Source organism: Stegostoma tigrinum, chromosome 29 (assembly GCF_030684315.1).
Source record: "Stegostoma tigrinum isolate sSteTig4 chromosome 29, sSteTig4.hap1, whole genome shotgun sequence".
NCBI classification, from domain to species: Eukaryota; Metazoa; Chordata; class Chondrichthyes; order Orectolobiformes; family Stegostomatidae; genus Stegostoma; species Stegostoma tigrinum.
This window is the reverse complement of record NC_081382.1, coordinates 4528294-4672472: the sequence shown is the minus strand read 5'-3', so window position 1 is coordinate 4672472 and position 144179 is coordinate 4528294. Positions and strand designations below refer to the sequence as shown.

Below are 144179 nucleotides of genomic sequence, written 5' to 3'. Positions count from 1 at the left end.
CAATCACAATAATCTCCAAAGTCCAAGACCTAGGTCTCTGCTCCACTCTGTGCAACTGGATCCTCAGCTTCCTGATTCTCAGTAAGAATAATGATAATCCACATCACCAGTACCCCGCAAGGCTGCGTTATCAGCCCCTTACGATACTGTCTGTATACTCATGACTGTGTGGCTAAATTCCGTCCTAACTCCATCCACAAGTTCGCTGACAACTCTGCCATTGTAGGATTAATCTCAGACGATAACAAGACAGAATACAGGAAATAGGTAGAGAGCTCAGTGGCATGGTGTACAGGCAACAATTTCTCCCTCAACATCAGCAAAAAAAAAGAGCTGGCCATTGACTTCAGGAAGCCAAGTAGAGGGCACGCCCCTGCCTGTAGCAATGGAACTGAGGTGGAAATGGTCGAAATCAAATTCTTATCAGTGATGATCTGTCCTGGGCCACCCATGTTGATATGATGGTCAAGAAAGCACAACAACGCCTCTACTTCCTCAGGAGGCTAAGGAAATTCAGCACGTCTGTAAAGACTCCGAACAATTTTTATAGATACACCATAGAAAGCATCCTGTCCAGATGCACCATGGTTTGGTATGACAACTGCTCTGCCTAGGTATGTGAGAAACTACAGAGAGTTGTGAACACAGCTCAGACCATCACATAAACCAACCTTCCATCCATTGACTCCATCCACACTTTCGCTGCCTCGGGAAGGCAGCCAACATCATCAAAGACCCCTCCCACCCAGGTTATACTCTCATCCAACCTCTTCCTTTGGGCAGAAGATACAAAGTTTAAACACACGTACCAACAGATTCAAGAACAACTATTATTAGACTTCTGAATGGGCCTCTCAAATTTTAAATTTAATGTTGATTTTGCTCTTTGAGCACCTTCTTTGTAGTCGTAATATTGTGCTCCTCGCTCTGTCCTATTACCCTTATGCATTTTGTATGATATGATCTGACCGTACTGCACGCAAAACAAAACTTTTCACTGTACCGCAGTCATGTGTAATAATAAATCATATCAAATCAAATCAACCAAAGTGATGGGCTACGGCCTGGTCCGAGTCAGAGCCAGAGGAGCTGAACCTGTGGCAAATACATTCCACAAGGAGCTACAAGAGAAAGAATAGGCCTACACCCTCAGACATTGGTGGGGAAGGATGTAGTGATTGGAATGAAGGCCAAGTGAATCTCATTGAGTGTGAGATCCTGGATTGGGGCTGTTAACCCAGGCCCATCAAGGAGCCTTGGCTGACAGATATAAACAGGGGTATCAGAGAATCTCTTCACTCTAGGGAATGGCCCTTAGCTAGCTGATCAGACTCCAAACATGTGTAAATAAAGGATGACTTGGTGTTGGCAACGCAGCCTCTGTGCGGTTATTTCAGTTTCCTAGCCTCTACTTTTAATTCAAATTTCAATTCTAATGGCCCAGCATTTTTTTTGCAAATTTATCAAATCTTCCATTTCTAGAAAGGTCATAGCAGCTGCCAAATTTGCTTTAATAATGCACAAGAAACATTGTATCTTTCCTTTTCTTGTGTTCCAATTATTATTATTATTAGTATTATTATTATTATTATTATTATTATCTTACTTCTACTTATATAAGGTGTCCTGCTGTGAATACCCACAGTTTTATTTAATGATCGAGATGGGTGGAATACACTACCTTATAAAGGTCACAAATTAAATTTAATTTTCCCAGGGTAGGGGAGTCCAAAACTGGAGGGCAGAGGTTTAGGGTGAGACAGGAAAGATGTAGAAGGGACCTAAGGCTTATAGAGGGTGGTCCGCATATGGAATGAACTGCCAAAGGAAGTGATGAAGTCTGGTACAGTTACAGCATATAAAAGGCATCTGGAAGGGTTCATTTAGCATGGCCGATGCATGGCATGGTCTAGAGGGATATAGGCCAAATGCTGGCAAGTGGGACTAGATTAATTTAGGATATGTGGCCAGCATAGACAACCCCTAATGAAATGAAATGAAATGAAAAGGGTGACACGGTAGTTCAGTGGTTAGCACTGCAGTCTCACAGCGCCAGGGAACTGGGTTCGATTCCAGCCTCGGGTGACTGTCTGTGCAGAGTTCGCACATTCTCCCCGTGTCTGCGTGGGTTTCCTCCAGGTGCTCCGGTTTCGTCCCACAGTCCAAAGATGTGCAGACTGGGTGGATTGACCATGCTAAATTGCCCGTAGTGTTCAGGGAGGTGTGGGTTATAGGGGGGTGGGTCTGGGTGGGATGCTCCAAGAAGCGGTGTGGACTTGTTGGGCCGAAGGTCCTGTTTCCACACTGTAGGGAATCTAATCTACACTCTTCCCAGTCATCAACTCAGTCATGTATGTTCCCAGATGTGTATCAGAGCAATTCAACAAAAGCATGTGACTTCCATGAAATACCTTGTTAAGAAAAGGCACCTCAAAAGAACTTGAAATTTTTTTTCATAATCACTTTGAACATGTTAAATCTTCAAAACATATTAAATAGGAATACTTTAAACCAATTAGCATACACCTCTCACATATTCCACTTATGTGATGATGGAGAGACTCCGGAATATATTGAGCACTTGACAGTAGCTTCGCTGCTACGTCCCACAGTGGTCAGCATTGAGGAAGAGATTGAATATCAGATCAGCTATCTCTGCCTTCTATAAATTACAACCGTATTTGACAGCAAAGACCACCACGAGCTACAGAAGTCCTTCAGCAAATAGTGATTGTTGGCACCACGCTCTCCAGCTGCACTGAGACCTTGTAGCCGCTGTATTTCAGCGATGTTTGCTGATGATTTTACAGCATTCAATGCCATTCATGACTCCACAGATATCGAAGCCACAAATTTCAAGCTTGGGCTGAAAAGTGACAAGTGGCATGAGTGCCTCACCAGTGCCAGGCAATGACCATCTCCAACAAGAACAACAATCCCACCCAACTTTGCATTCAATAACACTGCCAGCAATGAATGCTGCTCCAGTTCAAAAATGGCACGTTTTCTTTTATTCTTTTTCCAATCATTATTATCCCATTTCCAATGATGCATTGTCACTGTCTCCTCAATAGTAGAGGTTATCAATGATCAGAAATTCAAATAGACTATGATGGCTCCTCACTGAGCAATTCAGTTAGTCCCATATCCCACTCAATCCCTGGCACTGTACAACCAATTTCGTTTTGAAAGTTTTGATCATTTCCACTTCCACCATGCTATTAGGTATCAAATTTCTAGTCTTTATCACTCACTGCACTTAAAAATAGCATGTTTTCTCACCTTCGCCTACATTTTCTGTTAAATCCATGTCTCCTGGTCCTCATACCAAGCCAATGGGAATAGTCTCTCCATGCATACCTTATTTCAACCAGTCATTATATCCTCTCAATCTTCTCTGATCTGAGGAGAACAACCCTAACCTCTTCAAATTAACCTTGCAACTACATTTCCTCCACTCCCGAAGATAACCGGATATGTTTGTCAGAGAAGGAGACTAACGGAGGTTCACCAATCTGACTCTAGGGGTTGTGGGGCTCTCATTTGAGGAGAGATTGAGGAAACTGGGTCATTATTATCATGAGTTTAAAGAATGGGAGATAATCTAATTGAAACTTGCAAAATTCTGAGCGCACTTGACAGGATAAAGGCAGAAAGGCTGTTTCCTGAGATAATGGGAACTGCAGATGCTGGAGAATCCGAGATAACAAAGTGTGGAGCTGGATGAACACAGCAGGCCAAGCAGCATCTTAGGAGCACAAAGGCTGACGTTCCGGGCCTGTTTGGGGGAACGGATTAGCACTTTGGAACTGGTGGACACACTCTCAGAATCACATACAGGCCCATTAGACTGAAATATGGAGGAGCATCTTCATGCAGAGGGTAGTGAATTTTTGGAATTCTCTCCCACAGCTGGCTGTAGAGGCTCAATGCTTGGCGCATGTTCACTGTCGAGGTTTCTAGTTATTAACAAATTACCAGGATGGCATGGGAGTAAGGAATTAAGATAGATACCTAGCTATAATGTGATTGAATGTACAGGACATTGGCTCGACCAATTCTGGAATACTCCATTCAGTTGTGGTCTCCCTGCCATAGGAAAGTTAAACTTGAAAGGGTGCAGAAAGATTTTGCAAGGATGTTGCCAGAGTTGGAGGGTTTGAGCAACAGTGAGGAGCTGAACAGGCCGGGGCTGTTCTCCCTTGAGCTTTGGAGGCTGAGGGGTGACCTGATGGAGGTTTATAAAATCATGAGGGGCATGGATAGGATGAATAGCGAAGCTCTTTTTCTCAGTGTATGGGAATCCAAAACAAGAGGGTATAGATTTAAGGTGAGGGGAGAAAGATTTAAAGGGGACATAAGAAGCATTCTTTTTCACACAGAGGGTTGTGCGTGTGTGTAATGAGCTGTCGGAGGAAGTGGTGGAGGCTGGTACAATTACAACATTTAAAAGACATCTGGATGGGTGTATGAATAGGAAGGGTTTACAGGGACACGGCTAATTACTGGCATATGGGACCAGATAATCATAGGATACCTGGTCCAGAAGGATGAGTTGGATCAAACGGTTCATTTCTGTGCTGTACTTCTTAATGATTGTGTGAATGATGGAGTAGGATTGAGGGGCTCATTGGCTTAGTTCTGCTCCTCTGCTCAAATACTGTAGAAAACCTCAGAAGGTGACCAATCAGCCGATTGAGTTTGTGACGGCCCTCTAATGGACCAATTCACCTTGTGTCACTCCTCAGCCTTTAAACCATAGCCCTGTACTATTTACTTTTCAGACAGTGATCAGATCCCCATTAGACAGCCTCATGTGAGCATACCTCCTCCTGACTGTCAGTCAGCACTTTCCCTGTCCTAACCACTCGCTGTGTGGAAGGTATCTCCTTGAATCTCTTGTTGCTTCTGTGATCAATTACCTCAATCACCACTTCAGGATCCCTGAAGTCAGCAGAACACATCAATAGGATAATTAAGAGGGTAAATGGGACCCTTACTTTCAGCAGTCATGGCTTAAAGTAGGAGAGCAAGGAGGTGATGTTAAGGTTATACAGGCTGTTGGTCAGACCCCAGCTGGAGTACTGTGTGCAGTCCTGGCCACACCATGGTTGGAAGGATGTGATAACAGTAGAGGGGGTACACAGGAGGTTCACCAGGATGTTACCTGGGGTGGAGACATTGAGCTATAAGTAGAGATTAAAGCGGCTTGGATTGTTTTCTTTAGAGCAGGGAAGACTGAGAGACGACATGATTGGGGGTTATAAAATTATGAGGGGTATGGACTGGGTGAATAGAGAGCAGCTGTTGTCCTTGGTTCAGGGGTCAATCACGAGAGGGCATAGTTTAGGGTAGTTTAGGAGATTCAGGAAAAAAAATCACACAGCAGGTGAGCACTTTGCATAATTTAGCATGGCTGTTCCACCTAACCTGCACATCTTTGGGCTGTGGGAGGAAACTGGAGCACCCGGAGGAAACCCATGCAGACGCGGGGATAATGTGCCAACTTCACACAGACAGTCGCCCGAGGCTAGAATCAAACCCGGGTCCCTGAAGCTGTGAGGTAGCAGCACTAACCACTCATGCCTGGAACCATTCTCACAAATCTTTACTGCATCCTCCCCAATACTGTCATGTCCTTCCTAAAATGTGGTGCTCAGAACTGGACCCAACTGGACCCCGTTGAGACAGAAATAGTGTTTTAGACACTGTGATACTCTCCTTGCTGTTATACTTTCTGCCCCCATCTAAAAAGCTCAGGATTATGTACGGCTCATGAATCACTCTCTGGTCTGTGCACCCAAACACCCAGATCCGCTGTTCCTTCACACCCTCTGGGATTAATTGTGCTCTTTATTTTGCATTGCCTGTCTATGTTCTTCCTCCCAAAATGAATCACTTCACACTTCTCTGAATTAAATTCCATCTACCGCCTGTCCACCCATTCCAAAAAACTGGCGCCATCCTTCCTGAAGTTTGACATCGTCCTCCTCACAATTCACAGTCCTCCCAGTTTTGTACCATCTGAACATGTTGACATCCAGTCCTGTACACTGAGGTCTCCTCGCAGTATACACGACACATTCAGTGAATGACACAGAGAATGCACATGAACAGGCCTAGCTGCCCTCTGACCTCCATATGTCAATGGTCAGCAGGATTTCACTTGGTTTCTTTGCATCATTATTCCTCTGGTCCAAAAGGGCACCCTCCCTTATTTTCATTGGTACTTTGGAATGGAAATATGGCCACTTATCGACTGGGCCAAGCAACGTTGTGTTTTCTTCCTGCTTTTGTGGGCTGTGTGTGCCACTGGATATTTATTGTCCAGCTCTAAGTGCCTCTGAACCCAGTGGCTTGCTAGAGCCATTTCAGGTAAGGATGAACTCCACATTGTTGCGGGTCTGGAGTCACATGTAGGCCAGGCCAGGTAATGACAGCAGATTTCCATCCCAAAAAAGGCATCAGTGAACCAGATGGGGTTTTAGTCAGGCTGGTGTGTGCTTTAGTATGTGAAGTAACCCTTTAATAATGAGTTTCCTTTTAAAAGCCTTTTATTTTCTCCTCGAGTTTAGGGACAAGTATCTTCAACTTTTTATTCATTGTACGCCGATTTCTTCACCCTGTCTGGGGCTCGCTCTCTCACTATCTTCCCAAATGCTGTTGATTTTTACCCCAGTTCCTGTTACACTCATTCACAGTTTGGAAAAATCGCAGGGAAGTCTGTCTCTCTCTCGGATAATGGAAAACCGCTTACGGATTTCAACTCAGTGCATTTCGCAGACGCGCTGCATTTAGGGGTTTATATTCCAGATACAGCAGGGCAGTTAGGAATCACAATGAGGAATTATAATCCTCGCCCCTCTCATATTCACTTCTTCTCCCAGTTATGTATTTCATAGACTGGGATGAATAAACCGGACCCTATTCTCTGTTTTGTTTCTAACACTGGAACCCAGTTTTCCGGGATAATGATCCTTCCCACTTTAATCCAGCCTGGGGATTTGTAATTCCCCGGCGTGTGCACCACTTACCTCGATAGTGTCGGTCACTTCTCTTCCCAAGGTTTCCTGTATTCAGAGACCTGATGTCCGACCTCTGGGAGGGTGTCTACGCTCTCCGTCCTGAACTCATGGTCATCTGGGTCGTCACTATCGCTGACCCGTCGTCACTATCAGCCTGGCTCATCATCATTCTCACCAGATCCGCGTTCACACCACAACCAGAGGCACCAGGCAGGATGCATCACACACTGTGCAGATCTCTCAATCAGTACACCCCCCCCCCCCCCCACCCTCCCTCTCACCCAGAACAGGAGGCGGTGCTGTATGTATTCTTGTCAAACTGTGTGAGAAATCCCCAACACCCACTTCATTCAGGTAAGTCAGACCTGCAGCGTGACCTGGCTAAACTGCCACAGTTGAAGAACAGACCACTTTCCAAACGTTTGGTTCCCATTTCCGTTGTCTCCTGAGATGTGGGCATCCCAGGCATTTATTGGCCCTCCCTGAGTGGCTTCCCTGGCCATTTCAAAAGGGCAGATCAAAGTCAACCCCATTGCCATGGGTCCGGAGTCACACACACACACACACAGGCCATGCTGGGGAACCAGGGTCACTTTGTCTCCCCGAACTGAATCACACGGGGTTTGACGACAAAGAGTGATGGGTTCTCATGGTCACCATCCCAGACACTAGCAGTGTATCCACCATTACAGAGATTACTGTATATTCCCACTTTCAGAGACTACTGTACGTTCCTCATTACATAGACTTTCTGTATATTCGCCATTACAGGGACTAGCTGTATATTCCCAGTTACAGAGATTACGGCATGTTCCCCACTACACAGACTTTCTGTATATTCCCAATTACAGAGATTACGGCATGTTCCCCATTACACAGACTTTCTGTATATTCCCAGTCACAGAGATTACCGCATGTTCCCCATTACACAGACTTTCTGTATATTCCCAGTCACAGGGATTACCGCATGTTCCCCATTACACAGACTTTCTGTATATTTCCAATTACAGAGATTACCGCGTGTTCCCCATTACACAGACTTTCTGATTATTACCAGTTACAGAGATTACGGCATGTTCCCCATTACACAGACTTTCTGTATATTCCCAATTACAGAGATTACGGCATGTTCCCCATTACACAGACTTTCTGTATATTCGCCATTACAGGGACTAGCTGTATAACCCCCATGACAGAGACTTTCTGTACATTCCCAATTGCGCAGGCATTCCCTATTATTCCCCATGACAGAAACTTTTCATATATACCCAATTACAAAAACCTCCACGTATTCCCATGACAGAGACTTTCTGTACATTCCCAATTGCGCAGGCATTCCCTATTATTCCCCATGACAGAAACTTTTCATATATACCCAATTACAAAAACCTCCACATACTCCCATGACAGAGACTTTCTGTAACTTCCCCATAGTACAGACTACATATAATTTCTGATTACAGTGACCGTGTGTATATTCCGCATTACAGAGACGAGCTGTATATGTGGCTTTCTGTATATGTCCCATTGTAGAGACTACAGATATATTCAACATTACAGAGATGGTTTGCTTATTCCCATTGTAAACTCTAGCTGCAAATTCCCTATCAAAGCAACTTTGGATATATTTTCCATTACAGACTACTGTATATTAACAACAGAGACTTTCCTCATTTTCCACATTGTAGAGGCTAGCTACATATTCTCCATTACAGAGAATGTCTGCATATCCCTCATCGCAGAGATTATTGTATGTTTTCCATTATAGAGATTAGCTATAATTCCCCTTTGTAGACACTAGCTATATATTCTCAGTTGCAGAGACTAATGTTATTCCCTATTTTAGCATATTTCCCACTAGAAATTATTGATGTTCCCCTGACAAAGACTTTCTGTATATTCCCCAATACAGCGATTGCTATATATTCCCAATTACAGAGACTAGCTGTTTATTCCCCATTGCAGAGAATACTGTACATTACCCATACAGGGACTTCCTGTACACAGTTCATTGTAGAGACTACCTGTGTATTCCCCATTAGAGGGACTAGCTGTAGTGTCCCCATTAGAGTGATTATTGTATATTCCCAATTACAGAGACTAGCTGTATATAACCCATTGCAAAGACACTGTGAATATACCCCCTGTGGAGGCTATTAGTATATTCCCCAGTACAGAGTTGATGTATATTCTCCATTACAGAGACTATTGTGTTTTCCTTATTACAGAGTCTAGCTGTATATTCCCCATTGCAGAGTCTTTCTGTCTATTCCCCACAACAGAAACTAACTGTATATTCCCACTTACAGAGACTTTTATTCTCCAATAAAGAGACTTTCTGTACATTTTCTGACACGAAGATTGCTGTGTGTCACAGAGTGTTGTGTATATTACCCATGAAAGAGATTTTCTGTATTCCACATTGTAGTGACTAGAACCAGATTCTCCAATTGAGACTGCTATATATTACTCATCTACAGAGACTTTCTGTATTTTTCCCATGTCAGAGACGTTCTGTACACTTCCATTGTAGAGGCTAGCTGTATATACAATGAGGAGACATTTCTTTAGCCAGAGAGTGGTGGGCCTGTGGAATTCATTGCCACGGAGTGGGGTGGAGGCCGGGATGTTAAATGTCTTCAAGGCAGAGATCGATAAATTCTGGATCTCACAAGGAATCAAGGGCTATGAGAAGAGTGCAGGGAAGTGGAGTTGAAATGCCCATCAGCCATATTAAATGGCGGAGTGGGCTCGATGGGCCGAATGGCCTTACTTCCTCTCTTATGTCTTATGGTCTTATACCCCATTGCAGAGACAACTGTTAATAACTGTTACAGATACTTTCTATATATTCGCCATTACAGACATTAGCTGTACATTCCTAATTACAAACACTACTGTATATTTCCCATTACACAGGCTAGCTGTATATTACCCATTACAGAGACTTTTTGTATATTCCCTATTCCGGAAACTTTCTGTGTATTCCCCATTACAGAGATTACCATACCTTTCCCATTGTAGAGACTAGCTATATGTTCCCATTAAAGCGACTTTCTGCATATTCCCCATTACAGAGACTAACTGTACATTCCCCATGCAGAGACTACTGTATATTCCCTAAACCTGAGACTACTGTATATTCACCAGTACAGAAACTACAGTAAATTCCCCATTACAGACATTGCTTGTATATTCTCCATTACAGATATTTCAGTATATTCCCAAATGCAGAGACTAGGTGAACTTTTCCCATTACAGAGATTACTGTATATTCCCTATTGCAGAGATTACCTGTATATTCTGATAACAGAAGCTAGCCACATATTCCCCATTCCAGAGGTATATTCCCAATTACTGAGCGTAGCTGTACATTCCCCAGTGTAGAGACAAGCTGTATACTCCCCACAGCAGAGACTACTGTATCTTCCCCATTACAGAGACTTTCTGTACATTCCCCATTGTAGAGACTAACTGTATATTCCCAGTTACAGAGATCGCTTTATATTTCCAATTATAGAGACTAGTTGTATACTCCCAATTGCAGTGATTCCTCTCTGGTCCCAACTACAGAGATTCCTGTATATTCCCAATTACAGAGGCTAATTTTATATTCCCCATTACAGAGACTAGCATATTTGCTATTACATAGACTACGTTATATCCTCTATAGGGCACTATTCTATATTCTCTGTTCCAGAGACTTTCTGTATATTCGCCATTGTAGAGACTAGCTGTATATTCTGATAATAGAAACTATTAAAATAATAGAAACTAGCTGCATTTTCCCCACCGCAGAGACTGGCTGCTTTTCCCAATTGCAGAGAAGAGCTGTATATTTCCCATTAGAAATTACTGTATATTCCCTGTTGCACAGATTGGCTGTATATTCCCTATCACAGAGATAACTGGATATTCCCCATTGCAGAAAGTTTCTCTATGTTCCCCATTGCAGAGACTGTCTGTATAATTTCCATTGCAGACTTCTATTGCTTCCCCATTACTATTTCAAAGAGTTTCCATATATTCCCCATTATGCAGACAAGCTGTATATTCTCCATTGTGGAGACTATGGTATTTTCCCCACTACTGTGTATTCCTTATTACAGAGACTGGCTATATATCTCCCATTACAGACACTAGCTGTATATTCCCATATACAAAGGTTCCTGTATATTTCCATTTTTAGAACCTAGGTTTATATTCCCCATTCCAGTATGTATGTATATTTCCCTTAACCATCCGCATTACAAAGACTGGCTGGATATTTGCTCTTACATTTTTTTTTATTCATTTGTGGGATGTGGGCATCACTGGCTGGCCAGCTTTTCTTGCCTATGTTGCCCTAGCTGTCCTTGAGAAGGTGATGGTGAGCTGCCTCCTTGGACTGCTGCATTCCTCCTGCTGTGGGTTGACCCGTAATGCTATTAGGGAGGGAATTCCAGGATTTTGTCCCAGTGACAGTGAAGGAACGGCAATATATTTCGAAGTCAGGATGGGAGTGACTTAGTGGGGAACTTGGAGGCGTTCCCATATGTCTGCTGTCCTGGTCCTTCTAGATGGAAGTGGTCCTGGGTTCTAAAGCTGCTGTCTGAGGATTTTTTGTGAATTTCTGCAGTGCATCTTGTAGATAGTACACACTGCTGCTACTGAGCAGTGGTGGAGGGAATGGGATGTTTGTGGATGTGGTGCCAGTCAAGTGGACTGCTTTGTCCTGGATGGTGTCAGACTTCTTGAGTGTTGTTGGACCTGCATCCATCCAAGGGAGTACAGACAACTCTATATTCCCTATTACAAACTACTATATATTCTGCATTTCAGAGATTTTTGGTGTATTCCCCATTTTGGAGTTTAGCTGTATGTTCCCCATTGTAGAGTCTAGCAGTGTATTCCCCATCAGAAAGACTGTCTATTTCCCATCTCAGGCTACTGTATATTCCCCATTACAGAGACTAGCTGTATATTCTCCATTGTAGAGAGTTTCCGTTTCTTCCCATTACAGACTAGCTGTATATACCTCATTGGTGTTTGCACATGTAGCTTTCCAGGAAAGTCGCCATTTTACTGTTGTTCTTTTTAAACAAGAACTGTTTCACCACAATGCTGCAGGTGGCCCGGTGGCTCAGTGGTTAGCACTGCTGCCTCACAGCGCCAGGGGCCTGGGTTTGATCCCTCCTAAAGCGACTGTCTGTGTGCAGTTTGCACATTCTCTCTGTGTCTGCATGGGTTTCCTTCGGGTGCTCCAGTTTCCTCCCACAGTCCAAAGATGTGAAGGTTAGGTGGATAGGCCAAGCTAAACTGCCCCCATAGTGTTCAGGGATGTGTAGATTAGGTGAGTTATAGGGGGATTGGTCTGGGTGGGATGCTCAGAGGGTCAGTGTGGACTCGTTGGGCCGATGGGCCTGTTTCCACACTGTGGGATTCTATGATCTATTCAAGAGACTTTCTGTATATTTCCCTTTGTAGAGACTAGCTGTTTGTGTCCCACTGTAGAGACTAGATGTACATTCCCTACTGAACAGTCTAGCTGGATGTTCTGATAACAGAAACTAGCTGCATATTCCACATTACAGAGGCTAGCTGAATAGTTCCCATTGCAGAAACTAGCTATATATTCCCCATCACAGAGACTGCCTATTTCCCATTACAGACTACCGAACCTTCCCCATTACAGAACTCAGCTGTATATTCCCCATTCTGGAGACAACTGTATTTTCCACTCTACAAAGACTAGATGCATATTCCCCATTACAGAGACTTTTTGTATATTATGAATTCCAGAGAGTAGCTGTATATTCCCTATTAAAGAGACTATCTATATATTCCCCATTGCAAAGACTAGCTATATATTCCCTGTTACAGAGACTATTGCACATTTGCTACGACAGAGACCAGCTGTATATTCCAAACTGCAGAGACCACTACATATTCCCCATGACAGAGACAGGCTCCTATTACAAACACTTTCTGTGTATTCCCCATTTCAGCGACTTTCACTGTATTCCCCATTACACAGACTGCTGTGAATTCTCTATTACAGAGACTAGCTGTATATTCTGCATTGCAGAGACTTTCTATATATTCACCAATACAAAGTTAATCCCTTTGTTCTCACTAGCTGTGTATTCCCCATGACTGAGGTTTTCTGTAGAATCCGCATTGTAGGCATTAACTGTATATTTCCCATTACTGTGGCTTTCTGTACATCTCCCATTGTAGAGATTAGGTGTATATCCCCCATTATAGATACTGCCTGTATATTCTCCATGACTGAGGTTAGTGCAACTTTCCCATTACAAGGACTGACTGCATATTCCCCATTGCAGAGACTTTCTGCATGTACTCCATTACAGACTAGTGTATATTCCCTATTGCATAGACAATTGCATGTTCCTCGGGAGAGATTTTCTGTATATTCCCCCATTACAGAGATTACTGTAAGTTCACAATTTGAGAGATTGCTGTATATTCTCCATCACAGGCACTACTGCTTATTCCCCATCACAGAGATTAGCTGTAAATTTCCTGTTACAGACACTATTCTATATTTCATATGACAGAGCCTTTCTCTACATTCCCCATTAGTGAGATTTCTGTGTATTCCCCATTACAGAGTATTGTACTTTCCCCATGAAAGAGACTTTCTGTATATTCCCAATACAGAGACTGGCTGCAAATTCCCCAGTACAGGCTGCTATATATTGCTCATGACAGAGGCTTTCTGTATTTTCTCCATGTGAGAGATTTTCTGTATATTCCACATTGTCGAGACTCGCAGTATATACCCCACTACAGACTTTCTGTACATTCTCCATGTTGGAGGAACTAACTGATTACAGAGACTAACTTTATATTCCCCACTACAGAAACTGTATATTTCCCACTACAGATTAATGTACCTTCCATATTATAGATACTGGCTGTATGTTCCCCATTACAGAGACTTGATGTATACTTCCCATTGAAGAGACTAGCTTTATATTTCCCCCTGTGGAGATTAGCTGTAAATTGCCCACTGCAGAGACCAGCTGCATATTCCCACTTACAGACACCAGCATTATATTTCCCATTACACTGATTAAAGTATATTTCCGTGATGTGGAGTTGCCAGAGTTGGACTGGGGTGGACAAGGTCAGAACCCACACGACACCAGGTTATAGTCCAACAGATTTATTTGAAATCACAAGCTTTTAGAGTCTCTCTCCTCCTTTAGGTGTCAATGAGAAAGGTGACATTGACACAGAATTTATAAGCAAAAGATCAAACGGTAATGGAACTGATGTGGTGTTGAACAAACCTAAGATGCTGTTAAATCTTTAATCAGTTGGAAAGAAGATGCAGGTTTCAACATGCAAATTTTCAAATTTCTGCCCAGAGCTAAGTAAAGGTTTTAAGAAAGAAGTGGTGGCAGGTCAGACAATGCATGTTAGGTGTGAGGCTCTGTTTAGAATCTGTTTGTGTTTTGACTTGGAGTCAGGCTTTTAAAGTAGGAAATAATAAAACACCACATTGACTGCCTATCTACAAATTGTGTGCTTTTTGAATGGAATGGAATGTGTTCACCCCATGTGTGTGTGTGTGTGTGTGTGTGTGTATGTGTGTGTGTATATGTGAGAGACAGTATATAGTATGGTGGGATCACCTGTAGTGCGACATGAACCCAAGATCCCGGTTGAGGCTATCCCCAGTTAAAGAGCCCAGCTGTACATTCCCCACTGCAGAGTGCAGCTGCATATTCCCCATTGCAAAGACAATTGTATATTCGCCAATGTGGAGCCTAGCTATATATTCCCTATGGTAGTGGCAGGCTGTATATTCCCAATTACAGAGACTACTGAATATCCCCAATTACAGAAAGTAGCTGTAAATTCCCCATTACAAAGACTTTCTGTATATTCCCCACTATGTAGGCTTCTTGGACAGTTCTCATTGTAGAGACTAGGTATATATTCCCCTTTACAAAGACCGCCTGCATTTTCTTCAATACAGAGATACCTGTTTTGTCCCAAATATAGACACTAGGTGTATTTTTTCCCATTACAGAGACAGTCTGAATATTCCCCGCTACAGAGATTAGTGTACCCTGCTCATTACAGTGGCTGTATATTCCCCATTACAGAGAATGTCTGTAGTCCCCACTGTGGAGACTTTCTTGGTAGACACTGACTTGATAGAGGTGTACAAAATGATCAGAGGTGTACAAAATGATCAGAGGTATAGATAGAGTGGATAGCCAGCGACTTTATCCCAGAGTGGAGGTGACTACTATGAAAGGGCATAGATTTAAAGTGACTGGAGGTAGATATAGGGGAAACGTAATGGTGAGGGTCATTACTCAGAGAGTAGTACAGGCATGGAATGCATTGCCGGGGAGGGTAGTGGAGTCGGCCTCATTGGGAGCATTTAAGCAGCTATAAGATTGGCATATGGATGATAGTATAAGGTTAGGGGTGGAGGTTAGATAGACCTTAGGTTTAGGGTAAAAGTTTAGCACAACATCGTGGGCCGAAAGGCCTGTACTGTGCTGTACAGTTCTATGTTTTCTGTACATTCCCTATTAAAGACAACTGTATATTCCCAATTACAGTGACTGTCTGTATATTCCCCATTGAGGAGACTTTCTGTCTGTTCCTCATTGCAGAAATCATTGTACATTCTCCCTTACAGAGATTAGTGTTACCTTCCCTGGGTAGTGTAGAGGCCGGCTGTATCTTCCCCATTTTAGACACTACCCGCAGAGGTAGTTAAAAATCTACTGGACTTTCCTGCTTACAGAATTTTTCTGTACATTCTCCATTGTAGTGACTAGCTGCATATTCCTTATCAGAAGAATTAGCTGTATATTCCCCATTACAGAGATTACTGTATATTCCTGATGATGTGGAGATGCAGGTGTTGGACTGGGGTGGACAAGGATAAAAATCACAGGTCACTGGGCTATAGTCCAACAGGTTTATTTGAAAACACAAGCTTTCTGAGTCTCGGTCCTTCTTCAGGTGTCAGTGAGAGAGGTGGTATCAGACGCAGAATTTATAAGCTGGAGATCAAAGGGTCATAGAACTGTTGAGTGTTGAACAAACCTAAGATGGCTGTTAAATCTTTAAACAGTTAGAAAGGATTAATACGCAAAGTCCAAAATGTGTTTCAAGTCGCTGCCCTGAGATAACTGAATGTTTTATCAATTCCCTCAGTATACCAGATGTGACATCCCAGGTCAGACAATGCATTTTAGGTGTGAGATCTTGTTTAGGATCTGGCTGAGAATCAATTTGGAGTCAGATTGCTTTTGTTTCCAAAGTAGGAATTTATAAAATGCCACATTGGCTGTCTGCAAATTGTGTGCATTTTGAACAAAATACAATGTATCTGCAATTGCAAATTCACCCCATAGATTTATATGTGTGCGTGCGTATGTACGTTTGTGTGAGGGAGAGAGAGAGAGAAGCGAGTGTGTGTGTGCGTGTGTGTGCAAGTGTGAGGGATTGTGTCTGTGTGCATGTGCTTTAGAGAGGGAGTGTGAGTATGTTTGAGTGTGTGTGTGTGTGTGTGTGTACAAGTGTGAGGGAGTGTGCGTGTGTTCCTGTGTACGTGCTTTAGAGAGGGAGTGAGAGTATGTTTGTGTGTGTGTGTGTGTGTGTGCGTGCACGCAAGTGTGAGGGAGTGTGTGTGTGTGTGTGTGTGTGTATGTATGTGTGTGTGAGAGAGAGAGAGAGAGAGAGAGAGAGAGAGAGTCACAATGTGGTAGCATCACCTGTGGTGTGACATGAACCCAGGATCCCGGTTGAGGCCATCCTCACGGCTACCGAACTTGGCTATCAGCCTCCGCCCTGCGTTGTTTTGTATCCTGAAGCACTTTGGAGGATGTTTACCCGAAAATCTGAAGCCAAATGTCCTTCACCGCTGAAGTGTTCCCCCACTGGGAGGGAACTGGCTACTTTACCTTCCCCATTACAGAGACTAACTGTACATTCCCCATGCAGAAATTACTTCATATTCCCTACTACAGGCTTGCTGCATATTTCCCATTACAGAGATTGCTGCATATTCCCCATTGCACAGACTTCGGCATGCTCGCCATTACAGAAATTAATGCATATTCACCATTGCAGAGACTTGCTGTGTGTTCCCCACTGTAGACGTTAGCTGTATATTTCCCATTACATTGACTGTCTATATATTTCCCATTACATAGCCGAGCTCTATATTCCCCATTGCAGAGACTGGCAGCATATTCCCATTATAGCGACTTTCTGTATATTCCCCCTTATGGAGACTAGCTGTACATTCCCCATGCAGAGACTACTGTATATTCCCTATACAGAGCCAACAGCATATTCCCCATTACCAACTGTCCACATATTCCCCATTTGCAGAGACTTTCTGTATATTCCCTATCACAGAGACTCGCTGTATATTTCCCATTACAGAGGGTAGCTCTATATCCCTCATTGTAGACACTAGCTGCATATTCCCCATTACTGAGACTTTCGGTACATTACCCATTGAAGAGAATAGTTGTATATTCCCCATTACAGAGACTGCTTGTATATTTTCCCTTAGACATAGTGTATCATCCCCAGGTAGTGAAGAGGACAGTTGTATATTCCCCACTGTACACAATACCTGTATATTCCCCATTACAAAACTACTGTACATTCTACTTAGAGACTTTCTGTACATTCTCCATTGTACAGGCTACTATATATTCCCTTTAAGAGGGATTAGTTGTATATTCCCCATTACTGAGACTAGCTTTATGTTCCCCATTACAGAGACTGTATGTTTCACATTACAGACTACTGTATCTTCCACATTACAGAGGGTGGCTGTAATTCCCCATGCAGAGATTACTGTATGTTCCCTATTATAGAGATGACTGTATATTCACCGTTATGGAGATTGTGTATATTTCCCATTACAGACTAGTGTACCTTCTGCATTCCAGTGACCAGCTGTAGTTTCCCCAACGCAGTGACCAGCTGTAGTTTCCCCATCGCAGTGACCAGCTGTAGGTTCCCCATCGCAGTGACCGGCTGTGGTTTCCCCATCGCAGTGACCAGCTGTAGTTTCCCCATCACAGTGACCGGCTGTAGTTTCCCCATCGCAGTGACCGGCTGTAGTTTCCCCATCGCAGTGACCGGCTGTAGTTTCCCCATCACAGTGACCGGCTGTAGGTTCCCCATCGCAGTGACCAGCTGTAGTTTCCCCATCGCAGTGACCGGCTGTAGTTTCCCCATGGCAGTGACCAGCTGTAGGTTCCCCATCACAGTGACCAGCTGCAGGTTCCCCATCGCAGTGACCAGCTGCAGGTTCCCCGTCGCAGTGACCAGCTGTAGGTTCCCCGTCGCAGTGACCAGCTGCAGGTTCCCCATCGCAGTGACCAGCTGTATGTTCTCCATTACAGCAATTACTGTACATTCCCAATTACAGAGACTAGCTTTATATTCATCATCACAGAAACTGCCTGTATATTTCCCACTACAGACTAGTGTACATTCTGCATCACAGAGACTAGCTATATATTCCCCATTACAGAGATTAGCTGTATATTTGCTATTACATAGAGTACTCTATATTCCTTATTACAGACTACTGTACACTCCCCATTACAGAGACTAGCTGCATATTCCCCATTATAGAGAGAAGATGTATATTTGCTATTACAGATTCTAGCTGGATATAACCCATTCTACATACTTTCCTCTGTATTCCCAAATTGCAGAGACTAGCTGTGAATTCTGCATTGCAGAGACTAGTTGTAAATTCTGCATTGCAGAGACTAGCTGTATATTCCACATTGCAGAAACTTAGCTATACATTTCCCATTCCAGAGACCATCTGTATATTGCCCATTTCAGGGAGTTTGTGTGTACTCCCCATTGCAGATACCACTGTATTTTTCCCACGACAGAGACTAGATATATATTCCCTTTACAGAAAATGGCTGTATATTCCGCATTACAGAGATGATTGTATATTCCCTATTACAGAGACTTTCCATATATTCCATGTTACCCTGACTAGCTGTGTGTTCCCCATTATAGAGATTATTATATTTCTGTATATTACACTTTCAAGAGAGTAGATCTATGCTCCCCATTTCAGTGACAACTGTACATTTTCAATGATCGTGACAGGCTATATATTTGCAATTGCAGACTAGTGAATATTCACTATAACAGAGTAGTTTTTTATTACCCATTAGAGTAATTAGCTATACATTCTCCATTACAGAGACTAACTGTACATTCCACATGCAGAGAGTACTGTATATTCCATATTACAGGGACGACTCCCCATTACGGAGACTATCTAGTTGTATATCCCCAATTGCAGAGAGTTTCCATTTCTCTCCTGCTGCAGAGACTTTCTGAATATTCCCAGTTACAGAGACTAGCTGTATTTTTCCCATTGCAGTGATAGGTTGTACATTCTGATAACAGAGACCTGCGTATATTCCCTATCACAGAGAATTCTGAGTATTCGCTAATACAGAAAGTAGCTATATCTTATCTATGACAGAAATGAGCTGTAAATTCTCATTAAAGATTGTTTCAAAATATTCCTCATTAGAGACGAGCTGTATATTCTCCATTACAGAGACGAGCTGTGTATTCCCCAGTACAGACACTAGCTGTGTATTCCCCATTACAGATGCTAGCTGCGTATTCCCCATTACAGACACTAGCTGTGTGTTCCCCATTACAGACACTAGTTGTGTGTTCCACATTACAGAGGCGAGCTGTGTGTTCCCCATTACAGACACTAGCTGTGTATACCCCATTACAGACGCTAGTTGTGTATTCCCCATTACAGAACCTAGCTGCGTGTTCCCCATTACAGACACTAGCTGTATATTTGGCATTAGGGGCACCAACTGTGTGTTTCCCATTGTAGAGATTACTGTATTTTCTTCTTTACAGAGACAAGTTGTGTGTTCCCCGTTACAGAGACAGGCTGTTTTCCTTATTCCAGAGATAGCTGTATATTCCCCATCACAGAGCCTTCTGTATAATCCCCTTTGCAGACACTAGCTGTATATTCCTCATTGTAGACAATAGGTGTGTATTCCCCATTGCTGAGGCTGCTGTACATTCCCCATTACAGAGACTGTCTATACATTCCATTTTACAGAGACCAGCTGTGTATTCCTCAATACAGACAATAGCTGTATATTCCCCATTGTAGAGACTAGCTGTATATTCTGATAACAGAATCTAGCTGTATATTCCATATTACAGATGACTGAATATTCATCATTATAGAGAGTAGCTATATATTACTCATCACAGGGAATCTCTGCATATTCCCCATTGCACAGTCTAGCTGTATATTACCCATTCCAGAGACTGTCTGTATAATCCCAATTACAGAGATTACTGGACTGTCCCCTTATCAGAGACTAATGGCATAAAACCCATTTCACAGACTGCTTGTATATTACCCATTAGAAATTATGCACCTTTCCCATTCCAGAGATGAGCTATACATTGCCAATTGTACAGACACCTTGTATTTTCCCAATTATGGAGACTTTCTGGATATTCTCCATTGCAGAGATTATTGAATACTCCCCATTACAGAGACAATCTGTATATTCCCCAATATAGAGGCTGTCTGTTTATTCCCCATTACAGAGACTAGATGTGTGTTTACAGAGATTGTTGTATATTCCCTATTACAGAGACCGCCTGTACATTGCAGAGGGTAGCTGTACCTTCCCCATTACAGAAATTTCAGTATATTCCCAAATACAGACACTAGGTGTATCTTCCCCATTATACAGTTTGTCTGTATATTCCACATTGCTTGTATATTCCCCATTACAGAGACTTTCTGCATATTCCCCATTGTAGAGACTAACTACATAATCCCCATCATAGAGACGATGTATAATCCTCAGAGATTATTGTGTATTCTCCACTGTAGAATCTAGCTGTATAGTCCCTATTAAAGCGAGTAGCTGTAAATTTGCTGAGATTATTGTATATTACTAATTGCAGAAGCTAGCTGTATATTCCCCATTACAGAGACTGCCTGCATATTCTCCATTACAGAGACTGCCTGCGTATTCCCCATTACAGACATTGCTTGTATATTCCCCATTACAGAGACTTCCTGCATATTCCCCATTACAGACATTGCTTGTATATTCCCCATTACAGAGACTGCCTGCGTATTCCCCATTATAGAGACTGCCTGCATATTCTCCATTACAGACTGCCCGCATATTCCCCATTACAGAGACTGCCTGCATATTCCTCATAACAGACATTGCTTGTATATTCCCCATTACAAAGACCGCCTGTATATTCCCCAATACAGAGGCCGCCTGTACGTTCTCCATTTCAGAGACTGTCTGTACATTCTCTATGGTAGAGAATGTCTGTATATAGCCCTTTACAGAGACCAGCTATATATTCCCCAATATAGACAATAGCTGCATATTCCCCATTCGAGACTAGATGTGTATTCCCCATTACAGAGACTGGTTGTATATTCCCCACTCCAGAGAATAGCTGTATAATCCCCATTGTAGAGACTAGATGTATATTCCTCATGGTAGTCACAAGATGTATAGTCTGATAACAGACTAGCTGTATGGTCCCTATTACAAAGAGTACTGAATATTCGCTACTATAGAGAGTAGCTATATATTACTAATTACATAGACTTTCTGTATATTCCCCATTTCAGTGACTGTACAGTCCCAATTACAGAGATTAGTGTATCATCCCCTTACCAGAGGCAAGTGGAATATTACTCATTTCAGAGACTGTTTCTAAATTCCCCAGCGAGTACTGTACCTTCCTCATTCCTGTGTATTCCCTGTTCTACAGACATGCTATATATTCCTTACTACAGAGGATATTCCCCATTACAGAGACAAATGTATATTCCCCATTGCAAAGACAGTTGCATATTCTCCATTGTAGAGAGTGTCTGCTTATTCCCCAATAGTTTCTCTATACATCTCCTTGCATAGTCCCTAATACAAAGAGTACTGAATATTTGCTATTATAGAGAGTAGCTATATATTACTCATTACATAGGCTTTCTGTATATTCCACATTAGATGGACCAGTTGTGTATTCCCCATTTCAGAGCCTGTCTGTACATACCCCATTAGATATTACTGTATCTCCACTATTACGGAGATTTTCCTTGATATTCCCCATGCAGAAATTACTGAATACTCCCCATTACAGAGATGATGATATATTCCCCATTACAGAGGCAATTGTATATTCCTCATTGCAAAGACAATTGTATATTCTCTATTATTGAGACTTTCTGTTTATTCCCCATTGCGGAGAGTTTCCCAAAATACCCCATTGCAGAGACAATCTCTACATTCCCCATTACAGAGACTAGATGTGCGTTCCCTTTTACAGAGATTGTTGCATCTTCCCTATTACAGAGACTTCCTGTACATTGCAGAGACTTTCTGCATAATCCCCATCACAGAGACTAGCTGTATATTCCCCATTGTAGATGCAATGGGGCCAGTGGGGAATGTACAGCTGGTTTCTACAGTAATAATCTACCTATTACAAAGACTAGCTGTATATTCCCCATTACAGAGACATGATATACATTTGAGGGAGGTGATGGCCTCGTGGTATTATCGCTGGACTCTTGATCTAGAGACCCAGATAATGTTCTGGGGAGCCGGATTAGAATCCCGTTATAGCCGATGGTGGAATTTGAGTTCAATAAATATCTGGAATTAAGAATCTAATGATGACTGTGAATCCATTGTCGAATGTCAGGAAAAAAAACCCATCTGGTTATTGATGTCCTTTTGGGAAGAAATCTGGCATCCTTACGTCGTCTGGCCTACATGTGACAGCAGTGTGGTTGACTTTTAACTGCCTTCTGATCAATAAATGGTGCCTAGCCAGTGATGCCTTCAGCTTGTGAATGAATGAAAAAGAAATTCTCCATTGTAGAGGCTGGCTGTTTATTCCCCATTACAGACTACTGTGCCTTCTGCATTACAGAGGCTTTGGTGTATATTCCCCAATTCAGAGACTGTCTATATATTCCCCATTACGGAGACTAGCTGTGTATTCCCCAATGTGGAGACTACTGTATTTTCCCATTTACAGAGACTAGATGTACATTCCCCAGAGCCTTTCTGCATATTCCCTATTAGAGAGACTGGCTATATATTCCCCACTACAGAGACTTTATGTATAATGCACATGTCAGAGGTTACTGTATATTCCCCATTTCAAAGACTATTGTATATTCCTTATTATAGATACTTTCTGCATATTCCCCATTACAGAGGTTACTGTATATTCTCCATTATAGAAACTAGCTGTCTAATACCTATTAAAGAGACTAGCTATTTATTTGCCATTGCAGAGATTACTGCATATGCCCAATTTCGGAGGCTAGCTGTGTATTCCCCATTAGAGAGATTGCCTGTACGTTCCCCATTACAGGGACTGTTGGTATAGTACCCTCTACAGACTACTGCACCTTTCCTATTACAGAGACAAGTTGCATATTCCCTACTACAGAAACTAGCTGAACATTCCTCATTCAGAGATCACTGTATACCCTCCATTACAGAGACAGTCTGCATGTATCCCATTGCAGAGAGTTTCTGTATATACCCCAAAACAGAGACCAGAGGTATATTCACCATCGCAGAGACTAACTGCAGATTCCCTATTACAGAGATGGGCTGTATATTCCCCCTTAGAGATTAGCTGTATATTCTCCATCGCAGAGACTATTGTATGTTCCTCATTACAGAGACTTTCAGTGTATTCCCATTCCAGAGTCTAGCTGTATCCTCTCCATTACAGATACTAGCTGTATATTCCCCATTACAAACACTCACTGTATATTCCTCATTGCACAGACTAGATGTATTTTCATTTTCGAGAGACTGTGTGTACATTCCACTTTACAGAGACCAGCTGTGTAGTCCCCAGTACCGACAATAGCTGTATATTCCCCATTACAGACAATAGCTATATATTCCCCATGACGGAGTCTTTCTGTATATTTCCCATTCTAGAGAATAGCTGTATATTCTCCATGGTAGTGACAAGCTGTATATTCTGACAACAAAGACCAGCTGTATATTCCCTATTACAGAGATTACTAAATATTTGCTACTATAGAAAGGAGCTGTATATTCCCCATTACAGAGACTGCCTCTGTACGCTCCATTACAGATATTTCCATATATTCCCAAATACAGAGACTAGTTCTATTTTCCCCATTACAAAGGCTGCCTGTATATTCACCATTCCAGATATTAGAGTACCTCTTACAGAGTCTAGCTGTACCTTCCCCATGCAGAAACTACTGTATATTGCCTATTATAAAAACTGTTTGTATATTCCGCTTGACACTTTCTGTATATTCACCATTGCAGACAGTAGCTGTCCATTACACATTACAGAGACTGTCTGCATATTCATCGTTGTAGAGACTTGCTGTATGTTCACTATTACAAAGAATTTCTGCACGTTCCCCATTATAAGTGGGGTGGGGGGAAGAAAATGTTGCAACTTGCCCCAGTGGGAAGCAAAGCAGCAGATTAACATCTGTAGTGGTCGATACAACGAAGTGGAACAATATGAAAGAAATGACAGGGAAGGAGAATTCAGGAGAGGTTATTAACGTCTCCAGAACTGACACAAATAGGACAGAGTGTTTGGAAAAGGCTAGTAATCAAACACTGGAAAAACAAATGACAATGAGAAGAGGGAGCGTTAATACAGGACTGAAGGTGTTATATCTGAATGCATGCAGTATAAGGAATAAGGTAAATGAGCTTGTGGCGCAGATCGAAACTGGCAGGTATGACATGGCAGCATCACAGAGACCTGGCTGCAAGGGGCTCAGGATTGGGAACTAAATATCCAAGGAGAAATATCCTATTGAAAAGATGGGCAGGTGGGCTGAGAGGGTGGGGTTGCCCTATTAGTGAGACATGAAGTTAAATCAATAGGAAGAAATGAAGTAAGGTCCAATGGTGTAGAATCTGTGTGGGTAGAATTGAGGAACTGCAAAGGTAAAAAAAAACCATAGTTGGGGTTGTGTACAGGCCAAACAGTAGTCAGGAGCTGGGGTGCAAGATACACCAGGAGATAGAAAAGGTGTGTAAGAAAGGCAAAGTCCCAGTGATCATGCGGGATTTCAATATGCAGGGGGACTGGGAAAATCAGCTTGGTAGTGGATTACAAGAAAAGGAGTTTGTGAAATGTCTACGAGATGGCTTTTTGGAGCAGCTCGTCGTGGAGCCCACTAGGGAACAGGCAATATGGATTTCGTGTTGTGCAACGAGGCAGACTTGATACAGGCGCTTAAGGTAAAGGAACCCCTAGGAGGCAGTTATCATAAGATGATAGAATTTACTCTAATTTAGAGGGAGAAGTTAAAATCAGAGGTAACGATTACAGCTGAATAAAGGTGACTACAGAGGTATGAGGGAGGAGCAGGGCAGAATTAACTGGAAGTGGAGCCCAGCAGAAAGGACGGCGGAATTGCAATGGCAGGAGTTTCTGGGAGTAATTTAGGAGATACCGCAAAAATTCATCCCTAGGATAAAGCAGCATGGTTCAGGGAGAATGAGGCAACCATGGCTGATGAGAGAAGTCAGAGATAGCATAAAAGCATAGAGAAAGCATATAATGTGGCGAAGGGCAGTGGGAAACTAGAGGACTGTGAAACCAGAGGACTGGGAAGTTTACAAAGACCAACAGAGGGCAACAAAAAAGGAAATAAGGAGGGAGAAGATTAAATATGGGGGTAAGCTAGCCAGTAATATAAATTAAGACTATAAGAGTTTTTTTTAGGTATATAAAAGGCAAAAGAGAAGCAAAAATGGACATTGGACCAATGAAAACTGACGGTGGAGAGATGGCAGTGGGGAACAAGGAAATGGCTGAGGAACTTTGCGTCAGTCTTCATGGTGGAAGATACGAGTAATATCCCAAAACTTCAAGAGAGTCAGGGTCCAGAGCTGAGTATGATGGACATCACCAAGGAGAAGGTGCTAGTAAAACTGATTGGCCTGAAGACGGATGAATCACCTGGACCAAATGGATTACACCCCAGAGTTCTAAAGGAGATAGCTGAAGAGATAGTGAAAGCATTAATGATGATCTTTCAGGTATCGCTGGAGTCAGGGAGGGTCCCAGAGGGCTGGAAAATCACTCATGTGACACCCCCATTTCAAAAGGGAATAAGGAAAAAGACGAAAATTACAGGCCGATTAGCCTAATCTCGGTCGTGGGTAAGATTTTGGAGTCCATCGTAAAGGACGAGATTTCTGAATACGTGGAAGTGTATGGTAAAATAGGGCAATGTCAGCACGGTTTCATCAAGGGGAGGCCATGCCTGACAAATCTGCTAGAATTCTTTGAGGAAGTAATGGGGTTAATCAGCAGGGTCGACCAAAGAGAGCCAACAGATGTTATCTCCTGGACTTCAAGAGGCCTTTGACAAGGTGCTGTAGAGGAGGCTGCTGAGTAAGATAAGGGCCCATGGTGTTAGAGGCAAGGTGCTAGCATGGATAGAAGATTGGCTGTCTAGCAGAAAGAGTGGGGATGAATGGGTCTTTCTCAGGCTAGCAGCCAGGGACAAGTGATGTTCTGCAAGGGTGAGTGCTGGGACCACAACTTTTCACTTTGTACATTAATGATCTGGATGAAGGATCTGTGGGCATTCTGGCTAAGTTTGCAGACAGCACAAAGATAGGTGGAGGGACAGCGAGAATTGAGGTGGTGTGGAGGCTGCAGAAGGATTTGGACAGGTTGGGAGAGTGGGCAAAGAAGTGGCAGATGGAGTATAACATGGGAAAGTGTGAGGTCATGCACTTTGCTAAGAAGAATAAAAGTATGGATTATTTTCTAAATGGGGAGAAAATTCAGAAATCTTAAGTGCAAAGAGAATTGGGAGTTTTCGTCCAGGATTCTCTTAAGATAAACTTACAGGTTGAGTCAGTCGTCAATCTGTTCGACAATAACCTGGTGTTGTGTGATTTCTGACTGTGTCCATGCCAGTCCAACACTGGCACTTTCACATCTCAATAAGTTTTTAACAGTTTTGGACTGCTTGTTTAGACCCTTGTCATCTGACTCTGATACCTATTCATATTATTCCAGCCATTTGGTTTGTCTCTAGCACCATTTTATTTATGAATTTTTTGTAATTATTTCTCTGCCTTAATTAATTGGTTTGTAGGTCATCCCTTCACTTGTTATTCAGCCTGTTGACACTTCACTCACACTATTTGTACTCGTCAGTTGACAGGCTTAATTACCTGGAATTACCATGTCATTCTCTCTTCACCTGTAAATTTTGTGATGAAGAAACAGTGCTATGAAAGCTTGTGATTTTAAATGAACCTGTTGGACCGTAACCAGGTGTTGTGTGAATCTGACTTTGTCCACCCCAGTCCTACACGGGCATCGGCACCTCTTGGGGATGTTGGCAGCCCCTTCCTGGAGATGGATTTTTAATTTTTAGTGAATCTGGAGAGTTTGCAAGCATAGATTTCAGATAACCGCAGCACGTCTTCCTGAAAGAGAAACAAGGTCACCACTGCCATTAATGTGTTGAAAATTAGTTTTTATTTGATTCGCTTCAGAGATCAGAGGCAGCGAGAATTCTGTAGGAACTGTCCCAACAATGTTGATATATTACTGTACAAATTTGCAATTCACAGTTCAAACTCCATGGTTTGAGCCAAGAGCAACTAGCTCCTTCAAAGAGACACGATGGGATCATATTCACACAGTGTTTTACTGAGGACTGGGAGGGATAAAATCATCTCCACACTCAGTCTGGCAGATGAGTTAACACAGCCCCAACTCTGAGTGAAATTCAAAGATGGTTAAAACTCAAAAAGGATTAAAATTAATGAAAAAGTGAATTTACTTCTCACTGACATTAAACATTTCATTCTAGTCCCTTCTCTTAGACCTCACCCTCATGGATTACTATCATGTTATCACTGCCCAGGAACTCCCCTGTCCCCCCCACACGATCAGCTGCGTATGGAAGCCAAATACCAACCAGCTCCCCTGCCCCACCCCCAAAAGGATCATATAAAACCTGGAACTCCACACTCCGATGAATCCCAATGCACTAAACATCACTCTCCAATGATCCCTTCCACACTGACACCCTAGCCCCAACCCCTTCAGCACTGACACCTGACCCCCAAGCCTAAACCCCTCCACACCAAGTCACACCCGCATCGATCCCACCCGCACCGACCCCCCACCTCCAACCCTCTGTGCTGAGCCCCATTCTTCCCCCAGTACCTCACTTTCTATCTGCCCCTTCTCCCCACTCCATATTGCCTCACACCCATGGCGGCGGTGGCAGGGGGGGGGGGGGGGGGGGGGGAGAAGGGTGATTGTGGGGATGGTGGGGAAGGAACAGATATGAAGGTACAGATGTTCAGTAATTCCCCACATGAACCAGGCCTGCACACTGCACCATCTCCTCAGATCAGGTACCCAGCCTTGATTCAAACCTGCTTTGCTCCATGCCCCGGATCATACCTCCCATCCACCCCCCACATCCTTGAATGTTCCCACCTGACCTACATTCTGGGCATTTGCTCTATCTCCCCCCAAAGTCCATGACTCCTGGAAATTTTTCTGGGGCACAAGCCAATGAAATGATAAGCATGCGGTCACCCTCAGCCCCCCCATGCAGCTCCAAGCTGGAGAAGAGATGGCAGCATGATGGAGCCAGGGATAATCACCGAGCACTGAGACCAAATAACCTGCATTCAAAGCCTGCGGAGATGTTGGCCAGCTAGGGGGTTACAGCACCCAGCTCTGGATGGGGATGGGACGGAAAGGTGCAGATACAGCACTCAGCTCCATGTTGGGGGACAGGGCACAGAAAGCACCCAGCTCTGGTGGGGAGAGGGGATATAGTGCACACTACAACCAAGCATACAGCACTTTTTCTGTGGTGGGAGTGGGTGGATACGGTGTGCAATCCAGGGGTAATTGGATTGTAGAAGGCCCCCGATCCTGGGGAATATATTGCCTACTCTGATGTAAGTGGGTCGATACAGCTTGCCTGCTGCAAGTGGGTTGGGGAAGGTGTTTATATCTTCATCTCTCAGTCCGGCGGGGAGGGCGGGGGGGGAGGAGAACAGGGAAAATGCAGCATTCCATCCGGTCCAAATGGGGGTCACTGTACGGCGCTCCATCACATTTAATCTACAAGCCATCGTAACCTTAAAACATAGTTACCACAGTACATTGTTGCTGTCATTTTTTGCTGGTTGTAATCTCCTCAGAGTTCATAGGGTGGTGCCTACATTCTGACGTACAGCAAAGTCACCTCCCTCCCCTCTGCCTGGGCTTCTCTGCCCAGTTGTTAGCGTTGCTTTACGTACCATAACTCCAGTCTGCGAAAGCAATGACTGAACAAAGAAAGCTGTGCTCGTAAACGCCACAGGGAATGATAGAGAAGAGTCATCTCGTGTATTCAAGCTTTGGCCTTGTGCACATCTCTGGGAATTCAAGTGTCAGGCCTTGCAGGCTCTCCCAACCTTGGCCTCTCCTGCTTTCTCAGAGCCTTGGAAGCCACCTCATTGTGTAGTTGCTTGCAGCCCCTGGCACCGGTTCCCCACACAAAGGGTCAGCGTTATCACAGGTCAGCGGACAACTTGATGGCCTGGAAATGCTGGACAGTTGAGAGGCGTGAGACGGGAAAAAACGCGCTCATCACATGAGCAGTCACCATGAGCCAATTCTACTGCAGAAATGGCAGGAAGGCCAAGAGGCTGAGTCGTTCACTGGCATACAGAAGCATGGCACGACGGCAGCAACCATCACATCAGCAAGAAGACACAAGTCTGTCCCAGTCTGTAACCACTAGGCCGCGTTGACAAACTGCTGCTGCAGGAAATGGTGGATCTGCTGAAAGCTGGGCCTGTCCTTGATGTCTCTACTCCAGCAGAGAAGCATTAAATCAAAGATCTGTTTCGGACACACAGTTGGCTGTGACAGATAGATCTGTGGGGAAAGAGACAGAGAGAGAGACAGACAGTCACAGAGAGAGAGAGGAAAAGGCAACAGAATTGTAAGAAATGCTTGGCGGCTCAAGAATTACAGCCCCACAATACCTGACGCAGAGACCACACGCCCTGAATTAGTATCAGCTTGTGGGTATAACTGACAGGGGGATCATGGTGACCAGTGCAGTACTGGGGGAGTGTTGCACTGTCAGCAGTGCCATTTACCAGTTAAGATGTTACACTGTGCTAATGAGACATAGTCGATCCCATGGCTAATATTCATCCAAGTCAACACCAAAATCAAATGATCTGACTGCTGTTTGTGGGCTCGTGCTTTGTGCAAATATGCTGCTGCATTTCCTGCATTACATTATTGATTACATTTCAAAACTACTTCATTGGTGGTGACATCTCAAGAATTTGGAAATGCTCAAACAAAATCTATTTCTTTTGCACCTTTTTTTTCTGGGGAGAAACAGATTCAAGCAGGGCCTGTAGGTGAGACTGCTCTGAGCTGTCCTTACCTGTCGCCCCTGATTTCGGAAGAATTCGCCTGTATTCTCAATGATCTGCTCGTCAGACTGCTGAGAGTATGGTTGCTCCTTACAGAAGGTGAACATCTCCCACATTGTAACTCCAAAAGCCCAGACATCACTGGCTGTGGTGAATTTTCCCTGAAATGATAAGTAGTTTAGGCTAAGTGTCTGACACTGCTTCCCCTTCCTCCTGTCACCGCACATATAACTGACAGCTACAGCTGAAAACCCGTTACTTGCGCAACGTCTTACCTCTCTGCTTGACTATTCTGATGGTGTCCTGTCCAGTTCTCATCTGTCATGGTCTAGATACATCAACTCTACTGCCCACGTCCCATCTTCTACGAAGACCCGTTCAGTCATTACTCCTGTGCTCACTGACCCATACTGGTTCCTAGTCCCACAAGGCTTCAAAATAGTCATAATCAAATCTCTCCACGATCTTCCTATCACTGGAAACTTCTCCAGCCCAAACAACTCTGAAATTCTCTGCCCTCCATTGATTCCAGACTCTTGCACATCTCAAATTTCCATCATTCTACCACTTGGGGTTGTGCTGAAAGCTGCTCATATCTAAGCTCAGGAATTCCTTCCCAAAAACTCCTTTTGCCTCTATTGCTCCCTCTCCACTGCTTTCTGCTCCTTGCAAGCTATCTCTCTGGCTATTAACTTCTGTCTGAAACCTCCCCTGTTAAGTACATTGGGAAGTTTTCCGATGTTAAAGGCACCACATGAATGCACCGTGTTGTAAATTCAGGGTGGAAAAGCTACTGCAGCTGGTTATGGTTCTGGCACTTACCAGCAGGATACTTTCCCACGCCATCCAGCGGATGGGCAGTACAGCACGGCCCTGGATCCGGTAGTAGTCACCGCTATACAGATTGCGGCTCATGCCAAAATCAGCTATCTTGATAGTGCAGCGGTTCCCCACCAGGCAGTTACGAGTGGCAAGGTCTCGGTGTACGACATTAAGTGAGGAGAGATATTTCATGCCTGAAGATACCTGGGTCATCATGTGCAAAAGGCACCGGTAGCTGCAGGAGGGAAATAGAAAGTGAACAGCCTAAGCTCGAGTGATCTAAAACAACTGTTCCCATTGTATTTCTTTCTCCTTTGCAAATTCAACATATGTCTGATTTGATGTTTTTCTTATGGTCCTAAGCTTTAGTACAAGCACATAAGGATGGAGTACTGCCTCTCTGTTAGTGTTATACTCTGAGATTATTCTTCTGATAAACTGATGTCCATGGTTAGAGCCATATTCATCAACACTCTGTAACATTAAGGGGCTCTATCTTCAAGAGTTACCAACTCAAATTCTTTGTGATATTCATAAATAGGGCTAGGGAAACAGCAAGTTCTGGAGCACAAGTTTTCAGTATTATTACCGGAATGTTGTCAGGACCTGTAGTCTTTTCAGTATCCAGCGCCTCCAACATTTCCTGATACCACATGTTGAATTGTATTGGTTGAAGACTGGTATCTGAGATGCTGGGAAGAATCCTCCTCTCAGCACTCTGGCTGAAGAGTGCTATGAAGCCTTATCTTTTACACTGATATGCTGTGTTCTCCCATCACTGATGATTGGGATATTTGAGGAGCCTCCTCTTCCAATGAGCCATTTAATTATCCACCATCATTCATGACTGAATGTGGCAGGATTGCAGAGCTAAGATCTGATCCAGGGGTTGAGAGATTGCTTAGCTCTGTTTATGGTTTGCTGCTTATGATGTTTGGCACACAAGTGATCCCGTTTTGTGGCTCTTCCAGATTGACATCTCATTTTTAGGTATGCCCAGCGCTGTTCCTGACACGGCCTCATACACTCTCCATTGAACCAGGGTTGATCTCCTGGCTTCATGGTAGTGGTTGAGTGGGGGAGATGTTAGGCCAAGAGATTGCAGATTGTGTTGGTGTATAATTCTGCTGCTGCTGATGGTCCAAGCTGCCTCATGGATGCTTGGTTTTGAGTTGTTAGATCTGTTTGAAGTCTGTCCTATTTAGCACAGTGATAGTACCACACAACATGAAGGAGATTATTATGAATGTCTAGAAAAGGAGTGTTCAGTGGTCATGCTCACCAATATGTTCATGGACCGATGCATCCGCAGCTTGGTGAAGATGAGGTCAAGTATGTTTTTCCCTCACTTTGGCTCCCTCGCCACATGTCTCGGACTCTGTCGAGCAGCTATCTTCTTTAGGACCTGCCCAACTCAGTCAGCAGTGCTGCTGTTGAGCCAAGTACATTCTACACCCTCACCACCCTTTGTGCTTCCTCCAAGTGTTATCCAGTGTTCTTTCCTTCTCTTTTCTGTCTTAAGTCCTTGTCCTGTTCAAACTGCTTTAACTCTATCTCTGTCATAACTACCTTTATGACTCACTGCTTAAAGTAATTGGTCTCCCTGTAATTCCACCAAACTCAAATGCTGTGGTAATATTTTAATTATTCTTGCCTTTGCAGCTTTTGCTGGGATTTCCATCTTTAATTCTTGACCCAATTCTATGGCCTTAGCCTTTGTTAAATCTTGTAAACATTCAGGGATTTCACCTTTATCTGCAGGATTGATTTAGCTGCTTCTTAACAGAGTGAGAAACCTGACTTCTGTCCTTTTATCTTTTACCATTTAATCAGGCTCCTCACATTCATGCACAGCTGTTCACGAATGTGATGGATAGGAGAGATAAGACAATTTTTTTTAGGAATTATACACAGAGAAATTGCTGGAGAAACTCGTCAGGTCTGGCAGCATCTGTGGAGATGGAAACAAAGTTAATGTTTCAAGCCCAACATGATTCTGAGGAACAGAATCAAATGCAGAGCATTTCAAATATTTTGAGTTTTTATTTCTGACTTCCAGCATCTGTAATCATAGAGTCTTAGAGCATGGAAACAAACCCTTCAGTCCAACCAGTCCATGCGGAACATAATTCCAAATTAAACTAGTCCCACTTGTCTGCTCCTGCCCCAAATCCTTCCAAACCCTTCCTATTCACGTACTTATCCAAATGTCTTTCAAACGTTGTCACTGTGCCCACATACACACTTCCTCAGAAAGTTTATTCCACACACAAAAACCCTCTATGTAAAAAAAATTGCCCCTTTTTTTAAAATCTCTGTTTTCTCACCTTAAAAATGTGCCCCCTTGTCTTGAAATCCCCTATCCTAGGGAAAAGGCAACTATTATTAACCCTATCTGCCCCCCATTGCCTGTACTAGTGTACAGTCCCTGGTTGCTTACACTGACCTGACACTAGGGATGTTCTTCGCCAGGGTGAAGTGGTTTTCTAGCTCCCGCTGGGACAGGAACTGGTTCAGGTCCCCATTTTCCATGTACTCGGTAACCATGCAGAGTGGGTCGTCACGGATACAGATTCCAAGAAGCCGGATAATGTTAGGGTCCTTCAGCCGTGACATGATCTTCATCTCTTTGAGGAAGTTGTTCCTGGAAGTGATGTACAGTACCTGGTTATCATAGTTATGCCTCTCTGATACAGCAGCACTTCAATCCATCACCAAAAATAATCCCCTATGCACTCTCAGCCACATCACCTCTGGTACCTTAGTGCTACTACAGCGAGTTGCAGAGGGGCTTGCCAGCTTGTGCCAATCATACAGACCACATTATAGCACGACGCACCATTTCTGGGTGTCATGTGGGATGGCAGAGAATATATAGCACAGAAACAGGCTATTTGATCCATCCAGCCTATACAAGCATTCATGATTCACCCAACTTATCCCCCCACCCCATCTTTCTTTATTCCCTACTTCATCCTATACTTGCCTTGTTTCTCCTCCAATGCCTCCACTCTAACCAAATCGACCACTCTCGTGTTGTGGAGACCCACATTTTCTCCCTAGTCCCTGGTGAGGTTCCTGTAGAATTCTCAATTGAATCTCTGGCTGTCTCTTTTATACTGATGGCCTCTGGTTACACAGCCCCAGAAGAGGAAACCTTCTCTCTCTATCCAATAGAAAGTAGGAGCAGGAGTAGGTCATTCAGCTCATCAAGACTGCACGGTGGCTCAGTGGTTAACACTGCTGCCTCACAGCACTAGGGACCCGGGTTCGATTCCAGCTTCAGGCCACTGTCTGTGCGGAGTTTGCACATTCTCCCCGCGTCTGCGTGGGCTTCCTCCAGGTGCTCCGGTTTCCTCCCACAGTCCACAGATAAGCAGGTTATATGAATAGCCATGCTAAATTTCCCATTATGTGCCGGCTAGGTGGACGATGTCTGAAGTCTAGGAGAACATAAGTTGTCCATCTGGGACCATTCAGTACACCTCACACTGGCAGTTTTCACGGAGAACCCCACACCCGAGATCAGAAGGGCTTGGCAGGTTGTGTCTGCAGTTACCCTCTGCTGTTTGCTCAGTGGACTCCCGTGCGCAGCAACCCCAATAAGAAGCAAACTCACCTAAGAGCACCTACCTGGCACTGGTTGTGGCATCTGACCGCAGCATCTTTACTGCCACCAGAACAGGCCTGTGGCCCGTGTTAAAGAGGAAATCTGGGCTAATGAACTCGTGTAGACTCAGTGCCTCACACAGGTGAACCTGGAGGAGGAGGAGGAGTACAAGTTTCATCATGACATGTCAGTGCCAGCGACAAATGACACTCCCTCCTGGTAATACACCCACCCTCCCCCGGCCCAGTCAGAACTGCCCTCTGAGTTAGACCCCACTCCTGCTCGACTGAAACACTGCTCCACCCCGGGTGAACCCCCTCACTCCTTCCCCAACTGGCCCTCAATCACACACTTCTGCCGACTGACACTCAACCGCTCACTGCTTCCAGTTAACACTGACACCTCCAGGATTAATCCCTTCATTCAATAACCCTCACAAACTCAGCCCCAGTGATTCTCATGACTGGAGATGCCAGCAGACTCCCACCATGTCTCATCGACACAATGCGCAGGCCATGGGCCAGTCACACCTATGGCTGGAGACAGGTTGGTGTTAAAAACCCCTTACCTCCCCAAACTGCCCCTCTCCCAGTTTCTCCTTAAAGTGCAGTTGATGTCGGGAGATTTCCTCCACGGCAAGCTCCATCTTGACCAGAGAGTCCACGGTGAGTGCAGGAACAGCGTACGTGTTGTTTCCAGTCACCCCCTGCAGATTGACGATATCAGCCTCTGCGTAATGTGGCACATTACTCTGGAAACCCTGGTGCGGAGTGGTTTTTGTGAGGTCTGGTTCTGCATAGTCGCCACTACATACTGGGCAAAGGACACAAGGAAAGTTAACGCGGCAGCTGGAGAAAGGGCACTGACAGACACAACTTTAATACTTCTCACCTTATTCATTCACGCTCAACGACCCTTTCCCTGAACCGCAGCCAATTCACGCCAGTGAGCCTGAACAGGAGAAGCAGAGGGTCGGGGGATGTGCTGTGATGTGGGATTCAGATCGTTCACAAGTTTCCCACCTGTCTTAGCTTCAGGCAACATTCTGCTACAGTAAGCATTCTCTCAATATTTTTCTGTCTCAGCGCGACACACAAATGCAGCCAGCATTCTCAGCTGGCCCTGATATGACAAGCCCTAGTGCCTGTCTCTGTCACATCACGCTGTACCACATGGATCGCCTACCCATGTGGGATGGAGGTGGTGACGGAGGCTGAGTTGTCAGTGTGGGAGCTGGTGGGGGAACAGTGTGAGGGAAATGAGGGGATTAGCTTGTGGGTGAAAAAGGCCTACTCTGGGAGCCATTCCCTTCTTTTTTCAAGCGACACGGTGGGGGGGGGGGGGGGGGGGGAGGAACGATCGGGAGTTCACGGCCGGAAAGGGAGAGAGTAGGAGGTTGCTGGGAGGAAATGAAATAAATCCTCTCTCTTCTGTCTCAAGTACTTTAACATTACAGCCAAAAGCCGCTTTTTTTGGGTGCTATCTTCCTTCCAGAGGAAGGAAAAAAAGAGAAATTCCCAATTGTTTACCACCTGCCCCAACCTCAGTGCTTTCAAGTGTTGCCACATTGTAAGAAATACACAGCTATTTCATGCACAGCAAGATCCTACAAAAAATCTGAGCTCACAGGCAATTGATCAATTTTCAGTCATGTTGGGTAAAGGAAAAATTTTGGCCAAGGCTGTCTTTCCCCTCTTTCACTCTTTACCATCACTGAATCCCAAGTTATCAATATCATGGTTACTTTTCACTGACCAGAAACTGTCACGTGTAGGCCGGACCCAGTAAGGATGGCAGATTTCCTTCCCTAAAGGGCATTAGTAAAGCAGGAGAATCTTTACGACAATTGATGATAGTTTCCATGGCCAACATCACAAAGACTAGCTTTCAATTCCACAGTGATTAACTGAATTCAAATTGCACCAATTGCTGGAGTGGGACCTGAGCCCACACCCGCAGTGCCTACCCTCCAGGTACCTAGTCCAGTGATACGACAATGATATAACCATCCCCCATTTGAAATGGTCATTCCAGGCCGCAGAAGTCCTGGATTGTGACTATAGTTTGCAAATTGCCAGATCGTGCTGTAGTATTGGTGCTGAACCTAACGTGTGATGAAGTTACTTTCCCAGTACGGACAGGGAGACATCCAGGATCACGACCAATGACAAAGAGATAGCTCATGTCAAGGCCTCTCTTCAGATGGGAGAGGATTTGTAACCCTCCTCATGCCAGACTTAACTCTAACCACAATCCAATGGAGGCCAATATTTCTCCTAGGCACAAAATTAATATGGTTGCAGAAACCTGGGTTACTCCAGACTGATTTAGAATCATAGAATCTCTACAGTGCAGAAGCAGGCCATTCAGCCCATTGAGTCCACACTGATCCTCCAAACGGTGTCCCACCCAGACCCACCCCATCCCTGTAACCCTACATTTCCCATAGCTAATTTACCTAACCTGCACATCCCTGGCCACTATGGTGACAATTTTGCATTGGCCAATCCACCTACCCTGCACATCTTTGGACTGTGGGAGGAAACCCACGCAGACACATAGGGAGAATGTGCAAACGCCACAGACAATCACCCAACGGTGGAACTGAATCTGGGTCCCAGGCGCTGTGAGACAGCAGTGCTAAGCACTGATCTACCGTGCCACCCTACACCATTCCCCCATGCTCGCTTCTAACAGCCGAGGACGTCCAGGCAGGGCCACCCAACCTGTAGCTCACAACCCGCACTGCGGTCAGGAGTGAGAGTTTGAAGTTGTGGGGCTTACAGTAGTAATTGTGGGGTTGCGAGGGCATAGTGTGGCTAAGAGTGAAGGATGGGGAAATTGGGAGCACTTCACACCTTCCCCACATTGCCCTCCAACCTGCTGCTCAACTACTGAAGCTACCTTCTAATACATCTTCAATTTCTGCAACACCAACCTGAATCCTCTGCACTCTGAGAAAGCTCTGGAAGCTTGCGTAGTAGCCTGGCAGGTTCCTGGTATTCCAGATCAAATGGAAAGACACGCTCATAAGTGGGGTTGGTCTGAAATATCTGTGTCTGGTTACTAATGACGATGGTGTCATTGCACAAGGATGGACGCACAGTCGCATCCTCCTCTAAGATTCTCCGTGGAGCCTTAGTAAATAAACAGAGCACAAACAGCATTAGACCATAATAACCATAGACCAAACCACCAGTCCCAACATATTACAGAGCTCAGATCATAATAATCATATACTCTAAGCCCCTGCTCTCAACAGACTACACAGCTGGGAGCAGAAAGCTGGGGAGCTTAAAGGCACGAGATTAACCAGACTAGGCTTAGATATTGGCAGTGCACAGCTCCATTCAACAGTAAGCATTTTGCAGGAGAAAAGGGCATTACTGCCTGGGCGTATGGGGTTTTGCAGGTGGGTGGCCACATGACAGGATGGTACAGGAGGGTACATGTACAAGGAAATGAGGCAGTGACGAGGGACAGCAAGAGGGAGATACTGTTACAGAATTAACAGCGCCAGGCTGTTAAGGTTATGGAGACAGTGCAGTGTCCAGGAAGAGCCAGCTATTGTAAACTTGACATGGCTGTTGTTAAAGGAGATGCATCAAAGTGGGAGGGGACTTTTAAAGGGGGCAGTACAGATTAGTGGTATACTATTAAAGGGAACACAGCACAGCGATGGGATGTTGTTGAAGAGGACGAAATGCAGTATAAAAGACACCAGAGGTTAAAGTTAATTGACAAGACTCTAAATACCTCCTTTTCTAGGAAGAGTTTTATTCCAACTTAGAACTTATAAATCTCCAACACACTGATAGCTCTTCCTCAGATATACACCCAGTTCTCACCCAATAGTCATTTAACCATCACCTGTGCACTAGTTCCATTTAGTCTCAGGAAGCCCTGCTAGATGAGAACAGACCCCCCTTTACAGTAGTGACGTATTTTTGATATAACCATGCATGTTGCAGCTGAATCCCTTTTTTTCAGGGTTCTTCCAAGACTTCTCTAAGAAAAATATCACATCCACTACTTCGTCAAGAATGAAACATTCAGTCACTAAGATTATTGCTCATCTGATCTTTTCAGTTTCCCAAACTAAAGGGTAACATTTACCCCCTTTTCCAGCAAGAAAAAAGTACAAATCTCCCAGCACTTGAGAACTCGTCAGAGAGATTCATGCAAGAAGCATCACCAAAAACAAGATGTTTCATACTCCAGGCATCTCCCAATGATGGACATTTCAAAACACTGTTCCATTTTCATTTCTCACTGTTTTGTTTTTCCGAACAGCAGATTTTTCATAGTCTTACTCAACTCTAATATTTTAAAACCAGTACCTGGCCTTGCTTAGGCATCCAGCTAATTCAGCTATCCAAGTAGACTTTGCAATTCATCTTTTTCAGTTGTGGAAGATTCTGTATCTTCCAAGGTCTTACTCTGACAATTACCAGTTTCCAAATAAGACTGATGTAGTGACACTTGATCCAATTCTGGTCCAATTATTTAAAAGCCTCACTTCCAGTTTTGAATGCTGCTTAAATGCCATTTATGACTACGTTTTCAAACTCACTGCTCTCACCTGATAAAAATAAAACCATCTATGTGCATCATAAAGATGCGGGAAATCTGCTTGCTACCAAAATCACCTCAAACACTCCCCCAGCCCCAATCAAGGAGGCCAGCAAAGACAGCACAATTTTAACAAGCAGGACCTTATTGAGTAGTACCAAACTCTAGAGGCATCGTTTAGGTCATGGACACATTTACGCAAGTTTTGGAATATCTCCAAAATATATGGTGCCTCTTTCGGATGGTGAAGGATCACCTTCCTGTTGATTCGATCTCCCTGCAGAAAGCAACTTTACTATCAATTGATCTACATTCCCGAGAAGCTGCTGCTAACAAGTCCAAGAATATCTTCAAAATTCCTTTATTGCCATCAGTGAAGTTGTTCTGGCATTGTTCCTGGTCTGTAGCTTATTCCTTGATCTTGTTAAGCTACACCTTTTATCTTGCCTTCTATCACTTTATGGCCTGTTACTGTTTGATCTCCTCCTCCGATTAAAAGGATTCCTTTCAACAGTCCCTGAATCTCTCTCCAGGGACATGTTCATTCCTAAAACCACTTTCTGAGGTTACAAAAATGGAAGGCAAGGAAACACGGTGTATTTTATGTTCGCGATCCGTGGGTCTACAGCTTTCCCCCACCCAGTTATTATATTTCCCAATGATTGTCTCTGCTCTGCTTCGAATATGTCACATTTCTCCATTGACTGGGCTGCCTGGAAAATAGATGACTTGATTACCCACATTTAGCAGTTGGCCTCTGTGACCAATCAGCACAGCCCAGTGGTGGGGGTTTGTTAAAGGGGACACAACCCAGGGCTCAGTTTGTTAAAGGGGCATACCTTCTCGAGGATCCTCTTCCAGTGCTGCGTCCACAGGATAACAATGATGATCAGGAGGAGGAGGAGGATGATGGTTACCAAACAGCCAATCAGAATAGAGGTGTTGCTGTCCTCAACCCTGTTAATGGGTCTGCTGATGTTGTGAGGAGGGGAGCTGCCTGTTGGGAGGCAGAGATAGAGAAAATATGAGACAGACATAGACAGTGCGAGGGAGCGAGGGAGGGAGCGAGGGAGCGAGGGGAGCGAGGGAGGGAGGGAGGGAGGGAGCGAGGGAGGGAGGGAGGGAGGGAGCGAGGGAGGGAGGGAGCGAGGGAGGGAGCGAGGGAGGAGGGAGGGAGGGAGGGAGCGAGGGAGGGAGGGAGGGAGGGAGCGAGGGAGGGAGGGAGGGAGGGAGCGAGGGAGGGAGGGAGGGAGGGAGCGAGGAGGGGAGGGAGGGAGGGAGCGAGGGAGCGAGGGAGGGAGGGAGGGAGGGAGCGAGGGAGGGAGGGAGGGAGGGAGGGAGGGAGGGAGGGAGGGAGGGAGCGAGGGAGCGAGGGAGGGAGGGAGGGAGGGAGGGAGGGAGGGAGGGGAGGGGTGGGAGGGGTGGGAGCGGAGGGGTGGGAGGGGTGGGAGCGGAGGGGTGGGAGGGGTGGGAGCGGAGGGGTGGGAGGGGGTGGGAGCGGAGGGGTGGGAGGGGTGGGAGCGGAGGGGTGGGAGGGGTGGGAGGGGGTGGGAGGGGTGGGAGGGGTGGGAGGGGTGGGAGCGGAGGGGTGGGAGGGGTGGGAGGGGTGGGAGCGGAGGGGTGGGAGGGGTGGGAGCGGAGGGGTGGGAGGGGTGGGAGGGGTGGGAGGGGTGGGAGGGGTGGGAGGGGTGGGAGGGGTGGGAGCGGAGGGAGGGAGGGAGGGAGGGGTGGGAGCGGAGGGAGGGGAGGGTGGGAGGGGAGGGTGGGAGGGGAGGGTGGGAGGGGTGGGTGGGAGGGGAGGGTGGGAGGGGTGGGGGGGAGGGGAGGGAGGGGTGGGGGGGGGGAGGGGGAGGGTGGGGAGGGGTGGGGGGGAGGGTGGGGGGGGGGGAGGGGTGGGGGGGAGGGGTGGGGGGGAGGGGTGGGGGGGAGGGTGGGGGGGAGGGGTGGGTGGGAGGGGAGGGTGGAGGGGTGGGGGGGAGGGGGGAGGGGTGGGGGGGAGGGGGGAGGGGTGGGGGGGAGGGGGGAGGGGAAGGGGGGGGAGCGGGGGGAGGGGGGGGGAGCGGGGAGGGGTGGGGGGAGGGGGGGAGCGGGGAGGGGAGGGGGGGGAGGGGAGGGGGGGAGGGGGGGAGGGGAGGGGGGGGAGGGGAGGGGGGGAGGGGGGGGGGAGGGGAGGGGGGGAGGGGGGGGGAGGGGAGGGGGGGAGGGGAGGGGGGGAGGGGGGGGAGGGGAGGGGGGGAGGGGGGGGAGGGGGGGGGAGGGGGGGGGGAGGGGGGGGGAGGGGGGGGGAGGGAGGGGGAGGGGAGGGGGGGGAGGGGGGGAGGGGGGGGGAGGGGGGGGGGAGGGAGGGGGAGGGGAGGGAGGGGGGGAGGGGGGGGAGGGGGGAGGGGGAGGGAGGGGGAGGGAGGGGGAGGGGGAGGGGAGGGGGAGGGGAGGGGGGGAGAGGGGAGGGGGGAGGGGAGGGGGGGGGGAGGGGGGGAGGGGGGAGGGGAGGGGAGGGGGGGAGGGGAAGGGGAGGGGGGGAGGGGAGGGGGGGGGAGGGGAGGGGGGAGGGGAGGGGGGGGGAGGGGAGGGGAGGGGAGGGGAGGGGAGGGGGGGAGGGGAGGGGGGGGAGGGGAGGGGAGGGGGGGGAGGGGAGGGGGGGGGAGGGGGGGGGAGGGGGGGAGGGGAGGGGGGAGGGGGGAGGGGGAGGGGGAGGGGGGGGGGAGGAGGGGAGGGGAGGGGGGGAGGGGGGGGAGGAGGGGAGGGGAGGGGGGGAGGGGAGGGAGGGGGGGAGGGGGGGGGAGGGGAGGGTGGGGTGGGGAGGGGAGGGGGGGGTGGGGAGGGAGGGGGGGGTGGGGAGGGGAGGGGAGGGTGGGAGGGGGGGGAGGGGAGGGTGGGAGGGGGGGGAGGGGAGGGTGGGAGGGGGGGGAGGGGAGGGTGGGGAGGGGGGGGAGGGGGGGTGGGGTGGGGGAGGGTGGGAGGGGGGGGGAGGGGGGAGGAGGGTGAGGGTGGGAGGGGGGGGAGGGGAGGGAGGGGAGGTGGGGAGGGGGGGAGGGGGGGGAGGGGAGGGTGGGTGGGAGGGGAGGGTGGGGGGGGGGGGGGTGGGGGGGGGGGGGGAGAGGGTGGGGGGGGGGGGGAGGGGTGGGAGGGGGGGGTGGGGAGGGAAGGGGGGGAGGGGGGGAGGGTGGGGAGGGGGGGAGGGAGGGGAGGGGGGGAGGGAAGGGAGGGGGGGAGGGGAGGGGGGGTGGGGGGGAGGGGAGGGGGGAGGGGAGGGGGGAGGGGAGGGGGGGAGGGGAGGGGGGGAGGGGGGGGGAGGGGAGGGGGGGGGGGGTGGGAGGGGGAGGGGAGGGTGGGGAGGGGAGGGTGGGGAGGGGAGGGTGGGGAGGGTGGGGAGGGGAGGGTGGGAGGGTGGGGAGGGGAGGGTGGAGGGTGGGGGAGGGGAGGGTGGGGAGGGGAGGGTGGGGAGGGAGGGGTGGGAGGGTGGGGAGGGGAGGGTGGGGGGGGTGGGTGGGAGGGGAGGGTGGGGAGGGGAGGGTGGGAGGGGAGGGTGGGAGGGGGTGGGTGGGAGGGGGGGGAGGGGTGGGTGGGAGGGTGGGGAGGGGAGGGTGGGAGGGGGGGGTGGGGAGGGGGGGGGAGGGGAGGGTGGGAGGGGGGGGGGGGGGGAGGGGTGGGAGGGGGGGGAGGGGGGGGAGGGGGGGGAGGGGAGGGTGGAGGGGGGGGAGGGGGGGGGAGGGGAGGGTGGGGGGGGAGGGGGGGAGGGGGGGAGGGGAGGGTGGGAGGGGGGGGAGGGGGGGGAGGGGGGGGAGGGGAGGGTGGGAGGGGGGGAGGGGAGGGGAGGGGAGGGGGAGGGGGGGGGGAGGGGGGGGTGGGGTGGGGGAGGGGGGTGGGGAGGGGGGAGGGGAGGGGGGGAGGGGGGAGGGAGGGAGGGGGGGTGGGGGGGAGGGGGGGGAGGGGGAGGGGGGGTGGGGGGGGAGGGGGGGGGAGGGGGGGGGGGGGGGAGGGGGGGTGGGGGGGTGGGTGGGTGGGGGGGGGTGGGGGGGGGGTGGGGAGGGGGTGGGGAGGGGAGGGGGGGAGGGGGGGGAGGGGAGGGGGGGGGGGGGGGGGGGGGGGGTGGGGGGGAGGGGAGGGGTGGGGGGGGGAGGGGTGGGTGGGGGGGGGAGGTGGGAGGGGGGGGGGGAGGGGGGGAGGGGAGGGGAGGAGGGGAGGGGAGGGGAGGAGGGTGGGGAGGGGAGGGTGGGAGGGGGGGGAGGGGTGGGTGGAGGGGGGGGAGGGGAGGGTGGGAGGGGGGGAGGGGAGGGTGGGGGAGGGGGTGGGGAGGGGTGGGTGGGGAGGGGGAGGGTGGGAGGGTGGGGAGGGGAGGGTGGGAGGGGGGGGGAGGGGAGGAGGGGAGGGTGGGGGGGGGGGAGGGGAGGAGGGGAGGGTGGGAGGGGGGGGGGAGGGTGGGGGAGGGGAGGGGGGAGGGTGGGGGGGGGGGTGGGGAGGAGGGGAGGGTGGGAGGGGGGGGAGGGGAGGAGGTGGAGGAGGGGAGGGGGGGAGGGAGGGTGGGGGGGTGGGGAGGGTGGGAGGGGGGGGAGGGGGAGGGGAGGAGGGGAGGGGGGGAGGGGAGGGTGGGGGGGAGGGGAGGGTGGGAGGGTGGGAGGGAGGGGTGGGTGGGAGGGGGGGGAGGGTGGGAGGGGGGGGAGGGGAGGGTGGGAGGGGGGGGAGGGGAGGGAAGGGAGGGGAGGGGGGGGGGGAGGGAGGGGAGGGGGTGGGGGAAGGGAGGGGAGGGGGGGAGGGGGGGGAGGGGAGGGGGGGAGGGGAGGGTGGGAGGGGGGGGGGGGGGGTGGGGAGGGGGGGAGGGGGGGTGGGAGGGGGGGGAGGGGGATGGTGGGGAGGGGGGGAGGGGATGGTGGGAGGGGAGGGTGGAGGGTGGGAGGGGAGGGTGGGGAGGGGGGGAGGGTGGGGAGGGGGGGAGGGGAGGGTGGGGAGGGGAGGGTGGGGAGGGGAGGGTGGGAGGGGGGGGAGGGAGGGGGGGGAGGGGGGGGAGGGGGAGGGTGGGAGGGGGGGGAGGGGAGGGGGGGGGAGGGGAGGTGGGAGGGGGGGGAGGGGAGGGAGGGGAGGGTGGGAGGGGGGGGAGGGGAGGGAGGGGAGGGTGGGGGGGGGGGGGGGAGGGTGGGGAGGGGAGGGTGGGGAGGGGGGGGTGGGGAGGGGAGGGTGGGGAGGGGAGGGTGGGGAGGGGGGGAGGGGAGGGGAGGGTGGGAGGGAGGGTGGGGAGGGTGGGGGGGGAGGGGAGGGTGGGAGGGGGGGGGGACGGGAGGAGGGGGGGGAGGGGAGGAGGGGAGGGTGGGAGGGGGGGGACGGGAGGAGGGGGGGGGGGAGGGGAGGAGGGGAGGGTGGGAGGGGGGGGAGGGGAGGGAGGGGAGGAGGGGGGGGGGAGGGGAGGTGGGGGGGGGGGGGGAGGGTGGAGGGGGGGGAGGGGAGGGAGGGAGGGGGGGAGGGGGGGGAGGGGGGGAGGGAAGGGAGGGAGGGGGGGGAGGGAAGGGAGGGGAGGGGGGGGGAGGGAAGGGAGGGGAGGGGGGGAGGGAAGGGAGGGGAGGGGGGGGAGGGGGGGGAGGGGGGGGAGGGGTGGAGCGGAGGGGGGGAGGGGAGGGAGCGGAGGGAGGAGGGGAGGGGGGGGAGGGGAGGGAGCGGAGGGGGGGAGGGGAAGGAGCGGAGGAGGAGGGGAGGGGGGAGGGGAGGGAGGGGAGGGGGGAGGGGGGGGAGGGGAGGAGCGGAGGGAGGGGAGGGAGGGAGGGGAGGAGGGGAGGGAGGGAGGGGAGGGAGGGAGCGGAGGGAGGGAGGGAGGGAGGGAGGGAGGGAGGGAGCGAGGGGGAGGGGGAGGGAGGGGAGGGGAGGGGAGGGGAGGGGAGGGGAGGGGCGGGGAGGGAGGGAGGGGAGGGGAGGGGGAGGGGAGGGTGGGAGGGGGGGAGGGGAGGAGGGGAGGGTGGGAGGGGGGTAGGGGAAGAGGGGAGGAGGGGAGGGGAGGGTGGAGGGGGGGGGAGGGGAGGGTGGGGGGGGGAGGGGAGGGTGGGAGGGGGGGAGGGGAGGGTGGGGGGGGGGAGGGGGGGAGGGAGGGTGGGAGGAGGGGGAGGGGAGGGTGGGAGGGAGGGGGGGGGAGGGAGGGTGGGGGGGGGAGGGGAGGGTGGGGGGGGGAGGGGAGGGTGGGGGGGGAGGGGAGGGTGGGAGGGGGGGGAGGGGAGGGAAGGGGGGGGAGGGGAGGGGAGGGAGGGGAGGGAGAGAGGGGAGGAGAGAGGGGAGGGAGAGAGGGGAGGGAGGGAGGGGAGGGGAGGGAGGGGAGGGAGGGAGGGGAGGGGAGGGAGGGGAGGGAGCGGAGGGAGCGGAGGGAGGGAGGGAGGGGAGGGAGGGAGCGGAGGGAGGGAGCGGAGGGAGGGAGCGAGGGAGGGAGCGAGGGAGGGAGCGAGGGAGGGAGCGAGGGAGGGAGGGAGCGAGGGAGGGAGGGGAGGGAGCGGAGGGAGAGAGGGGAGGGAGCGAGGGAGGGAGCGAGGGAGGGAGCGAGGGAGGGAGGGAGCGAGGGAGGGAGCGAGGGAGGGAGGGAGGGAGCGAGGGAGGGAGGGGAGGGAGCGGAGGGAGAGAGGGGAGGGAGCGGAGGGAGCGGAGGGAGGGAGGGGAGGGAGGGGAGGGAGGGGAGGGAGGGGAGGGAGGGGAGGGAGGGGAGGGAGCGGAGGGGAGGGAGGGGAGGGGAGGGAGGGGAGGGAGGGGAGGGAGGGGAGGGGAGGGGAGGGAGGGGAGGGAGAGAGGGGAGGGAGAGAGGGGAGGGAGAGAGGGGAGGGAGGGAGGGGAGGGGAGGGAGGGGAGGGAGGGGAGGGAGGGGAGGGAGCGGAGGGAGCGGAGGGAGCGGAGGGAGGGAGCGGAGGGAGCGGAGGGAGGGAGGGAGGGAGGGGAGGGAGGGAGGGGAGGGAGGGGAGGGAGGGAGGGGAGGGAGGGAGCGAGGGAGGGAGCGAGGGAGGGAGCGAGGGAGGGAGGGAGCGAGGGAGGGAGGGGAGGGAGCGGAGGGAGAGAGGGGAGGGAGGGGAGGGAGGGGAGGGAGCGGAGGGAGAGAGGGGAGGGAGCTGAGGGAGCGGAGGGAGGGAGCGGAGGGAGCGGAGGGAGCGGAGGGAGCGGAGGGAGGGAGGGGAGGGAGCGGAGGGAGGGAGGGGAGGGAGGGGAGGGAGCGGGGGGAGCGGGGGGAGCGGGGGGAGCGGGGGGAGCGGAGGGAGCGGAGGGAGCGGAGGGAGGGAGGGGAGGGAGGGGAGGGAGCGGAGGGAGCGGAGGGAGGGAGGGGAGGGAGCGGGGGGAGGGAGGGGAGGGAGGGGAGGGAGCGGGGGGAGGGAGCGGGGGGAGGGGGGGGAGGGAGCGGGGGGAGGGAGCGGAGGGAGGGAGGGGAGGGAGCGGAGGGAGGGAGGGGAGGGAGCGGGGGGAGGGAGGGGAGGGAGGGGGGGAGGGAGGGGAGGGAGGGGGGGGAGGGAGGGGAGGGAGGGGAGGGAGGGGAGGGAGGGGAGGGAGGGGGGGGGAGGGAGCGGAGGGAGGGAGGGGAGGGAGGGAGGGGAGGGAGGGGAGGGAGGGGAGGGAGGGGAGGGAGGGAGGGGAGGGAGGGGAGGGAGGGGAGGGAGGGGAGGGAGGGGAGGGGAGGGAGGGGAGGGAGGGGAGGGAGGGGAGGGAGGGGAGGGAGGGGAGGGAGGGGAGCGGGGGGAGGGAGCGGAGGGAGGGGAGGGAGGGGGGGAGGGAGGGGAGGGAGGGGAGGGAGGGGGGGAGGGAGGGGAGGGAGGGGAGGGAGGGGAGGGAGGGGAGGGAGGGGAGGGAGGGAGGGGGGGGAGGGAGGGAGGGGAGGGAGGGAGGGGAGGGAGGGGAGGGAGGGGAGGGAGGGGAGGGGGGGGAGGGGGGGGAGGGAGGGGGGGGAGGGGGGGGAGGGAGGGGAGGGAGGGGAGGGAGGGGAGGGAGGGGAGGGAGGGGAGGGGAGGGAGGGGAGGGAGGGAGGGGAGGGAGGGGAGGGAGGGGAGGGAAGGGAGCGGGGGGAGGGAGCGGAGGGAGCGAGCGGAGGGAGCGGAGGGAGGGAGGGGAGGGAGGGGAGGGAGCGGAGGGAGGGGAGGGAGGGAGCGGAGGGAGGGAGGGGAGGGAGCGGAGGGAGGGAGGGAGGGGAGGGAGGGAGCGGAGGGAGGGAGGGAGCGGAGGGAGGGAGGGAGGGAGCGGAGGGAGGGAGGGAGGGAGCGAGGGAGGGAGGGAGCGAGGGAGGGAGGGAGCGAGGGAGGGAGGGAGCGAGGGAGCGAGGGAGGGGAGGGGAGGGGAGGGGAGGGGAGGGAGGGAGGGAGCGGAGGGAGCGGAGGGAGCGGAGGGAGGGAGCGAGGGAGGGAGGGAGGGAGGGAGGGAGCGAGGGAGGGGAGGGGAGGGGAGGGGAGGGGAGGGGGGGAGGGGAGGGGAGGGGAGGGGGGAGGGGAGGGGAGGGGAGGGGAGGGGAGGGGAGGGGAGGGAGCAGAGGGAGGGAGGGGAGGGAGCGGAGGGAGGGAGGGGAGGGAGCGGAGGGAGGGAGGGGAGGGAGCGGAGGGAGGGAGGGGAGGGGAGGGAGCGGAGGGAGGGAGGGGAGCGGAGGGAGGGAGGGGAGCGGAGGGAGGGAGGGGAGGGGAGGGAGGGAGGGAGCGAGGGAGGGAGCGAGGGAGCGAGCGAGGGAGCGAGCGAGGGAGCGAGCGAGGGAGGGAGGGAGCGAGCGAGGGAGGGAGGTTGGGAGCGAGGGAGGGAGGGTGGGAGGGAGGGAGGGTGGGAGCGAGGGAGGGAGGGTGGGAGCGAGGGAGGGAGCGAGGGAGGGAGCGAGGGAGGGAGCGAGGGAGGGAGGGGAGGGAGCGGAGGGAGGGAGGGGAGGGAGCGGGGGGAGGGAGGGAGGGGAGGGAGCGGAGGGAGCGGAGGGAGGGAGGGAGGGGAGGGAGGGAGCGGAGGGAGCGAGGGAGGGAGCGAGGGAGGGAGCGAGGGAGGGAGCGAGGGAGGGAGGGAGCGAGGGAGGGAGCGAGGGAGGGAGGGAGGGAGGGAGGGAGGGAGGGAGGGAGGGAGGGAGGGAGGGAGCGAGGGAGGGAGGGAGCGAGGGAGGGAGGGAGGGAGGGAGGGAGGGAGCGAGGGAGGGAGGGAGGGAGGGAGGGAGGGAGGGAGGGAGCGAGGGAGCGAGGGAGCGAGGGAGCGAGGGAGGGAGGGAGCGGAGGGGTGGGAGGGGTGGGAGCGGAGGGTGGGAGGGGAGGGTGGGAGGGGTGGGAGGGGTGGGAGGGGAGGGTGGGAGGGGTGGGAGGGGAGGGGGGGAGGGGTGGGAGGGGAGGGGGGGAGGGGTGGGAGGGGTGGGAGGGGAGGGGGGGAGGGGGGGAGGGGAGGGGGGAGGGTGGGAGGGGAGGGAGCGGAGGGTGGGAGGGGAGGGAGCGGAGGGTGGGAGGGGAGGGAGCGGAGGGTGGGAGGGGAGGGTGGGAGGGGAGGGAGGGAAGGGGAGGGTGGGAGGGGTGGGAGGGGAGGGGGGGAGGGGAGGGGGGAGGGTGGGAGGGGAGGGTGGGAGGGGAGGGAGCGGAGGGTGGGAGGGGAGGGAGCGGAGGGTGGGAGGGGAGGGAGCGGAGGGGAGGGAGGGAAGGGGAGGGTGGGAGGGGTGGGAGGGGAGGGAGGGAGGGGAGGGAGGGGAGGGAGGGGAGGGAGGGGAGGGAGCAGGGGGAGGGAGGGGAGGGAGCAGGGGGAGGGAGGGGAGGGAGCGGAGGGAGCGGAGGGAGGGAGGGGAGGGAGCGGAGGGAGGGAGGGGAGGGAGCGGAGGGAGGGAGGGGAGGGAGCGGAGGGAGGGAGGGGAGGGAGGGGAGGGAGGGGAGGGAGGGGAGGGAGGGGAGGGAGGGGAGGGAGGGAGGGAGGGGAGGGAGGGAGCGGAGGGAGGGAGCGAGGGAGCGAGGGAGGGAAGGAGGGAGGGAAGGAGGGAGGGAGGGAGGGAGCGGAGGGAGGGAGCGGAGGGAGGGAGCGGAGGGTGGGAGGGGAGGGAGCGGAGGGTGGGAGGGGAGGGAGCGGAGGGTGGGAGGGGAGGGTGGGAGGGGAGGGAGGGAAGAGGAGGGAGGGGAGGGTGGGAGGGGAGGGTGGGAGGGGAGGGAGGGAAGGGGAGGGAGGGAAGGGGAGGGAGGGGAGGGGAGGGAGGGGAGGGGAGGGGAGGGGAGGGAGCAGAGGGAGGGGAGGGGAGGGAGCAGAGGGGGGGAGGGGAGGGAGCAGAGGGGGGAGGGGAGGGAGCAGACGGAGGGAGGGGAGGGAGGGGAGGGAGCGGAGGGAGCGGAGGGAGCGGAGGGTGGGAGGGGAGGGAGGGAGGGGAGGGAGGGAGGGAGCGGAGGGAGGGAGCGGAGGGAGGGAGCGGAGGGAGGGGAGGGAGCGGAGGGAGGGGTGGGGAGGGAGGGAGCGAGGGAGCGAGGGAGGGAGGGAGGGAGGGAGGGAGGGGAGGGAGGGGGGGAGGGAGGGGAGGGAGGGGAGGGAGGGGAGGGAGGGGAGGGAGCGGAGGGAGCGAGGGAGGGAGGGAGCGAGGGAGGGAGGGAGGGAGGGAGGGAGGGAGGGAGGGAGGGAGCGGAGGGAGCGGAGGGAGGGAGCGGAGGGAGGGAGGGAGGGAGCGGAGGGAGGGAGGGAGGGAGGGAGGGAGGGAGCGGAGGGAGGGAGGGAGGGAGCGGAGGGAGCGAGGGAGGGAGCGGAGGGAGGGAGGGGAGGGAGTGGAGGGTGGGAGGGGAGGGAGCGGAGGATGGGAGGGGAGGGAGCGGAGGATGGGAGGGGAGGGAGGGGAGGGGAGGGAGGGAGGGAGCGAGGGAGGAGGAGGGAGGGAGCGAGGGAGGGAGCGAGGGAGGGAGGGAGCGAGGGAGGGAGGGAGGGCGAGGGAGGGAGGGAGGGCGAGGGAGGGAGGGAGGGAGGGAGGGAGGGAGGGCGAGGGAGGGAGGGAGGGAGGGAGGGAGGGAGGGAGGGGAGGGAGGGAGGGAGTGAGGGGGGAGCGAGGGAGGGAGTGAGGGAGGAGGAGGGAGGGAGCAAGGGAGGAGGAGGGAGGGAGGGATGGAGGGAGCGAGGGAAGGAGGGAGGGAGGGGAGGGGAGGGAGGGAGGGAGCGAGGGAGGAGGAGGGAGGGAGGGAGGGAGGGAGCGAGGGAGGGAGGGAGCGTGGGAGGGAGGGAGGGCGAGGGAGGGAGGGAGGGCGAGGGAGGGAGGGAGGGAGGGAGGGAGGGCGAGGGAGGGAGGGAGGGAGGGAGGGGAGGGAGGGAGGGAGGGAGGGGAGGGAGGGGAGGGAGTGGAGGGAGGGAGGGAGTGAGGGGGGAGCGAGGGAGGGAGTGAGGGAGGAGGAGGGAGGGAGCAAGGGAGGAGGAGGGAGGGAGGGATGGAGGGAGCGAGGGAAGGAGGGAGGGAGGGAGGGAGCGAGGGAGCGAGGGAGCGAGGGAGGGAGGGAGGGAGGGAGGGAGGGAGGGAGGGAGCGAGGGAGGGAGGGAGGGAGCGAGCGAGCAAGGGAGGGAGGGAGGGAGGGAGCGAGGGAGGGAGGGAAGGAGGGAGGGAGGGAAGGAGGGAAGGAGGGAAGGAGGGAAGGAGGGAAGGAGGGAAGGAGGGAGGGAAGGAAGGAGGGAGGGAAGGAGGGAAGGAGGGAAGGAAGGAGGGAAGGAGGGAGGGAAGGAGGGAGGGAAGGAGGGAGGGAAGGAGGGAGGGAAGGAGGAAGGGAAGGAGGAAGGAGGGAGGGAGGGAGGGAGGGAGGGAGGGGAGGAGAGGAGGGAAGGAGGGAGGGAAGGAGGGAGGGAAGGAGGGAGGGAAGGAGGGAGGGAAGGAGGGAGGGAGGGAGGGAGGGAGGGAAGGAAGGAGGGAAGGAGGGAGGGAAGGAAGGAGGGAGGGAGGGAAGGAGGGAGGGAGGGAAGGAAGGAGGGAGGGAGGGAAGGAGGGAGGGAGGGAAGGAGGGCGGGAGGGAAGGAAGGGAGGGAAGGAGGGAAGGAGGGAAGGTGGGAAGGAGGGAAGGAGGGAGGGAAGGAAGGGAGGGAAGGAGGGAAGGAGGGAAGGAGGGAAGGATGGAAGGAGGGAAGGAGGGAAGGAGGGAAGGAGGGAAGGAGGGAGGGAGGGAGGGAGGGAGGGAAGGAGGGAGGGAAGGAGGGAAGGAGGGAGGGAAGGAGGGAGGGAAGGAGGGAGGGAGGGAGGGAGGGAGGGTTGGAGGGAGGGAGGGAGGGAGGGAGGGTGGGAGGGAGGGAGGGAGGGAGGGAGGGAGGGAGGGAGGGAGGGAGGGAGGGTGGGAGGGTGGGAGGGTGGGAGGGTGGGAGGGAGGGAAGGAGGGAAGGAGGGAAGGAGGGTGGGAGGGAGGGAAGGAGGGTGGGAGGGTGGGAAGGAGGGTGGGAGGGAGGGAGGGAGGGAGGGAAGGAGGGAAGGAGGGAAGGAAGGAGGGAGGGAAGGGAAGGAGGGAGGGTGGGAGGGAGGGAGGGAGGGAGGGTGGAGGGAAGGGGGAGGGAAGGAGGGAGGGAAGGAGGGAGGGAAGGAAGGAGAGAGGGAAGGGGAGAGGGAAGGGGAGAGGGAAGGGGAGAGGGAAGGGGAGAGGGAAGGGGAGAGGGAGGGAGGGAGGGAAGGAGGGAGGGAGGGAGGGAAGGAGGGAGGGAGGGAGGGGGGGAGGGAGGGAGGGAAGGAGGGAGGGAGGGAGGGAAGGAGGGAGGGAGGGAGGGAAGGGGGGAGGGAGGGAGGGAGGGAAGGGTAGGGGGAGGGAGGGAGTGAAGGGGGGAGGGAGGGAGGGAGGGAGGGAAGGGGAGAGGGAGGGAAGGGGAGAGGGAGGGAAGGGGAGAGGGAAGAGGAGGGGGAGGGAGGGAAGAGGAGGGGGAGGGAGGGAGGGGGAGGGGGAAGGGGAGGGAGGGAGGGGGAAGGGGAGGGGGAGGGGGAGGGGGAGGGGGAGGGAAGTGGAATAATGTCAAAGAGACAGGGAGAAAGGGAGAGAGGCAGTGAATAAGAAGGGCAGAGAGAGAGAGAGCAAAAAAGTGGGGTGGAGTGGGAGAGAGACAGGGAGAGTGAAAAAGGGGGAGGGAGGAGACACAGCGAGAGAGAGGGAGCGAGACAGGAAGTAGGGAGGAGGTGAAGAGAGAGAGAGATAGACAGACAGGGAGACAGTAGGACATGGGGAGATGAAAGATAGCAATGACCAAGTTCTGCAAATCCCAGAAGCTCTTTACCAAGAGTGAGGGTGACGAAGCTGTTAACAGTGTCACTCAGTGTGGGGCTTAGAGAACTGGACATGCTCAGTGTTGGTGAGGGGCTGGGCCCAGAACCCAGGTCAAGGCCAGCATTTGGTTTGGGAGTCGTTAGATCCACTGGGATTTGGGAAGTACCCTCTCTCCAGGAAGGCTGAGGGTGTTCCAAAGGATTCGCTGCCCCCACATCTGTCAAAAGGCAAAAGATCCGATTAAAACCCCATTGTCACACCAGTTTCAGAAAGTTAATGATGAGGTAAGGGCAGGGAAAGGGGTTACTTGACAGAAACACATTGCTGCCCTCCCCATTTCCCAGACATTTCTCCATGTGTCCTGGGACCTTCCCACATTCCCTAGGACTGCCACTGTCGATGTCTGGAGCCTGTCGCGCACAATTCACCTGGTCGCCATAGTCTAGAGAATAATCAGTAATAGGACATGCGTTTTGTCTACTTGATTCTATCATATACATGTGTACCATCAGAGGGAGTCTACTAGTATCATAGAAAATAGAGAATGAACAGTCATCTAATCTGGTCTGAAGAGATGCCTGAGATCCAATGGAATGAGGGGACTGGAGACGGATATATCAATTAAGGGTTAATGGGGGTGGGGGTGGAATTGATGGTATAATTATGGGGAGTTAGTAATCAGTGGGTGAGTGTTTTACAGAGTGTCTTTAACTGAAATAAAGCTCTTGTTTAGAAGTATTATCTTTTCACAAGTGCAGGAGGGTGAGAGGCAACTTTATAGAAGTTCATAAAGTAATGAGGGGTATAGATTGAGTTAATGGTAGTTGTCTTTCCCTAGGCTGGGGATTTCAAGACCAAAGGGCACATTTTTAAAGTGGGAGGAGATATTTAAAGACATGAGGGGCAATTTTATTACTTGGAGGGTGGTTTGTATACAGAATTAACTTCCTGAGGAAGTAGTGGATTACAACGTTTAAAAGATAATTGGATAACTTCATGAATAGGCGATGCTTGGAGGGATGTGGGCCAAGAGCAGGCAGGTGGAATTAGTTTTGTTTGGGATTATGTTTAGCATGGGCTGGTTGCACTGAAGGGTCTGTTCCCATTCTGTATGAGTTTATGACTCTATAAATAGCTTGTGCAGTTCCAATTCTGAACGATTCTGGCTGACGATAAAACTTGTTTGTATTCAAAGAACTTTACATCTGCTCCCCTGCCACTGCTTTTCAGATTAATATTCAAGACTCAATGACATCATCTTTGCGGCTAAAAGGACCCTGCTGTCTACCTGTGAGACTGAGCTCAAGGGCAGGCCTTGATGGAGCAGTGATAGCTCATTACCTGCGACTGTTGACTGGAAGGAGATCTCACTGAACAACATCCAGCGATCTGCAAAGTAGAACCGGCAGCGGATCGCCTTACCCAGCCTCTGGCCTAGGGGCACAACCACAAACCGCGCACTCGGATTCTTGTCATCCATCACCGTGGTCACACCGACCGACTCACGCTCCCAGTTTGCCACCAGCTGCTGTTTGAAGTAGCACTCGACCCGGTGGAAAATCTTCACCGACTTTGTGTACAGATTGTTTGAATGAACCTGTGGGAGAGACTGAGTCAGTCCAGAGAGAGACAGAGAGAAAAGGGACTGAGGAGGAGGGGATGAATGGAGGGGAGAACAGGGCAAAGGGACACTAAGAGGCGCCGGGGAAATGAGAGGACAGAGGAATTCAGTTCGTCAGTCACAAAGACAAAGTCAGAGAGAGTGAGAAAGAGAAAGAGAAGGAACGCAATATGACTGTAAGAAGAGATTGTGTGTGTCAGATTGAAAGGGAAAGGATGGGAACAGGGTAATGATTGAGGACAGTGCAAGCAAACTGTGGGGTGTGGGGGGTGACGGAGGACAGGGAGAGGCGACCAACCTAAGAATGGGATAGGGTAGAAAGCTATCTTTCTCAGGAACGGAAAACTGTACTGGAAGACTTGTTGCAACCCTGAGGACGTGTGTAGAAATAGAATGGGGAGGACCAATATTATAGTACATGTGGTGGATGTAGGGAATGCTGTTCCGATAAAACAGCAGGCTTAATCCTCTCAAAGCAGCACAGGTACAGAACAAAGTGGAAGCAATGTCCCAAGGAGACATCACTGAGCTGAGTCAAAGCACGTGGAATTTGCCAATTGTGTTGGTTCTCAAACCTGAAGGTGCTCAATGATTCTGTGTGGATTATTGGAAGGTCAACACCGTGACTAAATCAGACTCACCCCCAATTTCAAGGCTGGAGGACCGTGCAGAAAAAGTAGGACAAGCCACTTACATCACAAAGTTGCTCTTGCTTCATGGTTACTGCCAAGTACCTTTGTCGGAGACACTGAAAGGAGTTTGTGTGTTTGTAACCCCAAATGGGCTGTATCGATTTAAAGAAATGTTCTTTGGAATGAAGAATGCACCAGCTATATTTCAAAGACTTATGAACAGATTTGTGGCAGGATTAACTCATTGTGCTGTGTATATAGATAACTTAGTGATCTTTATCATTTGTGGAATGATCACATGGTACATTTGGCAGAGCTCTTTGAAAAGCTAAAGGAGACAAAACTGGTTACAAATTTAGCAAAAACTGAATCGGCAAAGGTGAAAGTGACATTCTTAGGACACAACACTGGACATGGAAGGATGACATGGAGGAACGTGAAGACAAAAGGCCATTGAGAAATTTCCAAGACTCTCTTTGAAGAAGGAAGTGCTACGCTTTTTGAGACTGAGTGAATTCTACAGGAAATTTGAACAGAACTTTAGTAGTGTGGTAGCACCGCTGATGGTTTTGTTAAAGAAGAAGATGGCATTGTTCTGTCCACTGAACTTTCAAGAGGCATTTGAGAAGTTAAAAGCAGCGTTAACCACTGCACCAGTTTTAGCCACACTAAATTTCTTGAAACTCTTTAATGTGGCTATCAACGCAAGCGATGTAGAGGTTGGAGCTGTGTCGTTACAAGGGGATAATTGTTGAACTGAAAGGCCAATCAGTTACTCTTCAAAGAAACACAATAGCCATCAGAGAGAATATTCAACTGCTGTAAAAGAGTTATTGAGTTTGGTACTGGCCTTACAACATTTTAATGTTTATGTTGCGAACAATACATGAGACAGTCATGTACACTGATCACAACCCTTTGACACTTTTAGAAAAACTTAAGGATGAGAACATTAGACTATTTCATTGGAGTCTTGATACAAGCATTTAATTTACAGATTGTACATGCTGCGGGTCGTGAAAGGTTTCTGCAGATGCATTATTGCGGGATTAAAAGAAATGTATGTACAAAATGGAAATGGCCGTATTCAGTGTTATATATGCGTACAGAATTGGTATGAAGTGTGTAACTTTAGATTAATGTATTATGATTTGGTAATAATGGCATTAAGATTTAGAAAATAAAGGAGCTATCTTGTCATAATAATAGGTCATTTTTCTCTTAAGGGGGAGAGTGTTGCATACTTGGTTTGAGTTGGTTTATGAATTAGAAGGCAGAATATTAGAATCTTAGTAAAAATGATAGGGAGAAGACGGTGTGGTCCCTTTAAGAGGTGATTTGCTTTTTTAAGCTTGGAGATAAAAAAAAAGTCTGCAAGCAGCTGCAGATGTGCAGACAGCTCTGAATTTGAACCAATGTATCAATTGGCTGTGTGGTTGGCAACAGAGGTTGGTTTGTTGTGATGTTAAAGCAACCAGGTTGAATATCACCAATTAATTTAAGCAGGCCCTAGATACAAAAACCCAATTAAATTTAAATCTGATGGTGCTGACAACCTAGGACCAATCCTATTATAAGAAAATTGACAGGCCATCAAGGGTATATAAGAAGAGATTTTTTGAAAATCATTGAGGGAGCGAACTGCCATCAGAAGAGTAAAACTCTGGTGCCCTCAGAAATCTTTAAGCTCTCTGATTAAGCACCATCTAAAAGGCATTCTTAGCTAATATTCCTGACACCAGGATTTGATGAAGAGAGAACTCCTGACTGAAGAATAGCAGAAAAGGCACAGATCATTCTGGAAGATGCATCCTGATTATAGTTTTGAGAATCTAAGTTTTAATTTTTTTAAAAATATGTTGGTTTATTTAAGTGGGACTTGTATTTATTGGAACAGCATGCCATTAGAATTTTGTTCTGTTCGGGAAAAGTTAGTAGTTGAGTTTGTTAGTAGGTCTGTTAACTTGTTTATTGTTAGAATTAAATAAATAAACTGTTAGTTGTTGCTTATAAAGTACTTCTTTCATTTAACCTCTCCTTTTTATAGATTGGGAGGTGAAAGGCAGGTTATGCCATTTTTCTCATTTCCTTTGGCAGATTACAAGGTGAGTTGAGTTTCTCTGGGTGTTTCAGTTTTAATTATCACAAGGGTTTGATCTTCTTGCCGTAACATTTATTTCACTTTTTATGCTGTGCTGGGGGAGGGTAAGGCTTGCCAACCAGCAGAAAAACAATTACCTGCTTCAGTGGGAGTTTGGAATTTCACTCTGAACACACTGGGTTCCTAGGCTTCCTAGAAGGTGTCAGTGAAATCAGTTGGACAACAGTGGCATTGTAGGGTGTTGAACAGCAATATAAATCCTCCAATCACTGAGACTTCAGTTCCTTGTCGAAGTGATAGATTTTGACTCTCAATGTTCTTTATTCATTCATTCACAGGATGTGGGTATTATTGGCTTGGCCAGCATTTATTGTGCTGAAGAACACTCCCTGGTGGTCTAGTGGTTAGGATTGACGTTCTCACCATTGCGGCCTGGGTTCAATTCTCAGTCAGGGAATAGAAAATCTGCAGTGGTTGGTTAGCTCAGCTGTTACAACGTGGTGCTAATAACGCCAAGGTCATGGTTCAATAGCCACACTGGCCAAGCCTATAGAATTCTAGCCACAATGTTTGGGGGCACGGTGGCTGTGGTTTGCATTGCTGCCTCACAGTGCCAGGCAATTGGGTTCCATTCCACCCTCCGTCTGTGTGGGGTTTCCACGTTCTCTCCGTGTCTGCGTGGGGTTCCAGCGAGTGTGTCAGTTTCCTCCCACAGTTCAAAGATGTGCAGGTTAGGTGGATTGGCCATGCTAAATTGCCCATATTGTTCATGGATGCATTGATTAGGTGGGTTATAGGGTGATGGGTCTGGGTGGGATGCTCTGAGGGTCAGTGTGGGCTTGTTGGGCCGTAGGGCCTGCTCCCACACTGTTGGCATTCTATGATCTATGATCACTGGAGGTGAGCTCCATTATATAGTTTTGTACATTTGATCGACATCCTCCACCTGATAAAACAGCAATGGGATGTGTCTCTGCCACCTTGTACAGGAGTTCATTACCAGCAACAGATATTGGCCACTCTACAGGGCAAACAGAGAGATACAGCTTAAAGGAAGTGATGCATCAAGCACAGCATTAACAGAGTATCAGTTGCTGGACATGGCCCAACACCAGGGGCAGACTGCTTTACCTCCCCCAGGCAAAATCATAGAATCCCTACTGTATGGAAGCAGGCCATTTGGCCCATCAAGTCCACAGCCACCCTTCAAAGAGCATCCCACCCAGACCCAACCCCTCCATCCTATCCCTGTAACCCTGCATTTCCCATGGTTAACCCACTGAACCTGCACATCCCTGAACACGTTGGGCAATTAAGCATCGCCAATCCACCTAACCTGTACATCTTTGGACTGTAGGAGGAAATTGGAGGAAACCCACACAGACACGGGGAGAATAGTGAACTCTACACAGACAGTCACCAGAGAGTGGAATTGCATCTGGGCCCTTGGCGTTGAGAGGCAGCAGTGCTAACCACTGAGTCACTCCCTCCCAGTCAGGGAGAACGAGAGGAGTGAAGAAAAAATGAGAGAAAGTGGGAGACAGAAAAGGGGAACGGGAAAGACAAGACGAAAGGAGAGAGAAAGAAGGAAGAAGACAGAGAAAAATGGGAAAGAAGTGGGAAAGAGAAAGGGAAGAAAATTAGGTGAGTAGGAGAAAGGATGGAAGGGGGTAGAATGAGAGACAGCTAGCAGTTATGAGAGTTAACTGAGTGAAATAGCATCACGACAGGTGACAGTGATTCATAGCATTACTAGCTCCTGCTGATGCTGCCTAGCACTCAGCCTAGGCGAAAGTGTATTTAAGAGAGATCAAAGGATTCAGGAGGAGGTTGTATGGAGGAGATACTCAAGAGGTGGGCACAGGAGGTGAGAAACAGACTGAGGTCCAGCCTGACAGTCAGCAGACCACAAGCTTCTCACGCACTGACCTTCATGCTGGAGAAGTTCCTGCGTTGGTCAAACTCGAACTCCAGCTCCACGTACTGGCCAGCAAAGGTCTCGTTGCTCCAACCGACGTAGTCGTACCCCGGCCACACACGGTACTCGTGGCTCTGGGTGAAATCATCCAGCCCCAGGACCCCATCTGTCAGCTGACCCAGACCACTGTGACTGCGCCTAAGCAGAGGGTGGCATCAGTCAGATCTCAGCAGAATCAGACCCAAGGTGAGGGCGAGCAACAGGTTAAACATCCAGCCCTCCCACCCATCTCTCGGAGCTGCATCACCAAAGGCTGAGGAGCCCCTGGTCTCACACTGTATGTAATAGATGCTTGTTGAAGACCGTATTCCTGATTTCAGAGGTATGTAATATATGGATTACAAGGTAACCAGAAACAAAGGCTCTATCCAGCAATTCCGCAACATCATTACTTTGCGCCGACCAGGCATTAGCACAATCAAACCCTTTATGATTGACAGGAACAGCTAAGTGGATTGAAAATCCAAGGTGTACCCAGACCCTGATCTTGGATTGTGTGATAAGTACTGGATAAATCTACTGCATTATCACTGCTTTTGCTACCATAATATAGAGGCTTACTTGGAGTCCTGAACACCATCATAGGTAGAGTCATTGAGGTAGACGACTGCTGTCCCTGGCTTTTCGATGGTCTGTCCCACAGGCCCACTGTATGAACACAGGCCATCTAGACACAGATATTAATGAGAAGATCAGCTTCTCTTGCACACACGTACTCACCCACATACACCCACAGCATAGCAGCCACCCAGGAAAAGAAGTCTGCTTGAGTTCACATTTCAGGCCCGGTGACCTTTCCTCAGAACTGGACCCAAAACATTTTAACACTGACTTCTCTTCAAAGATGCTGCCAGACTTGCTGAGCTTTTCCAGCAACTTCTGCTTTCGTTTTAGTTATTACTTGTTTAATAATAATTCATGCAATTTCTCAATGCTAGATATTGGACAAGCTTGAATTTGGTTTACTGCTTTCTGTCTGCTTCCCTTGCTGTGGTGTTACATTTATGTTGTCTGTCATAAACTCGATGTATATTAAATACGGAGGCCAGCAACCCCAAACATCACGGAGAGAATTGCAAACAGCTTGGGATAATCCCAAAATTCGCTGTAATAAAAGCAGCCTCAGCTGCTCCGAATCTTTAAACTGTAGGTGGGAAGATCAAGGAACAGACAAACTCACCAGCCCAGACACAGCCATACAGCTCGACCCGCATACACACACTTGACGGCTGCTCAGTCACTGGGATCACCCGCACATAGCGGGCAATGATCGGAGGCCGTAAGTCCTTCAGGACAATATCGTAAGTGTTGACATTTCCAGGAATAATCTATAAAACAAGAGGATTTAGAAGGGTGCAGGTTGGTATAGGGCCTGTACTTGTACAGAAAGGTAGCACTGTGCGTGAAGCTGTGGACTGAGCAAATGCATTTGGCTCAGTATTTTACCAAAGTCTACTGACCTGTTTCTGTCTCACGGTGTATGATCCAACCCCATCAGCAGTGTGATGCCAGGGGCTGTTGACAGTGCTATCAAGTAGCACTTTCTCAGTCATGGTATTATAAAAGAGATGGCCAATCAAGCGGTAGACACAGTGAAGTTAATTTTCCAAAATCCAGGAAAGGTTCCACCAGGTTTCAAAGTAACAGACATAAATTCCTCTCTAAAAGAAAGGAGGGAGGGAGGCAGCAAACTATAAACCAGTTAACTTGGCATCTGTCATGGAGAAGGTGTCAAAACTGATTGTTGAGGAGGTTATAGTTGGGCATTTAGAAAAGTAACTTAAGGTAATCACAAAAAGTTAGCATAGTTTTGTGAAATGGAAAGCATACTTAAACCGGTTTATCTGAGTTCTTTGAGGGAGTAATGTGCTGTGGATAAATGGAAGCCTGTGGACTCACAATACTTAGATTGCCAGAAGGCATTTATAGAAGTGCCACATAAGAGGTTAATGCAAAAAGTTGGAGTTCATGGTGTGCGGAGTAACATATTAGTGTAGACAGAAAAAAAACAAAAACTGAAATTGCTGGAGAAACTCAACAGATCTGGCAGTATCTATGGGCAGAAAGCAGAATTAACATTTGAAGTCTCGTGACTCTTTTTCAGAACTAGAAGCAGCTAGGAAAAGGTGGTATCCACACTGATGATGGTGGGGGTGGGGTAAGATATGCGAGTAGACATGTGGAGACACAGTCCAGAGAGAGAAAGAGAGAAAAGATAGGCAGACAAAGGAATTGTTTATAGGTAGCCAGGGAAGAAAGGGGTTCTTCAATATTTTTAAGGCAGAAGTGGATAGATTCTTGTTAGGTACGGGAATCTGAGGTTCTCAGGAGTAGATACGTATGTGGAATTCAAAACAGTTCAGCCGTGATCCTGTTGAAAGGACAGCAGAACTGAGGGGCAGGGGTCAGAGGGTTTGAGCTGTAGGGAGAGGGTGAATAGTCTGGGGCTATTTTCCCTGGACTGTTGGAGACTGAGGGGTGACCTTATAGAAGTTTATAAAACCACGTGGACATGGATAGGGTGAAGGCCAAGTTCTTTTCCTCCGGGTTGAGTGTTGAAACTAGAGGGGAAAGGTTTAAGGTGAGAGGGAAAAGATTTAAAAGGGACCTAAGGTGCAACATTTTCATGCAGAGGGTGGTGCGTGTATGGAATGAGCCATCAGAACAAGTGGTGGAGGCCATTTAAAAAGATGGGTAAATGATTAGGAAGAGTTTAGAGGGAAATGGGCCAAATGCTGGCAAATGGGGCTAGATTTGTTTAGGATATCTGATCACCACAGACAGGTTGGACCGAATGGTCTGTTTCTGTGCTATACATCTTTAGGATTCTAAATGGCCTCGCCCTGCTCCTAGTTCATATATAACCTTCTCACCGATGCTAACTTTGGGTTCCATTCTGCTCATTCCTTCATTATGGTCTTGGTCTAAACAAAAATAAAGAAGCTGAATTCTGGAAGTGCAGTGACAGTGACTGCCCTTGATATCTAGGCTGCATATGAGAAAGTGTGGTCTCAAGGGAACCTTCAAAACTACAGTCGATGGGAACAGAGAAACCCTCCACATGTTAGAATCAAAGCTGACACATGCGAAGATAGTTGTTACTGCAGGTCAGTCACATTAGCTCTAAAACACCACTGCAGGAGTTCCCCAGGTGACTATTTTCTAATCAACCTGATCAGAGATGCTCTGGAGCAGGTGGGACTTGAACCCAAGTCTCTTGACACAGAGTAGGGATAGTACCACCAGGTGCGATGTCCTCAAAGGAATATTCAGGGTCTGACCATTTTTAGCTGATTTATCAATGACCTTTTCTACATCAGAAGGACAGAAGTGGTGGAATGTTCACAATGACTGCAAAATGTTCTGCACTGTTCATGACTCCTCAGATTCTGAAGCAGTCCACGTACAAACACAACATGGACAATATGCCAAGTGAACTTATAAATGGCAATAACCATTTTTTAAAATTTCATTTTTGAAATGTGGGCATTTCTTGCCCATCCTTAGCTGCCCTTGAGAAGGTGGTGGTGAGCTGCCTTCTTGAATCGCTACAGTCCTGCTGTGGGTTGACACACTGTCATAGAGGGGGAATTCTGAATTTTGACCCAGGAACGTCGATGTATTTCCAAGTCAGGATGGGGGTGGCTTGGAGGGGAACTTGAGCATGCCACAACTGCCAGGCAATGATCATCTCCACAAGACAGAAACCTTGACATTCACTGTATTACCATTGCCTAAACCCCCATGACCAAGATCATGGAGGTTAAAACTGGTCACAAATGATGCTGGACTAACCACATAAATACTGTGACTACAAGAGACTGGGAATCATGCAGCAAGTAATTCACCCCCTGACACCACTAAACCTGTCCATCATCTAAAGGAACAAATCTCCCCACTTGCTCCTCCACCTACTCTCAAGAAGTCCCAACATCACCAATTAGAAAGCAGCCCACTGATTGGCACCCTCTCCATCATGTTAAACTTTCACTCCCACGACCACCAAGTGTGTACCATCCACAAGATTCACTGTCACAACTTACCAAGCCACCTTCACTAGCATCTGTAAACCTGACTTCAATCATCTAGAGGAAGAAAGGCAGCAGATGCATACACATACCGCTGCTAGCAAGTTCCCCTCCAAGCCATTCACCATCCCGACTTGGAAACATCACAGTTCTTTGGATATCGCTGGATCAAAATCCTGGAATTCCCTCCCTTAGGGCATTGTGGGTCCGTCAACAGCATGTGGACTGCAGCAGTTCAAGAAGGCAGCTTACCCCCACCTTCTCAGGGAAAACTAGAGACTTTGTAGGTTAGATGGAACAATCCCTCTTCCGCATCTACATTGGCCCTAAACCCCACCTCTTCCTCCATAACATCAATGACTATCAGCGCCGCCTCATGCTCCCACGAGGAACTCAAACAGTTCATCGACTTCACCAATACCTTCACCTGGACACAATAGTTCACCTGGACCATCTCTGATACCTCTCTCTCCTTCCTGGACCCCTGTCTCCATCTCAGGCAACCACCTAGAAACCAATATCCACTTCAAGCCCACCGACTCCCACAGCTACCTAGAATATTCCTCCGGTCACCCACCTTCCTGCAAAAATGCCATCCCCTATCCCCAATTCCTTCACCTCCACCGCATCTGCTCTCAGAATGAGGCATTCCACTCCCATACATCTCAGATGTGCTCGTTTTTCAAGGATGGCAACTTACCCCCGGCAGTGGTTGAGAACACCCTCGACCGTGGCTCCCACATTTCCCGCAACTCATCCCTCACACCCCCTCCCGGCAATAACAACCAAAACAGAATCCCCCTCATCCTCACGTACCACTCCACCAACCTCCACATTCAATGCATCATCCTCCGACACTTCCACCATCTGCAATCCAACACCACCAAAGATATTTTTCCCTCCCCACCCTTATGTGTTTTCTAGAGGGACCACTCTCTCCGTGACTTCCTTGTCTGCTCCAGGCTCCCCTCCAGCCCCACCACACCCGGCACTTTTCCCTGCAATGTCCCTACACCTCCTCCCTCACCCCGATTCCAGCCCCAAGACGACTTTCCACATCAAGCAGATGTTCACCTGCACATCTGCTAATGTGGTACACTGTATCCGCTGATCCCGGTGTGGCCTCTTCTACATCAGGGAAACCAAGCGGAGGCTTGGGGACCGCTTTGCAGAACATCTACACTTGATTCGCACTAAACAACTGCACCTCCCAGTCGTGAACCATTTCAACTCCCCCTCCCATTCCTTAGATGACATGTCCATCCTGGGCCTCCTGCAGTGCCACAATGATGCCACCTGAAGGTTGCAGGAACAGCAACTCATATTCCACTTGGGAACCCTGCAACTCAATGTTGTCAATGTGGATTCACAAGCTTCAAAATCTCCCCTCCACCAGCCAGCCCAGCACATCCCCGCCTCCCTAACCTGTCCCTCCCCCCATCTCAAGTCCCACCCCCATCTCCTACATACTAGCCTCATTCCACTTCCTTGACCTGTCCGTCCTCCCTGGACTGACCTATCTCCTAACTCCCCACTTACACTCAACTTTACTGGCTCCACCCCCACCTCTATGACCTGTCTATCTCTTCTCCACCTATCATCTCCTTTATCCATCTTATATCCGCCTCCCCCTCTCTCCCTATTTATTTCAAATTCCCCTTCCCCGCCCCCATTTCTGAAGAAGGGTCTAGACTGAAAATGTCAGCTTTCCTGCTCGACCTGCAGTGTTCATCCAGCTCTACACCCCGGTATCTCATGTAATAAATGCTGGCCCAGCCAATGATGCCCATGTGCCTTATCAGTAAGTTTGAGACTCCATGAGGAAGCAGGTGGGTGGCGCTTTCTTTACCTGTTTCCCCTGGCGATCCTTCCAGGTTATCCAGCGTCTCCCATCCCGGCTGTAATCCAGTTGATAAGCACGGGCAAACTCATTTCCGCTCCCATAAGCGTGTCGCCCCTGTGTGCCAAGCAGCGTAATAAAGGTGAGGGCATGAAGGTCAATCTGCAGGTACTCCACACTGTCAGGGTACAGCAGGTCGACTGGACACCAGGCGCCATCACCCTGCTCCTTCTCCAGTCTGAAAAGGAACATGAAGCACTTACTTCAGTGTTACAGTGCCAGGAGGGGGCAGTAAGACACTACATTAACCCACCAGCAGCACTTGGAACAGTCGGCATGGACTGACAGACCCTTTACAGACTGGTATCAACAGCCAGAGTAGATGGCAAGTCACTGACTAAGCAACTTGTAATTCATCAACAATCCTCATCCCCAGCACCTTCTGTTACTGAAAGAGTTCAGCACTGGCAGAACGTCAACATTAAGTCCAGGCGAACTTTAGCGATATGTGATCCTCGGCAGGCAGAGGATTTGACTGACAGCAACAAAACCAAGACTGGTCTCAAATTTGGGTGTTAGCACACACGTGAAGAGTAACAAGCACACATGTACAGGCACAGCAGCAAACATGGCCACACGAACACAGAAACACAGCATCAATTATAATCACATCACAACGCTCACTCGCCAACTCTCACATACAGGTACACAGCCAACACTCACGCACATGTCCTCAGATCGCGCTGTCTCTCTCGCACACACCACCCCCCCCAACTGTCGCGCGCGCACACAGACATACACCCCACTCACTCGCGCGCGTGCGCAACCCGCCCCACGCTCGCTCTCGCGCGCACAACCCCCCACGCTGGGTCTCTCGCGCTCGCAACCCCCCAAGCTCGCTCTCTAGTGCGCACGCACACAACCTCCCACGCTCTCTCGTGCACACGCGCAACCCCCCCACGCGCGTTCTCTCTCGCGCGTGCAACACCCCACGCTCGCTCTCTCGCGCGTGCAACCCCCACACGCTCGCTCTCTCGCGCGTGCAACCCCCACACGCTCGCTCTCTCGCGCGTGCAACCCCCACACGCTCGCTCTCTCGCACGCGCAACCCCCCAAGCTCGCTCTCTCGCGCGCACGCACGCACACAACCTCCCACGCTCTCTCTCTCGCGCGCAACCCCCCACGCTCTCTCGCGCGCACGCACACACGCGCAAACCCCAACGCTCACTCTCTCGAGCGTGCGCAACCCCCCACACGCGCTCGCTCTCTCGCACGCGCGCGCAACATCCCACGCTCGCTCTCGCGCATGCGCAACCCCCCACGCTGGCTCTCACACGCCCCCGCGCGCAACCCCCCACGCTGGCTCTCACACGCCCCCGCGCGCAACCCCCCACGCTCACTCTCACACACGCTCGCTCTCACCCCCCCCACCCCACTCACGCCCACACACCCCCCACATACGCACATCCACACACCCACACCCCCCCCCACACACGCACATCCACACACCCACACCCCCCCCCCACACACGCACATCCACACACCCACACCCCCCCCACACACACACACACAACCCCCCCCCACACACACACACACAACCCCACACACACACACAACCCCACACACACAACCCCACACACACAACCCCACACACACAACCCCACACACACACACACACACACACACACACACACAACCCCCCACACACACACACACAACCCCACACACACACACAACCCCCCACACAACCCCACACACACACACAACCCCCCACACACACACACACAACCCCCCACACACACACACACAACCCCCCACACACACACACACAACCCCCCACACACACACACACAACCCCCCACACACACACACACCCACACCCCACTCACACACCCCCCCCACCCACACACACCCACACACGCCTCACCCACACAGCCCCCACCCACACACACACCTCCCCACCCACACACCCACACCCCCACCCACACACCCACACCCCCACCCACACACCCACACAGCCCCCACCCACACACACACACCTCCCCACCCACACACACACACCTCCCCACCCACACACACACACCTCCCCACCCACACCCACCCCCCCCCACTCACACCCACACACCCCCCCACTCACACCCACACACCCTCCCGCCCACTCACGCCCACACACCCCCCCAGACACACACACCCCCCCCACACACACACACACACACCCCCACACACACACAACCCCCCCCACACACACACACACACCCCCCCACACACACACAACCCCCCCCACACACACACACACACCCCCACCACACACACACACACACCCCCCCCACACACACACACAACCCCCCCCACACACACACACACACCCCCCCCACACACACACACACACAACCCCCCCCACACACACACACACACAACCCCCCCCACACACACACACACAACCCCCCCCACACACACACACACAACCCCCCCCACACACACACACAACCCCCCCCCCACACACACACACACACACACACCCACACACACACACACACACCCCCACACACACACACACACACCCCCACACACACACACACACACACACACACACATCCCCCCCCACACACACATCCCCACACACACACACACACCCACACACACACACACACACACCCCCACACACACACACACACACATCCCCACACACACACACACACACACCCACACCCCACTCACACACCCCCCACCCACACACACCCACACACGCCTCACCCACACAGCCCCCACCCACACACACACCTCCCCACCCACACACGCCCCACACACACACACCTCACCACCCACACACACACCTCACCACCCACACACACACCTCACCACCCACACACACCCACACACCCCCCCACTCACACCCACACACCCCCCCCACTCACACCCACACACCCCCCCCACTCACGCCCACACACCCTCCCGCCCACTCACGCCCACACACCCTCCCACCCACTCACGCCCACACACCCCCCCGCCCTCTCACGCCCACACACCCCCCCGCCCTCTCACGCCCACACACCCCCCCGCCCTCTCACGCCCACACACCCCCCCCGCCCTCTCACGCCCACACCCCCCCCGCCCTCTCACGCCCACACCCCCCCCGCCCCCTCACATACCCTCCACAACTCTCACAAGCACACTCCCCCCCGACAATACCCACATGCCCACCCCAACTCACACATAGTGAGCCCCATCTCTGACATGCACAGCCCTCTCATACACAACCCCTTCAATCCTCTGTGGCACATGCATGTCAGCACACAGATGCACAGAAGCATCAGGAATGCCAACTGAGAACAGCTGTACTACCTCTGCAGGGAGTGGTAAGACTATTTGTCTCACAGTCATCCTGTTACAAATCCCACCAAAACACATGGATGGCAAAATGCCCTTTCTGAGTTAGCCATCCCATCCAACGATTGGAGTGGAGGGAAATTCCAGGGTTTAAGGAAGAAGGCTGTAGTCAGACCCCTGTCTCCAGATTAACTCAATCCAAATGCTCTGAGTCCTCAAAGCTCGAGGGAGGAGCCAAGCCACAGTGAACAGTATAAAGCGTGGTTATGAGCAGGACAGTGGTTCCCAGTGAACGTAGCTGACTCTTTTACCAGTAACAGCTCAGGGTAAACATTAGCAATTTAAGCATAAATGTAGATAGTATGATTAAGAATTTGCTGATGATTCCAAACATTTATAGGACATAGAAAATACAACACAGAAACAGGCCATTCAGCCCAATTAGTTCATGCTATTGTTTATGCTCCACTATAGCCTTGTCCAGTCTTTCCTCACCTTAGTCTGCTTTCAGACCACTTTATCTCTTCTGTCTATCAGGCATGTCTGAGACGCACTTCAATACTATTCAACCACTCACTGAGCAATGAGTTCCACATTCTCACTACTCTTTGACTGAAGAGGTCTACATGGAAATCCTGATTAGGTTTCTTCCTGAACATTTTATCACGAAGGCTTCTGTTTATGTTATTCCCTGAAGGAGAGAACATTCTCTCTGCAGCCACAACTTTAAAGACCTCAAATATGTCTTCAGCCATTTTAATTATAAATAAAACCTTTCAAGACTTTTATGGCTTATATACTCAGACGTCTTCTGTGCATTTTCTTCAGCAACTGCATATTCTTATAATGTGGCAACAAGAACTGTGAGCAGTACTCCAAGTAGGTTACAGCTGAGGTTCAGCAAAGGATTAACATACCTTCTCTAATTAGGAGTATGTATGAGTCGCAATGTCCCTGCTATCACTACCCTAGATCTAGTCATCTGAAAATTTATTCCGAGTTTGTTTAGCTTGTTCAATGCATCTCATTTTACAAACATTTTAAATACATTCATTTCATGATTCTATGTTATACCTAGGATGGTGACGGCGAGCAAGAGTGGGCATAGCTTTAAATTGAGGGGTGAAAGATATAGGACAGATGTCAGAGGTAGTTTCTTTACTCAGTGAGTAGTAAGGGAATGGAACGCTTTGCCTGCAACAGTAGTAGATTCGCCAACTTTAGGTACATTTAAGTCGTCATTGGACAAGCATATGGATGTACATGGAATAGTGTTGGTTAGATGGGCTCGAGATCGGTATGAGGGGTCGGCACAACATCGAGGGCTGAAGGGCCTGTACTGTGCTGTAATGTTCTATGTTCTATATCTAATCATTCTGCCTCCTTGGTAATTACCACAGTAAAATGATTATTTAATGTTTCTGCCATCTCTCAAAATTTTGCTATTTTGTTTCATGTTACTTGATAAATTACTACTTTGTCTTCTTTTTTGTCTTAACTCCTGATCTTTTCATATTCTCTCACTCCTCAGCTCTGTGTATACTTCATGTTTATCATTTTTATAACCCTCCGCTGTTCCCTTGTATTTTATGTATAGAGTCACACTGGTGTTTAGTTTGTTCTTTTGTTTTAGCACATTATATATTTCATTTATTTTTTAAGTTCTTCATGAGACATTAGTGTTACTGGCGAAACCAACACTGATTACCCACCCTAATAGCCCTTGAGAAAGCAGTGTCAAGTGATTTTCTTAAACCACTGCAGGTCTTAAGGGGCTGGGACAGAGTGCTATCAGGAAAGAATGCCCAGGATTTTAACCCAGTGACAGTGAAGCAACGGTGATATACTTCCAAGTCAGGATGATAAGTGGCTCGAAGTGGAGCTTGCAGGGCGTGGTGCTCCCACATGCCTGCTGTCATTGATGATTTAGGTATCAGAAGTTATGGATTTGGAAGAAGCTGCTGAAAAAGCCTCGGCAAAGCCTTGCTACAAAGCACAATGGTGATGGACGCAGTGAATGAAGCACCAATCAAGTTGTCCTGAATGGTGTTGACAGTCTTCATTATTTATGAAACTGCATCTATCCGGCCAATTGAACACTGTTTTAAATCTTTCCCTTTATTCTACATTAGATGCTGGCTAACAGCTCTGCCATTTTATTTTTCCCAAATTATAAGCTCAGCTCCTCAAAATACATTTTTCTCCAAGCTATTGACTTGTCTTCTGTCACTCTTATGTCCCACTCTATCATCATTTTAAAACATCATGGGCAGGATTCTCCAATGAGTGGTAATCCTTCCTTTCTATAAAAGGAAGGAGCTCCACGATTTCTCAGAGGAAATTCTGCTCAGGGGCTGCTCAGAAATACAGACCTGCACTTCCATTCTGACTGGGCTTTTGTAGTGTAGAATTGTCAGAGGATGACAAACCTCATTTCATCGTCACAGCAATGAGCTGCCATTTTCTGAAAGTCCTGACAGTCACTTTGGCAGCTGCATTAGGCAAGGTTGATGCTAGACTGCAGTGAGGTTAGGGTGCCAGCTGGATTGGTGACAGGGTGCCTGAGAGTAGGATGCCAGGTGGGTAGGTGTTAGGGTACCCACATGGGGATGGGCAGTATCGGGTGGATAGGGTACGTGTGTCTGTGTGTGCGCGCCTGTGGCTGCGTGACTGAGATTGACAGACAATTTTGTTTTGTCTTGCTATTAGCATTATGGTGTCATGAATCAGTCCAGCTAGCCAGCCTCCCCATTTTCCTTTCTCTGTCATTTCTAAATATATTTCACAAATGCTCAACTCTCAGCCCTGATTTTCTGCAGCCATGTCTCAGTAATCCCCACTGGTTTCTCCTAAAGCACGATCACCACCAGCTCTCCTGTTATGTTCTACGCACCATATGCAATGATTTACAGAAATTACAATTCATTTTAATAGACTATCCTCTCGCTTTAAAGGGGCAGATTAGCTCAGTTGGCTGGACAGCTGGTCTGCAATGCAGAGTGATGCCAACTGTATGGGTTCAGTTCCCGCACCACCCGAGGTTACCATCAAAGACTCTCCTTCTCAAACTCCCCCCTTGCCCAAGGTGTGGAGATCCTCAGGTTAAACCACCACCAGTTGTCTCTCTGTAATGAGAGAGCAGCCCTATGTTCTGATTGGACAATAGTGACTTTACCTCTTAACTAGTATTTTATGTTAACCATCTTTTTAGAATTCTGTTATACTATTTACCATGTACTTGTCACAAATAACCTGCCTTATGTTCCTTCTTCCAGTGTTCCCCTACCCATTTCTTTTACTTCTCAGCTGCTTACATTTTTATTGTTGCCTCTGGCCATCTTATTAGTTTAATACCTTTACCTGGTTGTCTAGGTTACAGTGCAAACTAAATCTGTAATCTGCAGGAAGCAAACAGTGAACTGGTCAGACAGGCAGGAAAGTGGCAAATTGAATCCAACCCAAAGAAGACATAGGTCACGGCCTACACACCTGGCATTAAAATTCTTCTATTATCCATTTGTGCAATGGGCAGGACATCTTTATGGTTCCTGTTAGTGGTGAATACCATCTGCGTTGCTGCTGCATAGTAGCAGAGTTAGCTTCACTTGTTACTCAAACGTTTATTACATCTTAGTCTACTATAGTAATCTAAAGTAGACCAGTTACTTTTCAGGGCTGAAAGTGATGGCTTTACTTTTCTCTATTGACTGAGGACAAGAACAGAGAATCAGGGAGTTTGTGGTTGAAACATATAAAGCATCATGGCTAGAGGGTTGCATGCAGTCCTGACCACTACATTACAGGGAGGACGTAACCACATTAGAGAGGACACAGCAGATTTCACAAGGACGCTGTCAGGAATAGGGAAATCTAGTGACAAAAAGAAATTTGGATAGTTTGGGATTGTAATCTTTGGAACAGTGAAGGCTAAGGGGAGATTTAATGAGGTGCACAAATTTGTGAAAATTAGGCAAAGTAGAAAGGACTTAATTCTGTCAGTAGAGAGCTCAAGAACAGAAACAGCAGCTTTAAAGTTGTTGGTTTAAAATACGAATTACAGGGGAGTTGAGGAGTCTTCTTTCACTCAGGGCTGATGGTGCTTAGCTTGAAGTAAAACAGACCCTTCGGATATTGGCCTGAGCCCAATACAAGGTGAGGCTGCTGTTGAGCCAGCCTTGGGGAAGGAGAGGGCAGTTTGTACAGTCCTCGCAAAAGCTAATCCCACATTGCCGAGCCTGCTCTGCAGAACATGAAATGTGCAGTCCAGAGTCCTGATGTGATAGAGCAGTGAAGATGGCTAATCACAAAAATCTGACAATTTGTAACTACAGAATTAACAACTAGCACATAGACAGTTGTTTCTAAGGACGAGGGAACTGGAGACATCAAGGAGAGCAGCAAGTGACACCAAAGTCCGGGTCTGCGGTATCTGTTCTACACACCACACCAAGAGAATGAGATGAAGATAGAATGATGAAGGAAGCTGGACACAGAGAAGGCCACCCCTCAGAAGAGAGTGATTTTGTACATTTCCTGAGAAATTCCCTGTTGGAGACAAGGATGATACCTGTGAAGATGAAAGAATTCAATCGTTCCCTCACTATCTAAGCTTTAAAGGGCAACACAGCGTATACTGATGCTCTACCCTCACCTGCCAAATCGGGCTGCTGTTGATCCATACCACTCACTGGAGGCAGTGATGTCTTCATCGGCAATCGTACCATCCTGCATTCCCAATGCGTAACGACACAGGCCTGTGGCAATAAAGGACCACTATACATCAAATAAATTGTCTCCAAGAGAAACGCAAAATTACAGTTCACATCCCACACAATCAAATATTGCCACTGTGTTCTGCTCTATCAAGAGGTTTGAGAGGTATATAAGGAGAAGGCCAATCAGCCCACTGAGCCTGTGTAAGCCCTTTGCAAAAGCTCACCGATTGGTCCCTCTCAGACAGACTATAACTACAGTGTGAACTGTCCCCAAGTTTGAATTATTGGATTAGTAAGCAATGCTGGGAGATTTAAAACCCACCACGACAGACTGTGAACTTGAATAGTGTTTAAAAGAATACTGGGGAAGTTTTTACTTTCGGTCAAATCAGCAAATTGAGTGAAAACTGCACTGATGACTATACCAGTTTTGCAAAGTGAAGTGACTGGTCCACTCAAACTCATTTTGCAGCACCACAAATATGAAATATTTCATGAGCCAATACAACTGGGCAGTGTTTTCCAAATAAATTGCTTTTCTTTGTATTTAAAAATCATTTCTTAATTATTTGAGTGACACTTCTATTGCATTAATATTTATAACTGGATGTGGGTTTATTGCAAAAAAAACGTTGTTAAAATAAGTATCTCACTCACGAACCAAAAATGACCCTAAAAAATCTACAAAATTAGAATGATGCATTTAACCAACTTAAAAGATTGCAGAAACTTTGTCTGACACAATTCCTTTGATTTGCAGCAAACTGCTCAGCAAAACTCAGTAGAATTCAGCGTACACTCAACCAGGATAATGTCAATCCAAATGATCATTAAACTGCCAGATTGTTGCAAAATCCTAACAAGCTCAGGAACATAAACTTTGAGCAGGAACTTGCTGCTGTATTTACCACTCTGACCTAGGTGATCCAATTGCACTCTAACATGGCAATGTGACTGGATTAGTAATCCAGAGGATCAAGTTAATGCCTGGGAGACATGGATTCAAATTCCACCAGGTAGAACTTAAATTCAATTACTTAGTAAATCTAGAATTGAAAATTATAACACTGGAATTGAACAGGAAACTATCATTAAAAACTGAAAGAACTGCAGATGTTGTAAATCGGAAATAAAAATACAAATTACTGGATAAATTCAGCAAGTCTGGGAGCATCTGTGAAGAGAAATCAGAGCTAACATTTTGGGGGGTCCAGTGAGCCACATCCAGTTCTGAGGAGGGGTCACCAGACCCAAAACATTAACTCCGATTTCTCTTCACAGATGTTGCCAGATCTGCTGAGTTTTTCCAGCAACTTCTGTTTTTGTTTCAGAAAACAATCAGTGATTGTTGCAAAAACCTATCTGGCTCACTAAAGGAAATCTGCCAGCCTGGACTACATCTGGCTCAGTGATTAGCATTGCTGTCGCACAGCGCCAGTGACCCAGGTTCGATTCCAGCCTCGGATGACTGTCTGCATAGAGTTTGCACATTCTCCACACGTCTGTGTGGGTTTTCTCCGAGTTCTCAGTTTCCTCCCACAATCTGCAGATGTGCAGATTAGGTGGTTTGTCCATGCTAAACTGCCCCGTGGTGTCCAGGGTTATATAGTTTAGGTGGACTAGCCATGGGAAATGTGGGGTTACGGACATAGGGTTGGGGGCGCTGAGCCTGGGTGGGATACTGTTTGGAGGGTCTGCACGGACTTGACAGACCAAATGGTCTCTTACTGCACTGTACAGATTTTGTGGTTCCAGACGTACAGTAATATGGCTGACACTTACCTGCCCCCTGAAATGTGTTTAGCAACCTCTAGGGACAGCTAGCAAATCCCGGTCTTGTCAAGGACATCCACATCAAGTGAGAAAATTAGAGAAACAAGGCTGATGTTTAATTGTCCTCTGATATGGTTTAGCTCACCGTCCAGTAATAGCTGTCACTAGGTTCCAAAAGGCTCACCAACAGTTTTGGGAACAGACAAGTGAGTGACAGTGAGAAACCCAACAGGAAGTGGGAGTAAAATTAAATCATGTTTATCACTCTCAACAGGGAAATGCTAGCAGTATGGTAATGTCACTGGACTGTTATTCAAAGGTTCAGGCTAATGGTCTGGGGACGTGACTATAAATCCCATCACAACAGGATGAAAAGTTAGTCTAACAGCAACCTACGAAACCTTGTTGATTGTTATTAAAATTTATCTTGTTTTCTAAATGGCATTCAGAAAAGGAAACCTGTCATCCCACATGTGACTCCAGACCCACAACAATGTCGTTGAATCTTAGATGGCCCAGCAAGTCACTCAGTTGTGTCAGATATTTGTACAAGTCTGGACAGCCCACACAGCATCAAACGTAACACCACAGAAAAAGAACAGCAAACACAGCCAAATCGACTCTGCGATAGCTTCCTTACTAACATTTGGGAGCTTGTGTCAAAATGGAGAGAGCTGTCCCACAGACTAGTTAAAATGGTCCCACAGACTTGATAAGCATCAGACTGACATTATCTGCATGGTATGAATCATTGACAATGATGTGTCCCAGATGAGATTGTCACCGTTCCTGGGTTACGTTCAATCCCACTAGCAGGACAGACCCGATAGAGATGGTTGTATAGTGGTATACAGTCAGGAGGAAGTTATCCAGGGAGTCAATATTGACTATCGACTCCATGAAGTCTCTTGCTATCAGGTCAAACAGACAAGGAAACTTTCTGCTGGCTACCACATACTGCTGCTTCCTTGGCTGATGAATCAGTGCTTCTCCACATTGAACATCAATTGAAAGACACAGCAAGGGTGGCATGGGAACAGAATAATCCAAGTTGGGGGAGGGGTTTGGGGTTCAATGTTCATCACCAAGAGTGGCTCACCTAAAAAGGAAATGTCAACATGTTGAAGATAAAAAAACAGCTTCTTGACGACTTGTGCTGAATGTTAGAAGCAGCAAATGACAGACACAGCTCAGCTATCCAACAACTAAAGGATCAGATCTAAGCTCTGCAGTCCTGTCCTATCCAGTCATGACTGATGGTGGATAATTAACAACTCACCGGGAGAAGATAACTCCATAAATACCCCCATCCTCAATGATGAGAGAGCCAACACATCAATGACCATAAGAAGGGAGCAGGAGTAAGCCATTCAGCCATCAAGTCTGCTCTGCCACTTAATGAGATCATGGTTGATCTGATATTCCTCATATTTACTTTCCTGCCTTTCCCCCATTATCCTTGATTTCCTCACTGATTAAAGATCTGTTCATCTCAGTCTTGAATAAATATAATGCCCAGATTTCAACAATCCCTCTATGGTAAAGAATTCCACAGATTCACAAGCATCTGAGGGAAGAAATTCCTCATCTCAGTTTTAAATGGGCAACGTCTACTCTGCGATGATGTCCTCTGGTTCTAGACTCTCCCATAAGGGAAAATAACTCTCCAGATCTACCCTGTCAAGTCCCCTAAGAATCTTGCATGTTTCATCAGAGTTTCCTCTTATTCTTCAGAACTCCAACGAGTACAGATGCAACCAACTCAACCTCTCTTCATAAAACAGACCCTTCATTCCCAGGATTAATCTGCTGAACCTTTTCTGGTCTGTCGTCAACAGGAACAAAAACCATTCCCAGTATTCTAGCTGTGGTCTAACTATTGCCTTGTACAGTTTCAGCAGGACCTCCTAATTTTTATACTCCATTCCTTTTGAAGTAAAGGACAAAAAAAAGTGCAAAAGATAAGGCTGAAACATCTGACATCTCTGCAGGAGTTCCTCAGGGTAGTGTCCTCAGCTAACAATCTTCAGCTCCTTCATCAATGATCTTGCGCCATCGTAAGGTCAAAAGTGGGGATGTTCGCTGATGATTGCACAATGTTCAGCACCATTCATGACTGCTCAGGTACTGAAGCAGTCCATGTCCAAATGCAGCAAGACCTGGACACAGCCAGGCTTAGGCTGACAAGTGGCAAGTAACATTCGTGCCACACAAATGCTAGGCTATGACCATCCTCCAACAGGGGAGAATCAAACCAAATTCCCTTGACATTCAATGCCATCATCACCACTGAATTTCCCATTGTAAACATTGTTCAGAAACTAAACTGGACTAGACCTATAAACTTTATGGCCACAAGAATAGGTTAGAAAGGCTAGGAATCCTGGAATAAGTATCTCACTTTCTGACTCCCCAAAGCCTGCCCACCTTCTGGAAGACACAAGTCAGGAGTGTGATAGAAAATTCCCCATTAGTCTGGATGAGTGCAGCTCCAACAACCCTCAAGAGGTTGAACATCATCTAAGATAATAGCATCTGAATACACCTTTGGTTTCCAGAGGGAATGACTATCTTTTTGGGGGATACAATCTCCCTCCTTTAACCATTACTGCAGTCACCACATGGTTCAAATTGTGAGCAGCTGACTCAAACAGTGAGAGGACAGAACGGGCCAGGTGTTCTCTATGTCCCAGTTACTCACTGCTTGAGCAGCTCCCTATGATAAAAGACAGACACAAAGGTCTGGACTATCAAATCATCACCATTCACAATGTCTTACCAGGATTGACTTGTGCTTTAGAATTCCCAGGATATTGAAGCATTAGCAGGAAGCACCAAAGCATTATTGGGAGGGAGGCACTGTTCAAACTGAGAGAGAGTGTTGACTTCGCAGCAAAGGAGTTTCTGGTCTACATCTCTGGAAGGAAGGAAAATAAGTGCAATAATTACCACAAATATTAAACAAGGAATAAACAAGACAATAACCAGCAACAATAAGTAGGGAACACAAGCAGTAATCACAGGAATATTAAGCAGTGAACGTAAAGTTGGAGGGTGTCTCTGTGTCTGTGCCCATGCAGCTGTACAATAACAAGCTTTGTTTCCATCCTTGCTTTTTGTGTTGTCCAAGTTCCGAGTCTCTCTTGACTCAATGATGGATGTAATAATTCTGGTCAACACTGTGCAAACATGGGCTTGGCAGCTCCCAACAAATTCCTACACTTGATCCCTCACAGCTTTTTGTCCTCTCTCGCTCTCTCAGGCTTGGGCTCCTGCCAACCAAGCTGATGTAACGTAAGAAACTTAAGGGCATTAAACAATCTGCCTTGGTCATGTGCTTGGGTCAGAGGATGTGACCTGTTCTCCCTCTTTCGAGCTGAGAAATGAGAGCAGGAAAACAGTCTAAGCTGTTGCTTAGCGATGAATCCTGAACACACGGGCAGAGGCAAAGGTTAGCCTATACCAAGGAATGTGCCATTGCTTTCGTGTTTTGCAATCAGCAGGCTGCACTCAAGTCAGTTTGCATACAAATCAACATTTCATTAATTCCAGAGCCTCCTTCTAGATAAACATACAGGCTGTCATAGGCACAAGGGCTGCTGATTCAATAGTGGCCCACCAGCTTGCTGAGGAGCAATGTGTCACTCCAGTCAGTTTAAACACTTTGCTGGTTTAATGGAAAGTAAAGGAAATGCACCAATTGAAATGAATTTGCCATCCACCTCACTGCAGATCATCTCAAACCAGACCTCTGTTAACAGAGTCCATTGAGTATCAATACATGAATGGTTCATTTCCCAAATAACTTCAGTGGGGATGTTAAAAAAGAATATCACCAGAGTACATGAGTAGACCATGCCTCCTTCAGCACCCACTCCCTGGCCCTCACTGCCATGAACCCAGTTATTTCCCAAAGTCCTCCTGACCCCCTCTTCACCAATTTTGAATCAGAATTGGCCAGGAATTCTGAGAGATATTGGTGAACCATAAACTCATTGATGGTTAATCATTCCCCACGATACTTGTCTAATTTCTCCCCTAGTAATAGAACATTAAACAAATTTCAGCAGAACCAAGTCTAAACATAAACAGGTTCTGGATGCTTTGTGCATGAAGGCCAAACTAGCCAGTCATAGTTTTACATCTTCTACTTAACCACTGCTCCCTAATTGACCAGAGGGCAGTTAAGAGCAAACCACATTGCTGTGGGTCTGGAGTCACATATAGACCAGGCCAAGGACAACAGCTTGCTTCCCTAAAGGACGTTATTGAGTCACGTGTGACACAAAGGTTGGGGAATGTTCTTCCCCTAACAGTTTATGCACTAGCAGAAGTGTGTGAGGAAATCAACACATTAATACAAAGTGGCAAAATCAATATTTTCTTTCTCGTAAATCTACACTTTGAATAATATAAATGCCTTATTCTCCTACTTTTTATCTACCTGCTGTCTTAGTTATCTAGGCCACCACTTCAGTCTCTAGTTGTCATACTGATTGTCTGAGATCCATTACTGGATGAGCAGTAATCTCCACCAACCAAATATTGGCAGTGTCTTTGGTTTCCCATCTGTAACCTTCTCTATAGGCACTGCTGGAGGCTGAACCAGGTTGTCTGCACTCTATATTATTGATGACCTCCTAGGGAAGGATGAAGATCCTGGGGTTAATAACTCTCATCACTCTTTTCAGGGAGCAAAGAAACTGGTGGTAAGAGTGTCACAGTTGCACAGCACTCTAGCCTCGAACGGTCATGGGCTCAAGCTCCAGTGGGAGCTGAAACATAAACAGAAATTGTTTGAGAAACTCAGTAAGTCTGGAAGCATCTGTGGAGAGAAAGCAGAGTTAATGTCTGGTGACCCCCCCCCCCCTTTCAGAACTACAGTAGCTAGGAAAAGGTGGCATTTATGCTGATAACAGGCAGTGTGGAGGAAAGGAGTGGGCAGATAGGTGGAGACAAAGCCCAGGGATAGATAGAGAGACAGAGTAAGGTACACAATGGGATTCATGATGGTAAGCTAGGGAAGGAGAAAAGCTGATAATGGTGACCATACATTGGTGAGAGTGGGTTGGCTATGCTGAAAGTAGCCCTTGTCATGACAAAACTTGGGGTGTGCGGGTGGGTAGAAGATGAGGAAAGAAGTGTTAAGGGTCTAAAGTTACTGAACTCGATATTAAGTCCTGAAGGCTGCAGGATCCCCAAGTGGAAACAAGATGTTGCTTTTCCAGCTTGTTGTGAGCCTTGCTGGAGTACCTGAAACAGAAATGTTGGCCAGGGAACAGAGTGGTGTGTCAAGTGTCAGTTAAATGGAACTGCAGGGTCATTTTTATAGCCAGAACACAGGTTGTCTGCAAAGTGGTTGCACAGTCTGTGTTTTATCTCAGGCTAAATTAGATAAATTAGCAGGCAAATCACTATTTTACCTGGAAAATATGTCTGGGGTCCTGGATGGTGAGAAGGAAGGTGGTAAACATACTTTCTGCGATTGCAAGGGAAGGTTCCAAGTGGTTATGGGGAGGAGTGCACCGAAGTGTCCTTGGGGAATGGTCCGAGCAAAATGCTGACCAGGAAGGGAGGGTGATGTGTGGCTGGTGGTGGCATCCCACTGGAGGTGATGGAAATGATGGCATATGATTCTTCAGATGCAGAGGCTGATATGGGGTGGGATGAGAGGATCGGGGAGGAAAAAGGTTGACATTGGCTCTCTGATGAGGGGTCTAGGCCTGAAACGTCAGCTTTTGTGCTCCTAAGATGCTGCTTGGCCTGCTGTGTTCATCCAGCCCCACACTTTGTCATCTTGAATTCTCCAGCATCTGCAGTTCCCATCATCTCTGACATTTCTAAGGCTCTCTATAGAAGGTAGCATCATCAGAACACATGAGATGGAATCCTTACAGGAGGCAGGGTATGAAGATGTATAGTTCAGCTATTATAACTCTAAGTTTCAAGTCATTTCTGAGTAAAGGTAAGAGTAGTCCTCAGGTGGCATGAGGGAATCTTTTAAAGGACAGTTGATTAGAGCTAAAGACCAACATGTTGCTTCCACCCTAAACATTTTAAAAAGCCATTTCCTACAGACAAGCCCTATGTGTACACAGAATCTGTTCAGATGAGTGTGAACATGACAGACATCTGAAGGTGCTGAAGGATGCCCTCATTTAAACAGGATATGATACTCAACTCATCTACCGCCAGTTCCGATGGACTACAGTGGAAAAACTATAATGACCTCTTCAAAAATCAGACATGGCACTCTTCGTCATCCACTAGTTCCAGAGAACGAAGAAACTACGCCAGGTTCTTCACAGCCTTCAACTCATTATCGATGACGATGAGCAACTCACCAACATCTTCCCCATGCCTCCACTTCTTGCCTTCAAACAACTGCCAAACTTTAAACATCCCATTATTCGCAGCAAACTGCCCAGCCTTCAGGACAACATTGACCATAACACCATACAACCTTGTCACGGCAACTTCTGCAAGACATGTCAGATCATCAACATGACTACTCCCATCACAAATGGGAACACCACCCACCACGTGCACGGCAGATACTCGTGTGACTTGGCCAACATTGTCTCTCTCATACACTGCAGGCAAGGATGTTCCGAGGCATGGTATATTGGTGAAACCGTGTAGTCGCAGTGCATTGACACAGTGGATGTTTGCCAGACAGGACTGTTCCCTCCCCGTGCGGGAACACTCCAGCGGCCAAGGACATTTGGCCTTGGATCTTCAGGTAAACATCCTCAAAAGCGGACTTCAGGATACAGAACAACTCAGAGTTGTCGAGCAGAGACTGATAACCAAGTCTGGTGCCCGTGAGGATGGCCTCAACCAGGATCTTGGGTTCACATTGCACTACAGGTGACCCCATCACATTATACGCTCTCATGCACACGTCTCTCTTCCCTCCAGCATGCGCACGTGCACTCGCACTCACTCTCCCGCATGCGTGCACACAAACCTATGGGGTCAATTTGCATTTGCAGATACATTCTATTTTGTTCAAAAAGCACACCATTTGTTGTCAGTCAGTGAGGAAGTTTTTTCAATTCCTACTTTGGAAATAAAACCATCTGACTCTGAGTTGATACACAGCCAAATTCTAAACAAGACCTCATACCTAAAATGCATTGTCTGACTTGAAATGTCACCTTTGGTATACTGAACGAACTAACAAAACCTTTAGCTACCTCAGGGCAATGTCTTGAAAGAAATTTGGGCATTTGAATATTAATCCTTTGTAACTGATTAAAGATTTAACAGCCATCTTAGATTTGTTCAACACCACATCGGTTTTATGACCCTTTGATCTTCGACTTATAAATTCTGTTTCTGATGCCAACTCTCTCACTGACACCTGAAGAAGGAGTGAGACTCAAAGCTTGTGTCTTCAAATAAGCCTGTTGGACTATAACCCGGCATCGTGTGACTTCTGACCATGAAAATGAAGGATAAGGGCGGCGAGATTGGTGAACCTTGGAAGACAAGAGAAATTGTAAGGCTACTCGAAAGGAAAAAGGAGGCATATGTAAGATTTAGCATCCTGAAGCAGATGAAGCCCTGAAGAATGTAAAGTTGGCAAGAAATAAGTTAAACAAGGAGTTAGGAAGACTAAAAGGAGCCATGAGATGTCCTTAGCAAACAGGATTGAGGAAAATCAAGGCATTTTATACTTATACAAGGAGCAAGGGTATAAGCAGATGAAAGGTAGATCCACTCATGGACAGAGCAGGGAATTTATGTATGGAATTGGAGGAAGTGAGTGTGGTCCTTAACGAATACTATGCATCGGTATACTCAAAGGAGAAAGACATGGTGGCTGCTGACTCCAGAAGGATCTGTTGACATTCTAGGCTATGTCAATGCCAAAAAAAAGAGGCACCTTAACAGATACACGAATAGATAAGGAATAGATGGATACAGACCATGTAGGGCAAAAGGTTTTTAGTTTAGACCCTTCTGTGGGTTCAAGGGTCTGTTCCTTTGCTGTACTGTTTGTGGCTCTTTATAGGTCACTGTGGGTATCAGTGGTGTTGGTAATGGATATCTAGGAACGGAAGGGAGGAGTCAGGGATGTACCAGGTGAAGATGACAGTAGGGTGGAAGAAAAATTGATCATTTTGACCAATTCTAAATGAGAGAGGGAGTAGCACCGATGATGATGTCATTGATATACCAGAGAAAGCGTTCTGGGTAGGGACCCAATAGGATTGGAACAAGGAATGTTCCATGTGCGTCACAAGAATCAGGCATAACTAGGGCCCCTGCGGGTTCCCACAGGCACACTGTCGGTGTGAAGAAAGTGAAAGGAGTTAAAGGAGAAGCTGTTCAAAGTGAGGACGAGCTTAGCCAGGCGGAGGAGGGTGGTGGTGGATGGGGACAGTTCAGGCCTTCTGTCCAGGAAGAAGGAGAGAGCCCTGAAACCATCCTGATGATGGATGAATGTGTAAAAGGGAATGCATGCCCGTGAGGGAGCTATTTGGTGAAGGTGGACATATTAAACACGTACAGCAGCTGCTCTCTCAGGTGGACATACACGATATGAATACACTACTAGAAAGAGGAGAGGTGCTGTCCCTGTTGCCCTGAATAATACTGATCACAAACAGATTATCTGGTTATAATTGCACTGCTATCTGTGCACAGGTTAAGTGCCAGATTTCCTACATTGCAACGGTGACTACACTTTAAATGCAAAGGATTTTTTTTACCCTATTGTGGGAATTTCCAGAAACTCTACATAGGAAATATAGGCTGAAGTTTAAAATAAATTCCACAGGAAGTAAAGGGTTAACTGCTTTCCATGCCCAGAGTGAACATGTGGAATGAATTATTCAGCACAGCTCGGAAACAGAGGGTGTGAAAAGATTTCAGGGAAGATCGGAAAGATCATTGAGAGACAAGGGTGCGCACTCAAACTAAATCAATCTGGCAGGCTTTATCCCAAGTCAATCCAATCCAGCCTGACACTCACGCTGTGTTCCCCCACCCCCACAACTGAAAATGTGCTCTTCGGTCAGGTCAAAACTGATTTATCCCCCTCCCCCCGGTAATGCTTGCATTCTACAATTCACCATCCGCTTCACACAAGTTAACTCTTGCACCCCAAGTCAATGCATCACTTCCAGGTCCTGTACCCACGCCTCTCTCCTTTCACTATCCCACTGATCCGACCCTCTATTGCTTTATTTCCTCCACCGAACCAGCCTCTCACTCAGTAGTGTGTCAGATAAATTGAGCTATTAAAGTGCAATTTCAAGACCAAGTACTGTTTCAAATATTTAATGGCTATGCTACTTTTTAAACACAGGACACAATTCCTTCTTTCTAACAAGTATTACATTTCCACATGACATAGCATCCGTGAAACATGTCGTATGCAAGGTGGGGTGGGGCAGGGTAGCATTGAGGAGAGAGAACTCCTCACCCTGTCCAGGAGGAGTGATGGGAGGTAGATTATCTCTGGTCCACCCGCTCTGAACTGCAATAACATCCCCTGAATTAAATGATACATGAGATGATATAGTAAGGAAGATTTTACACATACAGAACAGTGCGGTGGGGTCACATGTGGTGGGATATAAACCCAAAATCATGGTTGAGGCTGTCTTCATGGGTACAGAACTTGGCTATCAGTTTTTGTTCAGCAATTCTGCAATGTTCTGTATCCCAAAGGCTGCCTTGGAGAACGTTTACCCGAAGATCAGAGGCTGAATGACCTCGACCGCTGCAGTGTTCCCCGACTGGGAGGGAACATTCCCGTTTGGTGATTGTCGTGCAGTGTCCCTTCATCCTGGTCTCGCCAATATGCCATGCCTCAGAGTATCCTCGCCTGCAGTGTATGAGATAGTTGATGTCAGCTGAGGCACATGAGTATCTGCCGTGCACGTGGTGGGTGGTGTCCATGTTGATGATCTAACATGTCTTACAGAGGTTGCCATGACAGGGCTGTATGGTGCTGTGATCAATGTTATCCCGAAGGCTGGGCAATTTGCTGCGAACAATGGTCTGTGACCCTGTTTTGACATCATCACTTCAAAAAATTGTTATGATCTCTCTACCTTAATTAGTTTGTACAGTTCTGGATTACTCTTACTTTGGTTAGACGCTTAGCATGCAACTCTTATACCTGTCGTATTATTCCAGTCATTTGGTTTGTCTCCAGCACCATCTCATTTTGAACTTTTTGGAGTTATCTCTCTGCCTCATTTAATTGGTTTATAGGTCATCCCTTCACTTGGTATTCAGCTGCTGACACTTTACTCACAATGAGTACACACACCTTTGCTCATCTACATAGTTATTATTCAACACTGCACTCAGACCAGTTGAATGATCTTTTGATCTCTCTGCCCTGGATCTCTCTGTCTATAAATTCCGTGTCCGTGGGTCCGTGTCTTCACCTGAAGGGGCAATGCTCTGAAAGTTTGTGATTTCAAATAAATCTGTTGGACTATAGCCTGGTGTTGTCTGATTTCTGATAAATGGTACAAACATACAAGTCCATCCCAGAGAGGTGAATGCCAGTATTTGACTCCTTGGGCCTGATCAGGACTCCATAGAACCAACTTGACCTTCTGCGAGAACTCCAGGAGTTGTCACAGCTCAGGCACTCAACTCACTCCTAGCAAATGGGGCAGGAGTCAGCAACGTGGTCAATCAAGGCTGCTCCGCCATTCAACAGGGCTGAACTTTGATTTCAACACAAATTTCATGTCCGATTCTCACATCTCTTGATTGCTTTCAGAATCCAAAGAATCTTTTCTTCGTATTTACTCAATGACTCCGTATTCTCTGGGGTAAAGAATTCCAAACACACTCAACCTTCAGGTCAAAAGATTTCTCATCATCTCAGAGCTAACTGGCTCCCCCAATATTCCTAGACAGTTAGTTCTCTAGTCAAGGAAACAACTCCTCAGCATCAATCGGGCAAAGTCCTGACAGAATCTTACATCTTTCAATGTGATCATTTCTCATTCTTCTAAGCTCCATAAGCTCATTCTAGTCAATTGCTTCACACAGGACAAAGTTATCATTACAGGAATCGGTTGAGTGAGCTTTCATTGCGTTCAGTCTAGGGCAAGTACTTACTTGTGAATGGAGACCAAAACAGTGCACAGGTATTCCAGATGCAGCCTTACCAAACACCCAGACAGTTACAGGACGATCTACCCTAACACCATGTCAATAAAGGCCAACATGCCAAGTGTCTTTCGAAATGCTGGTTGTGCCTGAATATTAAATTTATGTTTTGTGAACAAGTACATTCAAATTATACTGTCCAACAACATTTCATAATTTCCTAAGATTTCAAAAATATTCTGCTTTAATAACTTTACTCAACCTCATAATTCTCCGCATTTACATTCTCTTGCAGACTCAGAGCTTACTTTCCAACCTAATTGCGTCATTTGCAGATTCTGATAAATGGATGCATTACACTCAGTCTTTACATCTAATTTTTGGTTTAGGTTGCAAATAGTTGAAACCCTAACACTGATTCTTACAGCAGTCCTATAGTAAAGCCTGTCAAAAATGACCCATTTACAGTATTCCTACTGGTTTGTCATTTAACTGAATCTTGGCATATTCTACTGTACTAGTCACTGCCATAAGCACTTGTTTTGTGCAGCCACAGCATTAGGAATGAGACTAATGTGTGTCCAAAGTGACTAAAATGAGTACTAATTAGAACAAGACCTCACAGAGAGTGGTAAAACTCCTGAGACCACAATGTTGAAAGGAAGTGGCTACCTCCATGCAGTTGAGCTCTGAATATTGAATGATACAACACAAACAGAAGCCAGTTATGTAACAAGCTGGGCTGCAGTCACTCGGGTCTGAAAGTGTTAACAGCTCTGGTTGCAGTGAGTGGGTTGACAGAGGGAGGGAAAAGCGCAAGCTAATTGACTGCAGCTGAAGCCCTGAACAGAATCAGACTGAGCTGCCTGGGGAACTCGAGCAGGATTCACTCAGAGAAGCCAACAAAACAGGGCCCAGAAGGTGGAACAGATGGTTAAGGTCATGGAATTGGTTCCCTCTGCTGCAAGTTCATCACAAATTCCACTGTCAGTCTCCCTTCCCCCAACTCCCCCCACCCTCCCGACAGTCTCCAAGCAGAATCTGTGCAAACTTACAGAGTGGGAACTCGATCAGCCAAACTCTTACTTTGTTCAACAGGAAGGCAGTGGGGCTAGAAAGCCTTCAACTCAGTGCCAGTGTGACGCCTTCAGAATGACAGAGAACCAACAGCCAAGGTTCCTAGCAACATTACACATAGGACGAGGCCATTTAGCCCCTTGGCCCTATTCCACTATTCAGATCAGAGCTGAACCACAACTGAATTTCCCACCTTTATTTCAAAAGTCTCAAAATCCTCAGCCATAAAAATCTCAGCTTTAAAAATGACAATAAGCCCTTAACATACACAGCTGTTTGAAGAGGAGTTCCAAATTTACATGTGCACTTCCAGATTCCCACCTTAATGGTCTGGCTATACTTTTGCAATGATTCCGTTTACACAAAAATATAAGAAACAGAAACAGGTCTCAAGCTGTTCAGCCCGCTCAAGCCTGTCTAGCCATTCCGCAAGATCATGACTGACCTAATCCAGGCCTTAACTGTTCTCTTATGCCAGCTCCCCATTGCTCTCAACACCTCACTATTTCAATAATTGTTCTGCCTGCTCTTGAAACAGCTTTGATTCTTTAAGGAACATCACTCCTCCCTTTCCCCATCCCATCGCCTTGGGATATGTGACTCACCCCACCACATCACTACCCATCTTAACAAGAATCAGGTCAAAATGGCTGCCAAGACAACCATTACCATATGTGTAAAACAAGACTAGTTGTGCCAGGCACTGCCTCTCTTTGGAGGCAGAAAACAAACAAGCTCAAGGGCAGAGGGGCTTTCTCTGAAGCAGGAACATTCAAAAGGTCCTTACCTTTAATATGCCTTGAAACCAGAGGTTCACTTTTCCTTACCAGAGTTACATGGGCCAGGGGAAGTGGAAGATTGTGCATGTGGTGCATTAGTGTAGTTGCTGCAACATGGCAGGGGTGTGTGTGTGTGTGTGTGTGTGTGTGTGTGTGTGTGTGTGTGTGTGTGTGTGTGTGTGTGTGTGTGTGTGTGTGTGCGCGCGCGCACGCGCGTGTATGTATCAGGTTAAACAACTATAGGTCAAAGTGCAAGGAAAGAAAAATGGCGAGCTAAGTGGAAGGGCAAACACATCAAGTAGTGAGTGGCTAGACATGGGACAAGCTGGCCATGCTATCTGTAATGAAAAGGAGCAAGCAAGGAAGAGTCAGCAATTAAATTACACAGTACATACAGTACAGTAACCATTCAGCCCTATTGGTCTACGCTGCTCCTCCCACTTCAACTCACTGGAGCAGCATACTCATCAATTCTTTTTACCCTCATGCATCCTCTCAGTTTTCCATTAAATGCATCATGGTACTCATCTCATTTACTCCAGACTTTCACATACATTTGACTATTCTCTGGGTAAGGAGGTTTGTCTGAATATCATTCAGAGATTTATTAGTGACTATTTTTTGTTTACAACTCCTAGTTCTGGGCTCCCCTATAAATGGAGATATTCACTAATCAAATTCTTCCATAAGCTAAATTACTTCTTACAGTTCTCCTTTCTGGAAAAAGGTGCTGCACTCTTTAGAAATGGTCATACTCAGAGCCAGTTTACAAAGTCCACAATCTCCGACAACTCTGCTCTCTGAACGAGCGTTCTCCTTTGCACCAGACTCCATAAGTAACGCCTGCCTGGCAGCCCTCTGCCTCCAGGTGAGAACAGCTAAATTATTGAAATGCAATGCTGCTGATTAGGATCATTCATTGATCGGCCATTTAATTCACATTCTGTTGTCTCTTCAGAGTTCAACTGTCTCCCCTGGGCCATTGAGCTCCTATCCAAGACCTAGCCCTCCTCTTTGGGAAACTTAAAACTCACCTTGTGTTTCCACATTGGTCAAGTGAAGCCCTCATTCTCCCTGCCTCAGACGCACAACTGAGAATGGCTTGCAGTTGGTCAGCATTCACTGCAAACCGCAGCACACAGACATTTTGCTGAGGTTTATTTTTATTCACTCATGCTTTGTGGGCATCACTGGCTGCTCAGCATTTGTCAGTCCCCCCAGGTGCCCCTGAGTTGGGGGTTAGCTGCCTTCTTGAGCTGCTGCAGTCCATGTGCTGTAGGTTAACCTGCAATGCCCTGAGGGAGGGAATTTCAGGATTTTGACCCAGAGACAGCAAGAACTCAGGATGGTGAGTGGCCTAGAGGGGAACTTGGAATGCTGGTGGTGTTCTCATGTGCCTGCCATCCCTGTCCTTCGAGATAGAAATTGTTGTGGGTTTGGAAGATGCTGTCAAAGAATTTTTGATGAATTTCTGCAGCGCATCTTGTAGACAGTACACACTATGGCTACTGAGCGTTGGAGGGGGGAGTGGATGCATGCGGGTGTAGTGTCAATCAAGGGGGCTGCTTTGCCCTGGATGGTGTCAAACTTTTTGAGTGCTATTGGGGCTGCACTCATCCATGCAAGTGGGGAGTATTCCATCACACTCCTGGCTTGTGCCTTGTAGATGGTGGACAGGCTTTGGGGACTCAGGACGTGAGTTACTCGCCACAGTATTCCTAGCCTCTGACCCGCTCTTGTAGCCACTGTGTTTGTGTGATGAGTCAAGTTGAGATTCTGATCAATGGTAACACGGAGGATGTTGATACTGAGTCATCAGAGACTGTCATTGCCTGGCAATTGTGCAGTGTGAATGTTATTTCCCACTTGTCAACATAAGCACAAATACTGCCCAAGTCTTGCTGCATTTGGATGTGGGCTGCTTCAGTATCTGAAGAATCGCGAATGGTGCTGAACGTTGCAGGATGTTCACTGATTGCACAATCAGTGAACATCCTCATTTTTGACCTTGCGTTGGAGAGAAGGTCATTGATGAAGTAGCTAAGATGGTTGGGCCCAGATATTACTCTGAGGAACTCCTGCAGAGATATCCTGGAGCTGAGGTGACTGACCATAAAAAGCACAACCATCTTCCTACGTGTCAGGTGTCATCCAACTGGCAGAAAGTTTGTCCCAATATCCATTGATTCCAATTTTTCCAGGGATTCTTGACGCGACACTCGGTCAAATGCAGCCTCGATGTCAAAGGCTGTCACTCTCACCACAAATCAGTTCTTCTGTCCATGTTTGAACCAAAGCTGTAATGAGGTCAGGGCCTAAATGGCCCTGGCAGAACCCAAACAGGGCATCAGCTCTCTGAAGAAGGGTCTAGGCCTGAAACGTCAGCTTTTGTGCTCCTGAGATGCTGCTTGGCCTGCTGTGTTCATCCAGCTTCACATTTTATTATCTTGGATTCTCCAGCATCTGCAGTTTCCATTATCTCTGATACATCAGTAAGCAGGCTATTGCTGAACAGATACTGCTTGACAGGGATACAGTGTTTCCATTAACTCATGCCTCAATATTGACCGTCTCAAATTATAAACTGAGTGAGAAGGAAGGTTTGGCAGCTGAGAATGTGGAGAATCAATTCTAACATTGAGGTCAAAATCATCCCTGGGGAGTTTGGGCTGGAATTCAGTGGCAATGCTAGATTCAGCCTCATTATACTGGTGTGGCTGGAGTTCAGTCTCAGCATTCTGGACTACAACTGGACTTCAACTTTACTGTCTGGTGATGACTGGGTTTGGTGTCACTGTCCTAGCTATTTAGCTACAAGTTGCCTTCTTCAGCCAGTCTGGGCAAGGTTGAATGGTTTGGCTTCAATGGGCTGATTATGAATATGTTGGGCTTTACCTATCTAGAGGTTTTTGAGCTGAGTCAGGGTTCTCTATCCAGGTTGTAGCAAGGTCAGTCTCATTGCAACTGCATGGCTTTTTAGTTACCTTGCACTCTTGAACTACATGTAAAACCCTGGCCATTTTCTATCAGTGGCGGCCACATCTATCCTCATCTTTGTGACTCCCTCTCCCCTAGGAAAGTAGAAATGGGAAAGCAGAGATTGAGGAATGAGCTGCTCTAGATGAAGGATGCGAAGGGGAATGTAACAATATTCAGTTAACAGGAGGCACTCTCCCTATCTCTCCTCAATGTTGCACTAACAGCTCCAGCCTTTGAAACCAATACCATAACTACTTGAAACACATATACACTTAACACGTGCTGTGAGCCTGACTCAGTAAACAAGCCCTTTCTGACAGGTAAACAAGGCAATGAGCTAAGTACCTATCCCTGGCCTCCAAAGCCAGAGCAACCATTAAAACAAGCAGCATCACTTTGGATAACTAGGCGACACAAACAAATACAGTGTCACTCACACATCCCATCCCTGATCCCCAAACAGCAAGAATGCGATTCAAACATTCATACCTCCACAACTCTCTCAACAGACATCAGTGCAACTCAGACACAATGTTAGTAATACTCATCCAAAACAGTATTCAGTACAGTTATGGGGTGCCTCACCAGCAATGGTCAGTGCCCACTCTGGACCCTGGACAGAATGCCAGTAATGGTCAGTATCCACATTATTTGAAAACACAAAATGAATCTTGCTCAGCTTCAGCATCATTTAGAAGCTTTTAAGAATTGAATCAATGTGGTGCCAAAAAGGATACTGGCAGCAAATTGTTATAGAGCAGAGAGAATTGGACCACCAGTTATGAAGAATGGCAGTGAACCTGCAGCTCAACCTTGAACTCTATTGCATCCATGCGCTTTGCCACCTTTAGCCTTGACCGTTCTAATACATTCCTGGCTGGTCTCCTATATACTAATCTCTGTAAACACTAGGTCAGTCAGTAACCCCTCCGAAATCTTGCTTACCATTTCCACGCTCCTGTGCTGACTCTCCACCACCATCTCCTTTTCAGTTCCAGTGTCTTGTCACTTCATCTGCTCTATTGTGGATAAAAGGGGTCAGACTGCTTTCGGAAAAGAAGCAAAGTGCAGGGTGGTGGGAGAAAGCAGGTAACAGGCAGCAAGTGGGTTGCTCATTCAGAGGGCTGGTGCAGACACTATGGGCTGAAATAATCCTGTGATTTCACCTTTCCCACCTTAACTCCCTGGAAAACTGTTGTACAAGGGTGTAAAAGATTAATGCTGAGGAATGAATTAAGCATTGCTGAGTATGATAACGTCACATCGACTGGATCAAGAGAACAGCAATGAATCTCAAAGGGATAAGACAGAACACCAGTCTCAGTGATAATGTCTATCACACTAATGTAACTTGTACCTAGTTGCTATGAGACACTAAACTGCAAAAAAACCCAAAGATTTTTGATTATACTATAGAGAAGATGACCAGAGTTTTACATCATTGGGTATCAAACCAAACTGCATCTCGTTCAATGACTGCATCCTCTCATTAGACTATCAGGTTGCTTTCCTTGACTCCACCAGACATTGCAGACCCTGTAGATCTCAAACCCGAGAGAGGACGGAGGTACTAAATCTACCAGAGGGATCTTACCCTCATGTGGTGAGGATCCATCTCACAACACAGTGGTAAGTGGCACAGGCTCCATTTTGCTGCAGCAGCAAAATACCAGCAGTCATGCAAATGTGGACTGGTCAGGCACAACTTTATTGAGGCAGACAGGCAGTCAGCAGAAGGTGAACTTTAAAGAGAATTTTGAGGAAAGATGCGAGAAGGCTGACAGTTGGTTGTAAAAAGCATTTCAGTACTGGTAAGAGACTTGAAGCAGTGCGGATCTCCATGGTGTTGGAACATTGAGAGTGTGACAGATTGGAATGAGATCTGATGCTCTGCAGGTTGAATTTCATCCAGAGGGTGAACGGACATCAGAGGCTCTGTAAATAAATTTCAAATCCCCAGCGAGTGAGGGGAAACTTTAAAAAAAATGCTGCAGCTTACTGGTTGGGAAGAAGCAATTTTAAATGAGGTTGCACACCAAAGATCATCTCAAAGTCAGAATTAAAACGATAAAAGGGGAAAATGAGGAAGATAGGATACTACTGAGGTCAAAGAGATGGTGACAAATCCATTCCCATAACCATGGTATGGGTGCAAAAAACTTACTGCTTACTGCAGACTGAATCATCCAAGAAGCAATGGTGATTCTTATTCAGTCAGGAGGAATTGTCAAGAACAGGCATGGCTCACAGGGCACGATGAGACCTCCAATTAGCCCTGTGAACTGGGTCACTGGAGAGGTTGGTGACAGCACCCATTCGGAGAACAGAGAGATGCTCCAAAGACTGTCTGGCTCTACGAAGAAATCATACAGACTGAGGGGGTGTCTTAGAGAGGTATAGAAAATAATGAGGTGCGTGGATAAGGAGAATAGCCAAGGTCTTTTTCCCAGGGTAGGGTGAGTGCAAAACTAGAGGACATGGGTTTAAGGTGAGGAGGGAAAGAGTACCCTGTTCACCCTTATGGCCCTGTCACAGCATCCCGGCCCTGCCACAGCGCCCCATGCCCCGCCACAGCACCCTGTAAAAACAGCATCATTACTGCACCCTATACCCTACACATGCTGTTAACCATGCTAAACTATCGAAGGTCGCCTCAAAGTACTCTGTATCCCACAGGTCCTCACTACTGTGCCCTGTAATACATATAGCCCTATTACTGCACTGTGTCCTTCACACAATCCTACTCCAGGGCCCAAAACCTTACTGTACCTTACGCCCCTCAAGCATCGGAGAAGTGCCTTGTGCCCTCTCAGCAAAATACAGCTTCACGTGCTAATCTCAACAATATCACAAGCAAATGTGTGAATGTGGTAGTGTAGTGGTAATGTCTCCAGACTAGTTAGTTATCCAGGAGTCCAAGATAATATTCTGGGGACATAAGTAAAACATTGTGGACGCTGGAAATCTAAAGCAAATACAGAGATTGCTGGAGAAACCCAGCTGGCCTGGCAGCACCTGTGGAAAGAGTTAATATTTTGAGTCTGATATGCATCTCCTTCAGAATACATTGTTCTGAGGACATGGGTTCAAATATTACTTGGGCTGATGGTGAGACACACCTTCCAGAGGTGAGGAATCAGACTTTCAGGACTGATCCCTACTTGAGCAGTGGATAAAGAGAGGGCAAGTCTTCAGGCCTTTACTCCTTTTCTCCCCAGCCCCTCCGGTTTGCTCGGGACACCTAGGGAGAATCGTTGAAAACAAATTTTTTCCCTGCTCCCTCATCAAACTTCAAATTTGAAAAACTGACTGTAGTGATTGTATCAGAGATAATGGGAACTGCAGATGCTGGAGAATTCCAAGATAATAAAATGTGAGGCTGGATGAACACAGCAGGCCAAGCAGCATCTCAGGAGCACAAAAGCTGACGTTTCGGGCCTAGACCCTTCATCAGAGAGGGGGATGGGGAGAGGGAACTGGAATAAATAGGGAGAGAGGGGGAGGCGGACTGAAGATGGAGAGTAAAGAAGATAGGTGGAGAGAGTAGAGGTGGGGAAGTAGGGAGGGGATAGGTCAGTCCAGGGAAGACGGACAGGTCAAGGAGGTGGGATGAGGTTAGTAGGTAGATGGGGGTGCGGCTTGGGGTGGGAGGAAGGGATGGGTGAGAGGAAGAACCGGTTAGGGAGGCAGAGACAGGTTGGACTGGTTCTGGGATGCGGGGGGGGGGGGGGGGGGAAGAGCTGGGCTGGTTGTGTGGTGCAGTGGGGGGAGAGGACGAACTGGGCTGGTTTAGGGATGCAGTAGGGGAAGGGGAGATTTTGAAACTGGTGAAGTCCACATTGATACCATTGGGCTGCAGGGTTCCCAGGCGGAACATGAGTTGCTGTTCCTACAATCTTCGGGTGGCATCATTGTGGCACTGCAGGAGGCCCATGATGGACATGTCATCTAGAGAATGGGAGGGGGAGTGGAAATGGTTTGCGACTGGGAGGTGCAGTTGTTTGTTGCGAACTGAGCAGAGGTGTTCTGCAAAGCGGTCCCCAAGCCTCCGCTTGGTTTCCCCAATGTAGAGGTAGCCACACCGGGTACAGTGGATGCAGTATACCACATTGGCAGATGTGCAGGTGAACCTCTGCTTAATGTGGAATGTCATCTTGGGGCCTGGGATAGGGGTGAGGGAGGAGGTGTGGGGGCAAGTGTAGCATTTCCTGCGGTTGCAGGGGAAGGTGTCGGGTGTGGTGGGGTTGGAGGGCAGTGTGGAGCGAACAAGGGAATCACGGAGAGAGTGGTCTCTCCGGAAAGCAGACAGGGGTGGGGATGGAAAAATGTCTTGGGTGGTGGGGTCGAATTGTAAATGGCGGAAGTGTCGGAGGATGACGCGTTGTATCCGGAGGTTGGTAGGGTGGTGTGTGAGAACGAGGGGGATCCTCTTGGGGCGGTTGTGGCAGGGGCGGGGTGTGAGGGATGTGTTGCGGGAAATGCGGGAGATGCGGTCAAGAGCATTCTCGATTACTGTGGGGGGAAAGTTGCGGTCCTTAAAGAACTTGGACATCTGGGATGTGCGGGAGTGGAATGTCTTATCATGGGAGCCGACGCTGCGGAGGCGGAGGAATTGGGAATAGGGGATGGAATTTTTGCAGAAGGGTGGGTGGGAGGAGGTGTATTCTAGGTAGCTGTGGGAGTCGGTGGGCTTGAAATGGACATCAGTTACAAGCTGGTTGCCTGAGATAGAGACTGAGAGGTCCAGGAAGGTGAGGGATGTGCTGGAGATGGCCCAGGTGAACTGAAGGTTGGGGTGGAAGGTGTTGGTGAAGTGGATGAACTGTTCGTCCTCATGGTCAATGGCGGCGGGTGCATGGTGGGGTAGGGGCAGGGACAGACTCGGGATTTGGCAGGCGCAGGAATCCTCTTGTGGGTGGCACCAGTCCCCCTCCACCGACACCCTCATCCGCCTAGCTGAACTCGTCCTCACCCTCAACAACTTCTCTTTTGACTCCTCCCACTTCCTACAGACTAAGGGGGTGGCCATGGGCACCCGCATGGGCCCCAGCTATGCCTGCGTCTTTGTAGGTTACGTGGAACAGTCCCTCTTCCGCACCTACAGAGGCCCCAAACCCCACCTCTTCCTCCGGTACGTTCATGACTGTATTGGCACCGCCTCTTGCTCCCCAGAGGAGCTCGAACACTGCCATCAGGTATCTTTAAAATAAAAACACTAGCTGGTCAGCAATAAGATTTATTGCAGACCTGAGGGTCAGTCAGATCACAGACTTTTCTCTACCTTTTTTAATTGGAATAGGAACGACATTCAAAAACTTTGAAAAATCAAAGAAAACTTCTCATTCATGCCAAGTCGAAACTCCAACTGACCAGTGATCGAACACAGGATCGCTAGAATCGACAACAGTATGACATCACCAGCAAAATCCAAAGAGAAACAGTGTGGAAAGACACCCCAATTCAGCCCTGTGGTACGTAGTCTGATCAACACAATGAGTTCATTTTTGCCTACATTTTCCACCCACTATATTCCCAAAAAAACTTGTCCTATCTGTCCTGTCTATCCTATTTTTAAATGATTGCACGCATTTGGATTAAAATCAGTAAAGTTTAAGTTTAATTAATAATCTAGTTCTCCATGTTAAACGATGTTTGTCCTAATAAATGTTCTTGTTTTCTTATTCCTTAACTAAACACAGTCAGACTTTCTTTTATCTTATTGATGATCACAATCAGGTATTATCCATCTTAAGGATTAAACTGATCAGATATCAATTCATAGCAATAGTGGGGCTCATTTTCCAGCTCTATCCCCATCAGAGACCCTTTCCTGAGTGTCCAACATTGGCAGTTGGGAAGTCAAATGTAATGACTCTGCCTGGAAACTCCCTCACTGACTGTGCTGGAACCTTCAACACTAGCCATGACCGAAACATCCAGTGCTGACACTGATTTCTGGCAATGATCCTGTCTGAAATTCTGAGAATGGAGCCCAGATGAAACACCAGCGCTGAACCTCGTCAAGACCTCTGGGACCTAGCTGCAGCATGACTGTGACTGAAACCAAAACAGCGACTCCGGCAACACCAGCCATTGCCCTGGACATTGACTGTGACCCAGCCATCACCCTGGCAACACTGACGACGACACTGGCAGACACCTCCAACATTGACCATGAACTTGGCCGTTATCCCGCCAACATTGACCGTGACCCTGGCGACAATGACCGTGAGACCAGCCATCACCCTGGCAACACCGAGCGTGACCCCGGCCATCATCCCATTGACACCAATCGTCGCCCCAGGCATTGACCACAGCTATCACCCTGGCGACATTGACCAAGACGCCAGCCATGACCCCAGTGACAGCGACCATGACCTCAAACATTGCCCCAAATGCTGGCCGTGACCCCAGATGCTAACTTTGGCCAAATCCTTTGGCACTGACCTTAGGGTCAAACTTCCACATTGGCTGAAGCTCTGGCACTGCCTGTCTGATAAATTACAGGCAGTAACCATTGGCATTGCCCGTGCCTTGAATCTACAACACTGACTCCTAATCACCAGCTGTATAAATACACAGCACTCAGGCTGCGAGATGGAATTGCCCCCCCACCAACCCTGAGGGTTGGAATGGTGACCCTGAATGTTAGTGCTGACCGTGACCACTGTCCCCAGGCTCAGTCCCTGACCGGCCTGTTCCCCAGACCCGCGGCCTCTCGCCCCAGCTTCTCTCCCGGCTCCCGGCCTCGGGCTGTGGGGGGGGGCCCCTCCTGATCAATGTACAGCCTCTAGCCGAAGTCTGTGGGTATAACAAACGGAGCCAGACAGTGACCAGATCCGCACAGCTTGCCGGTTCCCCCAGCGCTGAGCCCTCGGTACCTCTCTCAGTCTCCGCCGCCCGCTCCCGTTCCCGCTCCGGAAACACACTGAGCGCGAGACCCCGACCTGCCCCCGTCACCGGCTGCAGCCCGCCTCCCCGGCAGAGGACACGCCCACTTGGTCCCTGACACTACCCGTGGCCCAAACACGGCTATACTCCCGCCCCCACAGCCGAGAGCCCGCTATCCGACCCGCCCCCACAGTCCATGACCCGCCCCCTCGGCCCCGGATCCGCCCCCACAGTCGATTTCCCTCCCGACGGCCCCCATAGCCGAGGACACGCCCCAGTAGAACAGGTTCCGCCTCCATGGCCCAAGTCACGCCCCTATGGGCAAGAGTCCACCCCCTTGATCCAGGCACCGCCCCTTCGGCCTGTGACCAGCCCCCATGCTTTGAACCACCCATTTGGCCCGGGTCACGCCCCCATGGTCCAGGACACGCCCCCGTGGTCATGGGCCCTCCCCCGTGGACGGCGAGCCACACATTTGGCCCCGGACCCTCCCCTGCGGTCCTAGACCCACCCTCATCGTCCCGGACCCGCCCCCATAGTCCCAGACCCGCCCCAATGACCCCGGACCCGCCCCCATCGTCCCGGACCCGCCCCAATATCCCCGGATAATGAAATGTGAGGCTGGATGAACACAGCAGGCCAAGCAGCACCTCAGGAGCACAAAAGCTGACGTTTCGGGCCTGGACCCTTCATCAGAGAGCCCTGAGATCCTGCTTGGCCTGCTGTGCTCATCCAGCCTCATTTTATTATCTTGGATTCTCCAGCATTTGCAGTTCCCATTATCTCCAATATCCGCGGACTCGCCCCGATCGTCCCGGACCCGCCCCAATGCACCCGGAGATAATGGGAACTGCAGATGCTGGAGAATTCCAAATGTGAGGCTGGATGAACACAGCAGGCCAAGCAGCATCTCAGGAGCACAAAAGCTGACGTTTCGGGCCTGGACCCTTCATCAGAGAGGGGGATGGGGAGAGGGAACTGGAATAAATAGGGAGAGAGGGGGAGGTGGACCGAAGATGGAGAGTAAAGAAGATAGGTGGAGAGGTAGGGAGGGGATAGGTCAGTCCAGGGAGGTGCAATGGGAGAGAGATTCCCTGAGGTTGGTCCGGAGGGAGGAGGGTAACTTCTTCAGGTTAGGCATCCCTGGAAGAGGTTTCGCAGTGAGGTTAAAATAGTATCAGAGATAATGGGAACTGCAGATGCTGGAGAATTCCAAGATAATAAAATGTGAGGCTGGATGAAAACAGCAGGCCAAGCAGCATCTCAGGAGCACAAAAGCTGACGTTTCGGGCCTAGACCCTTCATCAGAGAGGGGGATGGGGAGAGGGAACTGGAATAAATAGGGAGAGAGGGGAAGGCGGACCGAAGATGGAGAGTAAAGAAGATGAAGGGTCCAGGCCCGAAACGTCAGCTTTTGTGCTCAATGATCCCGGACCCGCCCCTACGGTCCCAGACCCGCCCCAATGATCCTGGACCCGCCCCAATGATCCTGGAACTGCCCCTATGATCCTGGACCCGCCCCTATGGTCCCAGACCCGCCCCAATGATCCTGGAACCGCCCCTATGATCCTGGACCCGCCCCTATGGTCCCAGACCCGCCCCAATGATCCTGGACCCGCCCCAATGATCCTGGAACTGCCCCTATGATCCTGGACCCGCCCCTATGGTCCCAGATCCGCCCCAATGATCCTGGACCCGCCCCAATGATCCTGGAACTACCCCTATGGTCCCAGACCCGCCCCAATGATCCTGGACCCGCCCCTATGGTTCAGGGCCCGCCCCCCGGACACACCCACACCAGGCCAGAACATCCCCTCCATTCCTCTCTGTCCCCTCCTCACCTTCCCCATTCTCCCCCCCGCCATTATTCCGTCCTCTTTCCCCCTCATTCTCTAAGGCTCCCTCACACTTCATCATTCCCCCCCATTTTCTCACTCCCCTTTCATTTTGTCCCTGACCCCTCATCTTTCTTGGTGTTGCTTTTCTGCACTTTCCGTCCCCTCCTCCCCCGTTTTGCCCTGCCCCCCGTCTGTCGCTGCAACACCCCTCCCAGTACCGCCAGCCCTCTCTCTCCATTCAGTCATCAGGCAGGTTTCTGAGCAATGAATAACTGAGGAGGGAGGCTGAGGGGTGGTGGTGAAGGCACTATGGGCCTGAGGGGTGGTGGTGTGGGCACTGTGGGCCTGAGGGGTGCTGGTGAGGGCACTGTGGGTCTGAGGGGTGGTGGTGTGGGCACTGTGGGCCTGAGGGGTGTTGGTGAGGGCACTGTGGGTCTGAGGGGTGGTGGTGAGGGCACTGTGGGCCTGAGGGGTGGTGGTGTGGGCCTGAGGGGTGCTGGTGAGGGCACTGTGGGTCTGAGGGGTGGTGGTGTGGGCACTGTGGGCCTGAGGGGTGCTGGTGAGGGCACTGTGGGTCTGAGGGGTGGTGGTGTGGGCACTGTGGGCCTGAGGGGTGCTGGTGAGGGCACTGTGGGTCTGAGGGGTGGTGGTGTGGGCACTGTGGGCCTGAGGGGTGGTGGTGAGGGCACTGTGGGCCTGAGGGGTGGTGGTGAGTGCACTGTGGGTCTGAGGGGTGGTGGTGTGGGCACTGTGGGCCTGAGGGGTGCTGGTGAGGGCACTGTGGGTCTGAGGGGTGCTGGTGAGGGCACTGTGGGTCTGAGGGGTGGTGGTGTGGGCCTGAGGGGTGCTGGTGAGGGCACTGTGGGTCTGAGGGGTGGTGGTGAGAGTACTGTGGCCTGAGGGGTGCTGGTTTGGGGTATGATCTGAGGTGGGGTGGGCATTGGGGTGATGGTGGTGGGATTGGAATGTATGTGTTCTGACGGGGGTGGGGTCTGTAAGAGAGAGCAGTGGTTTGGAGGGGGAGGGTAAGTTATGAGGGTCTCAATTTTGATGAGGGAAGGTCTGTTTACTGAAGGGGTGCCTAATAATCAGAGAGACTCCCAGAAACCCATTGCACACACAGAGGCCATTTGGCCCATTATTAATGGCCTGGCTCTTTGGCAGTGCTAAGCAATAATTGTTACTTTTCTGCTGTATCCCCATGGGCCACTCCAACCGTCTTCTCTTTAATGTAATGAGCCAATTCTTTACCAAAAGCTAGGATTAAAACTGCTTCTGCCATCATTTCAGCTGCATGTTCCGGATCACCGTGGCACGTTGTGCATTTCCTCCTCCTCTCACCCGATTTCTTTTGGCCAATTTCTTCCAATCTGTGAATTTTGTTCACCCACCCTTTAGGCAGTGGAGACCATTCCCTCCGTATTTACCCGATCAAACACCGTGTAGTGTTTGATTCTGTCTCCACTTGTCCTCTCTGCCTGAGGTCACAGAACCCAAAAAGCAGAAAAAGCTCACAGAAGGGCCAAGGTTAACTCTCAACATGGGCTTCAGAGAGCAGAGAACCCGAGGGGTCTGCTTGTGATTGACCAGATAAATAATACCCAATGGCCACTGATCTTGTGATAGGACCGTGTTTTTAACAAAAGTACACTGAACAATAAATCCCAGAAACATTTTGGACATTAGCAGTGGGAGTACCCCTTTAAGAGATTCCAATCGTGTGCTCTTGCATTAACCCGGAGAACATTCCTGCTGTAAATCTCCACAGGAGTGATGGGAAAATGCAGACGGATTTATGGGCTCTTTTCTTGGCTGGCGCTCATGGTGATCAGTAGAATCTTGCCTGCATCGCCTCAGCTGACTGACAGCACGCAGCGTGACAGAGCAGGCTCCAACACCACTGTTAACCCTTCAGTGTTGGCCAGACCTTACTTCCACAGCCATCTGGATGGGGAGCCAGCAGTTTGGCTCACGCTCTCACAGAAACGGGGGAAAGCAGAAACAGAAATAGGGTGTTCAGCTTTTGGAGCCTGCCCCAGGGTTCAACACAATCATAGCTGACCAGCCAACTCATTGCCCTGTTCCCACTCCACTCCTCTCATACCCTATCAGCTCCTTCACCGCGAGGACTGTTTCAAATCATTCAGATCAACTGCATCCTAAAGCAAGAGAATTCCAGAGGGTCACCTCTCTCTGGGGCCTTTTAATCAATGGGAAGTTGGGTTTGGGTGACAGGGAGAGACATACAGACCAACCCAGTCTGTCAGCAGGGAGAGAGTACACAGCTAAACAAACCGAAGGCTTTGTTTTCACAGAGAGGGGGTGGTGGTTAATGTAAGTGAAAGGTTCATAGAGTCACAGAATAGGCCAACAATAAGCGAAAGGCATGTTTGTATTTGTGCAATATTTTCACCCTTCATGCACTTGAACATCCCAAAGAGTATTTTTTTTTCTGCAGTTACCATTTATGGTCATCAATATGTGCACAGCAGGCTCCCACAAACCATAAAAAGGCGATGGTGAAATCTAGTGATGTTGTTTAAAGTCTAGATTTTGGCCAGGTCAATGGGGAGAATTCTCCCCGGTTTTCCTCAGATAGTGGTGGACCTCTGATTAAAATGTAACCTGTGTTTGAGAGTGGAGGCTATGAGGTAGTAAGCCTATGATGGCCCATGTAGGGTAGTGTGTGTGCTTTGAGCTCCTCTTTCATTCTGCTGTAACCACTCAACCTCCTCTAGACCCACTGGCTCTTTTGTTGTATAGTTAATCATTTTGACATTTAGTCCCTGGTGACTCTGTTACATGGCAAATGTTCAGCTTCCCACCACCACGTGCACCCCCCCGCCCGCGCTCCTTTATATTGACTGTGAATATGCTTGAAAACCGGGAAATCTCATTTATGTTGTTATTCTGAGGAAAGGTCACCAATCTGAAACATTAACATTTTCACTTCACTCATGCCACAGCGAGGACATTACAGCTCACATTGAAAGTACTGCAGACAGAGGGAAAGCAATGGGGCCTGAGTGACACTGGGCCACAACAACAGCGTGACTTCCAGGGGTATGTTGATAGTGGACATGAGAGACGTGGCGATTGTGTCGCTGCCAGGAGCAGGGAGATCGTCAACACCTGGGGGCAGGGGGTGGGCAGTGTGTTGTCACCAGGGACATGGTGATGGTGTCAACAGCAGGGACATGGTGACAGTGTTGGTACCAGAGGTGTTGATATCCAGCGGGAGCACGGTGACAGTGTCAATACTAGGGGGAGCACGGGGATGGTGTTGATACCGGGGTGGGGGGGGAGCACAGTAATGGTGTTGATACGGGGGGGGGGGGGGCACAGTGATGGCGTCACTACCGGGGGGGGGGTCACGGTGATTGGTGTTGATACCGGGGGGGCATGGTAATGGTATCGATACCAGGGGGGCACTGTGATGGTGTTGATACCGGGGGGGGGGGGGGGGCGCACGGTGATGGTGTTGATACCGGGGGGAGCACGGTAATGGTGTTGATACCAGGGGAGCACGGTGATGGTGTTAATAGCGGGGGGGGGGGCACGGTGATGGTGTCGATACTGGGGGGGGGGGGGGCGCATGGTGATGGTGTTGATACCGGGGGGGTACGGTGATGGGGTTGATACTGGGGGGGGAGCACGGTGATGGGGTTGATACCAGGGGAGCACGGTGATGGTGTTGATACTGGGGGGGGGGCACGGTGATCATGTTGATACCGGGGGGAGCACGGTGATGGTGTTGATACCGGGGGGGGGGGGCACGGTGATGGTGTTGATACTGGGGGGGGCACGGTGATCATGTTGATACCGGGGGGGGGGCACGGTGATGGTGTTGATACCAGGGGAGCACGGTGATGGTGTTGATACCGGGGGGGGGGGCACGGTGATGGTGTTGATACCGGGGGGGGGGGAAGGGTGATGGTGTTGATGCCGGGGGGGGGCACGGTGATGGTGTTGATACCGGGGGGGGGCACGGTGATGGTGTTGATACCGGGGGGGGGGCACGGTGATGGTGTCAATACCCGGGGGGGCGTACGGTGATGGGGTTGATACCAGGGTAGCACGGTGATGGTGTTGATACCGTGGGGGGAGCACGGTGATGTTGTTGATACCGGGGGGGGGGGCACGGTGATGGTGTTGATACCGGGGGAGGCACGGTGATGGTGTTGATACCGGGGGAGGCACGGTGATGGTGTTGATACCGGGGCGGGGGGGCACGGTGATGGTGTTGATACCGGGGGAGCACAGTGATGGTGTCAATACCCGGGGGGGGGGTGTACGGTGATGGGGTTGATACCAGGGGAGCACGGTGATGGTGTTGATACCGGGGGGGAGCACGGTGATGGTGTTGATACCGGGGGGGCACGGTGATGGTGTTGATACCGGGGGGGCACGGTGATGGTTTTGGTACTGGTGGGGGGGGGCATGGTATGGTGTCAATGGTGTGGGTTATGGGGAGATGGGTCTTGGTGGGATGGTTCAAGGGGGCGGTATGGACTTGTTGGGCCGAAGGGCCTGTTTCCACACTGTAGGGAATCTAATCTAATCTGTGTGTTTTTTTGAGTATCTGTATCAAATGAGTGAGTGTGTTAGTGAACATCTGTGTGTGTGTTAGTGAATATTTGAGTGTGTTAGTGAGTATATCTGTGTATGTGTTAATGAATATGTGGGTGTGTATGAGTGTATTAATGAGTATCTATGTTGGATGAACATCTGAGTGTGTTGGTGTATGTGAGTTGGGCGGGGGGGGGTGGTGGGCAGGAGAGAGACAGGCTTTGTGTGTGTGTGTGTGTGTGTGTGTGTGTGTGTGTGTGTGTGTGTGTGTGTTGGTGACTGAGACCATACAGGATTTTCTGACAGATTCAGAGTTGCTGTGATGAATGATTATTTGGGGATAGAAAGTTGCTGTTCTGAGCTGTTGCAAACGTTACACTGAGCTGAGACTTATCAAGGAGGAGGTGGTGTCATCAAAACCTGCCTAGCAACAGGAGAAACACAAACCCAATCAACTCCGATTCCTCTCATAAATCAATCTCTCCCACTCGACACAGTTCTCTGATTCTCCTCCCTCCTCTTGATCCAAACATTGAATCCTCAATCTTTCGAGCTAAAGCCTGCAGCTCCCAATTCCCTGATGAATGCTGTGCTGCAACTCAATTCAGTTTCTCCCTCTGAATAAGTTCTGCTTTTTAGCTCATGTTCTAGGACTGAACTCATGTTTTCCGGGGGATTCTGACCTTCAGCTCGACTGCCATGAAGCTGTAAGCAGTAAAGAAAATCACTGGAAACACAAACACAAGAGCTTCACTGAGACCAAAAGGCTGACTCCCATCTATTGCAGAAGCCAATTTCCCTTGAGTGGCCTCACCCAATGCCCCACCCTGTCATTCCCCTTTTCCGATGTTGTCTTCTGACGCAGTTGTGGTCAGAGAACAATTTTATTTAAGAGTCTGAAAGGGTTAATGCTGCAGAATGTCATTAGCACCACCCACTATGCTGATGTCATATAGACTTGGGCACAAGGCAGTTCAGGAGCTGATGGAGTGTGATCTGACATCTGGCCATCTTCAAACTCTCTGGAGCAATGTCTATGGTTTCAGTGTAACCAGGAACTAGCAGCAAACATGCAATAACTTTTGTTATACCTATATCTCATAGCAGTCCTGCCAGAGCAAGAACATCCTTCCACAAGGGCACACAATGTGCCAGGGTGTGGTCTCACCAAAGCCCTGGAATACTGCAGCAGGATATCCTTGCTCCCGTTCTTGAATCCTCTCACTATGAAGGCCGGTGTATCATTTGCCTACAGACTGGTCGGCTCATTCAGTCACCCCTTTTACCCATAGCCCAGCCTCTTGTGAACGTTCTGGGGATGCAGGAAGGGAGAGTTGTCTCAGCTCTGCACTGACTCCATGTGCGGGCAGATCAGGAGTACCACAAAATGGGAGGGGAAAATCATGACGGTCAGTTAGGGTCACAAATTTCTCCAGGACAACACTTGCATCTCCAGGAATTCACCTCTGCGGGGCTCAGTCACAAGCAAACTAACAGAAAAACCTTGGAGTTCTCAAAAGAATTGTGGCTTTTTAAAAAATCGTTTTCTTACAACATTTATTCATCACAAAAATATACACTAAAAATATTACAGAAATGACCTTCTCACTGATGCTCAGTTTGGATTCTGCCAGGGCGACCCAGCTCCTGACCTCATTCCAGCTTTGGTTCAAACATGGACATAAGAGCTGAATTCCAGATGTGAGTGAGAGTGACAGCCCCTGGTATGGAGGCTGCATTCGATGGAGTGTGGCTTCAAGGAGCCCTGGCAAAACTGGAATTGATGGGAATCAGGGAAAACTCTCCATTAGTCAGAGTCATACCTGGCACATAGGAAGGTGGTCGGAGGTCAATCATCTCAGCTCAAGGACATCCCTGCAGGAGTTCCTCAGGGCAGTGAGCTCCACCAGGCCATCTTCAGCTGCTTCATCAATGACCCTCCCTCCATCATAATGTCAGAAGTAGGGATGTTCATGGATGATTGCCCAATGTTCAGCATCATTCGCGACTCCTCAGATATTGAAGTGATCCACATTCATATGCAGCAAGACCTAAATAATATCCAAGTTTGGCTTGACAAGTGACAAGTTACAGGCAAGCTGCATAATGCCCATCACCAATGCCAGACAATCTGACCATTACCCTTTGATATTCAATGGCATCACCATTATTGTATCCTACACTGTCAATATGATTGGGGTTACCATTGACCTAGAAACTCTGTTCTGAGGAAGGGCCACCGGACCCAAAACATTAACACTGTTTTTCCCTTCACAGATCCTGCCAAACCTGCTGAGCTTTTCCAGAAACTTTGTTTTTGTTCCAGAAACTCAGCTGGACTCAGCGCATAAACAGAGTGGCCACAAGAGCAGGTCAGAGGCTAGGAAAACTGTGGTGAGTAACTCACCTCTTGACTCCCCACATCCTGTCCACCACCTACCAGGCACAAGTCAGGTGTGTGATGGGATATTCCCCAATTGCCTGGATGGGTGCAGTCCCAACAACACTCAAGAACCTTGACGCCATCCAAGACAAAGCAGCCCGCTTGACTAGCACTACATCCACAAACATCCACTCCGTCTACCACAGATGCTCAGTAGCAGCAGTGTGTACCATCTACAAGATGCCCTGCAGAAATTCACCAAAGATCCTCAGAGAGCACCTTCCAAACCCACACCACCTTCCATCTAGAGGATAAGGGTAGAAGAAACATGGGAACATTGCCACCTGCAAATTCCTTGCCAAGACAGTCACCATCCTGGCTTGGAAATATATCGCCGTTCCTTCACTGTCATTGGGTAAAAATCCTGGAATTCCCTCCCTGAGGGCATTGTGGGTCAACCTACAACACATGGACTGCAGCAATTCAAGAGGCAGCTCACCCCCACCTTCTCCAGGATAACCAGGGATGGGCAATAAATGCCAATCAACAAAGCTCGCATGCCATGGACATTTTTCAAAGAATAGCGCTATAGATGCAGAGCTATTAGAGGCAACTAGTCATGTGATAAAACCTCCAGGATTATGTCCAAACAGAGTAGGTACTGCTTAACTGCTGGAGCAGGACAACCTGGTCAATATGGGATTTCCAGCAACTTTGTAATCCCTGTCTGCATTGTACTGAAGTGATCATTCTAGTGGTTCAACCCCTATTTCCCTGTTTGATTGTGACGGATGGAATCTATTTCAGTTGTGACTGAAGAATGATCCTGGCAGAAAGAATGTAGGGGAGGGGTATTCAACACACAACCCTTCCGGAAGTGTGGCTCTGATGGAATCAGATTATTAGGAGTTACATTTAGACTGCAGATGTTTGGATCAGCTCAGAAGAATGATCGAGTATAGAGTCATTCTACAGCCATCGATCAAGCTGTCTGAGGAACTCCTCCATACCCCCTCCCTCCACCTCCAGTACCCTCCTAATTCAAACATACCCATCACACTCAGCCTGCTTTCATCTGTTGTGCTGAGTCACAATTGGTAGTCAGGCCTTGGCCTACTTTGTCATGGGCAAAGGATTCTGGCAGCTGCCATGCATTGCCAGTTGCCTGGGACAAGCTTGACCAACGGTGAGTTGGTCATCTCTAATCTGTGTGGGCAGTCTTGTCACTGTCACCATCAGTGGTCTTGTATCCAAGGCATCCCCAGGGGTGAGACCTGTTGCTCAAGTTGTTTGGCAATGAGAATGGAAAGTGCTGACTCTCACTGTGTTCATAGTCTTCAGGTGGGCCCAATGGTTACCAATTGTGTAGTGAACACCGTAAAATCCAGAAAGTTCCACTATCCAAGCTTCAAAATCTCCCCTCCCCATACCATATCCCAAAACCAGCCCAGCTTGTCCCTGCCTGCCTAACCTGTTCTTCCTCCCACCTATCCCCTCCTCCCACCTCAAGCCGCACCCCCATCTCCTACCTACTAACCTCATCCCGCCCCCTTGGCCTGTCCATCCTCCCTGGACTGACCTATCCCCTCCCTACCTCCCCACCTACACTCACCTCTACCAGCTCCATCCCTGCCTCTTTAGCCTGTCTGTCTCCTCTCCACCTATCTTCTCCTCTGTCTATCTTACCTCTCCCTCTCTCGCTATTTTATTTCAGAACCCCCTTCCCCTCCCCCATTTCTGATGAAAGGTCTAGGCCTGAAACATCAGCTTTCCTGCTCCTCTGATGCTGCTTGGCCTGCTGTGTTCATCCAGCTCTACACCTTGTTATCTCAGTAATTGTGGAAGATGCTTGTCTGACTGGAGGCCTGTGAGTAGTGGCGTCAGTGCTGGGCTCATTTCTGTTTGTCAATGATTTGGATGAGAATGTACAAGGCATGATTAGTAAGTTTGTGGATGATGCTAAAACAGGCAATATCATGGACAGTGAGGAAGGTTATCAGAAATTGCAGCAGGATCTTGATCAGCTGGGGAAATGGGCCAAGAAATGGCAAATAGAGTTTAATATCGATAGTTTAATATTGATAAGAGTGAGGTGTTGCATTTTGGAAAGTCAAATCAAGGTAGGATTTTCATAATGAATGGTAGGGCCTTAAGGAGTGTAGTGGAAACGAGGGACCTTGGAGTTCATTTGCACTGTTCTTTGAAAATGGAGTCCCAAGGAGATAGGGCAGTGGAGAAGCTTTTGGCGCACTGGCCTTCATCACCCAGGGCACTGAGTACAGAAGTTGGGAAGTTATGTTGAGTTGTATAGGACGTTGGTGAGGCTGCACTTGGAGTATTGTGTTCAGTTTGGATCACCTCGCTGTAGGCAGGATGTAATTAAATTGGAAAGAGTGCAGAGGAGATTTACAAAGATGTTGCCAGGACTAAAGGGACTGAGTTGAAGGGGGAGGTTGGACAAGATAGGACATTTTTCTTTAGAGCATAGGGAACTGAGGGGACGATCTTATAGAAATGTATAAAATCATGAGAGGCATGATTTGGTGAAATGCACTCAGCTGAATGCACTCAGGGCTTTTCATAACTGTCGCTTTTTCCCAGGGTTGGGGAATCAAGGACTAGGGGGCACCAGTTTCAGGCAAGGGGGGAAAGAATACACAGGAACCTGAGGGGCAACTTTTTTACACAAAGGGTGGTACACATAAGGAATGAGCTGCCAGTGGAAGTGGTTGAGGTGGGTACGTTAACAGCATTTAAAAAGCACTTGGATGAATACATGGCTAGGAAAGTTTAGAAGCATATGGACCAAGTACAGGGACTGGGGTTAAGCATGGATGGACACTTTGGTTGCCTTGGGCCAGTTTGGGCTGAAGGGCCTGTCTCTGTGCTGTAGGATTCTATGACACCCATTCTGTGTGCACAGTGTGGGCATCCAAGTATTGGTAGAGCAGCCATGGTTACTGGTTAGGCCCCTATTGAAGCTGTGGGGGGAATGGCCTGGCATCTCAGTGTTCCAATTGACCAGGCTTTGTGCATCTGATGGGAATAAATAAATCACAATAAAACCCAGAATGTTTGCTTTTCCAGATCAGTTCATTCCACTGAGCTGCCATCCCCTTCACCCCGGTGCTGGGAACAGGAGTAGAGGCTAATTTCTGCATTCGGCATTCCATACCCCCGACTGTCACTGACTGCTCAGAGCTCAGGCCTGGTATGCCTGACAAAACCACCCTTCCACAGCCCTGCACACACACGTAGAGGCTTCAAGTCAACTACTACAGGGGGGTATGGGGAAGTTCAGAATTATATAGGATTGTCTGTTCGTCCAAACTTGGCCTGTTCAGATGCCCCCGTTGTTATGGAGTCATGCACTGAGTCTGGTCATAATAACTCGGCCCTGGGTGTTGGACTCACTGCTCGTGGTCCCGTTCCCATTCCAACATGGAGGCTTTTTGTCTAGTTTTATGCTGGACAGTCCGGTTTACTTCCGGTTTGTCCGTAGTCTGGAATTCCGTTTGTCCAATAAATGAGAGTTAGTATCGAACAACTTAAAAGAGACTTTCGGCCCCAACTGTCTCGCAAAATTGACAAGTCAATGAACAGCCAGAAGGATTCCGTTTGCTTGTCTCACTTGAACTGAAGCCTCCAGAGCAAGCCTGGGAAACATAATTGCCAGAAGGATGTGGGAATTTTATTAAGAGTGGGTCATGGATGTTTACAGAGTGATTGACAGTAACAGACAGTAATAGTAACATTGTCAGTGCACATAAGCATGAAGCCTTATTTATGATAATTACACTATCGTAACCACGCTTTACATTGAAGAATGAACCAAATACACCTTCCTTTTTATTCCCTCCTAACTTCATCTGAAACAATGCGATCGGTCATTTTTCCTCACGATAGCATCGAAGACCAGCCCACTCTGTTTCTCTCTCCACATGGTGATGTCTGACCTGCTGAGAATTTCAAGTGCTTTCTATTTTTATGTGAGATTTCCAGCACCCACGCTGTTAGGTATTTGTCCTGCCAGTATAAATGCAGCTCTGCTGTGATCTACAAGTGGCGTGGCCGTCTCTCAGCCTGGTATGGAGTTCCAGTCTTGAGGTGCTTCCTCGAAGTAGCTAAGAAAGACTGCAATATTTGAATTTTGAATTTTATTTCTTTATTTTCTGCTTAAAATTAAGACGGTGCCACTGTACTATAATTACTGCAATGTTCAACTTTTAATTTTGTTCCTTTTTTCTGCTTTGTTCTTAAAATTCTGTACCTGGTCACTTGTACCTAAGGCAGTGCATCGTTTGGCAACGTTAGACAATTTTCACTGTACTGCTGTGCTTTTGCACTTGAGTACATGTGACAATAACAACAAAATCAAATCAAGATCCAATTTTGCAAGAGCCAATGAGGTAACAGTCATGATCAGAGAAAGACCACGGGGGTAGATTTGAAAGCATCTCCAAGGTAGACACTCTTCTGGACTTCTCTCCCCTCAAGTTGGATTTAAGAACTTCCAAGTTCATTTTAAAAGTGGTGCTATCAACAACATCTGCTACCTGGTCCATGCCAGTTCGGGAACATGTTGCAAATTTTCAATTTTCTCAAACCCAGAACCTTGACCTAAAACCAAATACTTGTCACTGTCTGTCACATTCAACATCCTATTGTGAAAAATCTAACTCTCAGTTGCAGGAACAGAAGTTGTGTTTAATGCTTTTATTTTTGGAAGTGTGTGAGCATGGAATCATTGAAAACACAAAGTACTGGAAATCACAGTGGGTTGGGCAGCATCTGTGGACAGACAGCAAGCTAATGTTTCAAGTCTAGTGACTCTTCATCAGAAATGACCTGAGTTGTGAAGGGAGCAGTATTTATGCAGTAGTGGGGGTGTTGGAGTGCTGGGGGAGAAACGGTGCTGATAGTGTACCTCAAGTGATCACAATGTGAGAATGGCAGAATAATGGTGTGTCAAACAGATGGCCCTGCTGGAGATGGGGTGGGGTTTAGGGGAGAAAGGACACGGATTCAGCTGTATATCTCAAAATCTTAACTGTACAAGAACTTTACTCACCCATAATCTTGGCCCTTGCTACATGAAGCATCATTTATGCATTGATATTTTCATCCCTTGTCTACCACCAGAACTGCAGATCAAATCCTTCTGCTGCATCTTCAGATCTGCTGCCTCCTGGTTCTTTTAGCAAATCTTTGCCTTCTGGTAATTTCCCCTTATTCAGCTAACGAACAATTCTCAACATCTCCAATCAGGCTGTACTTAACATTCTCTGTTCTCTAGAGAATAACAGCAGTGTTTCTTATTTCCCTGTATAACTGAAGCTTAATATCCCTCATAAATGTGTCAGGAGAGGGTATCACTGGCTATGACTCTATGACTATGACCCTATGACTTTAAATGTCGACAAAGCATGCACACAGACATTTCAGTCTCAGGATAGTCAACATACATACAGACACGCACACACACCAGAGGCACATGGCCAGGACAACAGGGGTACCAACTGTGTGGAAATAGCCTGCAGAGGCTTAACCTTCTGGGGATTTACTCAGACTTGGAGGTATCAATGTATAACCTGCTCCACACAATAAACTCACATTTCAAAAAAAGTCACACAACAGAATGGGGAGCAATCAGGATCCATAACCGCAGGTACAGAACCCAAATTAATTTTTATAATATTCACTGGGTAACTGATGCTTTTCAATATTCACCCTGTCCAATATTCACCGGGATTGCATATTGTTCAATGTACAGCCTCTCGGATTAACGTTAGGGCTGTGAAAATGTTCAATGTCCAACCTATTCACTATTCACTGCGACTGTTAGTACAGTTTATGCTGTTTGACATCCAACCTGTCAGATGTTTATCAGGAATTTAACAATGCCACATTTGCCAGTGTATCAGGTTATCAATCGATATCCAGGTTGACGGAAATTCACAGGAGCTGTGATCCTGTTTGATATTTAGCCTGTTAGATATTCCCAGGGAAAATGATATTCCTTGCCTTCTTCACCGCCTCCTGCACATGAAAGCTTGTTTTGTTTTTATTCATTCACATGTGGGATGTGGGCATCACCGGCCGAGCCAGCATTTAATGCATCTCTGTAGTTGTCCCTTGAGAAGGCGGGGGTGAGCTGCCTTCTTGGACCACTGCAGTCCTCCTGCTGTGGGTTGACCCACAATGCCATTAGGAAGGATTTTGACCCAGTGACAGTGAAGAAACAGTGATACTTTTCCAAGTCGGGACAGTGATTGGTTTGGGGGTGAACCATGTATCTGCTGTCCTTGTCCTTCTAGATGGAAGTGGTTGTGCATCTGGAAGATGCTGCCTAAAGTCTTTGTTGAATTTCTGCAGCGCGTCTCGTAGATAGTACACACTGCTGCTGCTGCTGAGCATCGGTGGTGGAGGGAGTGGGTGCTCGTGGATGTAGTGCCAATCAAGCGAGCTGCTTCGTCCTGGATGGTGTCAAAGTTCTTGAGCATCATTGGAGCTGCACCCATCCAGGGCAAGTGGGGAGTATTCCATCACACTCCTGACTTGTGCCTTGTAGATGGTGGAAAGGCTTTGGGATTCAGGAGTTACTTGCTGTAGTATTCCAGGCCTCTGACCTGATCCTGTAGCTGCTGTATTTAAATAGCATATCCAGTTGGGTTTCTGGTGAACTTTAACCCGTAGGATGTTGATAGTAGGGGATTCAGTGATGGTAACACCATTGAATATCAAGGGGTAGTGATCGGACTGTCTCTCCTGCTGGTGATGGTAGGTGACTGGTGTGCAAAGACATCTAGGTCTGATTGCACCTCCTCCTTTCCCAATTAATAGCCATTCAGGTAATAATCTGCTCCCAAAACTGATAACCTTATACTTCATCTGCCTTTAATTTGCCTACTCATTGAACTTGTCCAGATCACAGTAAATCATCTCTGCTACCATCTCACAATCCATCCTTCAGCCCAGTTTTGTGATATCTACAAACTTTGAGATATTACATTTAGTCCCTCATCTAAATGATTATGTTATGTAATTAGTTCTGAGCTTTGACCCTGGCGGTAGCACACTAGTCACTGCCTACCACTCAGAAAATGGTCCATTTATTCCTACACTGATTCCTATCAGCCAACCTGGTCTCTCTCCATGTCAGAACTGTGACAATATGGAGACAGACACCAGGTTTATCGTTTAAGCAAAAGACTAAACAATTTATTAACAATACAGTAATTTAAGCTGAGCAAAGTTAAACCAAAAGGTAATCTAATTGATATCTATGATTTAAATTCAATCTTCTTTCATTCTAGGCCCCACTCTCACAGAAAGACAGACGATAGACACAGTTAAGAAATAAATCAAAATGGAAAATGAATGAGATGTACCTGCGCAGTTCATTGAAGCATGTCTCCACAATCTGTAACATCACAGGCACAGGGGATCATATCATTCTTGGTTTCTGACAACGTCAATGCATGCAGATAGCTACCAGTAGGCTCCAAGGAATATTCATTTAATACTTAACACTAAGAGTTTATTCTCTGATCTTTCAATAAGCTGATGATGAGAGAACAACTAGGGAGCAATCAAACTTCTGTCCTGTAGCTTTTGCAGGCACAATCCTTCTGATCGTAATACAGTCAAAATCCCCCTGCATGACTGACTGTCTCCCCTGTAAATGCCATCTGTTTGAGCATAAAGCCTCTCAAGAGTCGAAGTGTCTACAGAGCACTCCTAAAAAGAATCAACCTGCAATTAACTTTCAAGCCTGGCCTTAAAAATAATTTTGAGTTTGTTTGCTCCTCTCTTTTTTTTAAACACAAGCTGCTGCATACAGTCCAAAGGTCACATCCAGCTCTCAGCTCACAGTTCACATCTCCAAACAAATAGTGATTTAAAACAACATAAAAATAAAATGAATGTAAACTCAGCAACAGGTCGAACAGTACACTGTGGTCAACCACATGTTTCTTCTTTATACATGTTAAACTCTTATGAGGGGCCAGAAAGCTTTCTGAAAGACCAAGTAAACTATGTAACAAGTAAACAAGTAAAGAATGTGGGAACTAGGAGCAGGAGCAGGCCATTCAGCCCATTGTGTCTGCTCTGCCACTTAATACATTCACAGTTGATCTCACCTCAGCCTCAATTCCACTTTCCTGTCCATTCTCCATAACCCTTCAACACATTACTAACGAAAGTCTATCTCTTTCTTAATTTTAAACAATATCTCAGCATCCATTATACTTTAGGGCCATTTCTTTAAGTACTGTGGGATGTAGATGATCAGATCCTGGGAATCTATTAACCTTTAAACCCATCAAATCCCCCAACATCATTTCCCTACTAATACCAAATTCCTTCCATTCCTTCCTTTCACTGGAGCCTGTGTTCTCAAACATTTTTGCAATGTTATTTGTGTTCACCTCTGTGAAAACATAACTAAGATGAGTATTTAATTGGCCTGCCATCACTTTGTTCCCCATTGTAACTTTCCCTGTTTCGTACTGTAAAGAGATCAACTTTTGTCTTTGCTAAATCCTTTTCTGTTCACATATCAATAGAAGACTTCACAATCCCCACAAGCTTGCTTATGTGTTCTATATTCCCCTCTGAATCAATTCCTTTATTTTCCTTTGCTGATATTTAAATTGCTCCCAATCCTCAGGTTTCCTGCTTGTTGAACAATTTGTATGACCTTTCCTTGAATCCAGTACTATACCTAATTTCCTTTGTTAGTCATGTTTGGACCATCCTTACCGTTTTATTTTTATCTATCTGATAAAATTATCAGTATCTGATATTGATCAGTATTCACCCTGCCTGATATTCACTGGGTAACTGATACTGATCAATACTGACCCTGCCTGTTATTCACTGGGTAATGATACTGATCAATACTGACCCTGCCTGTTATTCACTGGGTAACTGGCACTGATCAATACTGACCCTGCCTGTTATTCACTGGGTAACTGATACTGATCAATACTGACCCTGCCTGTTATTCACTGGGTAACTGGCACTGATCAATACTGACCCTGCCTGTTATTCACTGGGTAACTGATACTGATCAATACTGACCCTGCCTGATATTCACTGGGTATCTGACATTGATCAATACTGACCCTGCCTGTTATTCACTGGGTAATGATACTGATCAATACTGACCCTGCCTGATATTCACTGGGTATCTGACATTGATCAATACTGACCCTGCCTGTTATCCACTGGGTATCTGATACTGATCAATACTGACCCTGCCTGTTATTCACTGGGTAACTGATACTGATCAATACTGACCCTGCCTGATATTCACTGGGTATCTGACATTGATCAATACTGACCCTGCCTGTTATTCACTGGGTATCTGACATTGATCAATACTGACCTTGCCTGTTATTCACTGGGTATCTGACATTGATCAATACTGACCCTGCCTGATATTCACTGGGTATCTGACATTGATCAATACTGACCCTGCCTGTTATTCACTGGGTATCTGACATTGATCAATACTGACCCTGCCTGTTATTCACTGGGTATCTGATATTGATCAATACTGACCCTGCCTGTTATTCACTGGGTATCTGATATTGATCAATACTGACCCTGCCCGTTATTCACTGGGTATCTGATATTGATCAATACTGACCCTGCCTGATATTCACGGTAATACGATGCTCTATGCTCTGCTTATGATGTCTCTCTGCTGATGCTGAATTTCTCGTTTCTAGCTGTGACACATGGAGCATCACAGAATCTCAGCTAGCTGAGGCCAGACTGAGTTTCAAACTAATTTGGAGAAATTTCCCCTCATGAGGTTCTGTAGATTTTGGGATTGTCCTGCCTGGAGAAGTAGGACAATGAATTTATTCAAGGCTGATTTGGACAGATCTCTACCTGACATGGGACTCGAGACTTTTATGCAGGCAGGGCAGTCGGTGGGGTTGAGTCCATAGCCAGGTCAAAATGATAGCTTGTTCTAACAGGCTTGAGGGGCTGAATGGCCTTCACTCTCTCCTATTTCCTATGCTGTTGTGATTGTCAGGAATGTAACAAATGGCTAACAGCAAGGAGGGGGAATAAATATGTGACTCCTTCCTCATCATGGGGGTGCATGGGTACCCATCACTAGAGTGATACAGTTGGGGCTAAAGGGTCATGGACACAGCAATGCGCATTGAATTGGAGCCTCTCAGATTGGGTGCTGTACAGTGGGTATACTATTGTAGTCTTACAGGACCACTGCCCCAAGCCTGGGTAGTCCCCCAGTCTCCAGGAGCAGAGCAGACTGCCCTGATACACAGCTCTCGATCTGCGGGCAGTGTTCATGCAGACAGCAATCTGACTGACCATAAAAACAAATCTTAAACATATCGCACAGTTCATTGCAACAAGAACACACTCTTCCTGCTCCCATCAGTCTCTCATTGTTCTGTCCACCTGGACACCATCCAGGGGATCTCTGGCAACATTCCAAGCCTCGTCCTTCAGCAACTAGCAAGCAACACCCCATCTCAGCTGTGTGCGCAATCAAAAACAGGGCTTGCAATCTGAGTGGAGACTTGCTCAGCAACACCGCGGCAAGCCCTGGATCCAGTGAAGTGTGGCTCACAACAACAGCCTTCTGCTCTGGATCCAGTGGAGGCCAGCTCAGCAACATCCACCCCAACATCCCCCTCCTCCCACCACTAACACCACCTCCCCCTAGCTCTGGATCCAGTGGAGACCAGCTCAGCAACATCCGTCCCCCCCCCGCCCCGCACACCACTAACACCACCTCCCCCTAGCTCTGGATCCAGTGGAGACCAGCTCAGCAACATCCACCCCAACATCCCCCTCCTCCCACCACTAACACCACCTCCCCCTGGCTCTTGATCCAGTGCAGACCAGCTCAGCAACATCCACCCCAACATCCCCCTCCTCCCACCACTAACACCACCTCCCCCTGGCTCTTGATCCAGTGCAGACCAGCTCAGCAACATCCACCCCAACATCCCCCTCCTCCCACCACTAACACCACCTCCCCCTAGCTCTGGATCCAGTGGAGACCAGCTCAGCAACATCCACCCCAACATCCCCCTCCTCCCACCACTAACACCACCTCCCCCTAGCTCTGGATCCAGTGGAGACCAGCTCAGCAACATCCGTCCCCCCCCCGCCCCGCACACCACTAACACCACCTCCCCCTAGCTCTGGATCCAGTGGAGACCAGCACAGCAACATCCACCCCAACATCCCCCTCCTCCCACCACTAACACCACCTCCCCCTGGCTCTTGATCCAGTGCAGACCAGCTCAGCAACATCCACCCCAACATCCCCCTCCTCCCACCACTAACACCACCTCCCCCTAGCTCTGGATCCAGTGGAGACCAGCGCAGCAACACCCCCCAACCCCAGCCAAGAAACTCCATTCCAAGTGTTTACATGAGAAGCCAGAAAGAGCAAATCTCAAACCTAACTGTTTAAAAGAGGTTCAGGACCAAGTAGCTCCTCCATCCAGATATTAGCACAAGGGCCCAGGAGAGATTTGTGCTGTTTGCAGCATTTTCCGCTACAGTGAGGTGCTACGCCAATCTCCAGATATTTGCGGATGGACTGGAGCAGACAAATCCCCAGCCTGTAACGCTGCAAACGGAGACCCATAGTGCCTGATGCCAACAGCAAATGTTTACACAGGAAACAAGAGGAATAACGGATTCCAGATGTCAACATATCCCCCAGAGACTATCCCCAATTCCAGTGGTATTTGTCGTCAAGCTGCCTTCCTTCTCCCTCTCACACAGACACTCAAGTCAAACACTGAAACACAGAGTCTGATGTAGATCTGAGCCAGAATGGGTACTGCTGCTCAACTCTGAATCATAAGCCTCCAGCTTCAAGTCTCACTCCAGGCCTAGACCGCAAAAAGGAAGGCTGTCACTGCAGCGCAGTACTGACAGAGCATGGTACTGTCGGAGATGTTGCCTTTGGGATAATAAGTTAAACTGAGGCCTCAACAGTGCAGTTAGGAAATCCCATGGCTCACAGACACATTTCTGTGCGACCTTTTAGGATTTTGGAATTCTTTCTTATCCCTAGAGTGATTGTCCCAATTAAATAATTTTTGTGATTAAATAATTCATTGTGTAATCATTAAAATATAAAGAAGCTTATCCATTAGGACTCAGTCACTCTGAAGTTTTAAATGTGATGTTTCTCTCACTTTACCCACATACTCAAAGCAAAGGTTAAAAAAAACGTGATTACAACCCTCTCAGTCTCTTTCATAGCAGGCACGTAGTTTCCTAGATGATTGAGATGCTTTAAAAGAGGATCTGCTAGAGTGAAGAGTTCCCAATATGCTGTGAGGTTTCTCACGGTTGAATTTCCAGGGGTTTGCCTCTCAGCTGGACACCATGCAAGATCAGAGAGGGGTGTTCTCTCTGCTCCCATCTCTCACTGTCAGGGTAACTACTGCCTGTTACTTTGGCTGCTTGTTGACTTGCAGCTGGATCGATAGGCTTTAGAGAAATTTCCTCTGTCAGCAAATAGCTTGGGTCGATCTCGAAAGCAGGCAACCAAACTGTTTCGCGCATTGCATGATATCCTCAAGTCCAAAGTCCTTTTCTCCAAAATGAGGGCGTATGTCTATTGATTTCCATTACCCAGTGTTATCATTTGTTACCTGGAGATTGATTCACCCAGCCTGGTGTGGGTGAGGGACTCCATCAATGGAAGGTCCATTCCCAGTCACCCTACACACATTGAGTTAGCATGTTCACAATGGGTTTATTTGATGATCCACCAAAGATTAGTGTGAATACTTATGTTGGCTCATGTGAAGGTCCATATTTAATTAGATATCTGATGGAGATTCGGGACTTACCGGACATCCAAGTGTCAGAAGTCACATGATTTGTATCAGTCGTTTCAACAACTTGTTTCTGATGCAATCCTGTGAATACTGACTGGAAATTCACCATGTGCTGGAGATGACGAAGTGGCATTATGCTAAAGGTGAGCAAAGAAGGATTCCCTCATCAAACAAGCAGCTTGCTCCCTTTCTGAGCCCTACACAACTCATTCATGTGGTCATTATTGGAACTTTCTCAGCTTCATTGAGCAGCTAGAGGGTATTTACATGGCCTGCCAAGCTACAGAAAACATTCCCTTTCTTGATGAGACAGCTTCCCCTGGGTTTATCCTGTGACAAGGCAGCAAGGAGCAGTAAAGCCAGGAGACCTTGCATCGTTTCCTGTGATGATGCAAACTGCTTTTTATGAGCATATTACATGGACCGAACCATCTCAAACACGAGGATCCTGCTGCCCAAAGTGGGTATGCCAACAAACAGTGTCCCAGTTCGAAGGGTGGCAGTGGGAACACATGGATGCCAGCTTCCTTGGTCTGGTGTGGTGGGCCCATGGACTGGGGCTGTGATGTTTGTCTTTTTAACTTTGCTTCTTTTTGCTCTGGTTATACCATGCACAGCTAATAGAGCATTTTTTTCCATTCATTTCTCTAATCCCTGCACACCTTTCCCATTCACATACTTATCCAATTGGCTTTTAAGTGTTGTAACTATGCCTGCATCCACCACTTCCCCTGATAGATCATTCCACACATGAACCACTCTCTGTGTAAAACAAGATGCCCCTCACGTTGTGTTTAAATCTTTCTACTCTCACCTTAAATATACGGCCCCTAGTTTTGAACCCCCCCCCACCTCAGGTAAAAGACCTTTGCTATTCTGTGCTCCTCATGGTTTTACGAACATCTATAAGGTCACCCCTCTAACTCCAGTGGAGGATGTCCCAGCCTATCCAGCATCTTCTTATTATTCAAACCTTCCATACCTGGCAATGTTCTGGTGAATCTTTTCTGAACCCTCTCTAGTTTATCATAGAATCCCTACAGTGTGGAAACAGGCCCTTCGGCCCAACAAGTCCACACTGAGCCTCAGAGCATCCCACCCAGACCCTTCCCCCTGTAACCCATCTAATCTACACACCTCTGAACGCTACGGGTAATTTAGCAAGGCCAATCCACCTAGCCTGCACATCTTCGGACTGTGGGAGGAAACCGGAGCACCCGGAGGAAACCGACGCAGACACAGGGAGAATGTGCAAACTCCGCACAGACAGTCGCCCCGAGGGTGGGATTGAACCCAGGTCCCTGGCGCTGTGAGGCTGCAGTGCTAACCAGTGAGCCACCGTGCCACCCATTTAGTAATGTCCTTCCTACAGCACTGATCCTGAACTGACATGGATTGTATTTTTCACAGTCATTCATTGCCACAGTCTCCAAGGCCCATTGTCATATTAGATGTGCTGCATTCAGTGCAGTTCATCCATTTTCTCCTTCTCATTGATCTTATTATCTCTTATTGAGCTTTTCCTGCCATAATCCCCTTGTTTACCTACCCCGTCCATATATATCTCTCTCTCTCTGTCAGTGCTCCACCTCCACCTATCCACTCACCTCTCATCTACCACACACCCATCCCCACACAAACCCGTCTCCACCAGAAATACCAATTTTCCCTGGCTGCTATCAGTTCCGATGAGGAGCCGCTGGGCCTGAAATCTGCTCTCTCCCTGCACGGACACTGCCAGTCCTGCTGAATTTCTCCAGGGATCCCGATCCTTGTGTCGTTACAGAGACTGCTCTGCTGAAAAGCCCATGGTTTGGGGGCTGACACTCGGCAATAGCCCTGATCCAGGTCTGTCTTTCTGATGGGGCCCTGCCTGCAAGAATGGAATTTCATGACCCCGCGCACCCCCCCCCCCACTCCAGAGAAGGGCAGGTGTCCTCTCCCCCAAGTGCTTGTCAATTTATCCCCCAAGCCCCATCACTGGCATTGCTGTTTGCGGGAGCTTGCTGTGTACAGCCCTTCAGCCATGTCTCCTGCATTACTGTAGAGGCTGCAGGTACAAAGGGGCCTGCTGGTGAGTCTAAGCAACTCGGAATGTCTTGTGGATGTAACAGGCGCTATGCAAAAGCTGGTTTCCTTGCTGGGAATGATCCTTTGGGAGGAGATGTGGGCATTTTTCTTTGCAGGCTGACCCCCTGACACACAGCCAGGCAGTAGCCCAGTGAGAGGTCATGGTCTCAAAAGTCACAATATCTCATGAGGCTGGGTCTCTGGGCATCGCCAACACGTGACAGGGGCAGACTCTGTGTCTTCTCACAAAAGAACTCTCCCATGGCCTGTAGGGTTTCCCAGCATCATCCTTTTGTGAAAAGGACTTTACATTGATAATGTCGAACACATGGTTAATTAAGGGATCAGCTAAATGCTGGTTTGTTTCTCAAGTTTCAATTTGTTAATTCAATTGGAATTGGATGATCTAAGGTCCTGACAGATTGGCGATGGACTGCCCCCTGCTGGTGCACTAAAGCTTTGGCTGAGTTACCAGGAAATCAAAAAACGGACAGAGCACCAGTGCTCCAAATCAAGCAAATGCCACTCCTTCACTTCCAAAGTTTGGGAGAAAATGATGCGGTGGGAATGTCACTGTGCCAGGAATCCACAGCCCCAGGCTAACCCTCTGACAGTGCCCGCTCCCTCAGCACTGACCCTCTGACAGTGCCAGCTCCCTCAGCACTGACCCTCCGACAGTGCCCGCTCCCTCAGCACTGACCCTCCGGCAGTGCCAGCTCCCTCAGCACTGACCCTCCGACAGTGCGGCACTCCCTCAGCACTGACCCTCCGACAGTGCCCGCTCCCTCAGCACTGACCCTCCGACAGTGCCCACTCACTCAGCACTGACCCTCTGACAGTGCCAGCTCCCTCAGCACTGACCCTCCGACAGTGCGGCACTCCCTCAGCACTGACCCTCCGACAGTGCCCGCTCCCTCAGCACTGACCCTCCGACAGTGCAATACTCCCTCAGCACTGACCCTCTGACAGAGCGGCACTGACCACCTGCTGCTTGCTCACATGAACCCCTTCCCTCAAGTTAGTTTAAAATCCTCACTGAAGCCCGACGTGCTCGATTCATCAGGCTACTGCTCCCAGTCTGGTTCAAGTGAAGCCCATCCCAGCAGAATAGTTCCATGTATCACTATTTCTTCAACCCAGTCAACAATCAATACTTTGTCACTGCTCCCAATATGTACCCAATGAATAGCTTTCAATCCCATTTTTGACATTTTTGCGGTATCCCAGCTCAGTACCTGTTACAGGGAGGGGGTTCCAGCACCTTCTTTTCTGAGAGGTTGGGAGTTTCCCAATCTACACCTGGACAGCCTAATCTCATGTAAACATTGTGTCCTGTGTAATCCTGTTGTTCTCTGCACCATCTCGACGTAACTGTTTCTCTCCATTTATTTGAGCAAACCCTTTAATCACCGTCAGCACCTCAGGCTTTAATCTTCTGCACTCATGGGTCTATACAACACATGCTGTGATCTGAACTCTTGTAGCTCTGAGATAACAAAGTATGAGGCTGGGTGAACACAGCAGGCCAAGCAGCATCTCAGGAGGACAAAAGCTGACGTTTCGGGCCTCGATCCTTCATCAGAGAGGGGGATGGGGTGAGGGTTCTGAAATAAATATGGAGCGGGGGAGGAGGCTCGAAGATAGATAGAGGAGCAGATAGGTGCAGGGGAGACACACAGGTCAAAGAGGTGGAGATGGAGCTAGTAGAGGTGAGTGTACGTGGGGAGGTAGGAAGGGGACAGGTCAGTCTGGGAGGATGGACAGGTCAAGGGGGCGGGATGAGGTTAGTAGGAAGGAAAAGGGGGTGTGGCTTGAGTGGATGGAGGGGATAGGCGAGAGGAAGAGCAGGTTAGGGAGGCAGGGACGAGCTGGGCTGGTTTTGGGATTTAGTGGGAGGTGGGGAGATTTTGAAGCTTAAGGCCCTCCGCTTCTTCCTGTCCCGCAAGCTTGACCAGTCCCCCTCCACCGACACCCTCATCCGCCTAGCCGAACTCGTCCTCACCCTCAAAAACTTCTCTGTCGATTTCTCCACTTCCTACAGACAAAGGGGGTGGCCATGGGTACCCGCATGGGCCCAAGCTATGCCTGACTGTTTCTAGGTTACATGGAACAATCCCTCTTCTGCACCTACACTGGCACTAAACCCCACCTCTTCCTCCGTTACATTGATGACTGTATCGGCGCCGCCTTGTGCTTCCACAAGGAGCTCAAACAGTTCATCCACTTTACCAACACTTTCCGCCCCAACCTTAAGTTCACCTGGAGTATCTCAAACACCTCCCTCACCTTCCTGGACTTGTCTCCATCTCAGGCAACCACCTAGAAACCGATATCCATCTCAAGCCCACCAACCCCCACAGCTACCTGGAATACACCTCCTCCCACCAACTTTCCCGCAAAAATGCCATCTCCTATTCCCAATTCCTTCACTTCTGCTGCATCTGCTGCCAGGATGAGGCATTCCACTCCTGTACATCTCAGATGTCCTTGTTTTTCAAGGACCGCAACATCCCCCCAACAGTGGTCAAGAACACCCTCAACCGTGTCTCCTGCAACTCATCCCTCACACCCCGTCCCTGCAATAACCACGAAAAGAGGATCCCCCTCATCCTCACATACCACCCCACCAACCTCCGGATACAACGCATCATCCTCCGACACTTTCGCCATCTGCAATCCGACCCCACCACCAAAGACATTTTTCCATCCCCACCCTTGTCTGCTTTCCGGATGGAATACTCTCTCCATGACTCCCTTGTTCGCTCCACACTCCCCTCCAGCCCCACCACACCCAGTACCTTCCTCTGCAACTGCAGGAAATGCTACTCTTGCCCCCACACCTCCTCCCTCACCCCCATCCCAGGCCCCAAGATGACTTTCCACATCAAGCAGATGTTCACCTGCACATCTGCCAATGTGGTATACTGTATCCATTGTACCCGGTGTGGCTTCCTCTACATTGGGGAAACCAAGCGGAGGCTTGGGGACCGCTTTGCAGAACACCTCCGCTCGGTTCGCACTAAACAACCGCACCGCCCAGTCGTGAACCACTTCAACTCCCCCTCCCATTCTTTAGATGACATGTCCATCATGGGCCTCCTGCAGTGCCACAATGATGCCATCAGAAGGTTGCAGGAACAGCAACTCATATTCCGCTTGGGAACCCTGCAGCCTAATGGTATCAATGTGGATTTCACAAGCTTCAAAATCTCCCCTCCCCCTACTGCATCCCAAAACCAGCCCAGCTCGTCCCCGCCTCCCTGTTCTTCCTCTTACCTATCCCCTCCTTCCACCTCAAGCCACACCTCCATTTCCTAGCTACTAACCTCATCCCACCCCTTTGACCCATCTGTCCTTCCCGACTGACCTATCCCCTCCCTACCTCCCCAACTACACTCACCCTACTGGCTCCATCCCCGCCTCTTTAACTTGTCTGTCTCCTCTCCACCTATCTTCTCCTCTACCCATCTTCTGCCCGCTTTCCCCTCTCTCCCTATTTATTTCAGAACCCCCTTCCCCTCCCCCTTTTCTGAAGAAGGGTCTCAGCTCGAAACGTCAGCCTTCCTGTTCCTGAGATACTGCTTGGCCTGCTGTATTCATCCATTCCTGACTGTCTGCCCTACTTTTACGGTTGCATCCGCACTTGGATATCCATGGAGGAGAGAGCATGGAGTGTTCACTGGAATAATCAAGGCTTTTTGAGACCGCTGGCTAACACAGGGGCTGGACTGCATTATCAGCCTGAATAATGACGTTCTGATTTAGCTCATTGTTTCTGTAATATAAGTTCCCATTTTGAGTTTGCTTTTGTTTTCAGTTTGGTGCCCCAGTAAGGGGGCTGTTTTGTTTTCTCTTTGTTCCAATTTTGGCCCTTTCGGAGGAGCCAAGGTCAGTGGGGGGTGGGTGGTGGGGGTGTATTTTAGCCCAATACTATCCCTGACCCGGATGCTGCTGATGGGGATCAGTGTGAGGGGAATTTTATTTGTCGTTGAAATAAGCAGGTGAATGTACTCATGATGTAAATCCAGTGTTGTTCCTGCTCCAGAAGGGAACGGAGCAGAGGGGGTTTATTTAGTTAATTGTTCATTGTTTGTTTCCTTTGATTTTGCTTGAATCTATTTGTATTTTGCCCCCTTGTTGTCCCTGATCAAAAGAGGCTGGTGGGGGCGAGGTCAAGGGGGAGCCATTTTTTGTTTACTTATTTTTGGATTTTTTTTCCCCCAAAGTGACAGAGTCTTTACTTTCGTGTCAAGGCAGCTTTATTTTTTGCATTGAAAGAGCAGATTGGGCTTTTTTTTGTATTTTACCCAGTCCTGTCCTTGCCCTGGGAGTGTCTGATGGGAGAGTCCTAGTTGCTTGCTGTTTACAGTGGTGATCCAGGGCTAACAGTGTAAGAATAATCCAGAATTGAAGCAGGCTTCCACATCTGCGTAACTGCTAAGCTGAGCTGAGGCAGAACCCCCTGCAGTTTGTAACTCCAGGGATTTGTTTTTTCTCTCTGGAAGGTTCCAGATGCAGGAGAATTCCAAATCCCCAAACAATTCCCATGAAATCTGCTGCATTGAGAGACCTCACAGGATCAACTCCTGTCTCTATTGCCAGTGAGGGTCTGACCATCGTTATAGTTGGATCACAGTCTCCCTCCTGCTGTGTAGTGCCCAGACAGTCTGTCATCACATTTCAATCTATTTGTAGCATAATGGCCAGCCATTTTCACCCCTGTCCTCTCCGACACAGGCCAGCATCCCATTACCCTTCTTCATTATTCTTTTCCTGGGTGCAGATAGGAGTCATAGAGCTGTACAGCGCAGAAACAGACCCTGTGGTCTAATTCATCCATGCCAACCAGGTACCCTAAATTAGTTTGCCATTTGCCATCATTTGGCTCGTATCCCTCTAAACCCTTTTCTATCCATATACCCATCCCGATGCTCTTTAAATGTTGTAATTGTACCAGCCTCTGGCAGCTCATTCCACACATTCACCACCCTTGGCTTGAAGGAGTTACCCCTTAGATCCGTTTTCAATCTTTCCCCTCTCACCTTAAACCTACACCCTCTAGTTTTGGACCCCCTCCCCCCCACCCTGGGAAAAAGACCTTGATTATTTATCCTACCCATGTCCCACATGATTTTATAAAAGTCTATAAAGTCACCCTTCAGCCTCCAACGCTCCAGGGAAAGTAGCCCCAGCCTATTCAGCCTCTCCCAGTAGCTCAAACCCTCCAAGCCTGGCAATATCTTTGTAATCTTTTCTGAACCCTTTCAAGTTTAACAACATCTTTCCTATAGCAGGGAGACCAGAATTGAATGCAGTATTCCAAAAGTGACCTTACCAATGTCCTGTACAGCTGCAGCATGACTTCTCAACTCCTTCACTCAATGTTTATAGGTGTGAGGCTGGAAAAGCACAGCAGGTCAGACAGTACCCAAGGAGCAGGAATGTCAATGTTTCAGCCTGAAACCCTTTGGCATCTGCAATCCTTATTGTCTCCTATAATCAATGCACTGACCAAACACTTTCCTCACTGCCCTGTGTACCCCGCGAATCCACTTTGAAGGAACTATGAACCTGCACCCTGCTTTTAACGATTTCTGTATCTGCCCATTTCCTCACAGTTCTGATTTTCTGACCATTCAGAAACACATTGATTTCTCTCTCTCTATCTCTCTCTCTCTGTGTAAGGTACAATATGTGTGACAGTTTCTCATAGTAGGAGTTTTGGGAACCAATGGGCACAGATCTGTAACACTTTAGCAAATAAATTAGGCGAGAGAGGGCAATGTTGACAGACTGAGTTGTTACAATTTAGAACCCGCCCCAGAAAGGGCTTGCAGAGGCGGGCACTGTAATAACTGACAGAAGAGAAGAACAGGGGAGTGAGACAAAGATAAACACAGGCAGGATGGGCTGAATGGTCTCTTAGTGTGTAGTAACATTCACTAATTATCTGTGACGCTGGAAGCCTTTCAGAGAAAAGGGTTGGAAACTTCAATGCAGCTGCAATCTCTGGCCATAAGGTGGGGATGTTTAGCAGCATTTAACACAAGTACAGCTTCAATTCTGGGATAGTGGGAACTGCTGATGCTGGAGAATCCGAGATAACATGGTGTGGAGCTGGATGAACACAGCAGGCCAGGCAGCATCTTAGGAGCAGGAAAGACCACGTTTCGGGTCGAGAAATCTCTGAAGAAGGGTCTAGACCCGAAATGTCAGCCTCCCTGCTCCTCTGATGCTGCTTGGCCTGCTGTGTTCATCCAGCTCTACACTTCGTTATCTCGACAATTCATTGGCGCATGTTTCAATGTGCTTTTGGAGTAGGATGACCATTTCTGTAATGTAAGGACTCCATCAGGCAGTCTGTGCATTGGAAGATCCCACAATCACCATTGAGGCAGTGAAGAGATTGCTATTGGTTGAGGACACAGAAGATAGGAGCTGTTTTAGGCCATTCAGCCCTTCCAGCCTGCTCCTCCATGCAATGTGATCATGCCTGATTATAGGGTGATACAGTTATACAACACAGAAACAGGCCCTTCGGCCCAACTCATCTGTGCCGACCAGGTTTCCTAACCTGACCTAGTCCCATTTGCCCTTATTTATAAAACAGAGAACATAGAGCTGTACATCATATTACAGGCCGTTTGGCCCACAATGTTGCGCCAAACTTATACCCAAATCCTAAAGTTTATCTAACCTCCACTCCTACCTTATCTCATCATCCACATGCCTATCTAATAGCTGCTTAAATGGCTCTAATGAGGCCGACTCCACTCCCCTCTCCAGCAATGCATTTCACACTCCTACCACTCTCTGAGTAAAGAACCTACCTCTGATGTCTCACCTATATCTACCTCCACTCACTTTAAAATTGTGTCCCCTTGCAATAGCTACCTCCACCCTAGGAAAAAGTCTCTGACTGCCCAATCTATCTATACCTCTGATCATTTTGTACACCTCTATCAAGTCACCTCTCATCCTTCGTTGTTTTAAAGAGAAAAGCTCTGGCTCTCTCAACCTTTCCTCGTAAGACCTTCCCTCCATTCCAGGCAACATCCTGGTAAACCTCCTCTGTACCTTTTCCAACGCTTCCACATCTTTCCTGTAATGAGGCGACCAGAAATGGACACAATACTCCAGATGTGGCCGAACCAGGCTTTTGTATAGCTGGAGCATAACTTCATGGCTCTTGAACTCGATCCCTCTATTAATGAAAGCTAACACACCATAAGCCTTCTTAAGAACTCTATCCACCTGGGTGGCAGCTTTCAGGGAAATGTGGACATGAACCCCAAGATCCCTCTGCCCCTCCACACTGCCAAGAATCTTACGGTTAACCCTGTATTTTGCTTACAAGTTTGTCCTTCCAAAATGAATCACCTCACACTTTTCAGAGTTAAACTCCATCTGCCACTTTTCAGCCCAGCTCTGCATCCTGTCAATGTCCCTGTATAACCTAGAACAGCCCTCCGCACTGTCCACAATTCGACCCACCTTCGTATCATCTGCGAATTTACTAATCCACCCTTCCACGCCTTCATCCAAATCATTTACAAAAATCACAAATAGAAGAGGACCCAGAACAGATCCTCGTGGAACACCACTTGTAACTGAGCACCATGTTGAATATTTTCCATTCACTACCACCCTTTGTCTTCTAAGGGTCAGCCAATTCTGAATCCAATCTGCCACATTTCCCCCTATCCCATGTCCCCATAATTTCTGAATGAGCCTACCATGGGGAACCTTATCAAATACCTTACTTAAATCCATGTATACCACATCCATTGCTCTACCTTCATCCACATGTTTGGTCACCTCTTCAAAGAATTCAATAAGGTTTGTGAGGCATGATCTATCTCTCACAAATCCCTGCTGACTATCACAAATCAAACGGTGCTTTTCCAAGTGATCATAAATCCTATCTCCTATTTGGCCCATATCCCTCTTAAACACTTCCTACTCATGAACCTATCCAGATGCCTTTTAGATGTTGTAATTGTATCAGCTTCCACCACTTCCTCTGGGAGATCATCACATACATTCACCACCCTCTGCAGGAAAATGTTGCTCCCCTTTTCCATCTCTCCTCTTTCACCTAAAACCTATGCCTTCCAGTTTTGGACTCCCCACCCTGTGAAAGGCTGTCCCCCTATCCTATGCCCCTCATGATTTTATAAACCTCTATAAGGTCGCCGCTCTGCCTTTGATGTTCCAGGCAAAATAAGCGTCTCCCTGTAGCTCAAATCCCCCAATCCTGGCAGCATCATTATAAATCTTTTCTGAGCTCCTTCAAGTTTAACAGCACCTTTCCCACAGCAGGGATCCCAAAATTGAACACAGTATTCCAATTATGGACTAATCAATGTCCTGTACAGCCACAAGATGACCTCCCAACTCCTAGACGCAATACATTGACCAATAAAGGCAAGCATACCAAATGCCTTCTGCACTATCCTACCTACCTGTGATTCCACTTTCAAGGAACTGTGAAGCTGCACTCCAAGGTCTCTTTGTTCAGCAACACTCCCCAGGACCTTACTATGAAGTGTATATGTCCCGCCCTGATTTGCTTTTCCAAAATACAGCACCTCACAATTACCTAAATTAAACTCTATCTGCCAAATCTCGGCCCATTGACCCATCTGATCAAGATCCCGTTGTATTCTGAGGTAACCTTCTTCGCTGCTCACTACACCTCCAACCTTAGTGTCATCTGCAAACCTGCTAATCATACCTCCTATGAGAGATAATGGGAACTGCAGATGCTGGAGAATTCCAAGATAATAAAATGTGAGGCTGGATGAACACAGCAGGCCAAGCAGCATCCCAGGAGCACAAAAGCTGACGTTTCGGGCCTAGACCCTTCATCAGAGAGGGGGATGGGGAGAGGGAACTGGAATAAATAGGGAGAGAGGGGGAGGCGGACCGAAGATGGAGAGTAAAGAAGATAGGTGGAGAGAGTGTAGGTGGGGAGGTAGGGAGGGGATAGGTCAGTCCAGGGAAGACGGACAGGTCAAGGAGGTGGGATGAGGTTAGTAGGTAACTGGGGGTGCGGCTTGGGGTGGGAGGAAGGGATGGGTGATAGGAAGAACCGGTTAGAGAGGCAGAGACAGGTTGGACTGGTTTTGGGATGCAGTGGGTGGGGGGGAAGAGCTGGGCTGGTTGTGTGGTGCAGTGGGGGGAGGGGATGAACTGGGCTGGTTTAGGGATGCAGTAGGGGAAGGGGAGATTTTGAAACTGGTGAAGTCCACATTGATACCATTAGGCTGCAGGGTTCCCAGGCGGAATATGAGTTGCTGTTCCTGCAACCTTCGGGTGGCATCATTGTGGCACTGCAGGAGGCCCATGATGGACATGTCATCTAGAGAATGGGAGGGGGAGTGGAAATGGTTTGCGACTGGGAGGTGCAGTTGTTTGTTGCGAACTGAGCGGAGGTGTTCTGCAAAGCGGTCCCCAAGCCTCCGCTTGGTTTCCCCAATGTAGAGGAAGCCGCACCGGGTACAGTGGATGCAGTATACCACATTGGCAGATGTGCAGGTGAACCTCTGCTTAATGTGGAATGTCATCTTGGGGCCTGGGATGGGGTGAGGGAGGAGGTGTGGGGACAGGTGTAGCATTTCCTGCGGTTGCAGGGGAAGGTGCCGGGTGTGGTGGGGTTGGAGGGCAGTGTGGAGCGAACAAGGGAGTCACGGAGAGAGTGGTCTCTCTGGAAAGCTGACAGGGGAGGGGATGGAAAAATGTCTTGGGTGGTGGGGTCGGATTGTAAATGGCGGAAGTATCGGAGGATAATGCGTTGTATCCGGAGGTTGGTAGGGTGGTGTGTGAGAACGAGGGGGATCCTCTTGGGGCGGTTGTGGCGGGGGCGGGGTGTGAGGGATGTGTTGCGGGAAATACGGGAGACGCGGTCAAGGGCGTTCTCGATCACTGTGGGGGGAAAGTTGCGGTCCTTAAAGAACTTGGACATCTGGGATGTGCGGGAGTGGAATGTCTTATCGTGGGAGCAGATGCGGCGGAGGCGGAGGAATTGGGAATAGGGGATGGAATTTTTGCAGGAGGGTGGGTGGGAGGAGGTGTATTCTAGGTAGCTGTGGGAGTCGGTGGGCTTGAAATGGACATCAGTTACAAGCTGGTTGCCTGAGATGGAGACTGAGAGGTCCAGGAAGGTGAGGGATGTGCTGGAGATGGCCCAGGTGAACTGAAGGTTGGGGTGGAAGGTGTTGGTGAAGTGGATGAACTGTTCGAGCTCCTCCGGGGAGCAAGAGGCCGCGCCGATACAGTCATCAATGTACCGGAGGAAGAGGTGGGGTTTGGGGCCTGTATAGGTGCGGAAGAGGGACTGTTCCATGTAACCTACAAAGAGGCAGGCATAGCTGGGGCCCATGCGGGTGCCCATGGCCACCCACTTAGTCTGTAGGAAGTGGGAGGAGTCAAAAGAGAAGTTGTTGAGTGTGAGGACGAGTTCAGCTGGGCGGATGAGAGTGTCGGTGGAGGGGGACTGGTCGGGCCTGCGGGATAGGAAGAAGCGGAGGGCCTTGAGGCCATCTCCATGCGGAATGCAGGTGTACAGGGACTGGACGTCCATGGCGAATATGAGGTGTTGGGGGCCAGGGAATTGGAAGTCCTGGAGGAGGTGGAGGGCGTGGGTGGTGTCACGGACGTAGGTGGGGAGTTCCTGGACCAAAGGGGAGAAAATGGAGTCCAGATAGGTGGAGATGAGTTCGGTGGGGCAGGAGCAGGCTGAGACGATGGGTCGACCAGGGCAGGCAGGTTTGTGGATTTTGGGAAGGAGATAGAAACGGGCCGTGCGGGGTTGGGGAACTCCTTCCCGAAATCCACAAACCTGCCTGCCTGGTCGACCCATCGTCTCAGCCTGCTCCTGCCCCACCGAACTCATCTCCACCTATCTGGACTCCATTTTCTCCCCTTTGGTCCAGGAACTCACCACCTACGTCCGTGACACCACCCACGCCCTCCACCTCCTCCAGGACTTTCAATTCCCTGGCCCCCAACACCTCATATTCACCATGGACGTCCAGTCCCTGTACACCTGCATTCCGCATGGAGATGGCCTCAAGGCCCTCCGCTTCTTCCTATCCCGCAGGCCCGACCAGTCCCCCTCCACCGACACTCTCATCCGCCCAGCTGAACTCGTCCTCACACTCAACAACTTCTCTTTTGACTCCTCCCACTTCCTACAGACTAAGGGGGTGGCCATGGGCACCCGCATGGGCCCCAGCTATGCCTGCCTCTTTGTAGGTTACGTGGAACAGTCCCTCTTCCGCACCTACACAGGCCCCAAACCCCACCTCTTCCTCCGGTACATTGATGACTGTATCGGCGCCGCCTCTTGCTCCCCAGAGGAGCTCGAACAGTTCATCCACTTCACCAACACCTTCCACCCCAACCTTCAGTTCACCTGGGCCATCTCCAGCACATCCCTCACCTTCCTGGATCTCTCAGTCTCCATCTCAGGCAACCAGCTTGTAACTGATGTCCATTTCAAGCCCACCGACTCCCACAGCTACCTAGAATACACCTCCTCCCACCCACCCTCCTGCAAAAATTCCATCCCCTATTCCCAATTCCTTCGCCTCCGCCGCATCCGCTCCCACGATAAGACATTCCACTCCCGCACATCCCAGATGTCCAAGTTCTTTAAGGACCGCAACTTTCCCCCCACAGTGATCGAGAACGCCCTTGACCGCGTCTCCCGTATTTCCCGCAACACATCCCTCACACCCCGCCCCCGCCACAACCGCCCTAAGAGGATCCCCCTCGTTCTCACACACCACCCTACCAACCTCCGGATACAACGCATTATCCTCTGAGACTTCCGCCATTTACAATCCGACCCCACCACCCAAGACATTTTTCCATCCCCTCTCCTGTCAGCTTTCCAGAGAGACCACTCTCTCCGTGACTCCCTTGTTCGCTCCACACTGCCCTCCAACCCCACCACACCCGGCACCTTCCCCTGCAACCGCAGGAAATGCTACACCTGTCCCCACACCTCCTCCCTCACCCCATCCCAGGCCCCAAGATGACATTCCACATTAAGCAGAGGTTCACCTGCACATCTGCCAATGTGGTATACTGCATCCACTGTACCCGGTGCGGCTTCCTCTACATTGGGGAAACCAAGCGGAGGCTTGGGGACCGCTTTGCAGAACACCTCCGCTCAGTTCGCAACAAACAACTGCACCTCCCAGTCGCAAACCATTTCCACTCCCCCTCCCATTCTCTAGATGACATGTCCATCATGGGCCTCCTGCACTGCCACAATGATGCCACCCGAAGGTTGCAGGAACAGCAACTCATATTCCGCCTGGGAACCCTGCAGCCTAATGGTATCAATGTGGACTTCACCAGTTTCAAAATCTCCCCTTCCCCTACTGCATCCCTAAACCAGCCCAGTTCGTCCCCTCCCCCCACTGCACCACACAACCAGCCCAGCTCTTCCCCCCCACCCACTGCATCCCAAAACCAGTCCAACCTGTCTCTGCCTCCCTAACCGGTTCTTCCTATCACCCATCCCTTCCTCCCACCCCAAGCCGCACCCCCAGCTACCTACTAACCTCATCCCACCTCCTTGACCTGTCCGTCTTCCCTGGACTGACCTATCCCCTCCCTAGCTCCCCACCTACACTCTCTCCACCTATCTTCTTTACTCTCCATCTTCGGTCCGCCTCCCCCTCTCTCCCTATTTATTCCAGTTCCCTCTCCCCATCCCCCTCTCTGATGAAGGGTCTAGGCCTGAAACGTCAGCTTTTGTGCTCCTGGAATGCTGCTTGGCCTGCTGTGTTCATCCAGCCTCACATTTTATAATCATACCTCCTCTGTTCACATCCAAATAATTTACATAAATGATGAAAAGCAGTGGACCCAGCACCGATACTGTGACACACCGCTGGTCACAAGCCTCCAGTCTGAAAAGCAACTCCCATGTAACCAGAAGTCCATATAGATCACACCCCCTACTCTGGCCACATCAATCCTGTTCGTTACTTCTTCAAAAAAGTTGTCAGTGAGACATGATTTGCCACTCACAAAGCCTTTCTTAATCAGTCCTTGCCTTTACAAATACATGTAAATCTGAGGAAGGGTCACTGAACCCGAAACATTAACTCTGCTTTCTCCTTCACAGATGCTGCCAGACCTGCTGAGCTTTTCCAGCAACTTTGTCTTTGTTCCTGATTTACAGCACCCGCAGTTCTTTTGGTTTTTACATGTAAATCCTGTCCCTCAGGATTCCCTCCAACAACTTGCCCACCGTCGATGTCAGGCTCACCTGTTTATTGTTCCCTGCCTTTTCCTTACCACCTCTCTTAGATAATGGCTACATGTTAGCCAACCTCCAGTCTTCAGGCACCTCATCTGTGGCTATCAATCATACAAATATCTCAGCAAGGGGCCCAGCTTCCCACAGAGTTCTGGGATAGACCCAATCACCTGGGAATTTGTCCATCTTTATATATTTTAAGACATCCAACACCTCCTCCTCTGTAATATGGTCATCTTTCAAGATGTCACTATTTATGTCCCTAAGTTCTCTGTCTTCCATAACCTACTCCACAGTAAACACTGATACAAAACTCTCCTATCTCCTGCAGTTCTGCACACAGGCGGTCTTGCTGATTTTTAAGGCTCCCTATTCTGTCTCTAGTTACTCTTCTGTCCTTAATGTATTTGTAGAATCCTCTTTGGTTTCTTAACGCTATTTGCCAAAACTATGTCGTGCCCCGTTTTTGCCCCCCGATTTTCCTCTTAAGTATGCTCCAAATGCTCTTTCACACCCCTCAGGATTCATTTGATCCCTGCTCTCTGTATCTGACACATGCTTCCTTCCTTTTCTTTGACTGGAGCCTCAATTTCTCTCGTCATCCAGCATTCCCTAAACCTACCAGCCTGGCCCTTCACCCAAACAGGAACATGGTCTATCGCCGACATCGCCCCGCCCACCGCTGATGTATCACTACCCACTGCCAACATCGCCCCACCCATCACCACCCACCACTCTCCACCCACTGCTGATGCCGACGTCGCCCTGTCCACTACCGATACCAACACTCCACACACTGCCGATGCTGATGTTGCTCCACCGACACTGACATTGCCCCGCCCACCACCGACGCCGACATCGCTCCGCCCACCACCGATGCCGACATCGTCCCACCCACCACCGACACCGACATCACTCCGCCCACCACCTCCACAGCCAGCAGCTCCAGAGGAGACAGCTACACTGAGCCCTGCTGGGTCTAGACCATCCCCCCCCAAGACCTCCCCCTTACTGAGGATGAATGGTCAGTCCTTAGCAAGGGGCTCACCTTCGTCCCCCTCCACCCACACATCAATGGACATCGAGCAGTTTTTCTGCCGCCTTCGCCTCCACGTTTACTTCTCTAACCAGGAGCCTAACCCTCCCTCCACCAACCCCTTCAACCGCTTCCACCACAAATCCTCTTCCTGGACACCACCCCCAGGCCTCCTACCCTCCGTCGACCTCTTCATCTCCAACTGCCATTGAGATAACAATCACCTCAACCTCTCCACCCCTCTCACCCACTCCAACCTCTCCCCGGCAGAACACACAGCCCTCCGCTCCAATCCCATCCTCACCATAAAATCCGCAAACAAGGGAGGCGCATTGGTAGTATGGCACACTGACCTCTACATCACTGAGGCCAAGCGCCAACTCTCCGACACCTCCTCCTACTGCCCCCTTAATGATGACCCACCCCCGAGCACCAAACTATCATCTCCCAAACCATCCACAACCTCATCATCTCAGGTGACCTCTCACCCACAGCCTCCAACCTCACTGTTCCCCAAACCCGCACCGCCCACTTCTATCTCCTTCCCAAAATCCACAAACCCGCCTGCCCTGGTCGACCCATTGTCTCCGCCTGCTCCTGCCCCACCGAACTCATCTCCACCTATCTGGACTCCATTTTCTCCCCCTTGGTCCAGGAACTCCCTACCTACATCCGTGATATCACCAACGCCCTCCAGCTCCTTCGGAACTTCCAATTCCCCAGTCCCCAACACCTCGTTTTCACCATTTCCCATGCAGATGGCCTGAAGGCCCTCCGCTTCTTCCTGTCCCGCAGACCCGACCAGTCCCCCTCCATCGAGACCCTCATCTGCCCAGCCAAACTCATCCTCACCCTCAACAACTTCTCTTTCGACTCCTCCCACTTCCTACAGAGAGAGGGGGTGGCCATGGGTACCTGCAAGGGCCCAAGCTACGCCTGCCTCTTTGTAGATTACGTGGAACAATCCCTCTTCCGCACCTACACTGGCCCCAAACCACACCTCTTCCTCCGTTACATCAGCACCGCCTCATGCTCCCATAAGGATTTCAAACAAGTTCATCCACTTCACCAAAACCTTCCACCCAAACCTTATGTTCACCTCCCTCTCCTTCCTGGACCTCTCTGTTTCTGTCTCTAGCATCCACCTAGAAACCAATATCCATTTCAAGCCCACCGACTCCCACAGCTGCCTAGAATATGCCTCCTCCCACCCACCTTCCTGCAAAAACTACCATCACCTATTCACAATTCCTTTGCCTCTGCCACATCCGCTCCTAGGATGAGGCATTCCACTCCCGCACATCTCAGATGTCCTCATTCTTCAAGGACCGCAACTTGCCCCCCACAGTGGTCGAGAATGGCCTCGACAGTGTCTCCCGCATTTCCCACAACTCATCCCTCACACCCCGTCCCCGCAATAACAACCAAAGCAGAATGCCCCTCATCCTCACATACCACCCCACCAACCTCCGGATCCAACGCATCACCCTCCGACACTTGCGCCATCTGCAGTCCGACCCCACCACCAAAGACATTTTTCCATTCCCACCCTTGTTTGCTGTCCGGAGGGACCACTCTCCCCGTGACTCCCTTGTCCGCTCCACACTCCCCTCCAACCCCACCACATCCGGCACTTTCCCCTGCAACTGCAGGAAATGCTACTCTTGCCCCCACACCTCTCCCCTCACCCCCATCCCAGGCCCCAAGAAGACTTTCCACATCAAGTAGATGTTCACCTGCACATCTGCCAATGTGGTATACTGCACCCACTGTACCCAGTGTGGCTTCCTCTACATCAGGGAATCCAAGCGGAGGCTTGGGGACTGCTTTGCAGAACACCTACGCTTGGTTTGCAATAAACAGCTGCACCTCCCAGTCGCGAACCATTTCAACTCCCCCTCCCATTCCTCAGACGACATGTCCATCATGGGCCTCCTGCAGTGCCACAATGATGCCACCCAAAGGTTGCAGGAACAGCAACTCATATTCCTCTTGGGAACCCTGCAGCCCAATGGTATCAATGTGGACTTTACAAGCTTCAAAATCTCCCCTCCCCCCACCGCATCACAAAACCAGCCCAGCTCGTACCCACTTCCCTAACCTGTCCTTCCTCCCACCTATCCCCTCCTCCCACCTCAAGCCACATCCCCATCTCCTACATAATAACCTCATCCCGCTTCCTTGACTTGTCTGTCCTCCCTGGACCGAGTTATCCTCTCCCCACCTCCCCACCTACACTTACCTTTACTGGCTCCATCCCCGCCTCCTTGACCTGTCTGTCTCTTCTCCACCTATCTTCTCCTCTATCCATCTTCTATCCGCCTCTCCCTCTCTCCCTATTTGTCTCAGAATCCCCTCCCCCTCCCCCATTTTCTAAAGAAGGGTCTAGGCCTGAAACGTCAGCTTTCCTGCTCCTCTGGTGCTGCTTGGCCTGCTGTGTTCATCCAGCTCTACACCTTGTTACCTCATACTGTCTCTGGACTCTGGTTATCTCATTTTTGATGGCCTCCCACTTTCCAACGCTGCTTACGTAGTCCAATCAACTTTCAAAAGTTCTTGCCTCATACCATCAAAATTGGCCTTAATCCAATTTGGAACTTTAATCTTAAAATCAGGTCTGTCCTTTTCCACAACTATTTAGAAACAAAGTTAAAACTTAAACAATTAGTTCAATTCAACCCAGTTTCCGTTCATGGTGGGCCTTGAAAACAAGTTCAATTCTGTGAGGGCTGAAATTAGACTCGAGATAACTGAGGAAATCTCTCAGATTATCTTTCAGAGATTGCTGTTCTGGGGCTCGTTTGGACATGTTTACCTGTGGCCAGTCCCCTATCTGCCTGACAGAGTCTGAATGCCCTCAGTATAACCAGGGATGGGCAAACACAAACATTTCACTCATGCGAATACTGCAAAAAATAGATTCTGAGATGTTTGCTCTGGAGCCTTCATCTACTGCCAGAGGTGGAATATCTCTGGTGCCACCTCCATTTGATTCAGCACGGTCCAGTAATTGTCATTATACCGTGAGATCACACCATGAGGCCTGCCTGTTGGTGCAGTCAATCAGTAGACTGCATTGATGGGACATTCCACCCTGTGTAACCCACCCTGCCCTGTGTGACTCACTCTGTGCTATATGATCCATTCACTGCACTGTGACCCACTCTACTTCCACATTGTAATCCACTCCCCTACCATATTTTGATCCAATCCCTCACCTCATTGTGGCCCATTTCCCCACTGCACTGTGATCACTCTATCACTACAATGCGATCCACTCTGTCAGCACACTATGATCCACTTCCCAACTGCACTATGATCCACTCCCTCACCGCATTGTGATCAACTGTCTCACCACAATGTGATCTACTCACTCAGTGCACTGTAATCATTCCCACACTGCTTGGTGATCACTCCCTCATCACTCTGTGATCCACCCCTCATTGCACTGTGATCCTTTCCATCAGTATGCTGTGATCCACTCCCTCACCACACTGCAATCCACTCCATCTCTACACTGTGATCACTCATCATTGCACCGTGATCATTCCCTCGTTGCACTGTGATCCACTACCTTTCCACACTGTAATCACTCACTCATTACTCTGTGATCATTCGACACTGCACTGTGGTCGACTGCCTAATCACACTGTGACCCACTCCCTCATTGCTTTGTGATTCACCCCCACACTGCACAGTGATCCACTCTGATCACTCCCTCACCATACTCTGATCCACTCCCTCACTGCATTATGACCCATTTTCTCATTGCACTGTGATGTACTCCCACACTGGACCGTGTTCACTCCCTCACCGCACTGTGATCACTTTCTCACTGTGCTGTGATCACACCCTCACTGCATTGTGATCTACCCCCCACTACGTTGTAATCCACTCCCTCACTGCGCTGTGACCACCCACACGCTGCTCTGTGATACACTCCCTCGACATATTAAGATCCACTCTCTCACCGCACTGTGATCCACTCCCTCACCGCGCTGTGATCCACTCCCACACTGTGCTGTGATCTACTCCCTCACCGTGCTGTGACCACTCACTCACCACGCTGAGATACACTCCCTCACTGTATTATGATCCACTCCCTCACTGCACTGTGAGCACTCACTCACCACACTGAGATACACTCCCTCACCATATTACGATCCACTCCCTCATAGCGCTGTGATCACTCACTCACCACGCTGAGATACACTCCCTCACCGTATTATGATCTACTCCCCCACAGCACTGTGACCACTCACTCACCACACTGAGATACACTCCCTCACCATATTACGATCCACTCCCTCATAGCGCTGTGACCACTCACTCACCACGCTGAGATACACTCCCTCACCGTATTATGATCTACTCCCTCACCGTGCTGTGACCACTCACTCACCACACTGAGATACACTCCCTCACCATATTACGATCCACTCCCTCATAGCGCTGTGACCACTCACTCACCACGCTGAGATACACTCCCTCACCGTATTATGATCTACTCCCTCACCGTGCTGTGATCACTCACTCACCACACTGGGATACACTCCCTCACCATATTACGATCCACTCCCTCATAGCGCTGTGACCACTCACTCACCACGCTGAGATACACTCCCTCACCGTATTATGATCTACTCCCTCACCGTGCTGTGATCACTCACTCACCACACTGGGATACACTCCCTCACCATATTACGATCCACTCCCTCATAGCGCTGTGACCACTCACTCACCACGCTGAGATACACTCCCTCACCGTATTATGATCTACTCCCTCACCGTGCTGTGACCACTCACTCACCACACTGAGATACACTCCCTCACCATATTACGATCCACTCCCACATAGCGCTGTGACCACTCACTCACCACGCTGAGATACACTCCCTCACCGTGCTGTGATCATTCCCTCATGGAGAGTGTGAGTTGCGAATTAGTCACGGGAAACAGGAGGATCTCCAAGCGTTCCCTTCAGGGTTTTGTGCTTGCCTTTGAAGGAATGGCCAGCTTCCTGATCAAAACACAAACACAGCACAGCAAAAGAGGAACTGAAAGCAGTGTGGCGCACTCGTGGCAAATATGGAAAACCTAATGGGATGAGATACCAGGTCCTGACTAACTGCATCCCAACAATGGCTTTAATCTTTCAAAATTCCTTGGATTCTGAAAGTGCCCTGATGGATTAGAAAACTGAAGATGTAAAAGCACTATTTAAAACAGATGGGGAACAGAAATCAGGAAACTATTCCTTTATAGCCTAACATTGCCTCTCATTGAGAAAATGGGAGAATCCATTCCTAAGGAGCTGATGGCAATGTATTTAGCAAATCATATTACAATCAGGCAGGGTCAACATGATTTTGTGAAAGGAAAATCGTTATTGACAAACTGGTTGAAACTCCAGACGAATGTAGCAAACTGGATAGAGAAAGGGAATCTCCAAATGGCATTTGATGAGGTACTACAGAAAACATGATTGTACAAGATCAGAGAGCATGCTGCTGATTGTGATGTGCGAGTGGAGATAAATGAACAGAAAATAACTTGGAATAAATAACTGGTTTCCAGTTGGCGAACCGTAACCAATGGAGTGCCATAGGGATCAGGGATTAGATCTCAGCAGTGACTAACACCACTGCCTCACAGCGCCAGGGACCCGGGCTCGATTCCACCTTTAAGCGACTGTGTGGAGTTTGCACATTGTCCCTGTGTCTGCGTGGGTTTCCTCCGGGTGGTCCAGTTTCCTCCCACAGTCCAATGATATGCAGTCTAGGGTGAATTGGCCATGCTAAACTGCCTGTAGTGGACAGTAGCTAATCTTGCTGAATACAAAAAGACAAGGAGGACATCATGCTGTGAGGAAGTTGCAAAGGCACATAGATAATTTGAGTGAATTGGCAAAAAATTGACAGATGGAGCACAATGTGGGAATTGCTCTCTTTGGCAGGAATCTTAGGAAATATTAGAATAAAGACAAGAGGAAGAACATCATCTAAAATGAGAGAGATTGCAGAATGTTGCATCACTGGGGATCTGGACATTCTGTACATGAAATAAAAATAGTTGAATTGTTGGTCTTTTTAGCAAGGGGTTGGAGTTTGAAAGTTCAGGATGTCTTACCAGAACTGTGAAGGACATCCATTAGACTGAGTCCAGTGTGCGGCATACAGGTTTGGGAGTATTTTCTTTGGCAATGAGAAGGTTAGGAGGAGATTTGATGGAGAGATTCAAAATCCTGATGGGCCTAGGTAGAGGAGGTTGGGAGAAACTGTTCCCGTTGGTGGATGGGGATTGAGAACTTCAGACAGACTTAAGGCGATTGGAAAAAGAAGTAATGGAAACTTGAGCAGAAGCTTTTTTCACGCAGCAGTTGGTTAGGATCTGGAACAGCCTGCCTCAGAGTCTGGTGGAGCTACTTTCGGTCAAGACTTTCAGAAGAAAGTGAGATGATCTAAAAATGTTCAGGGTTATGGGGATAAGGAAGGAGCGTGGCTTGAGGTGAGTTTCCCATGAGCTGAATGGTCAACTTCTGTCTACTATTGTACAGTTCTATTTAATTTAATGTTAGAGGAACTTACCCTGAATAATACTTTCTCATTTTATGGTCATTCTTGTCTAAAGGGTCCTTTATTATCAGATCATTAACTAACACTGTCTCATTATACAGTACCAGTCTTCGATAGTCTGTTCCCTGTCTGACTACAGAACCTACTGATATAAGAAACTGACCCGAACACATTCTGTGAACTAATCCTCCATTGTGCCTTTCCCTTTTCGATTAATGCATTCTACATAAAGATTTAAATCATATGTGATTATTACAGTGTCTTTCTCATAAGGCCTCAATATTTCCTAATAGATAGCATGTCCTGCAGTGCAGCTGCTGTTAGGGGGCCTAGAAATGACACTTAGCAATGACTTCTCACCCTTACCGTTTCTTATCTCCAACCAAACTGACTGTACACCTTGACCTTCCAAAGCAAGATCATTTCTCAGTACTGTACTAAACTTGTACTTTATTTACAGGCCACCTCATTTCCTTCTTCCTGTCCTTCTAAAATCTGAAACACCCCTAAATATTCATGTCTAGACCTGTAACCTCGCAACCACATCTCTGTAATGACTAACATAGCACACTCATTGGTTCCTATTTGTACTAGCAATTCATTCAGCTTTTTGCAAAAGCTGTGTGCATTCATATCAAGAGGGTTTAATTCTTTCTTTCTTTCTCTCTTTCTTTTCCTCTTCCTTTCTTTCTCTCTTTCTCTTTCTCTTTCTTTCCATCTTTCTTTCTTTTCTCTTTCTCACTTGCTTTCTCTCTTTCTTTCTCCCTCACTTTTTTCTTTCTCTCTTTCTCTATTTCTTTCTTTCTTTCTCACTGCCTTTCTTTCTCTCTTGCTCTTTCTTTCTCTTTCTCTTTTTCTCTCTTTCTTTTATTCCATCTTTCTTCCTTTTTCTCCTTCTGACTTTCTTTATTTCTTTCTTTCTCTCTTTCTTTTCCTTTCGCATAGAAGAACATAGAACATAGAACATTACAGTGCAGTACAGGCCCTTCAGCCCTCGATGTTGTGCTGACCTGTGAAACCAAACTGAAGCCCATCTAACCTACACTATTCCATTATCATCCATATGTTTATCCAACGACCATTTAAATGCCCTTAAACTTGGCAAGTCTACTACTGTTGCAGGCAGGGTATTACACGCCCCTACTACTCTCTGAGTAAAGAACCTACCTCTGACATCTGTCCTATATCTTTCACCCCTCAATTTTAAGCTTTGCCCCCTCGTGCTAGCCATCACCATCCAAGGAAAAAGGCTCTCACTGTCCACCTTATCTAATCCTCTGATCATCTTGTATATCTCCATTAAATCACCTTTTAACCTTCTTCTGTCCAACGAAAACAGCCTCAGGTCCCTCAGCCTTTCCACATAAGACCTTCCCTCCATACCAGGCAACATCCTGGTAAATCTCCTCTGCACCCTTTCCAATGCTTCCACATCCTTCCTATAATGCAACGACCAGAACTGTACGCAATACTCCAAGTGTGGCCACACCAGAGTTTTGTACAGCTGCAACATGACCTCATGGCTCCGAAACTCAATCCCTCTACCAATAAAACCGAAAACACTGTACGACTTCTCAACAACCCTGTCAACCTGGGTGAAAACTTTCAAGGATCTATGTACATGGACACTGAGATCTCTCTGCTCGTCCACACTACCAAGAATCTTACTGTTAGTCCAGTACTCTATATTCCTGCTACTCCTTCCAACGGGAATCACCTCATACTTTTCCATATTAAACTCCATTTGCCACCTCTCAGCTCATCTCTGCAGCTTATCTACATCCCTCTGTAACCTGCAACATCCTTCCATACTATTCACAACTCCACCGACTTTAGTGTTATCCGCAAATTTACTAACCCATCCTTCTACGCCCTCATCCAGGCCATTTATAAAAATGACAAACGGCAGTGGCCCTAAAACAGATCCTTGTGGTTCACCGCTAGTAACTGACCTCCAGGATGAACATTTCCCATCAACCACCACCCTCTGTCTTCTTACAGCTAGCCAATTTCTGATCCAAACCACTAAGTCACCCCC

The 144179-nt window shown here is 49.2% G+C and overlaps 1 protein-coding gene across 2 annotated transcripts; it reads right to left on the bottom strand.

Annotated features, from left to right (window-relative positions):
- Nucleotides 1-28397: 28397 nt before the first annotated feature.
- ddr2l (discoidin domain receptor family, member 2, like) lies at nt 28398-97607 on the bottom strand. Of its 2 annotated transcripts, none has more exons than XM_059638186.1 (17): nt 97516-97607; nt 77488-77625; nt 72872-72974; nt 64903-65131; nt 60206-60353; nt 59587-59692; nt 58977-59163; nt 54035-54290; nt 52704-52910; nt 40406-40563; nt 37933-38131; nt 35563-35807; nt 35018-35142; nt 33831-34028; nt 31385-31619; nt 30574-30723; nt 28398-30047 (listed from the first exon to the last, which is right to left on the bottom strand). In XM_059638186.1, the coding sequence occupies exons 2-17, from the start codon at nt 77549-77551 to the stop codon at nt 29907-29909; spliced, it is 2751 nt and encodes a 916-aa protein (XP_059494169.1). In that variant the 5' UTR covers nt 77552-77625; nt 97516-97607; the 3' UTR covers nt 28398-29906. The 2 variants fall into 2 exon arrangements, with proteins under 2 accessions (XP_059494169.1, XP_048415020.1); XM_048559063.2 differs by lacking the exon at nt 97516-97607 and adding an exon at nt 77730-77996.
- Between the last annotated feature and the right edge of the window lie 46572 nt (nt 97608-144179).

Excerpts from the sequence above, each read along its gene's own strand:
- ddr2l (XM_059638186.1), bottom strand. The coding sequence starts at position 77,551 with ATGCTTTGGTGCTTCCTGCTAATGCTTCAATATCCTGGGAATTCTAAA. Across the intron at positions 60,354-64,902 it reads AGGATCGCCAGGGGAAACAG|ATTATTCCTGGAAATGTCAA; the intron begins GTAAAGAAAGCG and ends CTTGTTTTATAG. Across the intron at positions 30,048-30,573 it reads TCCGAAATCAGGGGCGACAG|ATCTATCTGTCACAGCCAAC; the intron begins GTAAGGACAGCT and ends CTTTCCCCACAG.